Source organism: Bufo gargarizans, chromosome 3, assembly GCF_014858855.1.
Source record: "Bufo gargarizans isolate SCDJY-AF-19 chromosome 3, ASM1485885v1, whole genome shotgun sequence".
In the NCBI taxonomy this organism is placed as follows: Eukaryota; Metazoa; Chordata; class Amphibia; order Anura; family Bufonidae; genus Bufo; species Bufo gargarizans.
In genome coordinates this window covers 571,749,572-571,893,750 of record NC_058082.1, presented here as the reverse complement: position 1 = coordinate 571,893,750, position 144,179 = coordinate 571,749,572, and positions in this window count along the sequence as shown.

Below are 144,179 nucleotides of genomic sequence, written 5' to 3'. Positions count from 1 at the left end.
GGTTACCGATAGAATATGAATACATTCGTAATCTGCAACACATTTTTCATAAATACAAGCACATTTTAAAACTGAAATCTATTATACCTTCCTTTTACCATATGTGAATAAGATGAAGATAGGTGAAGATAAATTTGAAATTATTTCGCTACGGTAATCATCATTTTACTGTGAATTAAAAAAAAAAATTAAATTGTCCACTGTAGCATTTGAAGATCTACAGCATTTTTAGAATATTGCATCTATAGACAGATTGCTACAAAAAGCTGTAGAATTAGAAAGTACAAAATAAAATCACAAAGATTCATATCTATATATATCTAATATCTATCTATATACTATCTTTCTATTATTCTTTCTATCATCTATCTATCTCCTATGTATCATCTATCTATCTCATATTTTTCTATTTCATATCTGTATATCTATTATCTATCTTTCTATATATCTAGTATGTATCTATATGATATCCATCTATCTCTCATATCTATCTATTATCTATATATCTCATATCTCTATATCTGTCTATCTATACAGATGAAACTTGAAAAATTCGAATATTATGCAAAAGTTTATTTATTTCAGTAATGCAACTTAAAATTAGAATATTGTGAAAAGGTTCAATATTCTAGGCCCAAAGTGTCACACTCTAGTCAGCTAAATAATCCATACCCCCTGAGCAAAGGGGACCTCAAAATTGAGACTTTGGGGTTTAATAAATTGTAAGCCATAATCATCCAAATTATAATAAGGGCTTGAAATATCTCGCTTTGCATGTAATGAGTCTCATATGTTAATTTCACCTTTTAAGTTGCATTACTGAAATAAATGAACTTTGCACAATATTCAAATTTTTCTAGTTTCACCTGTATAACTAATCTATCTATCTATCTATCTATCTATCTATCTATCTATCTATCTATCTATCTAATATATCTATCTCATATATCTATATCTGTCTATCTAATCTATCACTTCTATCTATCTATCTGTCTATCTATCATGGAATGGGTGAATAAAGGACACACTTTTTCTACTTTACTTGAAGGTGCCGTGGAATTTCTTGGAGATTTGGTCACGCCCGCGAAACCACCAGCACTTCTTTTTCTTTCATTTTTTATTTTTTTTTACAATGCTGCTCTTTTCTTTTTATATTGTTATCAATCATTATATATTTATTTTATCATAGTCTTAAGTTAAAAAATAAAATAAAATATTCAAGGCTAATTCAAATCCAAAGTTCCCCACTAAAGTGAAGACAGCTTCATGGTGACAGCCAGCACCACCTGCTCAGTCTGGGAGAGATGTCTGATGGGGAGGAATCAAAAACCTCATCTCCAAATACCAAGAAGACTTAACCAATCTTCATGGTTGTGCTCTCAGTATAAGGCTTTGGTATGTATTCCATGAGACGGCATTATCCTATGCTACATGCCATACCTTTTGTTTCTTTTAATTGCTACAGGCAAAGGGGAGGCGCACTTAAGAAAAAAAGGTTATTGTGACAGACGAGACATAATTCACAATGAGGGCTGCATTCATTCAGAACGACGCAGGGGGCAGGGAATTTAGCGTTTAAGGGTAAAAAGTACAATTTCATTCTAGAGGTAGGGATGTGAAAATATGGCTGAAAGGTAGTGGGTCTGAAATAAAATCCTGCCAAATACTATATTTCAGTGGACGAAAGGTAAAGTTAATGTAATGTCAGTTTACAATAGATGAAAGCTACACTGTCTTCAGCTATTAAGAAGTTGGCGGATAGAAGAATATCTATTGTTCTTTGTAAATCCCTACATTTAATCTCACAATTTACAGTGGACAATGATTTAGACTTTCCTTATTTTTTCTCTTTTTAGACAGCAAATAAGATAATTACAAAAATAAATGTAAATGAGTAGATCAATAATTGAAGTCTTCCAATGCGTAATAGTTGGTCAAAATGCTTTCATTTTGCTAATAATAAATATTGTCACATATTTTGTTAGAATAGTGTTATTTTACATAATTTTTGTTATATTTTAGCATATTTTAACTTTTAACAGGTAAATATTTTTTAACATTTGTTTTTACACGGACATTTTATATTTTTGCCATAAAAGAGATGTTATAAGCAAATATTTGTTATGCATCATAAATAGTTATAGAAAGATAGATTGTTACATAGATGGATAGATAGATGATAGATAAAGTGAGATATATATGATAGATTGTTAGATAGATAGTTAGAGAGATAGATAGATAGATAGATGATAGATATAGTGATAGATATGTATGATAGATTGTTAGATAGATAGAAAGATAAATAGATATGAAATAGATATATAGATAGATGATAGATATAGTGATAGAGATATATAATAGATAGATATATAAATAAACATCGCACTTAACTACACACAATGAATTTCAAGAGACAACTATTGCCTTTATAGAATTTTAAATCAGTTCAGAAAATAAAATTGTAACATAAAACACCCAATAAACCAGTTATTTTAGGGCACATAATGCAAAGCTATTCTATTTAATACTATATAGATACAAATAAAAAATGCATTCCTTTTCAAAGCTAACTTTACATAACTATGATTCTTTCCTAACATTAACACATGGCGTTATTATATTACTATTATTACTACCACCTATCTTTAACAAATGCTATTGATAAATACATACATTCGTATTATAATTATTATTTATGCACTTTCAAAAAACCTGGTATATAAAATAACAGAAAAACTATTCAGAATAGACTCGGTCCCAACAGCGAAATCTATTTTTGTTGTTGTAATGACCATTATCTCCATCAACCTCTAAGCCTTCCACAGCGTTGCATTACAAATTCTTTAAGATTTTTGTAAATTTGATTTTTGATAATGAAAACGGTGACAGTAACAAGAATAATTACAATGGCTGCCATAAAAGTATCATCAAAGTAAAATTGGCAAAAAAAAAGTCCATGTTTCCATTCATGTATCTAAATGAAATCCCCCTGTTGTTATCGGTAAAGCCTTATCTTAGTTTTCCAGGATCTATATATTGTCAGTTGTCTGTATTAAGATCTGAGCAGTATTAGGAGAGGGGGATCATACAGACAGTTTAGAAGACAGCTCTGCAAATAAATAATTAAAAAAAAAACTGGATACTTTGATTTCATAAGACAGACTGGATCAGAGACTAAGCTGCCACATGCTGTGTGAAAAAATGCCACCCTGATGTGAACAAAGGGTTTAAAATGGAGTCAAAAAGCATGCAAGCTCAATGTCTAAGCCTTTCCTGTGTATTGTTCTGCCACAACCTGCAGGACATCAAGTGGGCTTGAAAGAATAGAGTGCTCTTCGAGATTACTGTTGACAGTGAAATGCATGGGGATTTTTTTCGGATTAGTAAAATAAATAGATCCTGTGTTTGCGTTATGTACAGATAAATATTACAATATATACACCAGTATAAGGGCAGTCATTGGAAACTGGAGCTCTAGAACCTTGCACATTTTTACAACATGGCTTTAAAAGGAAAACATGGCTTGACCTGAAATCAAAACTTCCTTATAAAAATATGAAACATCTGATATATGTATCAAGAGCACAAGGTTTTATTTGGTTATTTTAGGAACTAAAATGTTTGATGCAAATGTAGAAAAAATGTAGCTTGAGAAAGACTTGTATGTCGAAACGTTGCTGATTTTTTGGGTGTAATAAAACACAGAATTTTGGATTGAAGTTTGAGAGTGCCGTGACCTTTCTAAAGTCTATCTGATGCAAATGTAGAGCGTCTAAAGAGATTTCCTTTCTAGTAACAGTAGTAGCAGTATTTTATTAAGACTGTGTATAAATGTTCCCTCAACATTTTATATTGGAAGGCATTATAAAGAGGGCTGAAAAAGTATTCATACTCCTTGAATTTCTCCAAATTTTTTCAGGTTACACCCACAAACTTAAACATATTTTATTTGGATTTTATGTGATAGACCAACACAAAGTAGCAAGTATGTGTGAAGTCATAAGAAAATAATACATGGTTTTCAATTTTTTTTATAAATTTAAATCTGAAAGGTGTGTTGTGCATTTGTATTCAGCCCCCTGTACTCTGATACCCCTAAATAAAATCTAGTGTGACCAATTGCCTTCAGAAGTCACCTAGTTAGGAAATAGAGTCCACCTGTGCGTAACGTATTCTCAGCACAACTACAACTGTTTTATGAAGGCCTCAGAGGTTTGTTAGAGAAACAGCATCATAAAAACCAAAGAACACACCAGACAGGTCAGGGATAAAGTTGTGCAGAAGTGTAATGCAGGGTTAGGTTATAAAAAATATCCCAAGCTCTGAACATCTCAGAAAGCACTGTTCAATCCAGCATCTGAAAATGTAAGGAGTATGGTTCAGCAAACCTAACAAGACATGGGCGTCCACCTAAACATACAGCCCAACTTAGGAGAGCACTAATTAGAGAAGCAGCGAAGAGGCCAATGGTCACTCTAGAGGAGCTGCAGGGATCCAGAGTTCAGGTGGGAGAATCTGTTCACAGGACAACTATTAGTCATGTACTCCACAAATCTGACCTTTATGTAAAAGTGGCAAGAAGAAGGCCATCTTTGAAAGCAAGCCATGAGACATCCCATTTGCAGTTTGCCACAAGCCATGTAGTGGACACAGCAAACATGAAGAAGGTGCTCTGGTCTGATGAGACCAAAGTTGAACTTTTTGGCCTAAATGCAAAACGCTATGTGTGGCGGAAAACTAACACTTGCACATCACCCTGAACACACCATCCCACCATGTTGTGGGGATGCTTTTTTTCAGCAGAGACAGGGAAGCTGGTAAGAGTTGATGGAAGATGGATGAAGCTAAATACAGGGCAATCCTGGTGTAAAACCTGGTAGAGGCTGCAAAAGACATGAGACTGGGGTGGAGGTTCATCTTCCAGCAGGACAACAACCCTTAACCTACAGCCAGAGCTACAATGGAATGGTTTAGATCAGGCATGCTCAACCTGCGGCCCTCCAGCTGTTGCAAAACTACAACTCCCAGCATGTCCGAACAGCCTACAGCTATCAGCCTACAGCAGGGCATTGTGGGAGTTGTTTAGATCAAGCATATTCATGTGTTAGAATGGCCCAGTCATGGTTCAGACCTAAATCCTATTGAGAATCTGTGGCAAGACTTTAAAATTGTTGTTCAAAGACACCCTCCATCCAATCTGACTGAGCTTAAGATATTTTACAAAGAAGTTTGAGCAGAAATTACAAAGTATAGACTAGGGGGGCTGAATACAAATGCACACCACACTTTCCAGATTTTTGTTTATAAAGATTTTTGAAAACCATATATCATTTTCTTTTCACGTCACACATACTTGCTACTTTGTGTTGGTCTATCACATACAAGCCCAATAAAATATGTTTAACTTTTTGGGTGTAACGTAAAAAAATGTGGAAAAATTCAAAGGGTATGAATACTTTTTTAATGCACTGTATATGCTTTAAAGAGGACCTTTCACCTAAAAAAAAAATGTAAACTAAGACCATAGCTTTACTTACATGCCCCCATGAAGTGTTGATCGTTTTTTCTTTTTTCAAACTGTGCCCCCGTTTGTCCGCTATGCCCCCCCGGAATAATTCCCGCCGTCTATGCTAATGAGCCAGCCTCAAATGGGCTGGCTTTAAAAGTTCTCCTCGGCGTGCCTTCTCTCTTCTCCCTGGCACGGAGCGCATCCAATCAGCGCGCTCCGCTCTTAGCCGGATAGACGAAATCGCTCCAGTTCTCTGAAGTCTCGCGAGAACTGGAGCGTCTTCTCCCTGGCTAAGAGCGGAGCGCGCTGATTGGATGCGCTCCGTGCCAGGGAGAAGAGAGAAGGCACGCCGAGGAGAACTTTTAAAGCCAGCCCATTTGAGGCTGGCTCATTAGCATAGACGGCGGGAATTATTCCGGGGGGGCATAGCGGACAAACGGGGGCACAGTTTGAAAAAAGAAAAAACGATCAACACTTCATGGGGGCATGTAAGTAAAGCTATGGTCTTAGTTTACATTTTTTTTTTAGGTGAAAGGTCCTCTTTAATATTTTAATTGAAGACAAATTTGATAGATTGTTTTGTTGCATCCAAGCTCTGCCTCTTTATCTGTCCATCCCCTCCCTCACTACTTCGATTGACAGGGCCAGGTAGTGCCAGAGCAGTGAGGGAGAAGGTGGCCACAGAAAGGAGTGGAGCCTGTATGGGACAGGATCAACGGCGACACCCTCATTGCACCAAAGGCCTAATTTGCATATTAAGAAAAAGTATCATAACTTTGGAACGGAACCTCAGATCAACAAAAGAATAACATAATTTTAATCAGGTGAACCACAGCTATGTGTATATGAAAACCGCTGCATATGGCAGTCCCCGGTGACATCAGTCAGAGGTCTTTTTTTGATAGCTAGATGGATAGATAGAGAGAGAGATATCTATTATATATCTATCAATAGATAGAAAAAAGTTCTATACAATCTGAAACTTTACACATATATAGGTGCTAAAATGATAGATATCTAAAACATAGCGAACAAATACATAAATGGATGCATATGAAATAAATCAACATGAGATATAAGATAGATAGATAAGGAATAGATAGATAAATTGACCAGTCAATTAATAGATATAACATATATACACTACGTGCAGAATTATTAGGCAAATGAGTATTTTGACCACATCATCCTCTTTATGCATGTTGTCTTACTCCAAGCTGTATAGGCTCGAAAGCCTACTACCAATTAAGCATATTAGGTGATGTGCATCTCTGTAATGAGAAGGGGTGTGGTCTAATGACATCAACACCCTATATCAGGTGTGCATAATTATTAGGCAACTTCCTTTCCTTTGGCAAAATGGGTCAAAAGAAGGACTTGACAGGCTCAGAAAAGTCAAAAATAGTGAGATATCTTGCAGAGGGATGCAGCACTCTTAAAATTGCAAAGCTTCTGAAGCGTGATCATCGAACAATCAAGCGTTTCATTCAAAATAGTCAACAGGGTCGCAAGAAGCGTGTGGAAAAACCAAGGCGCAAAATAACTGCCCATGAACTGAGAAAAGTCAAGCATGCAGCTGCCAAGATGCCACTTGCCACCAGTTTGGCCATATTTCAGAGCTGCAACATCACTGGAGTGCCCAAAAGCACAAGGTGTGCAATACTCAGAGACATGGCCAAGGTAAGAAAGGCTGAAAGACGACCACCACTGAACAAGACACACAAGCTGAAACGTCAAGACTGGGCCAAGAAATATCTCAAGACTGATTTTTCTAAGGTTTTATGGACTGATGAAATGAGAGTGAGTCTTGATGGGCCAGATGGCTGGATTGGTAAAGGGCAGAGAGCTCCAGTTCGACTCAGACGCCAGCAAGGTGGAGGTGGAGTACTGGTTTGGGCTGGTATCATCAAAGATGAGCTTGTGGGGCCTTTTTGGGTTGAGGATGGAGTCAAGCTCAACTCCCAGTCCTACTGCCAGTTTCTGGAAGACACCTTCTTCAAGCAGTGGTACAGGAAGAAGTCTGCAAGGTAAGAAAAACATGATTTTCATGCAGGACAATGCTCCACCACACGCGTCCAAGTACTCCACAGCGTGGCTGGCAAGAAAGGGTATAAAAGAAGAAAATCTAATGACATGGCCTCCTTGTTCACGTGATCTGAACCCCATTGAGAACCTGTGGTCCATCATCAAATGTGAGATTTACAAGGAGGGAAAACAGTACACCTCTCTGAACAGTGTCTGGGAGGCTGTGGTTGCTGCTGCACGCAATGTTGATGGTGAACAGATCAAAACACTGACAGAATCCATGGATGGCAGGCTTTTGAGTGTCCTTGCAAAGAAAAGTGGCTATATTGGTCACTGATTTGTTTTTGTTTTGTTTTTGAATGTCAGAAATGTATATTTGTGAATGTTGAGATGTTATATTGGTTTCACTGGTAAAAATAAATAATTGAAATGGGTATATATTTGTTTTTTGTTAAGTTGCCTAATAATTATGTACAGTAATAGTCACCTGCACACACAGATATCCCCCTAAAATAGCTAAAACTAAAAACAAACTAAAAACTACTTCCAAAAATATTCAGCTTTGATATTAATGAGTTTTTTGGGTTCATTGAGAACATGGTTGTTGTTCAATAATAAAATTAATCCTCAAAAATACAACTTGCCTAATAATTCTGCACTCCCTGTATATATAACTTGGAAAAATAGGACTGCACTCCAGGATAAAAGTGAATTATGTGAACTTTTATTCACCCATAATATGGCAACCTTGCGACGTTTCAGCTCACAAGAGCCTTCTTCTTGTGGCTGGAAGAAGGCTCTTGTGAGCTGAAACGTCGCAAAGTTGCCATATTATGGGTGAATAAAAGTTCACATAATTCACTTTTATCCTGGAGTGCAGTCCTATTTTTCCAAGTTGTATTATTGGGGTATTGCCGCTGCCCTTGTGGACATTGCACCCGTTCCGTGGTGGTGCTCCCGCTGGACTTTTATACTATATATATATATATATATATATATATATATATATATATGAAAAAATAGATGAATAGATAAATAATAAGACAGAACGATAAATGGATATTAAATCATAATTTTTTTTTATATATACATACTGTATATATAGACAGGAGGCTAGATAGATTAAATGATATGTATAGATAGATAGACAGATAGACTTGAAAATGGCTGCATTGAGCAGCTGAAACGTTGCTGTCCACCATTGGGTGAATAAAACATCCTTTAGCACTGGAATACTGCTTCCTTCATTTTGTTTGTAGATAGATGATAGCGATAGCTAAAATGATAGATATCCAAAAGATAGCGAACAAATATATAAATGGAATTTGCATATGAAATAAATGTGAGATATAAGATAGATAGATAAAAGATATGAGATAGATGATAGATAATAGATAGATAATAGATAGATAATAGATAGATAGATAATAGATAGATAATAGATAGATAGATAATAGATAGATAATAGATAGATAATAGATAGATAGATAGATAATAGATAGATATGCAGATAGAATAAGATTAAATAAATAAAATGATGTATAGACAGATATTTACTCCTGTGTGTCTATTCATGTTTTATTATTACCCTACACTTTCAACATTAAATACATTAATATACATTTAACTGAAGTTAATTTGGGAATTTTGTTTATGTTCTTGCTTTTCATTTGCATTTAAACTTAAAAAAAAAAATGGGTTAAGAGCCACTAAATCCCAGAAGCGCTCCCAGAAGGTCAAGATGGGAACATTTTTTTTTCTATTTACTCGTCGTAACTCTGGATAAAAATCAATTTGTTGCTTTCATTACAACCACACAATCAATTCCATTTAAAGCATGATGCAACAGTAGGGATGAGCGAACTCGAACTGTATAGTTCGGGTTCGTACCGAATTTTGGGGTGTCCGTGACACGGACCCGAACCCGGACATTTTCGTAAAAGTCCGGGTTCGGGTTCGGTGTTCGTCGCTTTCTTGGCGCTTTTGTGACACTTTCTTGGCGCTTTTTGAAAGGCTGCAAAGCAGCCAATCAACAAGCGTCATACTACTTGCCCCAAGAGGCCATCACAGCCATGCCTACTATTGGCATGGCTGTGATTGGCCAGAGCACCATGTGACCCAGCCTCTATTTAAGCTGGAGTCACATAGCGCCGCCCGTCACTCTGCTCTGATTAGCGTAGGGAGAGGTTGCGGCTGCGACAGTAGGGCGAGATTAGGCAGATTAACTCCTCCAAAGGACTTGATTAACTGATCGATCTGCAGCTGTGGATCATTGAGCTGCTGATCCTCAATTGCTCACTGTTTTTAGGCTGCCCAGACCGTTTGTCAGTCACATTTTTCTGGGGTGATCGGCGGCCATTTTGTGTCTTGTGGTGCGCCAGCACAAGCTGCGACCAAGTGCATTTAACCCTCAATGGTGTGGTTGTTTTTTGGCTAAAGCCTACATCAGGGTGAAGCTGTCACACCAAGTGCATTTAACCAGCAATAGTCTGTTCATTTTTTGGCCATATACAAAATCAGGGGCAAGCTGCGCCTGTCACCAAGTGCATTTAACCCTCAATGGTGTGGTTGTTTTTTGGCTAAAGCCTACATCAGGGTGAAGCTGTCACACCAAGTGCATTTAACCAGCAATAGTCTGTTCATTTTTTGGCCATATACAAAATCAGGGGCAAGCTGCGCCTGTCACCAAGTGCATTTAACCCTCAATGGTGTGGTTGTTTTTTGGCTAAAGCCTACATCAGGGTGAAGCTGTCACACCAAGTGCATTTAACCAGCAATAGTCTGTTCATTTTTTGGCCATATACAAAATCAGGGGCAAGCTGCGCCTGTCACCAAGTGCATTTAACCCTCAATGGTGTGGTTGTTTTTTGGCTAAAGCCTACATCAGGGTGAAGCTGTCACACCAAGTGCATTTAACCAGCAATAGTCTGTTCATTTTTTGGCCATATACAAAATCAGGGGCAAGCTGCGCCTGTCACCAAGTGCATTTAACCCTCAATGGTGTGGTTGTTTTCTGGCTAAAGCCTACATCAGGGTGAAGCTGTCACACCAAGTGCATTTAACCAGCAATAGTCTGTTTATTTTTTGGCCATATACTACATCAGGGGCAAGCTGCGCCCGTCACCAAGTGCATTTAACCCTCAGTAGTGTGGTTGGTCAAGCTGTGACACCAAGTGCATTTAACCAGCAATAGTCTGTTCATTTTTTGGCCATATACTACATCAGGGGCAAGCTGCGCCCGTCACCAAGTGCATTTAACCAGCAATAGTGTGGTTATTTTTTGGCCATATCCCAGTCTAATTCTGTCACTAAATCCATACCGGTCACCCAGCGCCTAAATACTAGGCCTCAAATTTATATCCCGCTAAATCTCTCGTTACCGCTGTCCTGTTGTAGCTGGGAAAGTTATTTAGTGTCCGTCAAAGCACATTTTTTGTTCTGGGTTGAAGTACAATTCCCAATTTAGCAATTTCATAATTTAGTGGTTTCTGCTATATCAGAGCTATTTGAAATCTATCCCTAAAAGGGTATATAATATTCAAGGTGCACATTGGGTCATTCAGAATAACTTCACACACACCCGCTACTGTGTATTTTCAAGTCTAATTCTGTCACTAAACCCATACCTGTCACCCAGCGCCTAAATACTAGGCCTCAAATTTATATCCTGCTAAATCTCTCGTTACCGCTGTCCTGTTGTAGCTGGGAAAGTTATTTAGTGTCCGTCAAAGCACATTTTTTGTTCTGGGTTGAAGTACAATTCCCAATTTAGCAATTTCATAATTTAGTGGTTTCTGCTATATCAGAGCTATTTGAAATCTATCCCTAAAAGGGTATATAATATTCAAGGTGCACATTGGGTCATTCAGAATAACTTCACACACACCCGCTACTGTGTATTTCCAAGTCTAATTCTGTCACTAAACCCATACCTGTCACCCAGCGCCTAAATACTAGGCCTCAAATTTATATCCTGCTAAATCTCTCGTTACCGCTGTACTGTTGTTGCTTGGAAAGATATTTAGTGTCCGTCAAAGCACATTTTTTGTTCTGGGTTGAAGTACAATTCCCAATTTAGCAATTTCATAATTTAGTGGTTTCTGCTATATCAGAGCTATTTGAAATCTATCCCTAAAAGGGTATATAATATTCAAGGTGCACATTGGGTCATTCAGAATAACTTCACACACACCCGCTACTGTGTATTTTCAAGTCTAATTCTGTCACTAAACCCATACCTGTCACCCAGCGCCTAAATACTAGGCCTCAAATTTATATCCTGCTAAATCTCTCGTTACCGCTGTCCTGTTGTAGCTGGGAAAGTTATTTAGTGTCCGTCAAAGCACATTTTTTCTTCTGGGTTGAAATACAATTCCCAATTTAGCAATTTCATAATTTAGTGGTTTCTGCTATATCAGAGCTATTTGAAATCTATCCCTAAAAGGGTAGATCATATTGAAGGTGCACATAGGGTCATTCAGAATAACTTCACACACACCCGCTACTGTGTATTTCCAAGTCTAATTCTGTCACTAAACCCATACCTGTCACCCAGCGCCTAAATACTAGGCCTCAAATTTATATCCCGCTAAATCTCTCGTTACCGCTGTCCTGTTGTAGCTGGGAAAGTTATTTAGTGTCCGTCAAAGCACATTTTTTGTTCTGGGTTGAAATACAATTCCCAATTTAGCAATTTCATAATTTAGTGGTTTCTGCTATATCAGAGCTATTTGAAATCTATCCCTAAAAGGGTAGATCATATTGAAGGTGCACATAGGGTCATTCAGAATAACTTCACACACACCCGCTACTGTGTATTTCCAAGTCTAATTCTGTCACTAAACCCATACCTGTCACCCAGCGCCTAAATACTAGGCCTCAAATTTATATCCCGCTAAATCTCTCGTTACCGCTGTCCTGTTGTAGCTGGGAAAGTTATTTAGTGTCCGTCAAAGCACATTTTTTGTTCTGGGTTGAAGTACAATTCCCAATTTAGCAATTTCATAATTTAGTGGTTTCTGCTATATCAGAGCTATTTGAAATCTATCCCTAAAAGGGTATATAATATTCAAGGTGCACATAGGGTCATTCAGAATAACTTCACACACCCGCTACTGTGCATTTCCAAATCTAATTCTGTCACTAAACCCATAGCTGTCACCCAGCGCCTAAATACTAGGCCTCAAATTTATATCCCGCTAAATCTCTCGTTACCGCTGTCCTGTTGTGGCTGGGAAAGTTATTTAGTGTCCGTCAAAGCACATTTTTTGTTCTGGGTTGAAATACAATTCCCAATTTAGCAATTTCATAATTTAGTCGTTTCTGCTATATCAGAGCTATTTGAAATCTATCCCTAAAAGGGTAGATCATATTGAAGGTGCACATAGGGTCATTCAGAATAACTTCACACACACGCTTCTGTGCATTTCCAAGTCTAATTCTGTCACTAAATCCATACCGGTCACCCAGCGCCTAAATACTAGGCCTCAAATTGATATCCCGCTGAATTTGAATACAATACATTGGGCCAAATAATATATTTGTTGTTGTGGTGAACCATAACAATGAGAAAAACATCTAGTAAGGGACGCGGACGTGGACATGGTCGTGGTGGTGTTAGTGGACCCTCTGGTGCTGGGAGAGGACGTGGCCGTTCTGCCACATCCACACGTCCTAGTGTACCAACTACCTCAGGTCCCAGTAGCCGCCAGAATTTACAGCGATATATGGTGGGGCCCAATGCCGTTCTAAGGATGGTAAGGCCTGAGCAGGTACAGGCATTAGTCAATTGGGTGGCCGACAGTGGATCCAGCACGTTCACATTATCTCCCACCCAGTCTTCTGCAGAAAGCGCACAGATGGCGCCTGAAAACCAACCCCATCAGTCTGTCACATCACCCCCATGCATACCAGGGAAACTGTCTCAGCCTCAAGTTATGCAGCAGTCTCTTATGCTGTTTGAAGACTCCGCTGGCAGGGTTTCCCAAGGGCATCCACCTAGCCCTTCCCCAGCGGTGAAAGACATAGAATGCACTGACGCACAACCACTTATGTTTCCTGATGATGAGGACATGGGAATACCACCTCAGCATGTCTCTGATGATGACGAAACACAGGTGCCAACTGCTGCGTCTTTCTGCAGTGTGCAGACTGAACAGGAGGTCAGGGATCAAGACTGGGTGGAAGACGATGCAGGGGACGATGAGGTCCTAGACCCCACATGGAATGAAGGTCGTGCCACTGACTTTCACAGTTCGGAGGAAGAGGCAGTGGTGAGACCGAGCCAACAGCGTAGCAAAAGAGGGAGCAGTGGGCAAAAGCAGAACACCCGCCGCCAAGAGACTCCGCCTGCTACTGACCGCCGCCATCTGGGACCGAGCACCCCAAAGGCAGCTTCAAGGAGTTCCCTGGCATGGCACTTCTTCAAACAATGTGCTGACGACAAGACCCGAGTGGTTTGCACGCTGTGCCATCAGAGCCTGAAGCGAGGCATTAACGTTCTGAACCTGAGCACAACCTGCATGACCAGGCACCTGCATGCAAAGCATGAACTGCAGTGGAGTAAACACCTTAAAACCAAGGAAGTCACTCAGGCTCCCCCTGCTACCTCTTCTGCTGCTGCCGCCTCGGCCTATTCTGCTGCTGCCGCCTCGGCCTCTTCCTCCGCCTCTGGAGGAACGTTGGCACCTGCCGCCCAGCAAACAGGGGATGTACCACCAACACCACCACCACCACCTCCGTCACCAAGCGTCTCAACCATGTCACACGCCAGCGTTCAGCTCTCCATCTCACAAACATTTGATAGAAAGCGTAAATTCCCACCTAGCCACCCTCGATCCCTGGCCCTGAATGCCAGCATTTCTAAACTACTGGCCTATGAAATGCTGTCATTTAGGCTGGTGGACACAGACAGCTTCAAACAGCTCATGTCGCTTGCTGTCCCACAGTATGTTGTTCCCAGCCGGCACTACTTCTCCAAGAGAGCCGTGCCTTCCCTGCACAACCAAGTATCCGATAAAATCAAGTGTGCACTGCGCAACGCCATCTGTGGCAAGGTCCACCTAACCACAGATACGTGGACCAGTAAGCACGGCCAGGGACGCTATATCTCCCTAACTGCACACTGGGTAAATGTAGTGGCAGCTGGGCCCCAGGCGGAGAGCTGTTTGGCGCACGTCCTTCCGCCGCCAAGGATCGCAGGGCAACATTCTTTGCCTCCTGTTGCCACCTCCTCCTTCTCGGCTTCCTCCTCCTCTTCTTCCACCTGCTCATCCAGTCAGCCACACACCTTCACCACCAACTTCAGCACAGCCCGGGGTAAACGTCAGCAGGCCATTCTGAAACTCATATGTTTGGGGGACAGGCCCCACACCGCACAGGAGTTGTGGCGGGGTATAGAACAACAGACCGACGAGTGGTTGCTGCCGGTGAGCCTCAAGCCCGGCCTGGTGGTGTGTGATAATGGGCGAAATCTCGTTGCAGCTCTGGGACTAGCCAATTTGACGCACATCCCTTGCTTGGCGCATGTGCTGAATTTGGTGGTGCAGAAGTTCATTCACAACTACCCCGACATGTCAGAGCTGCTGCATAAAGTGCGGGCCGTCTGTTCGCGCTTCCGGCGTTCACATCCTGCTGCTGCTCGCCTGTCTGCGCTACAGCGTAACTTCGGCCTTCCCGCTCACCGCCTCATATGCGACGTGCCCACCAGGTGGAACTCCACCTTGCACATGCTGGACAGACTGTGCGAGCAGCAGCAGGCCATAGTGGAGTTTCAGCTGCAGCACGCACGGGTCAGTCGCACTACAGAACAGCACCACTTCACCACCAATGACTGGGCCTCCATGCGAGACCTGTGTGCCCTGTTGCGCTGTTTCGAGTACTCCACCAACATGGCCAGTGGCGATGACACCGTTATCAGCGTTACAATACCACTTCTATGTCTCCTTGAGAAAACACTTAGGGCGATGATGGAAGAGGAGGTGGCCCAGGAGGAGGAGGAGGAGGAGGAGGAAGAGGGGTCATTTTTAGCACTTTCAGGCCAGTCTCTTCGAAGTGACTCAGAGGGAGGTTTTTGGCAACAGCAGAGGCCAGGTACAAATGTGGCCAGCCAGGGCCCACTACTGGAGGACGAGGAGGACGAGGATGAGGAGGAGGTGGAGGAGGATGAGGATGAAGCATGGTCACAGCGGGGTGGCACCCAACGCAGCTCGGGTCCATCACTGGTGCGTGGCTGGGGGGAAAGGCAGGACGATGACGATACGCCTCCCACAGAGGACAGCTTGTCCTTATCCCTGGGCAGCCTGGCACACATGAGCGACTACATGCTGCAGTGCCTGCGCAACGACAGCAGAGTTGCCCACATTTTAACCTGTGCGGACTACTGGGTTGCCACCCTGCTGGATCCACGCTACAAAGACAATGTGCCCACCTTACTTCCTGCACTGGAGCGTGATAGGAAGATGCGCGAGTACAAGCGCACGTTGGTAGACGCGCTACTGAGAGCATTCCCAAATGTCACAGGGGAACAAGTGGAAGCCCAAGGCCAAGGCAGAGGAGGAGCAAGAGGTCGCCAAGGCAGCTGTGTCACGGCCAGCTCCTCTGAGGGCAGGGTTAGCATGGCAGAGATGTGGAAAACTTTTGTCAACACGCCACAGCTAACTGCACCACCACCTGATACGCAACGTGTTAGCAGGAGGCAACATTTCACTAACATGGTGGAACAGTACGTGTGCACACCCCTCCACGTACTGACTGATGGTTCGGCCCCATTCAACTTCTGGGTCTCTAAATTGTCCACGTGGCCAGAGCTAGCCTTTTATGCCTTGGAGGTGCTGGCCTGCCCGGCAGCCAGCGTTTTGTCTGAACGTGTATTCAGCACGGCAGGGGGCGTCATTACAGACAAACGCAGCCGCCTGTCTACAGCCAATGTGGACAAGCTGACGTTCATAAAAATGAACCAGGCATGGATCCCACAGGACCTGTCCGTCCCTTGTCCAGATTAGACATTAACTACCTCCCCATAACCATATATTATTGGACTCCAGGGCACTTCCTCATTCAATCCTATTTTTATTTTACCATTATATTGCGATGCTACCCAAAGTTGAATGAACCTCTCCTCTGCCTGTGTGCTAGGCCTAAATATATGCCAATGGACTGTTGCAGTGGTGGCTGACATGAAGCCTGATTCTCTGCTATGACATGCAGACTAATTCTCTGCTGACATGAAGCCAGATTGTCTGTTACGGGACCTCTCTGCTCTGCCTGTGTGCTAGGCCTAAATTTATGACAATGGACTGTTGCAGTGGTGGCTGACGTGAAGCCTGATTCTCTGCTATGACATGCAGACTGATTCTCTGCTGTCATGAAGCCAGATTGTCTGTTACGGGACCTCTCTGCTCTGCCTGTGTGCTAGGCCTAAATATATGCCAATGGACTGTTGCAGTGGTGGGTGACGTGAAGCCTGATTCTCTGCTATGATATGAAGACTGATTCTCTGCTGACATGAAGCCAGATTGTCTGTTACGGGACCTTTCTCCTCTGCCTGGGTTCTGGGCCTAAATTTATGAAAATTGACTCTTACAGTGGTGGGTGACGTGAAGCCTGATTCTCTGCTATGATATGAAGACTGATTCTCTGCTGACATGAAGCCAGATTCTCTGTTACGGGACCTCTCTCCTCTGCCTGGGTGCTGGGCCTAAATTTATGACAATGGACTGTTGCAGTGGTGGCTGACGTGAAGCCTGATTGTCTGTTACGGGACCTTTCTCCTCTGCCTGGGTTCTGGGCCTAAATTTATGAAAATTGACTCTTACAGTGGTGGGTGACGTGAAGCCTGATTCTCTGCTATGATATGAAGACTGATTCTCTGCTGACATGAAGCCAGATTGTCTGTTACGGGACCTTTCTCCTCTGCCTGGGTTCTGGGCCTAAATTTATGAAAATTGACTCTTACAGTGGTGGGTGACGTGAAGCCTGAATATCTGCTATGATATGAAGACTGATTCTCTGCTGACATGAAGCCAGATTCTCTGTTACGGGACCTCTCTCCTCTGCCTGGGTGCTGGGCCTAAATTTATGACAATGGACTGTTGCAGTGGTGGCTGACGTGAAGCCTGATTCTCTGCTATGACATGCAGACTAATTCTCTGCTGTCATGAAGCCAGATCCTCTGTTACGGGACCTCTCTCCTCTGCCTGTGTGTGTGCTGGGCATAAATATATGCCAATGGACTGTTGCAGTGGTGGCTGACGTGAAGCCTCATTCTCTGCTATGACATGCAGACTGATTCTCTGCTGACATGAAGCCAGATTGTCTGTTACGGGACCTCTCTCCTCTGCCTGTGTGTGTGCTGGGCCTAAATATATGCCAATGGACTGTTGCAGTGGTGGCTGACGTGAAGCCTCATTCTCTGCTATGACATGCAGACTAATTCTCTGCTGACATGAAGCCAGATTCTCTGTTACGGGACCTCTCTCCTCTGCCTGTGTGTGTGCTGGGCCTAAATATATGCCAATGGACTGTTGCAGTGGTGGCTGACGTGAAGCCTCATTCTCTGCTATGACATGCAGACTAATTCTCTGCTGACATGAAGCCAGATTGTCTGTTACGGGACCTCTCTCCTCTGCCTGGGTGCTGGGCCTAAATTTATGACAATGGACTGTTGCAGTGGTGGCTGACGTGAAGCCTCATTCTCTGCTATGACATGCAGACTGATTCTCTGCTGACATGAAGCCAGATCCTCTTTTACGGGACCTCTCTCCTCTGCCTGGGTGCTGGGCCTAAATTTATGACAATGGACTGTTGCAGTGGTGGCTGACGTGAAGCCTCATTCTCTGCTATGACATGCAGACTGATTCTCTGCTGACATGAAGCCAGATCCTCTGTTACGGGACCTCTCTCCTCTGCCTGGGTGCTGGGCCTAAATTTATGACAATGGACTGTTGCAGTGGTGGCTGACGTGAAGCCTGATTCTCTGCTATGACATGCAGACTGATTCTCTGCTGTCATGAAGCCAGATTGTCTGTTACGGGACCTCTCTGCTCTGCCTGTGTGCTAGGCCTAAATATATGCCAATGGACTGTTGCAGTGGTGGGTGACGTGAAGCCTGATTCTCTGCTATGATATGAAGACTGATTCTCTGCTGACATGAAGCCAGATTGTCTGTTACGGGACCTTTCTCCTCTGCCTGGGTTCTGGGCCTAAATTTATGAAAATTGACTCTTACAGTGGTGGGTGACGTGAAGCCTGATTCTCTGCTATGATATGAAGACTGATTCTCTGCTGACATGAAGCCAGATTGTCTGTTACGGGACCTTTCTCCTCTGCCTGGGTTCTGGGCCTAAATTTATGAAAATTGACTCTTACAGTGGTGGGTGACGTGAAGCCTGAATATCTGCTATGATATGAAGACTGATTCTCTGCTGACATGAAGCCAGATTCTCTGTTACGGGACCTCTCTCCTCTGCCTGGGTGCTGGGCCTAAATTTATGACAATGGACTGTTGCAGTGGTGGCTGACGTGAAGCCTGATTCTCTGCTATGACATGCAGACTAATTCTCTGCTGTCATGAAGCCAGATCCTCTGTTACGGGACCTCTCTCCTCTGCCTGTGTGTGTGCTGGGCATAAATATATGCCAATGGACTGTTGCAGTGGTGGCTGACGTGAAGCCTCATTCTCTGCTATGACATGCAGACTGATTCTCTGCTGACATGAAGCCAGATTCTCTGTTACGGGACCTCTCTCCTCTGCCTGTGTGTGTGCTGGGCCTAAATATATGCCAATGGACTGTTGCAGTGGTGGCTGACGTGAAGCCTCATTCTCTGCTATGACATGCAGACTAATTCTCTGCTGACATGAAGCCAGATTCTCTGTTACGGGACCTCTCTCCTCTGCCTGTGTGTGTGCTGGGCCTAAATATATGCCAATGGACTGTTGCAGTGGTGGCTGACGTGAAGCCTCATTCTCTGCTATGACATGCAGACTAATTCTCTGCTGACATGAAGACAGATTCTCTGTTACGGGACCTCCCTCCTCTGCCTGGGTGCTGGGCCTAAATATATGCCAATGGACTGTTGCAGTGGTGGCTGACGTGAAGCCTCATTCTCTGCTATGACATGCAGACTGATTCTCTGCTGACATGAAGCCAGATTCTCTGTTACGGGACCTCTCTCCTCTGCCTGGGTGCTGGGTAGTGTTGAGCGCGAATATTCGAAAAGCAAATTTTTTTCGCGAATATCGCAACTTCGCGATTTCGCAAATATTTCGAATATAGTGCTATATATTCGTAAAAACGAATATTCGTTTTTTGTTTTTCCCCCCCCCCCCACAAAATTACAGTACACATATAATTGATTGTTTCCCAAAGGTCCAACAGCTCAGATCTTACTCACATTGCCTAGAAAGTGATTGAGGCGCGAATCTTCGTAAGGCGATTTTATTAGCGCACATGCGAATATCGGCACGTCCCAGAACAGAGGCAAAGGGCTTTGCATTCATACATTAGTGAATTGAGTTGCGAATCTTCGTAAGGCGATTTTATTAGCGCACATGCGAATATCTACACTTGTCCCAGAACAGAGGCAAAGGGCTTTGCATTCATACATTAGTGATTGAATTGAGCTGCGAATCTTCGTAAGGCGATTTTATTAACGCAAATGCAAATATCTACACTTGTCCCCAGAACAGAGAGGCAAAGGCCTGTGCATTCATATAGTATAGCACCATATTCGCGAATACGTAGAACTTCGTAAAATTCGATTTACGAATATTCGTATTTTTTATTTTACTTTCCACCTTACAGATTACATTGATCTGTACTCTGTCAACTACTGTCATCACCCCCCACTGTATCTCGATTGATTCCCAAAAGTCTCACATTCCCTAGAAAGTGATTGAGGTGCGAATCTTCGTAAGGCGATTTTATTAGCGCACATGCGAATATCTACACTTGTCCCAGAACAGAGGCAAAGGGCATTGCATTCATACATTAGTGATTGAATTGAGTTGCGAATCTTCGTAAGGCGATTTCATTAGCGCACATGTGAATTTTGCATAGCATATGTATTATGCGATGCGAAAATTCAAATTATCGCATATGCGAAATAATAACGAATTTGAATAATCGCGAATATTTTACGAATATTCTTTCGAATATTCACAAAATTTCGCGAATTCGAATATGGGACATACCGCTCAACACTAGTGCTGGGCCTAAATTTATGACAATGGACTGTTGCAGTGGTGGGTGACGTGAAGCCTGATTCTCTGCTATGACATGCAGACTGATTCTCTGCTGACATGAAGCCAGATTCTCTGTTACGGGACCTCTCTCCTCTGCCTGTGTGTGTGCTGGGCCTAAATATATGCCAATGGACTGTTGCAGTGGTGGCTGACGTGAAGCCTCATTCTCTGCTATGACATGCAGACTGATTCTCTGCTGACATGAAGCCAGATTCTCTGTTACGGGACCTCTCTCCTCTGCCTGTGTGTGTGCTGGGCCTAAATATATGCCAATGGACTGTTGCAGTGGTGGCTGACGTGAAGCCTCATTCTCTGCTATGACATGCAGACTAATTCTCTGCTGACATGAAGACAGATTCTCTGTTACGGGACCTCCCTCCTCTGCCTGGGTGCTGGGCCTAAATATATGCCAATGGACTGTTGCAGTGGTGGCTGACGTGAAGCCTCATTCTCTGCTATGACATGCAGACTAATTCTCTGCTGACATGAAGACAGATTCTCTGTTACGGGACCTCTCTCCTCTGCCTGGGTGCCGGGGCCTAAATATCTGAGAATGGACTGTTCCAGTGGTGGGTGACGGGAAGCCAGATTCTCTGCTATGGAACCTCTCTCCAATTGATTTTGGTTAATTTTTATTTATTTAATTTTTATTTTAATTCATTTCCCTATCCACATTTGTTTGCAGGGGATTTACCTACATGTTGCTGCCTTTTGCAGCCCTCTAGCTCTTTCCTGGGCTGTTTTACAGCCTTTTTAGTGCCGAAAAGTTCGGGTCCCCATTGACTTCAATGGGGTTCGGGTTCGGGACGAAGTTCGGATCGGGTTCGGATCCCGAACCCGAACATTTCCGGGATGTTCGGCCGAACTTCTCGAACCCGAACATCCAGGTGTTCGCTCAACTCTATGCAACAGTCAAGTCCAAAGACAAAACCAAGCCAAGGAACCGAAATGAAGTCTTTTTTTTTTTTACAAGATGCTGGTGGCACAGCTTTCATGTGACAACAATCCCTGTCTGATTAAACCTGGATGTAATAGACGTAACCTGAAGCTCATACAGCCTCACACCTTTCATTTACCTGAACTGGGGCTTTTTGATAAACATCACCAAATGTGCTAATTTTTTTTTACATTTTGGTAAAGTGTTAAAATAAACCTGGAGATGTGTTTTACGAGCCGTGATACAGCTAAGGATGACCAGTTAACACTCTACGTGTCTGCACATTTTTTGCACATTTTCTGTGTGGTTATTGGGGCGGATTTGTGCCACTGAAGTGAACACCCATTGGTTAAAAAATACACCCAAAAAAGAGTCAAAACAGCACCAAAAACCCACTGAAAAAAATTTGTGGATACTGTGTTGAATTTTCAAAAATCCACCTTGTGAACATACACTAAGGGTCCATTTCACACATCCGTGTGTGTTTTGCGGATCCGCGGACCCGCATAACACGGACACCAGCAATGTGCGTTCTGCATTTTTGCGGACCACACAACGCCCGCACTAATAGAATATGCCTATTCATGTCCGCTATTGCGGACAAGAATAAGACATGTCCTATTTTTTTCGGGATCGGAAATGTGGACCCGGAAGTGCGGCCCCATAGAAATGAACGGGTCTGCAAAATGTGGAACGAAATTGCGGATGTGTGAATGGAGCCTCAGTCAGACAGTCACATTTCCATACATTCAAGGTGTCTGTCCTTAAAAAATTGTCTAATGAGGCAAATCTACCATAAAACTCAACTTCAATGATTTCTTATCGCCAAGTTGCAACAAGTCAGATATTTTTGGTGATGTTTACCAGACTGTTTGCAATTTTTCTCCCCATAGAGTAATATTAAAGATGCAGTATGATGCAACTTTACCAATTTTACCACAATTCAACGGCAACACCTTGTCACTATGGTGACTGGCCTTAAGTATCACCAGAGAGTGTGTATTTGCTAATATAGAGGCCTCTATATGTGCAAGGAGCAATGAGAGAGACCACGACTGTGTGTGTGTAGAATATGTTGGTTCTATTTAGAGAAGAGGGAATTTCTAAAAAATTAGATTCGGTCGGTTTGCCGAATTTTCTGGAAAGATTCGATTCGATCCAAATTAATTCATGGAAAATCGCGTTAAGAGACAGCTATTTCCTGGCAGCAGAGAGCCTTTATAGTGGAGTAGAACACTGTGCCTTGCAGTAACACGCATAGGGAGTCTGCTGTGGTAGTGAAACAATACTGTGAGTCAGTATGACATGCAGGTGACAGGCGTCACACTTAGAATCACTGCACACTTCACCTTTTTGGGCAGTCACGGGGCCAAAACTGACCAAATAACTCAAGTGTGAACTCAGCCTTACAGGTCAATGTAAGCGCCAAGAAGAAGCGCACTCCTTTTACACCGTCATCAGCTGATTCCACATAGATGTCTACAGAACCTGTTCTATTAAACGCTTATACAAGTAGAGCCCCCCTGACAGAGTGGAGAAGATGTCAGCAGTACGTTTGTGTTGACGTCACTGACTATTTTGCCCTTCCTCTGATCCGTCAGAACTATAACCCCCCCCAAAAATGGATTCTGTCTGTGGAGCATCCGCCTTCACTCGGTCATTATTTGGTCAGTAATTCATCAGTATTGCTAATGCCCAAAAACAAACAGTGGATACAAAACAGAGATGACACATGAATGGAATATTTGCATGTCTTCTGTTTTTTGTACCCACTCCTGCTTTTGGCTACCAAATCATAAGCCAATTCTGATGCAAAATAGGGACCATGTCATACAGGCCTTACAGCTGCTACATAGACGGGATTCGTTGTGCGTCTCATTTTTCCTTCCTTCTGACAGATCAGAAGAAGGGTCAAATAAATGATGATGTCAACCAGGCCAAAAAGGCAAAATAGTAGCCCAGTCATGGAGTGGTGAGGGTGGGAACAGCATGAGAAGTCCACAGAGTGGCCCAGAACGCAGAACTGCGAATGGGACATACGTATATTTCCTTTTTCTACACCACGTAAATGGCTGTAGTACAATGTTACTTCACCGCTGAACTCCCCACCCAAAAAAACATCATCACAATTCACTGCAGAAGGTCAATTAAGATGTACTATTTCTACACCTAAAAAAAAAGAAATATAACAATCACAATTCACAGCAGAACGGCTAATGGGGTGTACGTATATTTTCTTTTCACATAAATGGCTGTAGTGCAATGTAACATCATCGTTAAATGCCAATTATGACATATATTTTTCCTATTAATACACCCCCCCAAAAAAAAAAAAAAAATATGTAAAATCAATGCAGAACGGCTAATGGGACCTAAGTATCTTTCCTATTAATACACCCCGTAAATGGCTGTATACAATGTAACTTAACCGCTGAACAGCAATTTTTTTTATTTTTATTTTTTCTATTAATACAACCCTTAGATGGCTGTATCACACAGAACTTGCCCCCTAATCACAAGAAAGGTTTGCTGGAATTAGTGATGTATCATATAGTGCAAAGAACCTAAAATCAGCAGTATCACTGCAATCTGGATCCCCAATTAGTGCAGCAAGGTGTCATAGAATAGCTCTTATTACTCAGGCTGTACACTCTCCTATTGCACCCTGTTCTCTTTTATAGGGTAAATGATGCCTGCCTATCCTTTCCTTGCACTGTCCCTAGCGCCTGCTGACATCTCTCTCTGCACTAAGTACACTAGAAAATAGCTGAATCCAAGATGGCTGAGGCTATTTATAGGGCTGTGACATCATAGGGCTGGCTGGCTGCTGATTGGCTGCATGTATGGCATTGTGGGTGATCCCTCGTTCCCAGAGTTCTTTGCTTCATGTCCTAACGTGCAGCAGCCATTTTAGGAAAAAATGTGATTCGTTACCACGAAGCGTGAAGAAATTCGGATTCAGTGCGAATCAAATTTTTTTTAACTTCGTCAACTTTGATTCGCTTATCTCTAGTTCTATATACAAAATTAATCTGCTATGCATATACAGTATATTCCATGCAAGTAATAGCCCACAAATATATTCAAAGTGGCAAAAGAACAAAAGGAAAAATAGCATCTCTTCTTTTTAAATCATATGTTACATTAATACAATAAAGACTATTTTTTTCTCTCCGTATAACACAAAAACCGTGTGGGCACATTATAAAGAAATCATTAATTTACAACTTATTATTCTGCTTTGTTCCCGCGTGAGACAATACATATTAAACTGTCATAATAAGATGAAATATAAATAAACTCAGAATAAACTCAGAAGTTGTTTCTCTAATGGAACATTAATCTGGATTTTTGACTTAAATGGTACAAAATGGAACGCTACGAGCTACAAGCTCTATTTATGAGACAGCATTATTGTCCTAATTGGTAAAATATAGACATTTAAGGGGTTTTCCACCAAGTTATAGGATGCAGTGAGGATATGTTATCAATTTATGATTGGTGAGGTCCTGGGATTCCAAGAATGAAGGGACGGTAGCACTGATTTAGTGATGGATCCCCTAGTTTTCCCTGAACAATTGTGCCCCAGTGGCCATGCTGTAGTCCCATACATGGCAGGCGGCTAGGGGCACCTCGTTGCAGAGGTAAACAATGAAGGGGCCATAACAATAAATCAGCACTGTGGCTCCTTCATTTTTAAGATTGGTGGGGGTCCCAGAGGACAGACCCCTGCCAGTTATAAAATGATGGTAAACCCTGGCAATATGCCATCACTTTGTAAAATGGGAATAACTCTTTAATATAGTAGTCAGTTTCAATTAATTGACTAAAAGTTGGATCACTTAACAGAGATGCTTGGTCAACCCAACAGATCTACAATGGAGGTCTGGATCTAAGATTGAATAAAGAGATCTCTATAGCTGGTCATACACTTGAGATGGCTGTCGACCAAATGCTCGTTTGGCACAGAGATATCTCTCCTGAGTCCCCCATACACAGAAATCTGCTACCAGAAACCTTTGGTGGAAGGCTTATTTTGTTGAGAACAAAAGATCCAGGTATGTTAAATCCAACCTGCTCAACATTTCTCACCCCTGACATCTGCTGTTAGGTCAGAGAGTCGGAGATCCTCATACACATTAGGTGGTCACCTTGTCCCAGACAATACATTCGTCTCAGACGCAACTGCTCTGAACTTAGTGAATTTAAACAACAGGCATCCATCATGAGGGCTAGGTTCCTAGAACGCGGCTACCCGGACAGAACACTGAGACAAGCTTATCAAAAGGCCCTAGGACGGAGCAGCACTGCCCTCCTACACCCCACCACACGCTCTAACACAGACTCACCAAAAACAATACGGATAATTGGCACCTTCGGCCGCAACCCAAGTAAAAGGAATTCTGGGTCGTAATTGGGAGACCCTTCTGATGGACCCCGACCTAGGCGAAATACTGGGCCCGCACCCCTCGGTGACATTCAGAAGGGGGACCAACCTAAGGGACAAACTAGTGCACAGCCATTTCAGTCCCGCCGCCAACCAAGGGACCTGGCTGGACAGAGATATCACAGGTTGCTACAAATGTGGTCACTGTAGCTTCTGTGATTGGCTGGTCAAGGGCAAATCCTTTGCGGCGAACCCCCCGGACAATGCCCACATGATCAAGCAGTTCATCAACTGCCGCAGCGTAGGGGTGATATACCTACTTAGCTACGAGTGCGGTCAATGTTATGTGGGCAAAACCCGGAGGGAACTCCGCAAAAGTATGAGCGAACACTTGGGAGATATCCGTAATGGAAGAGACACGCCGGTAGCCAGGCATGTCCTTTCTTCACACGGAGGCCGTACATTAGCCATCAAGATTATGGGAATTGAGCGTGTGAACAAACCATCTCGGGGGGGGGGGGGCGACTGGGACAGACGGATCCTCCAGCGTGAATGCTGGTGGATCTTTAAACTTAACACGTCCCACCCCCATGGCTTGAACGGACAACTACATTTTGGCTGCTATATATGAACCCTTCCACTTTACATATTACCGTACAGGTCATCTGCGGACTCACTAGTAATGTCTCTCCCTATGCATTTATTTAGCCGGAGTTTAGAACAAAACGTCCTCTCTGTTAACCCTTTTCTCTCCCCTGCAGGCCAGGTAGTATTTTATCCTGCCAAAATGTCCTATTTTGTCAAAAAGCGAGGGGTTAATCTCTCCCCATCTGGGGAGTATAAGTGTAGTAGCCATTAGGTCTGTAATCTTACTCTCCTCTGTCTGGCTCCACCCCCTCTATCTGCAGACTGTGCTGCAGAGGCGCATCACACTGAGGCTGTTTGGGGATTGTTCCCACACCCTCTGTTTTGCATCCACCGGTCAGCCCTGGAGGCGTGATGACGCTGTTGCGTCACAATAGCTGCGTCCTCCACGGCCTGACCTGATATCGCCGTGACCTACGGCACGTGCGCCCTGTGGGAACGCCGCACCCCCGTCTGGCCCGATCATGTGATTTGATCCGGTCACGTGGGTCGGCGTCATACACGGCACATGCGCACTGACCGGCGATTCTCCCCTTCCTTTTATTTAAATACAGCGCGCCTATGCATAGCTGCCAGGCGTGCACCTGTGATGGACGGTACGGTGAACCTCCATGCCGTCACTTCTGGATACCTTGTGATGCCACTCCAGTAGTTATGTGAGTACTGTCTCTCACCCATCACTATGTGGGCAGTATGGGCACTTAGACTTATATAGTCTTTTACACTGTTTCTGTCTATGTGTCTTTATAGGTATATCATCCCACATGCCTCACTCTGTCAACGGTCTACTTTGATTTGGAGGGATTTCCTTGAGTAATACCCCCATATACTTTCTATATTGTAATACCTTATACAGTTGCAATAGGTAGACTGACAGGAGCCATAATACTAAGCCCCGTGTCCCCTGATGATTTATGGGGCCTTAGGCTTGAGAAAGCAGACCAAAGATATGTTATACCAATGAAACGCGTTGGGACACGCTTACATATCACTAGATGCACAATTCACTTGCGCTTATTTTTCCTTTACTTTACTGATTTTTGAGGTATACGCAATTTAATACGATTTATACCTCTACCTGCCTCGATACTTAGGACTCTGCCCCTAGTCACCCTGTGATAGGGTCACATAGGGACTCCACATCAGGGCAAGGTTCCGGACGGGGCCACCCCTTGCGGGGCACGGACCCCGTGTTAGGTCACTAGGGCCGGATAGGTCAAGCAGGGTGGTACTAGGGTGAGTTTCTCTGCTGAGGCTACTCTAGTACCAGGTTGTATCGACACTTTGGATATCCTCCTCCCTATGGACATCTCATGAATGACCGACCTGCTGCACGTGACCACCTCCTGTACTAACATCAAACGTGGTTATTAAGTGAGGCCTCCTTAAGAACTGGTCAGACCTTTCCATTTCTTATCAGTTTGATCCTAATACTACATCTTGGGATCCAGATTTTAGGGATCTTATGGTCCTTCCACCATAGGCCCTTGTGACATCCTTCCATAGGCCTATGGAGGACGACACCTGTTTTGGTGCGCAACGCTACATACGCAGCACACCTACCCAGGGTTTATGTCTGTCTTTGTGTGTTTTTTTTGTTTGTAAGGGGTCTTTTATTTCCTACCCAGGGCGAATAGACCATAAAAGTTAAATTTTAAATTGTTACTGCTCCCCTTCTTTACTTGTACTTTACTCCTTTGAGCGGTATCCAGGCGAACTTCCCCTGCAGTCAAGTATCCTGGTAAGACACTATATATTTTCTCACCTTGTCCCAGCAAAATCAAGTGCTTTGGCCAACATTTGATTTGTGTGTACGTCAAGCTTAAAGGGGTTGTCCGGGTTCAGAGCTGAACCTGGACATATCCCCATTTTCACCCAGGCAGCCCCCCTGACTTGAGCATCGGAGCAGTTCATGCTCCAATGCTCTCTTTTGCCCTGCGCTAAATCACGCAGGGCAAAGGCCTTTTCTGGAGTTCCGGTGACAAACCGGACTCTCCATAGGGCTGCCAGGCAGAGACTTCCGCCCAGCAGTGAGCCCGGTGACATCACCGACACTGATGGGTTGGCTTTAGCGCTGGCCTAGCATGTAAAACGGCTAGGGTAGCGCTAAAGCCCGCCCATCAGAGCCAGTGATGTCACCGAACACACTGCTGGGCAGAAGCCTCCGCCCGGCATTGTGTTATTGTAATGCAATGCTTCAATGCTAACATCAGGGGGGCTGTCTGGTGAAATTATGGGTATGTCCGGGTTCAGCTCTGAACCCAGACAACTCCTTTAAGCTCTTGCTAATGGAGCACAGCCAGTCTAAAGAATCAATAAACTGAGGAAAAGCTTAAAAATATCATTCCCGTTTCACTCCATTATCATAAACATTTGATTTAGCATAAAGAAGGTCAGGGGCAGACTGGGAACCTAAAGTGGCCCTTGAAAAAATACTAAAAATGGCCCCGTTTTGTTGTTGAGTTCAAATTGATGGAGGGCAGGGCCAGCAATACCATATTGTGGCACATTATACCACCCCAACAGAGCCAAATACCACAGTCCATCACAAAATACATCCCCAAAAACTTCCACTGGCTGGCCATGAGGAGGGCCCAGGCGACCCCCTGGGCATCGGCCCACCGGGGAATTTCCCTGTAAGGTCTATGGCCAATCCGCCCTTGAAGAAGGTGACCAACCTTGCCGAAGACTATTTTTCACTGCAAATCTGAGTGATTGTCTGAAGGAGGTGTCACTGCCTCTCCCTAAACAAATACTCTTTATCTAATAGTCCTTGACATAGTCCCTATTGTTCACATTGCTTTCTTGCTTTCTGGAACTTCCATAATGCTGTCATTTTGTGCTACTGACTGACCATTATGTATCTGGCTGCAATATATATTATTAGCGCAACCTGCGCTAAATTGCGTGCAATTGTTAGTGCCGCTTCTGATAGTGACACAATCCCTGCTACATCTTTTATTTTACATTTGCACAGCCTAAATATCTGTGACATTCAGCGCAACTGTTTGGCCGCTGATGACAGTGACATTACCAGCGCTACATCTCCTGTATAACGTTTTTGCAACCTAAATATCAGTGACATTCATTCAGTGTAATTTTTTATTAGCTGCTGGTGACAGCTACATTAATTGCGCTAGTACAACGTATGCGCATCCTAAAATTATCCGTGACATTCAGTGTACTTTTTTTTTATAGATGCTGTGGACAGTGACATTATCTTTGCTACATCTCCTGTTTAACGTGTGCGCATCCTAAAAATATCTGTGACGTTCTGTGTACTTTATTTGCGCATACACTTACAAAACCTGCGCTACTGTGCGTGTGACATACTTGCAAGCATATACACCATTTAATATGCGCAAGGCGAGCAGTAAGGGATGGGGAAGTGGCCATGCTGCTGATGGAGCACGCAGAGGCCGTGGCCCTGGGCGCGGTGAAACTGTGCCTGCTGCCAGAGCACATGAAACACACTCATCCACGATACCTAGCTTCATGTCCCAGTTTGCAGGGTGGCGCGTCCTCAAAGTCACTCTCGAAGTCAGACCAGTGCGACCAGGTGGTCGGTTGGATTGCAGCAGATAATGCTTCCAGTCGGTTAAGCACCACCCTGTCTTCCACAAAGTCCAGTCTCAGTAGCCAAGAGTCTGATCAACAGAATCCTCACCCTGATACTTTTCATCGCCATTACTTGATTTGGGCCTCTCGACAAATCCGCTTGAAGAGGGACATGAGGAGATACTGTGCCCTGATTCCCAAACTCTGGAGCATCCACAGTCAGACGAAGATGACGGTGGGGAACGGTAATTAATGTTTTACGAGGTGGATGATAATGATGACACACAGTTGCCAATAAGTCAACCGCAATTAGTGTCTCAAGAGGTTCATGATGAAAATAAGAGACAGTTGTCAATAACTGAGGTTGTTGTTAGGTCAAAAGTCAGGAGGATGACCAGAGTGAGGAAGTGGAAGAGGAGGTGGTGGACGATGAAGTCACTGACCCAACAGAGGAGGAGGAATCCGCAGCACCGCAACAGGCTGGAAGAGGCAGTGGGGTGGCAAAAGGGAGAAGGCGGGCCACACAAAACAAGCCCACAAATGTTCCCCGGAGCACCCCCTTGCGGCAACCTCTGTTGCAAAGGGGTAGGTGTTCCGCAGTCTGGCACTTTTTTGAGGAAAGTGCGGATGATATAAGAATTGTCATTTGCAACCTGTGCCGTACCAAGATGAGTAGGGGCGTGAACACTAGCAACCTCACCACCACCAGCATGATTCGCCACATGGCATCAAAGCACCCTAATAAGCGGGCCGAATGCCTTTGTCCACAATCAGTGTTTGCAGGTCACACCACTACCTCATTTTACCCTGTGTTATGTGCTGGCCAATCCCCTGTCCAAGATGCAGGTCCGGATGCCTCCCGCCATGCACCTGGACCTTGGCAAGCACCATCAGCTAGGACATCCACTTCTGTGTCCCAGCGCAGCATACAGATGTCTATACCCCAGGCCTTTGAACGAAAGTGAAAATACCCAGCCAGCCAGCCACCCACAGGCCATATCACTAAATGCGCAGCTTTCCAAATTGCTGGCCCTGAAAATGTTGCCCTTTAGGCTTGTGGATACTGAGGCTTTCCGCAGTCCTGCGTTACTCTGTCCCCAGCCGCCAATATTTTTCAAGGTGTACAGTCCCAGCCTTACACCAGCATGTGTCATGTAGCATCACCCGTGCCCTGACCAACACAGTTATTGGGAAGGTCCACTTAACGACTGACACATGGACAAGTGCTTTTGGCCAGGGATGCTACATTTCCCTGACGGCACACTTGGTGAACGTTGTGGAGGCCGGGAGAGAGTCGTACCCTGGGATGGCACAGGTGCTACCGACGCCAAGGATTGCGGGCCCTGCTTTCATCAGGGTTTCCGCACCACCTACGTTAGTGGCTGTAACCCCCCCTTCTCCTCCTCCGCCTCCTTCTCCACTTCCACCTCTGAATTATCATCTTGCAGCACCAGTCAGCCATCAGACAGTAGCTGGAAGCAGTGTAGCACTGCAGTGGGGAAGCGGCAAAAGGCTGTGCTTAAACTGATCTGCTTAGGAGACAAACAGCACACCGCTGCAAAGCTGTGGCAGGGGATAAGGGACCAGACTGAGCTGTGGTCTCGAACCTCAACTTAGAACCAGGCATGGTTGTGTCTGATAATGGCCGTAACTTGGTGGTGGCTTTGGAGCTCGGCAAGCTCACACACATACCATGCCTAACCCACATGTTCAACCTTGTGGTTCAGCGGTTTCTCAAAACCTACCCCAATTTGTCTCAGCTACTGGTGAAGATGCGCCGCGTGTCATCGACAGCTTCTGCTGTCATCGACAGCTTCCGCCGGTCTGGCAACGCTACAGCAGCGCTTGCAATTGCCAGCTCACTGACTGTTGTGCGACGTGAGCACACGCTGGAGCTTGACGTTCCACATGTTGGCCAGGCTTTGTGAGCAGCAGAGGGCAGTAGTGGAATACCAGCTGCAACATGGTTGTCGCCTTTCCAGTCAGCTTCCACTCTTCACAAGCGATGAGTGGGCATTGATGTCAGACCTCTGTGAGGTTTTATGCAACTTTGAGGAATCAACACAGATGGTGAGTGGCGATGCCGCTATTATCAGCGTAACCATCCGACTTCTGTGTCTACTGAAATGCTCGCTGCTCACAATTAAGGCGAACACTTTGCATGTGGAAGAGGTGGAAATGGTGGAAGGCAATACACAGGGTGATAGCCAGACCACCCTCAGTTTGTCTTCTCAGCGCGAACTGGATGATGAGGAGGAGGAGGAGCAGGAGACGGTTGCCTCCGCTACAGAAGGTAGTACCCATGGAAGTTTTATTCCATCTGTTCAACATGGATGGGTAGAAGAGGAGGAAGAGGATAAGGAGAATGAGAGTCATTCTCCTGATGAGGACAGCGAAGTCTTGTCTGTTGGGACTCTGGCACACATGGCTGACTTCATGTTAGGCTGCCTTTCCCATGACCCTCGCATTGTACGCATTTTGGCCAACACTGATTACTGGTTGTTCACCCTTCTCGACCCCCGCTACAAAGAGAACTTCTCATCTCTCATTCCTGTTGTGGAGAGGATGTGCAAAATGGTGCAATACTATAAGGTCCTTGTGGAAAAATTTGCTCCAAAAATTTCAAGCTGACAACACTGACTACAGAGTACGTAGTTCCTTGGGCAACCTAAGAGGGGATACTAAGGGAACATACAGCAGTTCCAACAGGGGCAGGGCAACAGTCTCCAAGGCCTAGGACAGTGTTATGACACCCCGCCAGCACCCTCAACCTGATGCGTGGCCTAGTGTCACAAGGAGGGAAACATTTTGGAAGATGGTGAAGGAGTACGTAACAGACTGTGTCAGCGTCCTCAGTGATCCCTCTGTGCCTTACAACTATTGGGTGTCCAAGCTAGACACGTGGCACTAAATGGCGCTCTATGCCTTGGAGGTGCTGGCCTGTCCTGCCGCCAGCGTTTTGTCAGAGCATGTATTTAGTGCTGCTGGTGGCATAATAACTGATAAGCGCCTGTCAACTGAAAATGCTAACCGGTTGACTCTTATGAAAATGAACAAGGCCTAGATTGCCCCTGACTTCTCTACTCCACCAGAAGAAAGCGGCTGAACATAAAGGCACTCTAAATGTGGCTTTTATGGTGTATAGAATACACTGTGTTCCCATGCACCCCTTCCACCACTAAAAAGGGTATATGGTTCAATCTCCCTTTTCTCATCCTCCTTCTCCATCATATCAACATGGTTATTAGGCTGCCCTCGTTTCAAATGTTTTCGAAGGTCAGCTCAGCAGCAGGCCCTCACCCATAATGTTTTAGAGGGTCACCAGCAGGCCCTCAACCATAATGTTTTTGAGGGTCACCAGCAGGCCCTCAACCATAAAGTTTTTGAGGGTCACCAGCAGGCCCTCACCCATAATGTTTTAGAGGGTCACCAACAGGCCCTCGCCCATAATGTTTTTGAGGGTCACCAGCAGGCCCTCGCCCATAATGTTTTTGAGGGTCACCAGTAAGCCCTCACCCATAATGTTTTTGAGGGTCACCAGCAGGCCCTCACCCATAATGTTTTTGAGGGTCACCAGCAGGCACTCACCCTAATGTTTTAGAGGGTCAGCTCAGCAGCAGACCTTCACCCCTAATGTTTTAGAAGGTCAGAACAGCAGCAGGCCCTCTCCCTTAATGTTTTAGATGGTCAGCTCAGCAGCAGGTCCTCACCCCTAATGTTTTAGAGGGTCAGCTCAGCAGCAGACCCTCACCCCTAATGTTTTAGATGGTCAGATCAGCAGGCCCTTGCTCCAATAGTTTTTGAGGGTCACCAGCAGGCCATCAATCATAATTTTTCAAGGATGTATGATGCCCTCCTTTATGTGTAATAAAGGTGTATCGGAGTGCCTCTTACTTGTAATTTTTGGCAGCACTTGCACTTTATATACAAGTAAATATATAGGAAACAATGTTTCCTAACAATTTTTCCTCTAAAATCGATTTTATCTTCGGTTTTGTGCGTATTATTGTCAGTCTGTAAAAGTGGCGTACTACTCGGACAACATCGTTCCCAGCAGCGACCTGGGAGTCCAAGATGCATCCAGACATCCTCCCCATGCTGTTTCTGAACCATTTCAGTGTTTTTTCCATCAATTTCTGACCTTTTCATGTGAACCAGACACCCTCCCCTCTTCAGAGCAGGGGGTGCCTGGTTTAATGATCTGGTTTTCCTATTGACTTCCATTGTGCTCGGGTGCTTGGTAGAGCACCGGAGCATCCCGCTGTGATCTACTCGAGCACCTGAGCACTTTGGTGCTCGACCAACACTAACGACCACCATTTCTCTGCTCTGCACCGACCCAGGGAAAAGGTCAAACTAGCTGACCTCTCCTACTTAACCAAGTTTGTCCATGAATACGTTGGTATGATATGAGTAGGTTGTAAAAAAAAAAAAAAAAAAGCCAGGATGATGACCATAGACATCAATGGTCAGAACCCCAGACTCTCCTACAGACGTGTGCTGTCCGCATCCGTTGTTCCGTTCCGCGGCCCCGCAAAAAATATAGAGCATGTCCTATTCTTGTCTGCCATCTGGACAAGAATACCATTTCTATAATGGTTCGCCCATTCCGTTCTGCAAAACATGGTGCATGTGAATGCGCCCTAACCATGGGATTCAACCAGTTCCCTCAGGTTCTCCAGATCCGGTTGTTAAAATGACAGCAGCAGCTGGAGATGAGCGCTTCCATACAATAGGTTAGCTCCTTAGGCTTTTTAAAAGTTGGGTGGTATGTGTGTGTAGTGTATATGAGGTGTATTTATGTATGTGTACCAGGTATATGGCGTATTTATGTGTATGTGTGTTGCATATATAAGGTGTATGTATATGTAAACATGTGTTGTGACGCCGCGTGTCCGCCGTTCAGTAGGGAACCTGTTAAAAATTTTAATCCCACCCCAACCCTTACTACTATGTTTCTGTATCACAGCTTGGTAGTTATAGAACTTCAATATATAATGTATTTCATTTTAGCTTGGTCACGGCAGGTAAATCTGGTAGTTTTCTCTTGCAGAGGAGCAGACTACTGGAGTTAATGTATCCGGCATATCCAGACACTGCCAGAGCTCTATTCACACTGTAATGGGATCTGATGGGGGATCTGACGGGTTTCCGGCATAAATTCTGACAGAATATATGCTGGAAACCTGCTGAATCCCATTATAGTGAAAGGGGAACTGGTGGTGCCCAGCGTTGTCTGGTTATGCCAGATACGATAACTCCTCTGCCAGAACAGACTACCGGATTTACCTACCACAGATGTGAACCTACCCCTATATGTGTTTGAAGAATGCAAAGTAGTTTACACGAGTATCAGTCAAACCAGAGCCACCCATCTGTAGGCAGAACTGTTTTCGGGTCCTTGCCCCTCATTACTCTAGAGCAGGGTAGTGTCTGGCTGGATGAGAAGAGATCCCCAGATGTTTACTGAAGAGGGCAAGAGCATTGAACCAGCGCTGTCTACAAACGGGTGTCTCTGGTTTAGCTGGTATGAGTTAATTTGCATTCTAAGGGAAAGTCAAATTAAATTTTTTTTGTTTTTATTTTACACCGTGTTATGTATATCAGATGCCGCGATCAGCTATGAACGCAGTATTTAAGGGGTACAATGACGGGGAGCGGCGCAATCCCTTCCATTGCACCCACTACTTAAAAAGAAATGCGCTTCATGATGAAGTAATTCGTCACTAAGTGAATTTTGTTCTAAAATTTGTCGAAGCAGCCGAATTGAATTTTTGAATACTTCGCTCATCTCTATTTCTATCCTTGATCTGTAAAGACTTCGGACGGAATAGCTAAGCACATTACTAATAGCTAAGATATTAGCATTTTTGCTATTTTGGCCTATGTAAAACTAGAAGAACAAAAAAATGAAAGCTACTACGTATGTCTTGTTACCACATTAAATCTTCACCAGTGACATGAAAAAAGGAAAACTGAACACCATGAAGCAAAACAAAAAAAAAAAGTTCACCTTTGGATCCGTCCTTTCAAAAGATTACATTTTGCAGTGGACATCAACAGCCATCTGAAGTCTTCACTCCAGAAAGGGTTAAGTTGGGTGACGGTAGCTTATTGACCGGATGAAAATCTCAAGAAATGTCTCAAGGTAATATCTATTGTTATAGCTTTTGTTCTTGGAGGAGCAGGGAGATTGGAATTTACAGAGATTCTATTAATGAAATCGATGAAAGGATGTAAACCTGACGCTCTCAGCTTCCACACTGACCACAGTGACATCAGGTCGTAGAGTCATCCTCAGTTATAGAAGTAATGAGAAGGTACAACATATTTTGTCCCAGGCACACGTACCAGTGGTCTAAGGCCAGTTTAACAGGGGGGCAATTAATCTATTAGCATGGAAACATGTCAGCAACAGAAGAACATATACTCTCAACCCAAGTCTCTGAACCCAAATCCCCAGGGTGCAAGGCAATATCGCCAAGCACTTAGCCTCCACGTAGGAGGACTCTTCCAAATATCTGTCAGTGGGAAACCTAGAAATAAAAGCACAAATAGTATGGGAACCTACAAATCAGTTCCCCCATAAGTTTCTATTAATTTAATTAATTTCAACAAAGAGGAGACTGAGCTACTGAATAAAGAGACCAGGACTGCATTTCTTAACATTGGCTTGAGTACCATACTCCATAGTTAGTGAAGAGCGAATCAAAGTCCACGAAGTGGACTTTGATCAAAATGTTATTTATCGCGAAGCCGAATTTCCTCGTGCTTTGTGGTAGCGAATTGATTTAACCTGAATAGTGTATAAAAACAAAAAATAATACTTACCTGATCCATTTACACAAGACGGTTTGGCTGCTGCCATCTTGCTTGAAGATCTTGGCCAAAATCGCCGCTTGGTATGATGTCACCACATTAGTCGGCGTGACGTCATCTCAGCCCGCACAAGATTTCATGCCAGACATTCAATCAAGAGGGCAGCGGCCGAACCGTCTCGAGTAAATGGATCAGGTAAGTATTTATTTTTTATTTTACACCATGCTATGTATATCAGATGCTGCGATCAGCTGCACAATCGCCGCCCCCCTGTCATTCCACCACTGCTTACAAAGAAATGCAATTCAGCTGATTATTTATTTTTTTTCGGCGAAACATTCGTAAAATTCGTCGAAGCAGCCAATTTTACAAAACTTCCCTAGTCTCATCGATTTTAAAATAAAGTAAAAATACACTTGAAGGGGTTGTCCAATGAAAAATATTCTACAGTTTTCAAACCAGCACCTGGATCTGAATACTTTTGTAATTGCAAGTACCGTATTTATCGGCGTATAACACGCACTTTTTCCCCCTGAAAATAGGGGGCAAATGATGTATGCGTGTTATACGCCGATTAGGGCTGAAACGTGTCCTCCGGAGGCCAAAGAGGCAGGACTGAGCCGGCCGGCACAGCGGAGGGAGGAGGAGGGAGTCCCTCCCTCCCCACTGTGCGCGGCTGCCGCTGAACACCAATGAGGACAGAGTAGGAGGGGAGGGACTGTGGCCACTGCGCCACCAATGAATGTGCCGGCCCACAGGGTCCCCCTCCTCCCCCCCATCATTGGTGGCAGTTTGCAGTTCCGATCGGAGCCCCAGCAGTGTAATGCTGGGGCTCCGATCGGTTACCATGGCAGCCAGGAGTCACGCTACTGAAGTCCTGGCTGCCATGGTATGTTAGTGAGCAGAGAGCAGCGCATTATACTCACGTGCGCTGTGGCTGCCGGTCGCTCCTTCTTCTGTCTGCGGCGGATTGCTAATGCTTACAGCATTAGCAATGCGCCGCACAGACCTATGAGAAGGAGCGACCGCCGGCCACAGCGCACGTGAGTATAATGCGCTGCTCTCTGCTCACTAACATACCATGGCAGCCAGGACTTCAGTAGCGTGACTCCTGGCTGCCATGGTAACCGATCGGAGCCCCAGCATTACACTGCTGGGGCTCCGATCGGAACTGCAAACTGCCACCAATGATGGGGGGGGGAGGGGGACCCTGTGGCCACTGCCACCAATGATTAATACTGGGGAGGGAGGGGGGGGGGGGTTTGCGTTACCAGAGGGGGCAGATCAGAGGCTTTATTTGCAATTAAATTTTTTTTCCTGAAATTTCCCTCTTAAAATGAAGGTGCGTGTTATACGCCTGTGCGTGTTATACGCCGATAAATACGGTAATTATAAATTTTGTATAGCCACTGAGTTACTGAATTAAATCTATCTTTATAACATCACCTACTGTTTTTTTTATTCCTCTGTCCACCTCACTGACGTGGATCCACATGCACCGTTTCATCCTTCAACCGCCACCGGCTGCTGCAGAAAGGACACTCCCCCCTGAGCTGTGATAGAGAGAGATGTGCTGCAGAAAGGATACTCCCCCCTGAGCTGTGATAGAGAGAGATGTGCTGCAGAAAGGACACTCCCCCCTGAGCTGTGATAGAGATTTGCCTCTAGAAAGGACACTCCCCCCTGAGCTGTGATAGAGAGAGATCTGCTGCAGAAAGGACACTCCCCCCTGAGCTGTGATAGAGAGAGATGTGCTGCAGAAAGGACACTCCCCCTGAGCTGTGATAGAGAGATATCTGCTGCAGAAAGGACACTCCCCCTGAGCTGACAGCTTGCAATAAATCTAGCAGAACAATTGGATCAATGATTGGGAAGATCTCTGGATCCATGTGAGGTACAGGGCTGGTTTAGCTTTGTTAGAAAGGTATTGTCATTTACTGTATGATGTCCGATTTTCAGTTTTTACATTAATCATGGGATAACCCCTTTAATGCATTTATTTTTTGAAGGAAGAGAGCCCTTTCATGGTTGACCTCACCCCCAAAGTAGTAGAAATGACAGTTTATAAGAGGGTCAGTTTTTGTGTGTGGCCCTCGACCCCTCCATTCATTTCTATGGGACTGCTGAGAAAGGCCAAGCGCAGGATCGGCTATCTCCAGCAGTCCCATAGAAAGGAATGGAGCCGCGGCCGCGCTTTCGCAGTGCACTTTCCATCCATTTCTATGGAAATTTTAAAAATAGCCAAGCGTGCTCGTTAGCCAATTTTCGGAACTCTCATAGAAATGAATGAAGAGCATGCCGGTGCGCTCTCCTTCACTTTGGGAGACCTATCCTGGAGATGGGTGCGGGTCCCAGAGGTTTGGTGACATTGGTGGCATTTACTAGCAATATGCCACCAATGCTCATTAATTTTACAGGTGAAGTTCGAAGATGTTTCATCTTTACGAGGAAGAAGCCAATATTTGGTTGACCTTCCCTGCATGCAGCCTGGCAGATAACAGGTTAAACTTTATCCAAATGAAGAAACAATGTATATTTATGAAATGGAAGAGGAACTATTGATTCCAGCCTGAGATTCCAATTACGTGTGCAGGCTTCTCTTTTATTCCTCGATTCCCCCCTCTACGTAAATGAACAAAAAAGTGTTATCTATGGTGGCCAGTGAGGAACGTCGCGTCCATGCAAGGACAATCCATCACACTTCTGTCGTAATTGAATGACACCAGAATGAAATCGATAAATTGTAACAAGAGACAGCTTTGCATTTCCACACTCACTTATAGCCCTTCTCTATTACTCGCAGCCTCCAACGTGACCAGAAAGCCAAGCCCGAAGAGAACAAGGAGGGCTGAAGAGCAAACAAACTTACAAGAAGCGCAGTGTATAAAAATCTAAGGAGCAGCTCATTTGTATGCCGCATGCAGATTGATGAAGATGCCTGCGACCACGCTTCGAGCCTGCGGGCACTAGGGATTATGGGTATTAGGAATATTACCATTTCTCTAAAACGAAGGACAAATTTAACCTGTGATATAAAACTAGACGTTTGGGAAACGTTGATAACACATCTGTATGTTGAAGTGACTGATTTTACACTATTTTATTGATCATTTTTATTATTTTACTGCATAAAACTTTTATGTAGAATGCTTCTCTTTAAAAGGAACCTGTTCCCATGAAAATGCAATGTAAGCTGCAGGCAGCATGTTATAGGGCAGATTGATACATAGTTTTAAGGTAAAAGATTCAGTAAAGCTTGTCATTTATTCATTTAAAGGGACAGTCTCACGTCAGTAAATTACATTTATCTTGTAGACAAAGTTAATACGAGGCACTTACTAATGTATTGTGATTGTCCATATTGTCTCCATTGCTGGCTGGATTCGATTTATTTTAAATGGCATTATATAGTGCTCGTTTCCATGGTTACTGCGACCCTGTAATCCATCAGCAGTGGTCGTGCTTGAACACTATAGGAAAAGTGGCGGCCTCTCTGATGGTCAGGACAGCAGGAGTGCACGTAGGCTGGTGCTTTATCTTATAGTGTGCAAGCACGACCACCACTGATGGATTGCAGGGTGGTCATAACCATGGAAATGAGCAGTGCATAATGTGATGGAAAAATGAATCCAGCCAGCAAAGGAGGTAATATGGACAATCACAATACATTAGTAAGTGCCTTGTAGTAACTTTGTCTACGTGATGAATGCCATTTGCTGAAGAGACGACCCTTTTAAATTCCTACATATTCTGTTCTTTGAAATGAAGGAGGCGGTCCTATCAGTGATTGACAGCTCTCTCTGTATGTACAGTTATAGGGAGAAGGCTGTCAATCACTGATAGGACCTCCTCCTGGACTTCAAAACCAAGAATGAGCAGGATTTGTAACAAATAAAATCAAACTTATAATGAATCTTTTCCCATAGAACTATATATCAGTCTGCTCAGCTCCTCCTGCTCTATAACAATGTGCCTGCAGCTCATATACCATGTCCAATGTGACAGGTTCCCTTTAAAGGGGTTGTCCAGTTTTTTCTAAGTCAAGGCCTGTCTAAAGGATAGGCCATCACTAATTGATAGGGAGGGGGTCCGACACTTTGCACCCCCATCAACCAGATGTTCCGGTGTAGTTCCGGTGCTGACTTCTGGCAATCAAGCTACACTCGAACAGCTTACCGGCAGGGGTGTGGGGTGTCAGACCCCCTCCCCAATCAGCTAGTGATGTCCCATCACTTTAATAACAGCAAATCAACCCCTTTAATAAAATCAAGATAATTTTACAAAGTTTCTCCAGGACTTTATATACAAAGTCTTAGAGGGAAACATAAAATTCTTGGAAAACCTTGATCCAGGTATTCCTGTGGATGTTAGGCTACGTTCACACTTGCGTTCGGAGCGGATCCGTCTGGTGTCTGCACAGACAGATCCGCTCCTATAATGCAGACGATGGGATCCGTTCAGAACAGATCCGTCTGCATTATATTTCAGAAAAAAATTCTAAGTGTGAAAGTTGCTCAGACGGATCCGTCCAGACTTTACATTGAAAGTCAATGGGGGACGGATCCGTTTGAAATTGAGCCATACTGTGTCAACTTCAAACGGATCCGTCCCCATTGACTCACATTGTAAGTCTGGACGGATCCGTTTGCCTCCGCACGGCCAGACGGACACCCGAACGCTGCAAGCTGCGTTCGGGTGTTCGCCTGCTGAGCGGAGCGGAGGACAAACGGTGCCAGACTGATGCATTCTGAGCGGATCTGCGTCCACTCAGAATGCATTAGGGCTGGACGGAAGCGTTCGGGGCCGCTTGTGAGAGCCTTTAAACGGAACTCACAAGCGGAGCCCTGAACGCAAGTGTGAAAGTAGCCTTACTTGGACACCTACTACTTACCTACCTAAACAATGCACACAACAAGTACACCCCTGCATGGTAGCATTACTCCCTGATGTTTTGTCCCCATTCATTGTCATAGGGGACAAAACTGAACAGAACGGAGCGCTCCAAAATGCATTCCATTCCATTTAGTTGCGTTCCCAGACCGGAGAGCAAACCGCAACATGTTGTATTTTGCTTTCCGTCCTGGGAAGTGGAGCAAGACGTATCCGGAATTCCCCTAATGTAAGTCAATGGGGACGGATCCGTTTTCTCTGCCAGAATCTGACACAATAGAAAACAGATCCGTCCTCTATTGACTTTCAATGGAGTTCATGACGGATCCGTCTTGGGTATGTTAAAGATAATACAACCGGATCCTTTCATAACGGATGCAGGCGGTCGTATTATCAGTAACGGAAGCGTTTTTGCTGGACCCTGCCAGATCCAGTAATAACGCTAGTGTGAAAGTAGCCTTAGATGTAGCTCATCAACATCAGATTGGTGGGGAGCTGGAGGTAGACAGCAGCTCCTTCCGGTACATTGTGGTGGTAGCTCAGCTGCCATTCCCACTGAAACTCCGCTTCAGAACGCAGTGGCTGGACATGACATCATGTACAGAGCCTTCTGATTCCGCTCTCTCAATATCTGGGTATCGGGTGTTGGACCCCCACTGATTTGATATTGATGACGTATCCTGAGGACTGGACATCAATATCTGTAGCCCAGAGAACCCCTTTAATCTGACAACTGAGTATAATGCTTTTGTAGCGTATTGTATAGGACTGTAGCAAAAGTCAAATTCTCTATACTTCTCAGCTCTTATGGCGGCATGTACAGTCTCAATGCATTGACAGGTTTACGGAAGCCCCTGGGCAATATTTTTGTGGCATGTCTTTTGTTTAGGAGAAAGGGGAGGAAGAATAGCTGGGAAAACTGCTGAAAATAAAAACTGGGCATCAGTATCAAAAATATATATTATTTGACATTATAATAAGAACCAAAAGAGCAGTCACTATAGTCCTTCCAACACTACCATAAAGAGAAGACATAATAAGATAAATTCCTCCAGTCCGTGTTCTGTGTCAGAAATTTCTACATCAGCGTTTTCATATATGGCTCCCAGTCCACATGGCATTTTAAGTATCCCAAAAAAAAGTATACATGATATACTACCAATCCTCACAAGGAAAGGTAAGCCTGTCTGATGTCTAGACTTACTTTCAAGGTGACTGCAGATGTTGGTGTATATAAAACAGGTCTATTATCTGCTTGTAATAAAACCGATGGTTGGATTTATCTGCTTTTACAGATACTTCATAACTTTGAAGAAGCTGCAGCTGCTTCCAATGAGAGCAGGTCCTTCAGCTAATCTCCCACCACTAGTGATTATGGTTTCTTCACAGTCCTTGAGATCTGCAATGCATTATTGATAATCCCATCACCGTGTTAAAACGTGTGACTGACATTCTTATAATACAAGACACTCCCAGAAAGGCTTCGGTGATTGCCAGGAATCAATCACACTGAAAACCAGGGACAAAGGAGAAAAAAAATGACACTGCACACCTTCCTTATAATGAAGTATTGTATAGACCAAGGCATGGGGTGACAATGCTACACGGATATAACATAGGCAGGTCCAGGCTCCTTGTGTGTTTCGTTCACTTAAAAGAACGCTACGCCTAAAGAAAGTGACTAATAATGTCTTAAAAGAGCTCCCGCCATCACATATATGTCAGCAATTGTATCTCGAGCTTCTTGGACCTGGAGATAAGTGAGATGAGGCGGTAATTCCGGAGGCATGAATATTCTATATTTCCAATGATTAAGCCCATGGAAGGAACAACAGATTGCATCCAACAGCATGGGATACGAAGAGAAGACAGACAGTGTTCAGGGACAGACTGAGAATTTCAAATGGTCGTGGAAAAACTAAACGTTGCCCCATGTTGTAGAAGTGGCCCCAGCAGAACCAGGACCACGATGCACAACAAATTACTGCTGTCCATGCTGCAGTATTCAACTGTATCACCATCCTGAGGATAGCAATACCGTTGAACTCAGGACGGGACCTGCCACCGCCAACCAGGTGCATAAGTACCTGATGTTCCTAGCATTAATTAAGGCTGAGAGTATCAGATCACTATGTACCCGTCGGGCAGAAATGAGGAGGGCTCGGCGGCCCACCAGGAAATTTCCCTGTAGGGTCTATGGTCAGTCCACCCCTGGCTCTGCTTTTATACAGGTTAGAGGTATATGTTGGTAGTATTTATTTTACATGTCCATAGACCCCAGGCACCCAACGTAAACCAAAAAGTGTCCTTTTGAAACGTAATGGGCCAGTAAATATTGGCATGTTCTTTTCACTGTATAAGAAAAAGTAGACTACTTCCCCCACTTTCCATTGCCCCTTGCCACACTGTGAACATAGTCAACACCACTTTTCCGCTGCAGATTTGGCAACCGATCCGTAGCAGGATCCGTGGAGAAAACTGAATAAGTTACATGTGGATTTTGATACAGATTATGCTGTGGCTTTTCTGTGGATTTCACCTTCTGTACTGTAAAGTGTGAAATCTATGTTGCAAATCTGCAGCATAATTGACATTCTGTGGATTTAAAATCTGTGGATTTTCTTTAATGCAAGGTGTGGATGAGATTTGGTCACATTTCATCCAATTTCCTGCTTCCAGGAAAACACTATGGATTTTCTGACTGCAACAAATAATCTGCAGTATATAGTCCCAATATGGATGTATCCTTACAGTCCACAGACCAGACACCCCTAAATAAATACAGACACAAGGGCAGACTTCAGACTGACCACTTAAGTAAATACAGATCCCCAAACAAGATCTTTTAAATACAGACCAAGACCTCCCAAATAAATATAGACCAAGGGCAGACTAAGGGTCTAAACTAATTTAACACCCCCCCAACCAAATCTTCTAAGACTCAGGGTAGACACCCTAAGTAAATACAGACCGAGGGCAGACCACCTAAACTAATGCAAATCCAAAACCACATCCTCTAAATACAGACTCAGGTTAGACCCCCTAAGTAAATAAAAACCCACAAACCAGACCTCCAAAATAAAAATAAAGAGTAGACCACTTAAATAAATAAAGAGCCCAAGACCAACCCTCCTATATATAGACCCAGGGCAAACCCTCTAAACACAGACCCCTAAATACTGATGTACGGCCAACCCCTAAAGCAATTATGCCCCATACCTCTAGATAATCCATTATCAGTTTACTACTGCTTTGAAGGGAAGAAATTATCATAAGGATAATCCTCGTGATAACAGTAGATGTAGAATAGTGATGCCAGTATGACAGCTCTATTGTTTTCTTGATAGGCCTAAAGATGTCCAAAGAAGAACATTAAATTGATGAGTGTAATGTGGAGTGTAATGTGTGATGCTTTAATTGAGTCACTACAGGGGGAGGTTCTCTCTGGTTGCAATGATGGTCTGACTGAGACAGTAAAGTATAACTGTTTGCCTGCTAAAAGTTCAAACAAAAAGGAAATGAAAGAGCTGAGACAGGAAGTAGAATACATGGAGTGACTTCAAAATGTTATATCCAGAAAACCATCCACCCATTTTTTATTTAAAAAAAAAATACATAGAATATTCAAATATAGGATGCACGGGCGTAGCTATAGGGGGTGCGGGGGTAGCAGTGACTACCGGGCCTAGGAGCCTGAGGGGGCCCAAAGACCCGTGTGCAACATAAGAAGACACCAGTATTATAGAAAGTGCATGCTGGTCAAGTTATACTTCTGGCTGGAGGGAAGGGGTTGGGTCAAGAATTTGGCATGGGGGGTTGCCGTTTCAATTTTTGCCTCAGGCAGCATGAAGGCTATGAGCTTCCCTGTCCCTGACCACAAGTCCCTGAGGGAAGGGGCCCCAAGCCGAACTCTTGCACCAGGGCCCATGAGCCTTTAGCTATGACCCTGATAGGATGCTAATATGTGATAAAACTGTCATGAGTGAGCATCTAAGATCATTCTCCATCTATTTACTCTGCACCTATTCTAATCAACTGTGTCATGATTTTTCACCCAAAAAAAAATAATGCAATTTAAAGTTGGAAAAGGTTCCAAAGAGTCAAAAGGATTATATGGAGGAGAAGAAACCGTGATACAACTGCACTGTGTGAACCAGGGCTACAGAGCACTAATGAAGGGGGTTCCAAGGTCTCTGGGTGGATTGAAAACTGAACTAGTGTCCTGGTGAAAATATGCATCAACATATTCTTTATTCTAGTAAGGGTACTTTCACATGTCATAGTTTTATTCCGTCCGCCTCTCGGCATGTTTGCCGTGCTGCGGCCGGAACTCCGGCCCACCCCCATTATAGTCAATGGGGCCAGAGCGGTAGTCCAGGGGCACACGTGCACTAGCGGCAGCATGGATCCGACAGGCTGTTCACCCGCCGGAGTTCCTTACCGTTAGTGTGAAACTAGCCTAACCAAAGTTACCTATGACAAAAGATATAGAATAGTAATTGCCTAGTTACTATGATTGTGAAAATACATATTTATGGCCACATATGATACCAAAAATGTAAGAGGAACCTAGAATCATTTTTCCCATTGACAGTCTTTAGAAGGATCATTCATATTTAAAAAAGAAGCCTTTTTTGTTGGATACATGATCAAGACTTCTCCACAGAAGCAATGGTTTCTAAATCTGACTGATAAAGGCTGGGATGAATGAGGCAGCTGTATGCAAGTTAGAACACATGGCTCTGTACACCCGCTGTACTGGATTCACTGTCGGCTACATTGGCAAAAAGAGACAATTTAAACCTTTGTCCACTATTCCGCAATAAGAAATCAAATAAAACCCTTTATTTTCATAGTTTTTTGTGTTTTTTTAAGGATTCCTCCATAGATTTTGTCTCTTGGACTTGACTGATGCCCTCCATATGTTACATTATTTTGCCCTGACTCTTGTAAAGAATATAAATCCATGTATTATGTATGCTAAACTTGTACCATTAACTAAAGCGTTCACGCAGTATAATATACAAGCCTGACATTTAACAAGGGCAAAAGTAAACATCCCTGTAACACATGAGGGATTAGGACAAAGTTGGTGGGTGTAATTCATTCCGAGACAGTGAAATTTGACAGGAGGAAGGGTAGTCCAAGGTCTGGCTCATTAGGACAAGGGCCTGATAATGCAGAGATAATGTCATTATCTCAACAAAGGCAGTAAAATAATTTGTCACCAATTAGTCTCAATTATCTTAAGTGTAACAATTAACCAGAAGTAGAATAACCTTTGAAAAGCTAATAGACCACAGCCATTTCAATGGCTGTAATCTTAGCTGGTTCTCAATGGCCCATCAGACCTATTGTGTCTTTGTAATGTCTATGTAATGAAACACTTCACAACGCAGGCAGATGCCAATTCATTGATGGAAATAAAATAATAATTTATGACCAAGGCGCATTTTTCTACTGCTGCCAGCTTCTCACATCTGTCTGCCATCTATTGATGTAATGATTTTTCCTGCACATTTAAAAAAAATATAAAAAAAATCCCATAAAGTAAAATTGGAGAGTCCCTTTGTTGAGATAATTATCCATGACCACGGCTGGTGCCTGGGGCTAAAATATTAAATCAAAGGTTAGCTTGTGGATGGTTATGCACTCTCGTAAAAGGGGGGAAAAAAGCAATCGTTTGCTCAGTAAAAGGAAATTGGCAAGGCCTATTATATCTGTTAATGCCCGTCCCGTAAACGACACATCTAAAGGGATAGTGCTTGGAGAATAATTGGCAGAGAATCAATCTTAACCATCAAGATTGTAAGAGTGATTGTCTTGACGGGTCTATTGTGTCTCCCCGCCATGTATGTATTCAGCGGTAAACTAGTGTTTACATATCAAGCTAAAACACAAGACAACCCCATACTGAGCCGGGCTTTGTAGGTTGCCTTCCCGGTCAATAGGGAAATGATGCTAAGCTCTAAATCACTGAAAAGAAAACCCACAGAGTAAAGACCACATAGGGCGGAGTGGAAAAGTCAAGGCCACCTAGTACCAGATTCACTATTTGGTTATTTTCCAGTAGTTGATTGTGACAATGGACAAACTTTTATGGCTCAAGTGTGAAGGTCAAGCAAAGACTATAGTGTTACAAGGGTTTCAGTCATGGTGGAGTTTCATTTTATCTCCTGCATCGTATTGAGTGGGTTTTGATGAGGACAATGCATTTATCTTTATTCCCCGATGCAAAGCCCATGTTTCGATGTTTCATGGGTACCAATGGATAACTGATTTTTAACCATTTATTTTTAGGAAGGGAGTCTAGGGTGTTTTCACAAAACTATACAGGGTAGTCAGATTTTATGGACAAGAGTGCAAGAAGACTATATTAGTAGGCAAACTATGGAACGGATGAAAATGATTTGCAGAATTTCTCTTACTACCCAGGACACTGATAGGATAACTAATATTGGAGAAGAGCTTTAAGGCAAACTTTTCTAAAGATAAGATTGGCTCACAAAATTAGATATATGCCATTCTTTGATACACATTTTGATTTCTTGCGATTTGGGCTCAGCTAGCCTATGGATCTATAGTTTATTGGTTTATATTTAAGTATTTATTCATTAATCCCAGAACAAAGACTATCAAAGTGGACTCTGAAAAAGTGAGAAATATGAAAGCTACTCAAGTCAATGATGCTTGTTATTGATGAGAGAATCAATTCTGTAGAATTTAAATTTGACCCAAATTTTTCTAAATATTTGGATTCTATAGAATCAGATTTTTTGCTGATTTGATGCAGTAGACTTTTTGGAGAAAGAGATAGAACACCAAAATGCAATCAGCATTTCAGGGCGTTTGAAGCACCTTCGATTCAGTTCTGAATTGGGTCTGAATTGAATCAGATGTCCAATTTGTTTGAATCAGCACCAAATCTAATTTCTGAATATTCTCTCATCTCTAATACTTGTATATGTGTGCAAAACAAAGCTGAGTTCTAACAGTATCATAAATATTTAACATTTTGCATAAATTCATACATTTATATTCATAAATACATTTTACATTGTTTCTTTTACTTTTAACTGAGTATTTTAAGTATACAAATGCCAAAACTTTAAAATAAAAGTTTTAAATTTTACCCCAATTGTTCATTTGTTTTTTAAATTAGATCTGAAATTGGATACAAGCTAGATTCAAAATCTTAAGATTGTATAAATTTGCATAAATCTTTCTCTTCGTTCAATAGTTCATTCTGAACAATTTTTCAAACACAATTTTTGAACAAAATGCACTAAATTGTCCCTTATCAATATGCAAGGGACAATTTAGTCATCCATCAATCCCTTGATTATAAAAGGAAAATAACGTAGCATATATATATTTTTTTTACAGATTTGATGTAAAATGTACCAAATCGTTTACAAGTTGATTAAAAAATTATTTTAAATGTCATATGATTCATTTTTGCATTAATTTTCTTCTTATTTTACTTACAAATAGACACTCGAAGTTTAGGTGTCTATAGTGCTTTGGAATCCATGCCCTCTAGTGTATGGATTGCACTGTGAGGCTGCAGTGCGGCTATGGGGCCGGTGTGCTATGCCAGGATTTAATACAACGGGCACAGTCAGGAGCAGTGATGTGCTATGCAGAGCGCCTGCCTGTGCTTATTCTATTCTGCTAAAGCCCTGCATAGCACATCGGTATAGGATCTCCTGCACTGATGGAGCAAGCAGGCGCATGCAGGAGCATTGCATAGCACATCCCTGCTCCTGCCTGGCCTGCTCAACTAAAGCCTGGCATAGCACATCAGATGTGATATGCCAGGTTTTATCAGAGTGGAGCTGGCACAGGAAGGAGCAGTAATTTGCTATGCAGAGCTCCTGCTTGCGCCCACTTGCTCCACTAAAAGCTCTGCATAGCACATCAGTGCAGGAGATCCGATACTAACAGTGAAGTGTACAAATTCCAAAGCACTGATTTTTGGGTGCTATAAAAAATTATATATATATTGTGGGGATTCACTCTGGTAGACAGGGTGTGCGGACGCAGTACAGAGGCAAATTGCTGGTTCTTAAATCAAACCTCCATGTTTATTCACACATAAAGGAAAAACAAAACGTCACTTTGCAGTCTTGGTGTTAGTTCACACACAAAGGAAAGTCCACATAGCAAAAATCACCTGTTTACCTTACAGACGGGTCTCAGCCCTCCAGCACGGCACAAGCCTCAGATCCCAGCACACACACCTCCTGAGCTCCACTGTCAGACTGAGGTAATCCCCCTCACCTGGCAGTGCTGGCTGGTTTTTAGGCCTGGCAAAACCCAGCCTGGAACATGGGGAGTAGTTACCCACCCAGCACTTTGACTACTCCCACTAAGAGCCGTCCTGGATCAGCTATACAGCCATTCTAAGTATTACGGTCTCAAACAGCACCTGCTGCCGTCACAATAAAAAAACGGCTCTTACTGCACCGAGGCCAGGAACCTCGGTGACAAGTACCTATCACTCACGATGATTCCTTGTACCTTCTTACTATATATATATATAGCTAAGAAAGTCCGCAGCACTCTTTGAAGTAAAAAATGTGGTCTTTATTCACACATGTCAAACATTGACAACGTTTCGGTTCTCTCACAGAACCTTTCTCAAGTCATATATATTTGTAAAACAAAAATTTATTATATACCGAAAATGTAAGTTCCACTTAAAAAAATAAAATTTGAATCTAAAAATGTAACACATGATGAGTTTTTTTTTTCACTTAAAGCCTATCGAAAGTTTCCATTTTATTTAAGAAAATGATATTAATAGATCATTCCATGGCGTTGTACATATGAAAAGGGGTATACATACATATTAAAGAAATTGCATTAAGCAATACGAGTTACCAACTGGTAAAGAAGGAGAGAGGGCCCTGCCCGTAAGGGCTTACAATCTTCAAATATATATATATATATATATATATATTTATATAGACTCTAAGTAGGGGAATTGAGAACTTTTTAGGAGATCTTGGTAGACAGAAGATAAGGCTGTGACTCTAAGGTGAGGACTGAAACCCTGCTCCACCGGCTTTGTGCGCACTGCAGGAATGTGCTTGCCTTTCATTCTACTTTTTGTGTCTAGCTCCCTGGCTTGCAAGCGTATCTTAAGCCATGGAGGGTCAGGGCAAACAGAGAACTGCATTCATGAATAGATCAAGTTTATGTGAGAATCTGCTCCTCCAATGCCCTCAATTTCCATATGAATTGTTAATAAAATCTCAGGCTGAAAGCACATGATCGAATCAGTGGGGAAGTCATGCAGAGAATCCCCTGGCTAAGAAAAAAAATTGCTCTATCTTTCTCATCCCCCTTTCTTTATTCGTGGGAATTAATCCTTGTAACCCCTCCCAAATAAAACCCCCTTCCCTCCACCCTCAAACCCATTCTAACACCTGATCACTAGGGAACAGATTGCAGAAACCACATAGAGACAAAGAGAACACGATGGTAATAGCCCTCACCTGCTTAGCAGTTGGCCATCACAGATACCTCCAACCATAGAGAATACTAAGAGGGGAGGACAATGAACTGCATCTCACAGCTGATGCAAGGGGCTAGATGACTTTCCCACAGCTTTTTGACATTGGGTGAACTGAAGAGCAGAGAAGACAATAAAAGGTCATGCATGGTGCAAAGAACAGAACCCAGGGCAATTAATGTTATCTTCCCATGGAAATGTAGAGGACAAGAGACCATGTTTGCTGCCCCCAAGTCTTGTGTCATTTACCAATGTCGCTTTTGGCCTTTTGAATTTATTCTGATACATGTCAATGAGGTATGGGCTTTATAAATGACTAGCCGACTTGGTTTTCTTTATATTACAAAAGCATGGCAATTACTATGGTCATTATGTATTATCTTTATAACCTTCAAAGTAATGGGGAAAAATACATTGTAATGAGGTATATTAATAATAACAGTCTATTGCTCATAATATAACCTACCAACATAATACCTAACATGGTTTCACACCAATGGCACATGTAACATATATGCAGACCCTGGAGAGATCGCAACCCACACTAGGCTGCCTGTATGCCTCATTTTAAAGGGGGCCCAAACGGAAGGGAGGAAGTATCTCTTAGGGTTAGAACAGAAATAAGCAGCACATCATAGGTTGAGTACGTCAGGACCATGTATCGACAGACGCCCTTAAATTGGAGGCTCACCTGTGTAGGATGTGCTTGATTAGACACAACTCTAATGTATGCGTATCGGGATCGCAAGCGTTGTATGGGAGGCAGCCGTAGTCACAATAGCTTTAAGGACAGGTGCCCAGTCTTCCCAAGGAGGTAAGTAGAGTTGAGAATAGTGGACTGCCAGGCGCAGAAGGACCACATCAACTGTCATGCAACCAATGGATGACTTTTTATTGCGAAAAACAACACGTTTTGGAGATATAATTCTCCTTCTTCTGGTGCCTGGTGGTCCACCATTCATTTTAAAGGGGGGTGGCAGTCAGAGCTGAGATCACCTCTCCAAAGGTGCAAACAAGAGAGTGGAGAATTAACACAAGAATCATGGAGAGTACATGAGGCAAACAGCTCTTCAAGCCCTTCTGTCCTGGGTATTTAGAGTTCTGAAGGGTATCCCATTTTAGACGTACCATGAACAAAGGGTGTCATCCTGTCTACTGTATATTATATCTGATACTTTGCTGCAACTACTGGGATCAGAGACATCTCCAATCCCAGCCATCTAACACCTCTAATGCCACAGCCACATTTAAGTGGTGAGATAGAGGATCATAAGGTGCTGATGGGTTGCCAAGAAAGCCGAGAGCCTAAATAAGGCCCTCAGGTCTGCCAAGTGTATATGCCTGTTAGGTGTACACTGACAGGCATAATACATTGCAATCAAATGATCGCATGGTCAAGTCCTATAACAAACCAAAAAAAAAAAAGTCAAAATAATTAAAATATTTTAAAAGAGTAAATATATATATATATATATATATATATATATCATGTATATAATGTATAGGGTGGCCCACGAAAAAGTAGCCCTCCTCTAATATCTCCAAATCAAACTGCCTAATAAAAAAAATCAGTCTTAGTTGTCCATAGCAACCAATCAGAGCTGAGCGTTCAGTTCCTACGGGGCTCTGAAAAAATGAAAGCTGAGCTCTGATTGGCTTTTATGGACAACTAAGACAGATTTACTATTAGGCAATTTGATTTGGAGATATTGGAGGCGGGATACTTTTTCATGGACCACCCTGTATAAAAATATGAAAACAAAGGACACATAATTAATATTTCTGCAACTATAAAATTAATCAATTATCCTGCATAGTGAAAGCTCTATAATGAAAAAGTGCAAATTTTTTTTTTTTACCCCAAGATGTTGCCAATGAAAATTGCAACTTGTCCCACAAAAAAAAGCTCTTAAGAAACTATAAATTTGGTGTTAGACATTTTTCTGATGGAAAAGTAACGCTGCATGCCGAAACAGACTATTGGAATTGCCTAATGCGGATGTCGACGTAGCCCTAGGGCCATAGGTCTAGGTGCCAAGTAGGTCCATATATAGTGTCTCCTGACAATATCAACTGTAGGTTCCCTGTGTTTGGACTCTCTCTAGTTATTCCAGTATATACAATCATGCCTGCAGTATATATCAGTCAGTAGATGCACATATTTGGGGGGTACTATATCTCCTTATGGAGAACGCCTCAAGCGGCGTGAGGAGGCTTATAGGCTAAACATGCTCCTCTGGAATTCTGTGAAGAAAGGGATGCAAATGAGCTCTTAGCAGAGTCTGCCTCTGATGCCACCAGATGGAAGGCAGCTATCCTATAGGTCAATGTTAGGCCCTTTAAACAGGCCTTGAGACATGACTCGGATATTAAATAAGCCAGCATCTCATTTGCAGACAGCTGTTTCGGGGTGGTTGCCCCTCATTAGTGCAGAGCAGAGAGTACTGGCTTAATTGGGTGAGAGGCCTAGGTTATGATTTGGGGGGTACTATATCATATATGCACATATTACTTGCCTCCTGCAGGATTCTTTTGTAAACTGTATCTTTATAATAGAAGAGAAGCTGTTTCTGGGGTCCTTTTCGGCTTATTTCCAAATTTATTGTCAGCTTGAAACAGCCCCGATGAGCCCATTGTGAACCAACATGTTGAGATGGAGAAGTTGCTGAGGTCATAGAACGTTTTATGAGTGTCTTGTATCTGCTTCAAAAAGCTTAATAAAGAATAATGAGTCAGTTGCAGCTGCTGATACATGCTGGTAGCCCCTTCCTCCGGTTAAGGAATTCCCCACATTGTCCATAACATATGCAACCCAGAAATATATAACTCCAGCCGCTTGCATGACAGAAGTTTTCTTGAACTGTGCTTACTCTGCATTAGCAGCACCCCTGATAAATGATGGACTTACAAACTCAAACTAAACTTTTTAGGTATGCTTTTTGCAAGTTAATAATGTAATAACTACTGCATAAAATATCATTGAGCTATAATGGTGTAATAACCAACTTTATCCCAGATTACTTGTGTTATTTTGGACACTGCATGCAGGGTGATCTTAAAGGAGACATCACAAGATTTTAAAACTCTTTTACTCACATAGTGAGGGAGACTTTCTTCTATTTCTGTGGGTGGGCAACAACTCATCAAGCACATGTATCTCCCAGGACGCCTTGCAATTAGCTTTTGCTAACCCCTTCTTCTTCTGCATAGAACATAGTCCCTTACATACTGTACAGCCCCCGAGATAAATATGGTATGTAATGCCCTAACAGTTTCCTTCTCTTCTGTCTAAATAGATATTGCTATATAGTTCTATGTCTGCTTCTATATTAGATCTCTACACCAGCACTGAGAGAAGGAGAGCAGGGAAGCTACGGAGCATATTAGTCCACCTCTAAATGCAGGAGCACCTGGACCAGAAGGAGGGGCAGCAGGGGGCGCTTCAGGAGAGGAAAATGTAATGTACAAAAAAAATTAACAACATGTTAAGAGTTGCATCCAGATGAGTGTAAGAAGGTACAAGGAATCATCATGGATGATAGGTATGTGTCACCGAGGTTCCTGGCCTCGTTGGAGTAAGAGCTGGTTTTTATGTGTCAGCAGCAAGTGCTGTTTGACACCTTGATACTTAGTATGGCTATAATAGCTGATCCAGGACGGCTCTTACTGGGAGTAGTCAAAGTGCTGGGTGGGTAACTACTCCCCATGTTCTAGGCCGGGTTTTGCCAGGCATAAAAACCAGCCAGGTGAAGAGTATTACCTCTGTCTGACAGTGGAGCTCAGGAGTCTGTGTGCTGTGATTTGAGGGCTGTGTTGGGACCCCTGGCTTGAGCCGGGCTGGCGGGTTCAGACCCCAGCTGCCTGTGGACTTGACAAGGCAGAACTTCCAACAGGGTGTGAAGTAACACCAAGGAGAAAAGGTGACTGTTTTGTATATGAACTTTTCATGTGTGTGAACGATCACCAAGCATATTGCGGTTTTCTTTTGTTTTCACGTGTGAATTAACAATGATGTTTTGAACCAAGAACTTGTACTTTGTCTCTGTGCTGCACCTGCTAATCCTAACTACCAGACTGAATCCCCACATGAGACTGTAATATTTGAACAAATTTAAATCAGATTTTTCAGATGAACCGGTGGGGGCTGAGCACATGGTCCTCTATTAATGCCTAGTGACTCACCGCTACCCCTCCATGAAAATGAATAAGGGTGGGTTCACATTACGTTTTATGCCTCCATTTGACGTATACATTAGAAAAAAAAATGCAGCACACCATGTTCTTCTATCCTGCAAAGTCCGGTAATTCAAAAAAAAGTATACCGTATATTTTTTTTACAATGGAACTCTATGGTGAACAGATGCCACTGTATGGCATCTGTCTGAGGCATCCTTTTAAGGAAATCTGAGAAAGTTCACGCTAGGACACGTGACTGAGTAGTCCCAGCAATGTCTCCTGTAACTGCTGTTCCTGCATTGTTGGCTTCAATCCTGCCTTCAACTTGTCTTTTGGATTTCGATTAAAGTGTACCTAAACCTATAAAATTTATTAAACCTACTGTAAATGTAATAAAAAAAAAATTTCTAAGTGAAAATAGGCGCATAAAATTTAGACTCCTATTACTCTCTAGAATCCGGTGTGTATGCAAGTATTGACTCCCCTATGGCCGCACTGAGTGATGCACATGCTGGAGCTCCACAGCACGCTGCTGCTCCTGCCTGTACACAGCACGCTGCTTCTCATGCCTGTACACAGCACGCTGCTGCTCCTGCCTGTACACAGCACGCTGCTTCTCATGCCTGTACACAGCACGCTGCTGCTCCTGCCTGTACACAGCACGCTGCTTCTCATGCCTGTACACAGCACACTGCTGCTCCTGCCTGTACACAGCACACACCGCTGCTCCTGCCTGTACACAGCACACTGCTGCTCCTGCCTGTACACAGCACTCTGCTGCTCCTGCCTGTACACAGCACGCTGCTGCTTTTGCCTGTACACAGCACGCTGCTGCTCCTGCCTGTACACAGCACGCTGCTGCTCCTGCCTGTACACAGCACGCTGCTGCTCCATCCTGTACACAGCACGCTGCTGCTCCTGCCTGTACACAGCACCCTGCTGCTCCTGCCTGTACACAGCACGCTGCTGCTCCTGCCTGTACACAGCACGCAGCTGCTCCTGCCTGTACTGGCGCTGCTCTCCAAAAGCCTGGCATACATAGTCTATGCCAGGCTTTAGCAGAGCAAGCACAGGCATAGAAGTGATGCCATATGAAGCTCCTACCCTGCACGAGCTCTGCTAATAGCCTTTACCACTGGGATGCTGGTTATTAGCAAAGCAAGTGTTGGACAGGAGCTAGACAGCACATCCTCTGTCTGTGCTTGCTCTGACTAAAGCCTTTGCATAGCCAATGTATGCCAGGCTTTAGTGGGGCAGCTCCAGTACAGGCAGGAGCAGCAGTATGCTGTGCTGCTCCAGACTGTACATTTCTCAGTGCAGCCGCAGAGGAGTCCATACTTCCATACACAGTAGCAGGGGTGGACTGGCAACTAAGGGTACTTTCACACTTGCGTTTTTCTTTTCCGGCATAGAGTTCCGTCACAGGGGCTCTATACCGGAAAAGAACTGATCAGTTTTATCCCCATGCATTCTGAATGGAGAGTAATCCGTTCAATTTGCATCAGGATGTCTTCAGTTCAGTCGTTTTGACTGATCAGGCAAAAGAGAAAACCGTAGCATGCTACGGTTTTATCTTCGGCGAAAAAATACTGAAGACATGCCTGAATGCCAGATCCGGCATTTTTTCCCATAGAAATGTATTAGTGCCGAATCTGGCATTCAAAATACCTGAATGCCGGATCCGTCCTTCCGGCCTGCGCATGCGCAGACCGGTAAAAATGTAAAAAAATATACAAGACGGATCCGTCTGTCCGTATGACAAGTGGACAGACGGATCCGTCCTTGCAATGCATTTGTGAGACGGATCCAGATCCGTCTCACAAATGCTTTCAGTCAGCGGCAGATCGGCGGATCCGGCGGGCAGTTCCGACGACGGAACTGCCCACCGGATCACGCTGCCGCAAGTGTGAAAGTAGCCTAAGAGTGGCCCTGGGAAAAAAAATATAAAAGTGGCCCACCCAAATTGACAGAAGGTGGGAGCAACGCAAGTAGACAGGCTCAGCCAAACCATATGCAATGCAGGCCACAGGTTGGGTAAACGGTGGAGCAGAAAGCCATGGCCTCCTGTGCCCATCACAGTATTCAACTGTATAACCATCCTGATAATGGTAATATGATTGAATTCAGGAGGGCACCTGTGATATCCTGCTAGGTTACCTGATGCTCCCATTGTTAATGTTGAGAGCATCAGATTATTGTATATCTGGCAGCCTAAGGAGAGCTCAGGCGGCCCCCATGGGCATTGGCCCACCGGGAGATTTCCCTGTAGGGTCTCTGGTCAGTACGCCCCTGCACATCGATTTAAAAGAGTAGGAAAAGTAAAAAAAATAAAGTATATAAAAAAATATGTATTTCATCACATTTACAGTAGGTTTTAATAAAGTTTATTTATAAGCTTAGGTAGACTTAGGGGGAGAGTTGTCAAAACTGGTGTAAAGGAAAAGTGGCTCAGTTGTCCATAGCAACCAATCAGATTTCACCTTTCATTTTTCAGAACTCCTATGAAAAATGAAAGGTGGAATTTGATTGGTTGCTATGGGGCGAATAAGCCACTTTTCCTTTACACCAGTTTTGTCAAATCTCGCCCCGAGGTTTCTGTTCACGTTACATATACCTAGAGCAAAAAAAAAATCCTTTTCCTCTTGAAGGCTTTCCCATGTCTCGTTAACTTCTGCTGATTCAGCTACGATATTGAGCTGGTATGGTTACATGGAAATGATCAGTAATTAAATCCAGTTCTTACTTCAGCTCTGCCAGCAAATATCTGCAGGCAAAATGTAAAACTGCACTGAAAGGCGACCGAGAAACTAAAGGTTATATTTAGGAAACCATGGAAAATGTGAAATAAAAATGAGTTCCAGAAAAGCTCAGATAAAAGTTCTAGTACAAGCATCAGTAGATCTATAATGGAGATAGTCATGGTGGTATCTCACATAATAGGGGCACATATCAAATATAAGTATAACCCCCTCATGGCTGATCCACTCTTTACTCCAGGCACCTTACATTCTACAAGCTCTATGACGGATGAAGTTAAACCTCCATTAAAATCCTGCCCACACAATGTACGATGGGTATGACGACATGACTTTGTCACCTGCCCTAGATCCTTCTCTTTTTCACACACGAACTGGACATAGAACAGGAGACGCTGAGCAGATTCAGCAAAACCTGCCATTTATTCATTTAAAGGCGTTGTCCAAGATTAGAAAAACGGGGCAGCTTTCTTCCAGAAATAACAGAACTGCTCCTCTTTGCAGGTTGTGTGGGGTATTAGAACTTAGCTCCATTCACTTGAGTGGACGTCAGTTGCAATACCAGACACATCCTGTGGACAGGTGTGGTGCCGTATTCACAAATAGCCATGTTTTTAGAATCCTGGACAATCCCTTTATACATGTGCTTTTTCAATGCTTAGGAGTAGTGATGAGCGAGCATGCTCGGCCAAATACTTGTTCAGCTCAAGCATCGCTATGCAGATCCGAGTGCTCGGCCAAATAATTCGGGTGCTCGAATACTATTTAATATAATGGAAGTCAATGGGAGACAACCAGGCACTTCCTGCTTGGAAGGGAAGAGGATGTCTGGTTCATAATGAAAAGTTAGAAATTGATGGAAATCCCATCAAAATGGGATGTGTCTTGGACTCCTATTATGTACAACATACAATAGACAACCACACAAAGGCTGTATGCCAAAAGCCACGTATGTGCCCAACCTATCCATGAGACAGATAACAGTCAGCATACCTTACAATGGCAGCCTTGTGCACTATGAGATTTTCCAAACCAGCTCTCATCTGACTGAGAACCAGTAAACCTCAAAGTTATTTGGCATCTGTTGGATGGCTTGGGTGGACCTGCACACCTAGATCAATATCATTAGGGCGACAAAAAGTTTTCCGATTGTCCTAACATAATATTCAATAACCTTTCTATACAGTTTTGTCATGTACAAAACTAATTTGCATAAACATAGGCATATGGGAAATACATGCAAATGAGCAGAATCTGCCTTGTTTTTTAGCTGTCATAAGACTATGAAAACCAATAGATGGCGCTATGGAGTTATGAACAGCGCCCTCTACTGGTTTTACAGTCTTATGACAAGTCTAATATTCTTGTCAGAAGACTATGAAACCAATAGAGGGCGCTGTTCATAACTCAATAGCGCCCTCTATTGGTTTCATAGTCTTCTGACAAGAATATTAGATTGATTCTTATGACAAGCTTATTAGTGTAGCCTTTTGCATGGAAAATTCGCGATTAGTATATTCGCGATCTACACTAGGATGATATCTGACACTGAGAAACCTTGGCGCGGTGCTCCGGCTCAGACATGTCCTCCTGATAGACATGTTTGCTAATCTCTCAATTTTAACATCAGTTTTAGGGCTTAGGAAGATCGCAGAGTGCACCTGTCCTTGTTGTTATTAGATTGTTATACTGGGAAAGCTGGGTAATAACTCAGTGATAAAATCTGACACTGGGAAAGGTGTGTAATAACTCACGATCTACACTGAGTTATTACCCAGCTTTTCCAGTGTCAGATATTATCACTGACTTACTACATAATTATTACATAAGTAATTTTGGTCCTCCTAGCCTACGCTTTGCCGTGATGTCACGCAGTGCTCCGTGCGAGCGCGAATAAGCGGCCTTTTCCAAAAAATCGAGCTGTGCCACCGGCCGGGGCAAGCTCCATATTTAACCAAAACCAATAGGGTCCAGCCTCCTGTACTTCCCTTTATCCCGGACGGGACCAAAGAAAAAGAAAACCAAGAAAGACGCAGGAAAAACAGCCAAAACAGATGAACACCCAGGATCAGGTATTTACCAATTTGTGGGTTTCTGTATCACTGTACACTGCGGGCCCTTGAATACCGACAGATAGGGGAAGTATAAAGGGAGCACGTCGCGCAGTACCTAATAGACATAATTATTACATAATATTTACTATATTGCTATATATTCGTTTTATGTGAGGGGGGCACATATCTGGGCATAACTACTGTGAGGGGGCACATATCTGGCATAACTACTGTGAGGGGCTCATATCTGGGCATAACTACTGTGAGGGGCTCATATCTGGGCATAACTACTGTGAGGGCCTCATATCTGGCATAACTACTGTGAGGGGGCACATAGCTGTCCATTACTACTGTGAGGGGGCACATATATGGGCATTACTACTGTGAGGGGGAACATATCTTGTATAACTACTGTGAGGGGACACATATATGGGCATTACTACTGTGAGGGGGAACATATCTTGTATAACTACTGTGAGGGGGGACATATCTGGGCATAACTACTGTGAGGGGGCACAAAAGTGGTCATAACTACTATGACAGGAACAAAGGTGGGAGAACATAACTTTTGTGAAGGGGCCTCAATGTAGGCATTAGTACTGTGTGGTAGCACTTAGGGGAAATATCCTAGATTACCCTGCTATACATTGGCATAGCTCAGTCTTACAGGCCAGCACAGCGCCCCCTGCTGGTGATTTCACAGGGGCAGTCACTATCCCTTCCTTATAAGATTATTATTTTTTTCTCTATCACCACAGGGACCTTGTTCTGGATCCAGTGGACATCACGCTGATGCCAGCGACACCCTGGATGAGGTAGGACCAGATTTTATTCGTTCGGACTGGGTGAGTGTAGCCATGCATTGGGCTTAGTGAAAAATAAATCTGCCACCTCTTTGTATAAATTGGGGGGCCCAATCCAAAGTTTGCACTGGGGCCTATAACACTCTAGTTACGCCACTGCCTCTCATCACTACCGGAGACCTGCACACGTCTTATCTACAAACACAGTCCATATACCCAACATCAAGGACTCTTTGTCATGTGCATCCTTCAATGTGGTGTACTGTACATGATACTTTGTACAAGATGTCCTGATGGAGGAATTTATACTGGGGAGACTGCACAGAAACTGTGATCCAGAATAAACGTACACAGATGCACAATAAAGCTCAAGGCCGATATACTTTTGGTAAACCATTTCTCTGGACCAAGATACTCTATGCATGACGTTAAGGTTTTAATTCCTAAAGGAAATTATAGGAATGATAAGGACAAAAAAACTTAGAAATTTAGGCTGATAATAACCACATTCCAGTCATTGAACCAAGGACTGAATCTAACACCTAGTTTTATGAGCCGCTACATGGACACATCTCACACTTCCCAAAGTGCGTGAAAAAGCACGACACTCAGATATAAATTTGAAAATTAAGGTAAGTTTATTAATCCATCCAGTTACATAGAAATTACATGGCCAACGTTTCGGTTCTTTCCCAGAACCTTGTTCAAGGCCACTAAGTCAATGTAGGTAGGTGCAGCAAAGCTCGATGGTGGAACGCCAGGACATTGTTTGTGGGAATCTCCCTACCACTAATCCCCAGTATGACATTGTACATCAGAGTGCCACCATCTTCTCATCAATTACCCAAAGTGCGGCTCCAAATCCCTAATCTACATACTGTGACAGAGTGTCTGGCGAAGTGGTGGATGGGATATATATTTGTCCAAGGTTCCTCACTTCATGGTTTTATTAAAAGCAACCAGGATGTGAATGGCAGAAATCTGCTGTTGCCTGTTAGGGTTTGCTGAAAACCCACTTTCAAGGCCTGGTTTGCTGGAGTGGGGAGAGAAGGATGGGCCCCCACTCCACCCGGACAGTCCGGATCTTGGACTGTCCTTATTAATTAATCTTCAGGTGTGTTGGCCTTATTTAAAGGCAGGAGCACAGTCACACCTTGCTCTCTGCCTGGGAACAGGTTATCTTTTTGGAGCCTCTGAGAGCATTTCAAGAGGTATGGACTTTGCTATTTTGTTTGGTACCCAGTTTTAGGCCGGCACTGGGTCAGTGAGGATTCCTGCTGTATAGGTAGAGCCAGATAGGCATAGGATTTTGTTTTTTATGTTTTATTTTATGTTCTGTACCTCAACCTGACAATAAACTGGCTGAGGTCAGTTAAACGAACTTCCTGCTGCTTGGACTGAAATGTCTACTGTGTAAAACTGTGCCTGTCTACCCAGGAGACAACATCCCCGCTACCTAATCCCTTGCAGTACTTATCACCTCTGTTGCCCTTGTACATTTATAACAAAAACACAATTATTTTTTTTGCCTTGTCTTATCTTAAATCCTCTAAATGTTGGGCTTATTTCTCAGTTATTCATTCGTAATCCTGCCTGAAGAAGGAACCTCTGTGTTCTGAAACCTTGCAATATGACAAAATGTGCAATTGAAGCCACTGGCTTTTCCATCCATAGATCAGAATTTATGCTGATATCTTGGCATCTGGAATATATCAGCAAGAAAAAACAACACAAGTCCAGTTCCTCTGACTTATTACTACTGATATACCATGGTCTGGATGAATGAACTTCCCCAGACATCAAGTTTGGGAGTTTACTCACAACCCTCAAAGTGACTGTACCTTCTGATAGATCAAGCCACTTTTTAAAGAGAGAAACCCCTGTGACAGGCTCAATGTGAAGCAAAGTGGGAGAGAGCTTTTTGTGTCTTCATTTACAGTCTAGATGGAATGTGGTTGACAACATAGAACAACTACATCTTTATTTTTTTCATTCATAACTATGAGTTGCATAAAAGTACAGTAGATACCATAGTAAAAAGAGACTTACCAGGTGCCCTGTTCACTCCAGCATATGCCTCACGTCACCCTAGAGAAAAGGGTACAGAGTGTTAATTTAGGAACATTTCATTTCAATAAAATACATTTCCAAACCTATCTAAAATAGAATGCCTATAAAAGTATTTCATGTAATTTTATACAAATGAATATAATTAAACAAATTACCACCCAGATTTACAGGGTTTCTAATTGGCAAGTCTGCCAATTTATGCAGCAACAAGGAGACATGGGATGTGTCAGTGAATACTTGGGGATAGAAGAGGACAGCCTGCGAATGGAAACAATTATTTTTTTCTATTTTAGGTGAAGTGCTTTTTAATGAAGCCACTTATTTATTCAAATGGTTAAGAAATCCGATTGTTTTAGTCTGTGATGATCTGAGATATGCCATTAGTATACACTGGAGAGCCTAAAAAATGAGATCATTTAGATCCTTTTCTAGAAAAAATATATTAAATGGAGTTTGTCGCCTCCAAAACCAGTTTCAAAGTAAACTAATCGCCATATAGTGTAGGGACTAGGGATGAGCGAATTTCATGCTTTGAAATTCGTTTGCGCTTCGTTTGGTGGTAAAAGCAGAATTGCGTTATGGATCCTGTTACCACGGACCATAACGCAATTCTAACATGGAATGTATAATGGAATGCCTATAGAGGAGGGGAGTCCTCTCCTGCATAACGGAAACAGGACGGATCCGTTTTGCAGCCCATAGACTTCCATTATGACAGAATAAATAACTGAATGCCTCTAAAGGCATTCCGTTATACATTCCGTGCTAGAATTGCGTCATGGTCCGTGGTAACGGAATCCATAACGCAATTCTGCTTTTACCACCAAACTAAGTGCAAACGAATCTCAAAATATGAAATTCACTCATCTCTAGTAGGGACCCCCCGAAACATAACTATACCTTTCTTGCGAAAATCCAGTCCTCTAATCCTGAGAAATGTTTTTTTTGCAAATAAGGTGCACCATGGGTGGGACTGCTCCATTGGGTGCACCAGGCGTCCCCTGTGTCATCACTGCCAGCTCTAAAATCTCCAGGTATATTCAACAGAGGGTTTCGGTCAGCACTCGGAGGTTAGCGGTGCATGTGGCGGGACCAGTACCACTGAAGTATAGAAGGAATCCCGGCACTCACGCTCTTCATTCTATTAATTTCATTTATTGTTAATGTACTAACAGGGGGGTGCTTCAGCCCGTCAAGCCCCTGGGTTAATAAAGGCTCAGGATGGCCCGAAACGCGCCCCAGTTATAACATTAATAATTAAAGAGATTACCTGACTGAAGAGAGCGAGGGCCAGGATTCCTTCTAAAAGCTCCAGGAACTGTCAATCATACAAAAGGCACAGGAACTGGGTGCCATTATTGGGGGAGAGATGGTGCACGAAATGGTCTATGGTTCACCGAAAGCCTTATTTGCATTTGGATTTTTTAGGACCTTTAATGGGACTAATCTGCAGTAGCAGGCATAGCTGTCAGTACGAATTAACCTGGATAAATGCCTTTGTACTGCTAATTGTGGAGGTCCCAGTGGTTGGACCCCTACTATCACACATTCATAGTCTACGCTAAGGATAGGCAAGTAATATTTTTTTCCTGGAAAGCGTTGTAAATTGCATATAAAAAAAATAATCTGTATAACAAGACATGAGGATTTTGATGTCACATTACAATACGACACATGACCTTCCATGACTACAACATAGCCGTTGAAAGGCACTTGCCCAGGACTTTTCTGTGATTTGACTGGTTTAACCAAATTTCAACTCTACAATAGTTTAAAAAGTTGCCCAACTAAATTAAGCCAAAATGTGAGATGAGCTAGGCTAGTTTAATACCATGTTCAGTGGTTTTACCTTTGGCAGGATAATTAGAAAGCGTATAGACTGACTTCCTGCCATTGACCACAATTAAAAAAATAAAATTAAATAATGAACGCCACCAATGTTGTATACAGTTGTGGTGAAAATGTACTGAAACCTGTGCTTTATAATGCCGTAAAGGTACAGGATCCCAACATATCCCAGAAAAAACATTTAAAAAAGAAGCCCTTTTTGCATTAACTTTCCATTACAGTCAATGGACACATGCCTCTTTATGCTCAGAGTATTTGAACTAAGCCTGATCCACCCCATTTACTAAACCGCCTGATCTGCCAGACTAAAGAATATATTTGGCAATTATTTTTATTTGTCAAACGCGCAGCCCAAATAGGGCAAATTGATTCTCTTGATGAATCCTACCAACGGGTGTATCTCACATCGATTTCTGGAGATGAAAGAATAATTTCTCTGTAATGCTGATTACAGGCACAATATCTCATTTTATGTTTTTTCTTTAATTTTTAATTTTTTTATGTTTAAGCCAATGGAATTATAGGTAATAAACAGAAAAGTTCATGACAAAGGTTTAATTAGTTGCCATACCGTGTTAAAAAAAGAGAAAAAAATGTGAAAACATTTTCTACAAGAATGAATTGTAACAATTGAGATCGGCGGATGGTTTTTCCCATGTGATTAATAAAAAATAAAAAAAAGAATAGTTGCTTCGAATAAAAAAGAAATATGGTCCTTGGAATTTTATTTTTCCTTCCACAAGTGCCTGAATAGCGCTGCTTTTTTTTTCACTGCCAAGGTCAGATTGGCACATCAGATACCCTGGAAGGTGCAGGCACTGATATTAATGATGCTAAAGGTCCAGAAGAAGACAACCCCCATTTGGAAGGGCCAATCTCTTATCCTTAGGGTCTGTTTCTTGATGTTTCTTGATAATTGATCCATAAATAACCTATTGGATCTGATTATTAAAGATTATAATTTATGATGCTATCAAAACTGGATTAGTGCAAGTTCTGTATAGGGAAGGTAGACTTCAGATTCATTTTCTCTGCTGGCCCCAAGGAACACGAGTCCCACATTGTGCATTGATAATTTTCTTTATAAACATATGCTCTTGTTATTCTTGGGTTTGGATACCGCGTGCACTTTATAAAATCTTGTCCATTATTTTTTTCCTGTATTAGCACATATTATCGTTAGTGGTGTTCAGAGATGAGGGAATTTCTTAAAATTTGATTTGGGTCCCATTCAGTTGAAATGGCTGGACAATTCGATTTGGGATTGAGTTAATTCAACCCCAATTGAAAAAGTGTCTCAACTGCCTGGAAAGGTATTTCTGTTGTTTCTAGATTCTCTCAAATCAAATCATACAAATTTCAATAGAATCAGATTTTTTTGGCTCATCTTTTGTCTAAGCCCATTTAACGTTTTTTTCCCCAGGAGCTCAATATTGATGGCCTATCCTCAGTGACTCTTATCGAACAACCATTGGGGAGAGGGGTCTCTGTGTTGAAGCTGAGCTGTATCACTTCCAGATTAACCTTACAGAATGAGGTGAGGGTTCATTTTCACCAATGGCCACATGCATAATACAGGGGAATAGGGTTTGTCCTCCATAATGGGGTACAGGATAGATTCAGGGTACAGGATGCAGGCATGAGATCACAGATTTATACCCCAAGGGCCTCTTCCCTGCAAAAACAAGCCCAAAGGGTTTCCAGGGTGCAGTCTGTAGAATCGGTGCTAGGTACAGGGAGCAGGTCTAACATGGCAGCAGAGGAGGCAAAATACCCTTTAAAATACTCCTTTTGCAGATAAAACCTATATCTAAAAAAAGGTAATGATCTGCGGTTCACATGATCTATCATTTACAGCATCAAAAACGGTCATTACTATTATTACCCTGTCTACAGGGACCCTTGAAAAATGTCAGCTATTTTAATTAGAATCAGCACATGCTAAAAGTACGCACAGTGAATGCTTGTCCGTAATTTTATTATAGCATGACTTTATGAAGACTTCAGGTATTTTACAGTCAAACTGAGATGCACACCTTGGGTGAGCCTTCTCTTTTACAGCAGCTTCCTAATATACACACAAATGATTCACGGAAGGCTCCATTCACACGTCCGTAATAATGGGTCCGCATCCGTTCCGCAAATTGCGGAACGGGTGCGGACCTATTCATTCTCTATGGTGACGGCACTGTGTGCTGTCCGCATCCGCATTTCCGGAGTGCGCCGCTGATCTTCGGGTCTGCGGCTCCAGAAAAAAATAGAACATGTCCTATTCTTGTCCACAATTGAGGACAAGAATAGGCATTCCTATGGGGGTGCCGGCCGGGTGTATTGCGGATCCACAATGCACTACGGACGTGTGAATGGACCCTAACAGAGGAGGTGCACGAGATCAAAGCAGCAGAGGCATAACATACAGTTTTTTGATCCCAGTATCCACCAGGGTATCCCACCTGCCTTGTGCTATTTAAAATAATGGGGTCTTCTTATGTGGCAGTAGATCCTTGAGACCCCCTCAAACATCAAAAGTGCAATGTAGCTCCAACAATGCAACTGCATATACAGCCCTATAGCCTGTATTTCCCACTATGACCCTGGCTTTTCAGTCAGCAAGTGATAAGTGATATAGAAGTTTGGCCACTTTTGATGCAGCTTCAGCCCGTCATTACTGTCTCCTGATTGTGATAGGTTTCTCCATATCAGCTCTCAGAAGGAGGCAGGGTAGAGTAGTGCGATGCTGCATGTGATAAAAACACACTGGAGATTCTGCACACAGCACAAACAGCAGAAGCAGGCAGTGTGAGTCAGGGGAGTTGTAAAGCTCTGCAACTAATCACTGTGTGAACTCACCTACTTTATCACTGCACTTCTGGATTCTTACATAGGGCACAAATTATATATTCAAAAGCAGCCTGCATGTGGGAAGCATATAGAGAAACAAGGAGCCCGGAGCTTGGTGGTGTGGGGAGGCATCTAAGGGAGGGATTTGATAGATGATTATGTAATCCTGCAGTTCACATGAGATCAGCCACGCAGGGGAGACTGTTCTTCTGTCCGCACAGGAGACCAAGGTCTGAACTGGTGGTTAGAATGGGACACATGACATAACTGCCCACAACTGGGCTGAGCTAGAACAAATAGCACTGCTAGAGTATTTCTGCTGAGTGAGCATTATATATCCAGATAATGCTTGAGTGCTACTTTAAAGTTACCCTCCCATTTTAGTGATATTTAACCCCTTCCCAACCAGCACCATACATGTACTGCACTGGCTGGGACTTTAAAGATGGTGCCCTTCTTATGAGCATGGTTGGCACCATAGCTGCTGGGAGCCTTCTATTTTAAACAGCAGACACCTGGGCCTAATGTCCGTGACCAGTGGTAATGCCAATCGTAGAATTTTAACCCTTCAGATGCCGTGGTCAAATGTGACTACAGCATTTGGGCCTGAAAGAAAACACTGGATGTGCGTGCTTCTGGGTGAGTTCCGGCTACCTCCTCCTGAGTGACAAGAGGCTGCTGCACATTAGTTCCTATGGAGCCACTGCCAAAGAGTGTATGTATGTGTGAGTGTATTTATGTCCGCTAAAGGAATCCACACTGTCGGATTTACAATCACGAAATTTGGCACACATATACATCAGGTGTCCGAGAAGGTTTTAGACTGGGTCTCAACTCTCTAGAACATACAGTTCCTGAGATATTCCCCAAAAATGCATTAGCTAATAGAAGCCTGGTCACATGACCCTTATCAGCCAATAGAAGCTCACAGGCCCTTAGTCTCCACATACACACAGTTTTAAACCAGATTTCCATAACAACCCTGCCATTTTTCTTCACTGCTGTAGGTCAGCTTTAAAGGGGCAGGGCGCTGTGTATAACACTGTTAAGGGAGCGGAGTGCTGTGGAGGTCACATTTTAGTGACAGGTAGCGTGGCCAACTACGGATACTGGAAGCCTGTGCTAGCATTTCTCCTGCGGTGTTGCTATCAAGAGTGGGAGAAGAGTGGGAGAAGAGGGTTGCATTGACAATCCAACACAATGGGCAGCACATTGAACAAATTTTATAAGTGGTCAGAAACTTGTAAATAACTCATTAAAGAATGAAGTTACGTTAAAACCAAGCACACCATTGTTTTTCTTGTGAAATTCCCAATAAGTTTGATGTGTCACATGACCCTCTTCCTATTGAAAAAACTAAAGTTGGATTCAAAATGGCCGACTTCAAAATGGCCACCATGGTCACCACCCATCTTTAAAAGTTTCCCCCCTCACATATACTAATGTGCCACAAACAGGAAGTTAATATCACCAACCATTCCCATTTTATTAAGGTGTATACGTATAAATGGCCCACCCTGTACATTAGCCAATAGAAGCCTGCATGTCTTTCTTTTCATATCCCAACTGCCATACACACGGTCAAATGTCCCTTTTAAGCCAATAGAAGCTAGCAGGTCCTTAGTCTCCACATACACACAGTTTTACACCAGGTTTTCATAACAACCCAGCCATTTTTCTTCACTGCTGTAGATCAGCTTTAAAGGGGAGGGCGTTGTGGATGACACTGTTAAGGGAAGAAGACCACCCAGTAGGTTTAAGGAGTCTTATAGATCAGGTAATGCAACTCTAGGAAAAAGACATGCAAATTAGCTCTATTTTCAAAAAGAAAAGGAAGATGAGCCTATACTACCACCAGATATAAGGTAGCTAACCTATAAGTCAATGTTTGAACGTTACTACAGACCTTAAGACATAACTTGTGATTATAGCTAAAATAGTACCCCATGGATCCGGTCAAATGCATCTCATCTAGTTAGGTCAGTTCTCTCTTTTTTGCACTGATGAGGGGTAATCACTATGAAATAGCTGTCTGCAGAAGAGATACTGGATTAGCTATTACAATCTGCCAAACTTAAATACCACAAACATTTGAATTTTAAAAGATTGCATCTTAATTAGCAAATACAAATAAGTTTAGTCTTTTTTTATCTTTCACTTATATTACTCATTTTAAAAAAAAACATAGAAAAACTACAATAAAAAAAACTATGAAAAAGAAATAAAGAAAGCAACCTTCCCCTACCCATGCATCCCTAACCCTGGTGCAGGAACAGAAATGGAAAACTAATATACATGTAAAACATAATAGTCATCCTCCTCTTCCATTAAAGAAATGTAAAAAATTATACCCTTTATTCATTTGCAATTAAACTTTTTCCTATAAAAGAAATTTCTTTAGAAATCCCCTTTTTTAGTATCTCCAGCTGAGCTAAGAGCAGAAATGTTCACCAACCTGTGACTCTCCGGTGTTGCAAATTACAGCTCCTATCCTGTCCTAACACCCTGTGGTTATGAGCGCATGATGGGAGTTGAAGTTTTGCAACAGCTGGAAAGCCACAGGTTAGAGATCACTCATCTAAAGTATCACTCCAAGTATGTTTAGTTTGAAAATTATAATATCCCTTTGATGGAATTTCGAATATGTGCTGTAAAACGTGAAAAGATTTCATATTGTCACTGCTAAATAATTGTGAAACCCAATATATGCCCCACATTTCCCAAAGAGTTGTATTTATAATCAATCTAAAGTAAAGGATGGGTCAGTTAGAACATATTGGTGAGATATAAAAAAAAAAATAATATCCTAAACGTTATTTTAACATAGATCATATTTTGTGGAATACTATCAAATTTTCAAGCCAGTTTGACTTAAAAAAATAAGATTATAAAATGTATAAAGCATTATAGCACTATCTTGGGCCCCTTATTAGCTACTGAATAATTCTAATCAACAAAACCCCTTCTGCATCGGAAGGCATAATTTGAAAGGAACCTCTCAGCTGGATATTTTGCCCCAAATCACCACAAGTAACTCTTCATTCTGCTCCTCATGTGCACAGTGGTGGATGTAATTGACTCACAAGATGCCTCATTGTACCAAACCCCCACTTTAATCTCCACACACACCATATGCAAATAAGCAGTTTGGAGTTAAGATAGTGGAGACATTGAGAACTGAATTCAAGTTTACCATGCCCACATGCCATATAGTCAGTCTTGCTTAATGCCCTAGAGAACATCCTCAAGAGATCTCATGCGTATGCCATTGTGTCATCCCCACTGTACCACATGCCACTGAAGCCTCGGTAAATACTCTCTGCTTCACTGCACTGAGAATAGGCAACTGCACATCTGCAAGATTTGGATAGGGCTGCTGCTGATGTTCCCTGTCCCTAGCAGATCAATCAAGGTTGATGGGATAGTATTTGGGCAAGCTTGACTGCAATTCTTACTGTCTCCACCTTCTCGACTCCAAACTAGAGTGATTAAGTAATCCTGGCAGTCTGGAGGACAATATCCAGCTGACAGGTTTAATTTAATGTTGGTTCTTTTACCCCATCATATTAAGTCATTTAAAGCGGTTTTCTAGGATTTTTTTATATTGAGGGCCTGACCTCAGGATAGGTCATCAATATGAGATTGGCAGGGATCCGACTTCAGGAACCCCGGCTGATCAGCTGTCTGAGGAAGCCGTGGTGCTCATAGGGTCGCTGCTGAGTGCTGAAGTGTCCTCTCAGGTTAACAAGCACAGCGCCATGTATTGGATGGTGACTGATATTACAGCTCAGCCCTATTCACTTAAGGGCCCATTCACACGGCCATATGAACGGGTCTGCACCTGTTCCGAAATTCATTTCAATGGGGCCGCAAAAGATGTGGACAGCACACCATGTGCTGTTCGCATCCGTAGTTCCATTCTGTGGCCCCCGCAAAAATATAGCGCATGTCCTATTCTTGTCCGCATTTGCAGACAAGAATAGGCATTTTCTATTAAAAGTGGGCGCCATGTGCGGTCCGCAAATTGCAGAACGCACATGGGCTGGTATCAACACATACGGCCATCTGAATGAGCCCTGAAAGGGAATGAGTGGCTCCTAGTCCAAGTGACTGATAAATGTGACGTTACATAGCCTAGGAAAAAAGCTAAGCGCTCACCAAGCGCCACATTCACTTTATACAGCTGATTGGCAGGGGTTTTGGGTGTTGGACCCCCGCCGATCTTATATTGATATTGGCCTGAGGATAGGCCATCACTATGAAAATCCCAGAAAAGCGCTTTAAAGAGGACCTTTCACCTGGATGTCCTTAATATAATTATTATCCTACCTTACAGTGCGGCCCCCACTGATGTCTTGGCACTTTTTTTTCTTCTAAAGAAATGACTCGGTTATACTAGGCATGGACTTGTATTTCTCCTGGGCGCGGTTATCTTCTCCCTGGTTGCGAGCACATCCAATCAGAGCACCCTGCTCTTAGCCAGGGAGAAGGAGCTCAAGATCTTGCGAGAATCGCAGCTCCTTCTTCAGCGAGAACTTGAGCTTCTTCTCCCTGGCTAAGAGCGGGGCGCTCTGATTGGATGTGCCCGCAGCCAGGGAGAAGATAACCGCTCCCAGGGAAAATACAATTCCACGCCTAGTATAACCGAGTCGCCTCATTACCATATGAGCTGCCAAAAGATTTGTGGACCACAGCGGACGAACAGGGGGTTCTCTAGAAAAAAATAAGTGCCAAGACATCAGTGGGGGCCGCACTATAAGGTAGGATAATAATTAGATTAAGGATATCCAGGTAAAAGGTCCTCTTTAAAATGGATTCTAGCTATAGATGTGTGAATCAATTTGTAAGAATCAATTTGTCTCAAAGTTCTGCACTTGTGACGGGGTGTCCTCGAAGCTGCAGACGCTCCCCCATGCCATTTGACTGACAGGGCCGGACATCACAACACTGCTCCAAGTAAAGGATCAAGTGCAGAGGCTCTGCTTCCGTTACTGGAGCAGTGTATGCGCAAGTGCTGGTGCATGAACAGTTGCTGCACTGATTGGGAGGCAGAGCTCCGGCGCTTGGGCTGTGTAGGCGAGAGATTGTCAGGGCAGGTCAAGCGGCAGTAGAAACAGCCTCTGCTTCGAGGATACTCAGTCGCAGGTGCAGACCTCTTCTTAGTGAGATGAACCAATTCTTACAAATCGATTCTCTCATCTCTCTATTTCTAACCTTGGCAGTCGCCAAGGTGGGAGACGGTTCCATGTCTTTCCTGTGTGCCTAAGAACTCCCACTAAAGGGTATGATATTAAGTGAAATATAAACTTGCAGATTTTTGCAAAACGTAATCCCCAAATAATGAAATGTATCCACCAATTGGAATGTAAATTTGAATCCAGGGTAGGGTTAAAAGGAAGGAGAGTGGACGCAAGATTCGGAGACAAACCTATGCAAACCATTTTCCATCTAGAAAATTGCTCCCTGTACATTTTTGTGTGTCAGCCTTGTCCCGAGGTGCTGTCCTACCGTGCACCATAAAAGGTGAGTAGATTTCAATTACCGATTTTATTATCTACACAAATGTATCTGTTGAAAGAACAAAACATTTTATCTTTACCATGGAAAACAAATCCTCAGTCTTTCTCCGGGGACAGCTCAAGCATAATTCACCCTGTCTAGACTTTGCTTAATTACCATTCATCTCAATATTTCAAGTACAATAAAGAAGGGCATTTTGCTTATTTTAACACCTTAATCAACATATGACCTTCAATTTAATATAATTGCATAGGCCCCTGCATTTTAGGCTTATACCAACCACTGAGTAATAAAATAACAGCTTTTATCGGGCTCGTAGACACAGAGGGCATCTTATTTGTATGCGTTTTGTGTACGATGGCGTAGACTAATACAGACGTGAAAAGCAGAACGAAACACTGCTAATGAAGCCGTCTCCGACAGTGCATTTCCACACCTCCCTCTTGATGATTTTTAAATCGTGAGAGTTGCAGAAGTTATAATACACTGCCCAAAATGTTTCAGTGCACTAAATATTTACATTCGGTTTACACTAGGTTACTTGTCACTCGCATGGTATTCTGTTATAATGCCTAGAAGACTGATGTCCAGATGTTGCCTAGAAAGTATACATAATATAGAAGACCATTAAACATTTCAAAATATGTCCAACACCATTTTATAGCCTATGTTTGTATAGATATCAACTGTATATTAGGTTGAGTAAAGTTGCATTAATTATTTTGCACTTAAATTAAAGTCATTTTTATAATTCAGAGCTGCATTCACAATTCTGCTAATTTCTGTTAGAACCAACATCTTGATGACAGATTAATTCCTGGTTGGGATAGTATAGTGCAGGGGTGGCCAACCCGCGGTTCGCGAGCCGCATGCGGCTCCTTGCAACTTTATTTGCGGCTCGCAGGGGACCGCGGTCCGGACGGGATTTGTGTTATTGCAATACTAGGCTGCGTAGCCTAGTATCTCAAGAGAACATGGCTCGGCCTTCTACACGGAGGAGGGAGGTAAGGAGGGAGGTAGGGAGTCCCACCCTCATATGACACGACCGCCACTGAAAGCAGTGAAAAGAGCGGGCTATAAAGCTGCCCGCACCACTGCCACCAATGAATGTGCGGCTAATTAAAGGAGGAGGAGGAGGGACGGGGGAGGTAAGAAACTCCTGCGCCGTCTGAGCTAGTGAGCTCGGCGAACAGCAGCAGCATCCTCCTCCTGAGTGTCCTGTCCTCGCTCAGCGTCAACCCCAGAGTCGGTGAGCAGCCAGCATAAAAGGTACCCCACACTCACACAGTGCAAGAGTGATTAGCCTGCCTCAAAATAAAGGCAGGCAAAAAACATGTATCAGGCAGCCAGCAAGATTGGGGTTAATGTGACTTATTAACCCCAATCTTGCCACTGCCATGTTTTAAACATGATGGGGGTCATTTATTTTTAATGTCAGGCTGGCTACATGCTTTTGGACTGGACCCCATGTGCCTCACATTAATAGTAAGTGACCCCCAAAGTACCATCTCACATAATGGGCAACATAGGGTTAATGTGAGTTACAGAATACAAGCCACTTATTAATAGGAGGCACATGTATTGACTGTGCCAATAGCAAGTGACTGTTCATGTTTTTAGCTCATGCATTAACCCCATGTTGCCCATTATGCAAGGATATGGATACTTGATAGGGTTATTATGAGGCACATGGGGGTTATCGCTAGTAACGGTTGGACCTGTGCCTCACATTAACCCCATCATGTATCACTTTGGCAGCTTCCGATCTGAGCGATTGCATCCCGGACGGTTACCATGGCAGCCAGGATGCTACTGAAGCCTTGGTTGCCGTGGTGAGCTCCCTGCTGCCCTGTAGTTATTAAATAAAAAGTGAAAAAATTAAACAAACACAAAATATTAAAAGTTTAAATCACACCCTTTCCCAATTTTACACATAAAATCGCCATGTCTGAAAAAGTCCAAACTATTAAAATATAAAAAAAATCTCCTATGTGGTGAACACCGTAACAGAAAAAAATTGTCACCTTGTCCCCCCCAAAAATAGGATAGGACTGTTCTATTATGGGCCAAATGTTCCATAAAATGTTTGAAAACTCAGTTGAAGTAATACTGTCGTGTGCACGCATATTTGTGTAAATGTATAGCTTGTGGCTCCTGGCAGTCATACGTTTTTTTTTCTGGCTCTTTGTGTCTGTAAGGTTGGCCACCCCTGATAATGCAATGCTTATTACTGCATTCTAAAAGTGGTTTGCTGACCATATACATTAGAATAAGGTTAGTCGAACCTGCTAATTTGGCAGGATCGGTTGACAAAATGGGAGTCTAGACAACAGTCCTCCAAAAACATGAGTTAAGTCATTAAGGCTACTTCACATGTGCAGTAAAGGTATCCAGTCGGCTGTTCCAGCAGAGGAGGAGTTCACCGTATCCGGCATAGCTGGATAGGGCCATGTACCACCAGACCCCAATGATTAAATTGGGATACAGCAGAGATTTGGCTGGTTTCTGGCATGAGTGCCAGGTTTCTTCCGGCCAAAACCCAGCACTCATGCCACAAGCCAACTGGTTCCCCACCTGATCCCATTATAGACATGGGCTTCGCCAGTTAACAGCAGTATCCACCTAGACCAGATCTGGTGAAAAGGACAAGCTGTTCTTTTGTTGGACACCTTTACCGTAGATGTGAAATTAGCCTAAGGGTATAGCCACGGGTTTTCTGATGCAGTTTTAGAAGCCAAAACCAGGAGGGAATTCAAAAAAGAGGAGGTCATATTTGTCCTTTATACTTTCACTTTATAATCCACTCCAAACCTGACTGTGCGGCCGTAATGTCTGAAGAAAGACAGAAGACCTGAGAAGAAATATCTGGTAGCTTGTATCCCTCTCTCCCTTCTAATAAACATGCAAGGATAAGGAGATCATGTTGATTTTTTTGAAAGGTTGGAGAGTGGACGATGAAAGCGAAACAAGCAATCATTACAAGTAAAGGGGTTTTTCAGGAGTATAATATTGATGGCCTTTCCTCACGATAGGTCATCAATATCTGATCAGTGGGGCTCTGACTCCCGGCACCATCACCAATCAACTGTTTGAAGAAGCCACAGTGCTCCGCTGAGCATTACGTCCTCCTCACGGTATACCAAGCACAGCGCCGTACATTGTATAGAGGTTATTCTGGCTATTGCAGCCCAGGACCATTCACTTGAATGGGACTGAGCTCCAAATAGGATAAATGACCAATAAAAGTGATGTCACTGACCTAGGTAGAGGCAGCTGATCAATGTGGGGTACTGGGAGTTGGACCCCCACCAATCTGATATTATGCAGATATAAAGTGCGGAGGGCAGAAAGTTGCAGAAGAAGCTGAGCCTCTAGGTGTAACAGCAACACCCCTATTGTTCCTAGTGGCTCATTTGCCTACAGTATGGAAAAACCTTTATTTTTCTCAAACCTTTATTTTTTCATATATGGCACATATGAACATAGGACCAACACAGATGTCTTCAGCTGCCAAGCGCACATGCAAGATTTTTTTTTCCATTATGACATTCACCAGGTGGGATAAAAATGTGTATGTTTTAATAGTATGGGTGTTTTGGGATGATACCAATGATCTTTATTTTTTATTGTTAATGTATTTTTAAACCAGGGAAAGGGAGGATGATTAGAATGTTTATATTTTCAGGTTTTTATATTTTTTAAAACTTTTGTTTTACATTTATTTTTATTCCCATTGCAGCCTATGGGAGAAACAGAGTGTTCCTATTAAGCCCTGCCTTGACAGGAACTTTCAGAAGGTTCATGGCTGCCACAGCAACTGAACGGCCGCTGCAATCTCGTCCCCAGGAGCACAGTACTCCTGGTAATTGACCATTCAGGATCACAATTGACCACAGCACCTGAGGGGTTCAAAACCTGTGATTGGTTCTTAAAGACCTGACATCTGCCGTGCATGTAGGGTGGATATTGGGAATGTGTTAAATTTAAAAATACGTTCCTAAAATGATATCTTTTTAGTGGCTGATGTCTTCTTCTCTTTATTCTGACCTGTAAAATGGTGGCTGACATTTTGAACAATTCATCTGAACAATTCATCCGAAATGAATCACAATTCAAGATTTGGATTAGCTCCAGAATCTTTTTATCTGGGGAAATTTTGTAGCAAATTAGTTCAGAAAATATTTACTCACCTCTAATAATATTATTTAGAGATTAGCGAATCAAATCCAACAAAGTGGAATTCGATCAGAATTTCAGGATAACTTTGATTCGCCACGAAGCCAAATTTCCTCGTGCTTCGTGGTAGCGAATCAATTTAAGCTGAAATAGCGTTAAAAAAAACAAAAATCATTCTTAGCTGATCCATTTGCTCACGATGGGCCGGTGCTGCCATATTGATTGAAGATCTCGGCTGAAATCCTATGTGTCGTGACGTATGATGTCAACACCCCAGCCGGCGTGACAGCGTCATCTCAGGCTGCACGAGATTTTGCACAAGATCTTCAAGTAAGATGGCGACGCCAGCCCGTCATGAGTAAATGGAGGCGGTAAGTGTGATTTCATTTTTTTTCTGTTAATTTTACACTGTATTTTTACTCTCAGATGCCACGATCATGTATGAACGCGGCATCTGAGGGGTACAATGATAGGGTGCTATCACAAAAAAAAAAAAGTGCTTTGTTACGAAGTAATGCATCACAAAGCGAATTTTTTTGTAAAATTCGGCAAAGCAGCTGAATGGAATTTTCCAAAACTTTGCTTACCTCTAAAAATAATAATTAAAGCTACTCCCGAAAAGTTTTCCACCGGGAAGGTCCACTTCATTTGCAGATCTCTAGAATGCGATACAACCAGAAGCCGCTTCAACTCATTCATTAGACACAATGATGTAATAAAAGCCTGCAAGGGGCTATGATACAATATACATTCTGACTGTTCTTCCCGATTAACTGTTGATATCATTTATGTAATAGTTCACGGTCACACTGAGCCGGAGAAGGGAAACTGCCTCCTCTATAGGAGTCCTAGCAATTGTCTAAGACTGTTAAACATCTCTCCCGGGAGAACAAAAATGATCAAATCAACCATTCGTCTCATTGGACTTCTTTTTTGTTTATTGGTAAATATTTGCCTTTGCCTTTTGTCATCCGGTATGCCTCCTTGTATTCAAAAAGAGGATCCCCTTTTTTCAGAATAGAAAACATTTAATTGAGATTGTTTCCAATTTCTAAACCCCCCCAAAGTGCTGATTAAAGAAGCATGCAATAAGGTAAAGGGGGGGGGGGACACCTGCTGGTTGTAAACAGGGTATAACAAATGTCTCACAGCTTCAAAACAAGGAAACATGGGCCCACCCGCTGGTTAGTAATGAAGAAGAAGCCGTCCCCTACAGACTGAAAGCGCTGAGAGAGGATTGGAAAGAAAATGGGCTGTGGAACCATATGAGCATAAGCAGAGAGGAGGGGGACCTGGTAATGACACCACATAGTACTGCCTCATAGCGATGGGAGCCTCAAGAGAAAAATGTCTATTCAATTGCAGGAAGGGAGTCAAGTGCTTGTAATACGCTAGGTTATTCCCCTAGAATTTGTTTTACTCACTTATATAGTGGGGACATATTCCACAGACTCACCCCTTGCTGTCCCCAGTGGGGCTCATAATCTAACAGAGAATTCACATCCGTGTTTCATTTTCCGTTCTTCTGATCCGTCAGACGAACAGAAAAAAAAACTGAATCCTGTAAAAAAAACTGATCCTTTAAAAAGCAGATCCTGTAAAAAAGCAGAATCCTGTAAAAAAAAACTGACCCTGTAAAAAAGCAGATCCTGTTGCACATTTGGCATCAGTTTGAGCCATTTCCGCCTAACATCCATTTTTTTAGATACAAAAAAAAATCCTGCCTGCAGTACCTTTTTTTCTGTCTAACAACGGATCTCAGACAGAAATGGCTCAAACAGATGCTGCACGAGATCCCGTTGTTTTTCTTTTCGTTCTTCTGATGGAACAGAAGATGAGATGGAGAGGTGAACTCTGCCTCCTCAGTGCAGAGCAGGGTACTGGTTGGCTGGACGAGATGTCTTAGATGCAGCTTCAGAAGACTCTGTTACTCGTGAATTTGCATCCTTTTGTCCCATGGATCATGGCCTGTAAAATAAGTCTCCTTAGGCCTCATGCACACGACCGTTCCGTTTTTTGCAGTCTGCAAACTGCGGATCCGCAAAAAACTGAATTTGCGCAATTTGCAGAACGGAACAGGCAGCCCATTGTAGAAATGCCTATTCTTGTCCGCAAAACGGACAAGAATAGGACATGCTATATTTTTTTTGCGGGGCCACGGAACGGTGCAACGGATGCGGACAGCACACGGAGTGCTCTCCGCATCTTTCACAGCCCCATTGAAGTGAATGGGTCTGCACCCGAGCCGCAAAAACTGCAGCTCGGCTGCGGACCACAACAACGGTGGTGTGCATGAGGCCTTACAACTCTGTGTCTATTCAGTAAGAAACTACTCCCTATAAGACATCTCATCCAGTCAACCGCTAACCTGGTCTGTGCTGATGAGAGCCAGAAACCCTGAAACAGTGCTGTCTACAGATGGGTGTCCCGGGCTCGGCTGGTCTGAGGTAATCTTCATATTTTTACCCAATGCCTTAAAAATAAGTCATGCACCTCCATGCAGTATCTTTTCTACGAAAACTGTGATACTAGAACCTCTGCCACACTGAACTGCTATCCCTAACACACTCAGCGCTGCCAAAAATGCAGGTGAGGGGTTAGAGAAGTCTAGAGATTTTAAATATAATATAAGTATAGAATCACCATGAACGGCCAAGAGGTCCCTGCTGCAGAATACAAAGTATGATCCTAAAGGTTGCATAGAAGTAATTAGCATTTGACCCCTTCGGAGAGGAGCAAAAGTTCACGCTTCCTAGAAAAAATAACCTTGCTTTTTCAGAAGCCATGGGTCATATGTGACAGTTTCTGGGGTTATGCTCTCAGGCTCCCGAGGTTAAAGTCAGGCCACGGACTGTGGGCCCCTGCTGCCAGGTGGCCGGCTTAAGGCAGCACTCCAAAGCTGTCACATCAGTCTCCTGGCTAAAGTGCAACTGTCTTGTGTTTATTGTTGTATCTTCTATTCCTGTCCTTCAGCTTCAGTGATAAAGATCAGACTCACGAATGTATCCCCCAGCCTGACACTGACATAAAGCTGCCATGTCTTCAGTCTCAATATTTACATGGCAAGAATATCAGCACCCCCACCCCCGTCCTCCCTAAAAGCAGATGGCATGAACAGGGACACATCTCCTCTTCGCAATTATTTATTTTAGTGTTTTGGAGGCTTGTAGGAAACACCATAAATTTCAGGCGTGGGTTTTTACAAACGCTTTTGGTGCTGGTTTTTTTAATGTATCTTTTGAAATATGCATTTTTTCAGGTGTTCTTCCACGACAACTATGGAAAAAGAAAAAAAAACTTACCCAGAAAATGCTGCATTTTGGAAAAAAAAAAGCTATAAACCTTAAAAATGCTACAAAAATTGTTAACAGTTGTTCATGTAAACTTTTTAATAATTTGGTATAGACATCACATAGAAGTGTTTGCAGCCACAGCATTTTTTTAAATGTACGTTACATTTTACTCTTTGGTAGCGCCCCCTGCTGTTTATACTGTGGCTGAAATTCTGGTCCACCTTCTCCTGCGTTAGGCTACGTCTACATGACAGATAGGGCACAGCTACACTGCAACATTTGTAGCGCAACATTTTGTTGCACTAATGTCACGCAACAATTTTTATAATGGCAGTCTATGGTGTCGCACTGCAACATGCAACATGCTGCGAATCTCGAATGCATTTCTGCGACTGTTGCGTCGCAGTCACAGCATGTTGCATGTTACAGTGCGACACCATAGACTGCCATTATAAAAATTGTTGCGCGACATTGGTGCGACAAAATGTCACGCGACAAATGTCGTCGTGTAGACGTAGCCTTAGGGTTCCATTCACATGACCATATCTATTTCGCAGTCTGCAAATTGTGGATCCGCAAAAAAAACACACATACTGGCTGTGTGCGTTCAGCATTTTGCGGATCAGCACGTCCCGATCTCTGTTAGAAATGCCAATTTTTGCCCGCAAAATGGAGAAGAATAGGACACGGTCTATCTTTTTTGAAGGGCCACGGAACAGACATATGGATGTGAAAAGCACATGGTGTGCTGTCTGAATTTTTGTGGCCCCATTGAAATTAGTATTGAGCGAATCTATCTGAAGTTCAGGATAAATTTGATTCCTTGTGCTTCGTGTTCGGCTACTTTCACACTGGCGTTTTGGTTTCCGTTTGTGAGATCCGTTCAGGGCTCTCACAAGCGGTCCAAAACGGATCAGTTTTGCCCTAATGCATTCTGAATGGAAAAGGATCTGCTCAGAATATGTCAGTTTGCCTCCGTTCAGTCTCCATTTAGCTTTGAAGCGGACACCAAAACGCTGCCTGCGTCTGACGAAACTGAGCCAAACGGTGTCCGTTCTGACACACAATGTAAGTCAATGGGGACGGATTTCACTGACACAATCTGGCACAATAGAAAACGGTCCTCTATTGACTTTCAATGGTGTTCAAGACGGATCCGTTTTGGCTATGTTAAAGATAATACAAACGGATCCATTCTGAATGGATGCAGACAGTTGTATCATCTGAACGGATCTGTCTGTGCAGATCCATGACGGATCCGCACCAAATGCGAGTGTGAAAGTAGTCTTAGCGAATCGACTTAACCAGCAAAAAAAACAAAAGAAAATCATACTTACCTGATCCATTTGCTCGCGATGGGCCAGCAGCCATCATCTTGCTTGATGATCTCGCTAAATCATCGTGCATGGTGACGTATGGCCTCACCATGCCGGCCGAAATGACGACATCATCTCGTGCCGCACAAAATTTCACGCCAGATCTTCAAGCAAGATGGTGATGACTGGGCCAACTCAAGCGAATGGATGAGGTACTGTAAGTATAATTTATTTATATTTTACACCGTGTTACACCGCGTCGGATGCCGCAATCATGTATGAACGCTGAATCCCTGTCAGTGCACCCACTACTTACAAGGAAATGTACTGGTGATGAAGTAATTAATCACAAAGCAAATTTTTTTTGTAAAATTTGGCGAAGCAGCCGAATCGAATTCTCCAATACCTCACTCATCTCTAACTGAAATGAATAGGTCCGTGTCCAATTTGCAAAAAATGCAGATCAGATGTGGAAACAATATACGGTTGTGTGAATGGACCCTTAGAGGTGGACTGACGCGCTCAGTAGCTTCCCTGCTCCCTTCCCTCAGTGCTGGGGTAGTGGCCTCATAGGGAAGTACCCCAAGTGGTCCACATACCTTTTATTCACCCCGCTACTTCTAAGGCCTCATGCACACGACCGTGCCGTTTTTTGCGGTCCGCAAACCGCGGATCCGCAAACAAAACGGAAGCCACCCGTGTGCCTTCCGCAGTTTGCGGAACGGAACAGGCGGCCCATTGTAGAAATGCCTATTCTTGTCTGCAAAACGGACAAGATTAGGACATGCTATATTTTTTTTTGCGGGGCCACGGAACAGAGCAACGGATGCGGACAGCAACACGGAGTGGTGTCCTCAGCTTTTGAGGCCCATTGAAGTGAATGGGTCCGCACCCGAGCCGCAAAAAATGCGGCGGATGTGGACACACAAAAACGGTCGTGTGCATGAGGCCTAAATTCACAGACATATATAGAAATGCCTCAGACAGTGGAGAAGAACACTGTGTCACATACTTTAGCGCCATTTATTACTGGAATCTTTGGTGCTGTGTCCGAGGGACTCATTTCTGTGCGGGAGAGGAAGCAGTTGACAAGAGCTGATTGGAGATGAGCTGCCGCCCACACACAGGAAGTTAAGAGAGAAGTGCTCCAGATAATGTGAGGAAGGCTAATTGCGTTGCTAATTCCGGTACTGAGATCCGGCAGAGGGTCTCAATACCGGAATTAAATGGATCCGTTTTGGTTTTGCACATCAGGGTACATCCGTAAGGATGTGGTTGTGTGAAATCAAAATGGAAAAAAAAAACGGATTAGTCACAAAATACATTGAAAGTCAATGGGTGAAGGATATCTTTTTTTTCCGTTTTTATGACCGGACACAAAACCGCAGCTTGCAGCTGTTTTGTGTCCGGAGACAAGACGAAATGCTGATGGAACGTAAGACATCCTGATGCATCCTGAACGGATCTCTTTCCATTCAGAATGCTTGAGGCGTAAACGGCAGAGGATCTCAATACTGGAAAACGCAAGTGTGAAAGTAGCCTAAAAAAAAACGAAACACTGAAAATCACACTGGAGGGCAGTTTGTATTTCCATTGATATATCATGGTGTCATGCACTACCCCAGATTTTTTATTTATTTTTGTAATTTATGGAATAACCCCGGTAAGGATGTGACAACTTTCTTCACAAAACAGCGCCACACCTGTCTACAGGTTGTGTATGGTATTGCAGCTCAGTCCCATTCACTTCAATATAGCTGAGCTGTAATACTGGACATAACCCCCGACAGATGCTAGAAGAATGCAGCCATGTTTTTCTAACCCTGGACAACTACTTCAAAAAGTCCTCCATTTCATCTACTTACGTGCAAAACCCAGAAAATTCACATCTTGCTGACAGCTTTGTTTCCCATTACATAGGGAGGTTGAAATATGGATCTATAATCTCAGCCTCCATTGTCTTTAATGCCGCTTACATACAAGCGAAAATTAGCTCATCAGCAAAATGCCGGCAAAGTGAATCTTCAGACTTTCCCTCGTCTCCAGCACCTGCTGTATGTAGTGATCTCTATAAATCTATCTCTTCCGTATGGGCTAGCAGAGTAATACACATCCAAGCCCGCTCATCGCAACTTCCACATGGAAAAAATATAAAAAAAGCAAATATAAATATGTAATAGAACTCTTTAGGGTCACAAGCAAATAAGGACTGAAAAGCCAGTCTCAGCTCTGTAGTATACGCACCAAAAGATCTAAAAACATATGAGGAATAAGTTGGCGCATGTCATGCATGGTCATTTGCCTTTGTTTCCGAGGGTTCAGTTATGGATTATAATATAAGTCAACTGTCGATAACAAAGCAACCACAGAGAAAAGAAGGATTAAGAAGATCTGCTGTTCCCAGTAGTCATAGCGGCGTCACTCAATGCCAAGCAGCAGCTGCAGAAGTGCATAAAACGAGATATAAAAATCTATTCCTTAAATATGATATTGCCCTTTTACAAATTCCTAGTATTGATTAAGGGGTGCAATTTTGGTCTCCAAAATATACAAGAAGAACTACTAGAGAAGTAGCAGAAAACTGTGTGATGAGCTCTCTGGGGGACTCTAACAGGAAGACATTTTTGAAGTTTACCGAAAAATAGCGGATGGAGATTAAATATGTTTTAAATATGAATCATTTATATTATTACTAATTGGCATTTTATGCATGAAATTATTGGTACATGGGCAAAATATTAAATGAGGGTAAATGGTGATCATCCAAGCAAACAACAAATATATATTAGAAGAATTTGGAACCTGTGGCGTCTCTTTCCCTACCTGGAGGCAATCTGTAAATCTTCAAATCTACCTCAATCCCATATAAATCTAGACTCTAGAGTAAAGGTGGCCATAAACATTGGATTAACAGTTCTCTTTGCCACCTATTTTGGTGGGACCATCAATCATCTAATGTGTATGGGGTGGTCCTAAGTCTTCCGCGGCAGCAGATGTTAGAGAAAAGAAGCATCAGGCAAATATCACTTTAGGAAGAGCCTGCCTGCTCAGGTAATACATTTACAGGAACATGGAAATGGGTGCAAAAGACCCCAAATCTTCAGGTTAGGCCTCTTTCACACTTGCGTTGTCCGGATCCGGCGTGTACTCCACTTGCCGGAATTACACGCCGGATCCGGAAAAACGCAAGTGTACTGAAAGCATTTGAAGACGGATCCGTCTTCAAAATGCGTTCAGTGTTACTATGGCACCCAGGACGCTATTAAAGTCCTGGTTGCCATAGTAGTAGTGGGGAGCGGTATACTTACAGTCCGCGCAGCTCCCGGGGCGCTCCAGAATGACGTCAGAGCGCCCCATGCGCATGGATCACGTGCCATGCGATCACGTCATCCATGCGCGTGGGGCGCCCTGACGTCACTCTGGAGCGCCCCGGGAGCCGCACGGACGGTAAGTATACTGCTCCCCCGCTCCCCGCTACACTTTACCATGGCTGCCTGGACATTAGCGTCCCGGCAGCCATGGTAACCACTCAGAAAAAGCTAAACGTCGGATACGGCAATGCGCCGAAACGACGTTTAGCTTAAGGCCGGATCCGGATCAATGCCTTTCAATGGGCATTAATTCCGGATCCGGCCTTGCGGCAAGTCTTCAGGATTTTTGGCCGGAGCAAAAAGCGCAGCATGCTGCGGTATTTTCTCCGGCCAAAAAACTTTCCGGTCCGGAACTGAAGACATTCTGATGCATCCTGAACAGATTTCACTCCATTCAGAATGCATTAGGATAATCCTGATCAGGATTCTTCCGGCATAGAGCCCTGACGACGAAACTCTATGCCGGAAGACAAGAACGCAGGTGTGAAAGAGCCCTTAGACACAAATTCATTAGGATTTCTTTGTTTAAACTTATTTTATAGTACAATAACTAGCTTGTTCTTGAGCGCAACCAAAATGCATTCATTGCATTCCAAGCACTGACAATGTTGCCTCCTTGATAGTGTTGATCGCGAATATTCTAATCACTAATTTTTATCGCGAATATCGGCACTTCGATAATTGGCGAAGATGTAGAATATAGTTCTATGTATTCGTAATCGCAAATATTCTAGATTTTATTTTGATCAGTAACCTCCCTTCTTGCTTGTGGGCCAATGAGAAGGCTGCAATGTCTTTGTCTGAGCTTAGCAACATCCCTAGCAACCAATAGGAAAGCTGCCGACCTCTTACTATATAAGAGCCTCCCCAGCAGCCATTTTCTACAGTTTTTTTGCAGTTCTGAGAGAGACAGCAGTGTCATTGCTGTGCTCTGTACTTTCATCTGGATCCTATTCCTTATCCAATTACATTAGATAATTAGTTAGCTCATATATATAATATAGATAGTTAGTAGGAGATAGTCAGTGTAGGTTAGACAGTGATATAGTGTAGCTGATAGGTTCTAGTGCTGGGTGTTAGGTAGTGTGATAGGAATTACTGTTTCTCTGCTGTCCATACATACATGCTACAGACATAGTGCTGTGATGTCACAACAATACTTATTGCACCAATCAGTAATATCTACTCAGACCTGATAAAATGTGAAGTTGCATGTATTGCTATTGCGCAAAAAATATGTGCATCATTAGTGCCATTTTGCGCAATCGTGAAAATAATGACTGGAGATCACGAATTCTAAAATTCGCTAATTTATTGCGAATATTATGCAAAAAATTTGCAAGATATCGCGAAAACTAATTTTGCCTATGCCGCTAATCACTACTCCTTGATGCAACCACAAAGATGTAAACCTTTAGTAGACCTTGGCTTAACCACAGGAGATAAGAGATAAAAGATTTTTAGAATTTGAAATAAAAGGACCAGACCTTGGAAGATGTAGAGCATGGCAAAAATGTAACAGAGAAGGAAATGTAGAAAATCTCACATCCAATTCTCCGGAGGACACTAGGATCTCATAACTTTTCGAGCTACATTAAAAGCTCTTCATCAGACGAAGATGCAGCCCATTAATTTGAGGGCTTTTAATATAGCCCAATGGGTTGTATAATTGTATTGGTGACTGGGGATTTCCTGTAGCACGCACATTTTGGCCCTATCTCAATATGTTACATTACACATTAGCAGGACTCAGCCGCGATTTGTTCAGACAATTTTAGTTGGAGCTGTTCTTTACTCATGAGCGTTAGTATGGATAGTTCATGGCATATGACCTACATGATAATGTGATCATCAAGATGATGCCCTCATTGTACAACATTCACAGTAGTCATGTCCAAATATGTATGCCCTAATAATATCCACATTGTGCCCCCTCCCGGTTGTTATGCAGTTATGCCCACATGGTGCCCCCTCACGGTAGTTATGTAGTTATGCCCACATGGTGCCCCCTCACAATATTTATGCCCTCATTGTAAGTTATGCCCCCTTGAAATTGAAAGTTTATTCTACAAGACAGCTCTTTTAAAGACCATTGTTAGAGTCACATACATGGGTTTTTCTGCTTAGCACAATTATGGTCAATCCACAGAATGTACCAAAAATGACCAATATATGGGGGGTTCTCAGGAGAACTAGAGTCCCCTGACCCTATGTGTTGTGGCTAACTGAATTCATCTCCAAGAGCTTCCTGACCCAGCCTTATACATATGTGGTGCCAGGACTACAACCAGAACACTAATAGGAGGTAATGTGGTGGTGCACATCTGGTGGTCCCTAAAGCATCTTCAGGAAACCAGCTATGAAAATGCCTCCTGGAGTTGTTGCTTATACTTCATCACATGTAGATCCTACAACGTGGATTATGTTACATTCATAAGGATTTGGCTTACTCTTTTCAACCTAAAATGTAAACAGCCTGAAGATAGAACAAGATATCCTAACTCCAAGATACAAAATGGCAATCAAAATACTGCATAAAATAACAAAAACGACATAAAACCATTAGATGTACACGGAGATATCGCACCACAACCCGTAATATATGATCTATTACATGTATAACTGTTGATCTTAATCTCAGCCTCTCTCATTACAGTGTAAATGCCTGAGTGTATAATTCCTTTTATCACTACGCTTACAGGAAAAAAAACATTGTTTGGTAATCTCAAAAAGTTGCTTAATTTAAAGAAAATACCTAAAAGGCTAAAACTGTATGTAATAATATACAATAAAGAAAGTTGAATTCATGTACAAATGAAATGTAGCATGCAACAGTAAGTAATTTCAGTAATGAATGAAACTGCTGTACAAATACTACTATGACCCCGACTTCTCAGTGCCACTACTTCCAGGGATTAACAACATTTTAATGGGTCTTTGAGGGCTGTTTTAGTGCAGGCTCTCACTTCTTAGGTAAAACAGTCAGCTCTATCAGCTCGATACTGGAAGGCTTCATAGACGAGCATTATAAGAAAAATGGAGACAGTTGGGCTGGTTTGTAAAGCATTTGCCATCTGACTGGGAAATCCCACTATATTGTGTGACGGATACCCAAAGAAATGAGATACTGCCTTAACATGTGGCTGTAATATAGGTATGTACTAATTCTTCTTAGCCTAAATACACAGTCCCCACTAGAGGTGGTTGATTTTCTTAAAATGAATTTGAAGTGAGCATTGAATGATTTTGCTTGAAAGGCTCAATATTACAAGATAGGTTTTTGATCAAAGGGTTTATTCTGATATCTGTATCTGTAGATGGCAAGCCCCCCCCCCCCCCCCCCCAAGGCATAAGGATAATTTGCGACTGACTCATATGAGATGTTTTTGCCTTTCTCTAGGTCAACAATAAAGAATGGTAAGAATCAGGGGCAGACTGGCCATAGATCTTACAAGGAAACTTCCCAGTGGGCAAATGCCCAGGGGTCCACCCCGGCCCTCCTCAAAGCCGCCGGATGGGTATATAATGATCTGATGCTTTTGGAATTAATGCTAGGATCATCAGGTACTCATGCCCCTGGCCAGTATCCACAGGTATCCTCCCTAATTCAACTGTCAATCTGGATCCGACTACAATATGGGGCCACTTTTAGTTTTTTTTTTTCAGAGCCACTTTAAGTTCCCAGTCCAGCCCTGGTAAGAATGGTTAGTATACGGTTGCTTTCAACATTACTGTGGGTAAGGAGGGTTAGTCATTGGCTAAAGGAGTACAAAGGGTTAGGGTAGTTGTAGTTTTCAGGTTTGTTAAAGAGCACAGCATTCAATAGATTAAAGGGGTTTCCAAACCCCATACTTTTTGACATTGGTGTCAAATGACAAAAAGAGTAATACCCACCTTAAAGGGGTTTTCCGGGCTTTTAATATTGATGACCTATTCTCAGGATAGGTCATCAATATCAGATCGGCAGGAGTCTGACACCCGGCACCCCCACCGATCTGCGGGTTACAGAGAAGGTCTTGCGCCGTGCCAGCGCAGCCTTACCGTCATTGTTTACCTACTCGCAGTCAACATCGCAGTCGTGAGCAGTGTAATTACAACTATGGTGTCCTATTCACTTTCATTGGACAGCTCCTTCCTATTCACGTGTGTAGGAACAAGCCGTCCCATTGAAGTGAATAGGACGCTATAGTTGTAATTACACTGCTCACGACAGCGATGTCGACGGCGAGCAGGTAAACAATGACGGGAAGGCTGTGCTGGATCGGCACACTGCCTTCTCCATTACCCACAGATGGGAAATTCCAGGGCAATCTTTATATCATGATTCAAAGGATTATTTTATTCATGCACACAATTTTATCAGGTACAGGTAAGTTAAAGGGGTTTTCCAATATCTTTTTACTGATGATCTATCCAATGGACATTTATCAGTAACCGTCAGTCTACTATATGTGTCTTTATCTTTTTTGCGTTCTGTAATATACAGTATTAGGATGCAAACCCTCTATTATATACAGTATATGCACACTTTACTTACTAGTGCACTCTAGCGGGACGATGTCATGTAATCCTCAGAACATCTAAAAAGGAAAAAAAATACCTCAGATTATTACATATGAAGACCAAATTATCACATACATCTGCATAAATGTGTATGATTCAATATCCGTCCTATATAACTTTAAAAATTGGACACAATAAAGTGAATGGAAGCAACAATTCAAAACGCATGCCACATGTCAGTGAAAGTGCTCATTGGTTAACCTTTTAAAGCCTTTTCAGACTTTTGTGATTTAGCGCATGTAATGATGGTTTAACAGTTGTAACTTTTTTTATTTGTTGGACTAAATATAATAAGTTTATCAATGTTTTTACATAGCACAGAAACTTTTAATGTATTCTTACAATTTTTTCCCTTTTTTTCGCTTTTTTGGGAAAACAATGCAATTTAAAGCCATTTTTTACCACGCTGTAACTTCTCATTCTTTAAATATGCAAACTGACACCAAAATAAATGATTAAAATGGGTTCCCTATTTTGTGTTGGTCGTTTTGATCTATAACATGTATACTTTCGGTTGAGCAGGGCTGTAATGGCGACTGTTTTGGTTGGTGTGGGAGTCTTGATTTATTTTATTTTTTTATTTGCATTTTATTATATTCATTTTATTTATTAATTTTTTATATATTTTTGGCATGCTCGTGCAGGACGCGAGCTCAGCAGTCAAGGTGTTTAGAGGTTATTATTGCTTCTGCTTTCCAGGGCCCTATATACACAGCAAGGGCAGATAGATAGATAGATAGATAATTATCAGCAATAGAGATCATGTCATTGACATAAATGTGGTATGAGCCCAAAATCGCTTGGCTAGTCAAAAAAGTTATAGATATTAAACCAGCAGAGTCCAAAAATTACTGGAGCTAAGAACTGGTAAAATAATTGGTGGCACAAGAGATATTGTAGAGCTGGTTTCCTATAATGAAGGTTATGGCATGTCAAATATACAATAAAAATGTTGAACTCAAGTACATGCTGGGTATGTCGTTGTCTGGAGGGAAACCTAAACTACTTTGCATCCATCAATTGCCGTCGATATGCCAATGATCTAATGGAAATGCCATAAGTGATCATTGTGGGAAAACCACATTAAGGCAGTGCTCAATAATAACTGAACTCTATTTACAGGATGCGTGGCTTTTTACCGCAGGATATTGAGCTGTATCCAGTGGTCGAGGCTGCACTTCGTATGGATCTACCTATGTTTAGTAGTGTTCAGGTCCATTCAATGTCCAGACAGATGCATTCACTTGATTCATCAGCTTCAGCATCTTGATATGTGTCACTGAACTGTACAAAATGCCATCATTTATACAGGTGAAACTCGAAAAATTAGAATATCGTACAAAGTTCACTTATTTCAGTAATGCAACTTAAAAGGTGAAACTAACATATGAGATAGTCCTTAGCAGTGGTTTCCTAGCAGATATTCTACCATGAAGGCCTGATTCACACAGTCTCCTCTTAACAGTTGTTCTAGAGATGTGTCTGCTGCTAGAACTCTGTGTGGCATTGACCTGGTCTCTAATCTGAGCGGCTGTTAACCTGCGATTTCTGAGGCTGGTGACTCGGATGAACTTATCCTCCGCAGCAGAGGTGACTCTTGGTCTTTCTTTCCTGGGGCGGTCCGCATGTAAGCCAGTTTCTTTGTAGCGCTTGATGGTTTTTGTGACTGCACTTGGGGACACTTCCAAAGTTTTCCCAATTTTTCGGACTGACTGACATTCATTTCTTAAAGTAATGATGGCCACTCGTTTTTCTTTACTTAGCTGCTTTTTTCTTGCCATAATACAAATTCTAACAGTCTATTCAGTAGGACTATCAGCTTTGTATCCACCTGACTTCTCCACAACGCAACTGACGGTCCCAACCTCATTTATAAGGCAAGAAATCCCACTTATTAAACCTGACAGGGCACACCTGTGAAGTGAAAACCATTTCAGGTGACTACCTCTTAAAGCTCATCAAGAGAATGCCAAGAGTGTGCAAAGCAGTAATCAAAGCAAAAGGTGGCTACTTTGAAGAACCTAGAATATAACATATTTTCAGTTGTTTCACCCTTTTTTGTTATGTATATGATTCCACATGTGTTAAATCATAGTTTTGATGCCTTCAGTGTGAATCTACAATTTGCATAGTCATGAAAATAAAGAAAACTCTTTGAATGAGAAGGTGTGTCCAAACTTTTGGTCTGTACTGTACATCGCAGACCACTATCCCTATGCAACACAGCTTGGCCTGCGATGTACGGTATATTGCTGCGCACTAGTCCACCCCTGATTTGCTTTAGAAGATGCACTGACATTTTGGCTTTTGGGGGGGGGGGGGAGTGAGTTTTATTGTGTGAAAAATAGGGTAAATGAAATACTATATAAAAACTGATAAATCAAATGCATAAAATATAAAAAATAGAGATGATAAAAAGTAATAATATTTAAAATATATTATTATATATTAATAATATTTTAAAAAAATAATAGTTAAAATACCAGTGAATAATAAACATTACATGAGTAAAAAATAACTACTTTACAAAGAGGGTATTTCATAAAAAAAAAAAAAAAGCAATCCTGAACTGATACTGTGAATATTCTTGTCTGATTTAGGCTACATGCAGACAAATGTATTTTGTTTCCGTGTCTGTTCCGTTTTTTTTTGCGGATAGGATGTGGACCCATTCATTTCAATAAATCAGTATGTCCGTTCCGTAGCCCCGCAAAAAAAATAGAACCTATTCTTGTCCGTTTTAGGCATTGTTACAATGGATCCGCAAAAAAAATAATCGGATGGCAAACAGTCGTCCTTTTTTTTGGGCGGATCCGCAATTTGCGGACCGCAAAACACATACGGTCGTGTGCATGTAGCCTTAATCATATGAAATAAGGGATAGGAGTGAGGATATCCAGCTATTCAGGAGGGACTATTTACACTGCGTTCTGTCCATCAGCAGCTGTTTTCAGCAACCACCTGCAATAGGGGTATTAGACTTTGCAGTGATCCCACAAGGTTCTGGAAAAATTCAGACCTCAAAGATATTATGATTAGTTGCTGATGGCGATGTGAACCAGTTGGCCTATGACCACCATGGATCTTTGCACAGTGCTAGAGAGATCTAAGTATTCTGTAATTTTGCTCCCTCATTTATCTTGTCACTTTTAGCGTAATTACTTAATTCTATTTACAAGAACATTTTGTAAGCTGATGACATACGTTCCCACTTTGTTTCAGTCACACTGTCCGGGAGAGGCGAAGAATGACCGTAATCGAGCAGGCAAGCCTCCACAGTTTGTAGCAGTTCCTCGAGTGTTCTGGAGCAGGAAGTAATCACGTGCGCGCTGATATTTATTTCATGCTGTCAGGTCTTCATGGTTACCATGTGTTTTGTGCATTTTATTTCAATATTTTGATAACCTATGTTATAATAAAATCATCAGCTGAACGTCAATCCTTAACGTTTAGAGTGTTTGAAAATTAATCATTTTTGAGAAAATATACATAACTTAGCCCGTCCAATCTTGCGAAATCCTGGGGGAATGTCAACATTAGAGATGAGTGAATCGCTTCTAAACAAATCAAATTTGTTATGAATTTCCCAAAATTTTGGTTTGAAACAAATAAAAAAAAATTGTGATTCATCACACAAAATAGGGGGCACCATTTTACAGGTCAGAGAAGAAGGCATCTGCCACCAAAAAGGGGTACTTTTTTAAAGGGCATCTGCCAGAGAGAAACAGATGTAGCAGAGACAAATTTGCCTTCCAGTTTTAATGCTAAAGCCTTGGGACCAAGACAAAGCTTGAAGACTGTTTCTGATTAACGGTTATTTTAAGTAAAGCTGCTGTTCAACTACATACAAGGTCTGGACTCAATCTTTCCTTCAAATCCCTCAATTACTCCCTTTGTTTATTGCTTCAGAGCCAAAGCCTAGGGTCCAGCCGTATCCAGGTAGGAGCACCGTGACACATGTAAAGGGACACTTTAGGCCGCACTATACCACTCGGCATTCCTATAGAGGGCCCTAGGGGGGGGTGCCCATTGCACTTAGAAGCCTTGTGCAGATCTACCCAGGGCTTCTTAGCAGAGTATCAATATAGCTGGCTCCTATATCTGCCCAGGGGTTCTAAGCAAAGTATAAATATAGATGGTTCCTACACCGCCCTGAACATTGTAGGCTTAATGTTCACAGGACCAGAATGCTTAAATATGATGTAGGCCTGATAAGAACCATTGACATATAGTGATTATCACTACAATCTGAAATCCTTGGCCTGGCCAGATCTTCATGAGAATGTCTAAAATGAACACAGTCTGACCTGAAGACATGTGGACATCCTATGAAAACCTGAGAGATAACGGCACGTTGTATGGAGAGAGAACCATGTGAGAGATAACTCCCATTTAAACTTTTCTTTGGCAGAGAATGGACCTTAAATGACCTCATCAGGCTGATGTAGAGATGGGACACGCTATGATTACAAGTTTGGAGCCAGAAAACATTATAATAACAGTTATGTGTTTTCGCATCTGATCCTGCAGATATTCCTCAGAGCTTCATCAACAACCTGTGTGTCCCGGTAAATCCAGACTCCTAAAATGAAAGGCAAATGCAACAGTAATAAACTGCCCTAGACATACGTCAGAGAGTAGGGCAGTTTTGTGATGTCAAATAATTGTTTGGAGGGTAATTTGATAATGGGCCGAGCCGGGAAAAGTCCTCTTCTCTCTGTATAAAAACTGTTATTTATGTAATGTTTCGCTGCCCATAGACTTAAGAGGAGTAGCCCATTTTTTATCATTTCCACCAATAATCATTTATGTCTAATGGCGAACTGTAGACAGTTTTTGGCTACATTTCTTGCTTGGCAAAAAAAAATGTCCGCCATACCAAAAGCAAAAGAAGAAATCCAATATTGCTAAAGTTTGTGTTATGATGGTGGCTCATGTCTACTGCTCTTCCGCTTTCTCAGGCGGTCACATTCGTCTCTCCACTCTCCCTGTGTGAATTGGGACTGGTGCTCAGTAAACTTCTCTTCAGCACTGCGAGAGTTAATCTTTCTCCCTTGCTCCTTGTCCAGCTGCTAACTAAGGTGATCTCTTGTCTGTCTACCCATGTACCATACCTTGCCTGACTATCAATTCTGCTCCTTTTCCACCTGCTCCGACCTTGGAATTGTTATGTGTAATACGCAGGCACTCATCTTGCCCAGACCTTGGACTGTATTCATGTCTTTTGCTTGATTCCTTGGTGCCCCACACCAGTGTCTCTGACCCCTGTGTGTCAGCAGCCAATTGGTGGGTTGGTTCCCTGCGACGAAGTCCAGATCCCTGTACAGGGATTAAAGGGTGAAAACCAAGACAACACCCTTAGGTTTAGCCCAAAGTCAGACTGGTTAGTTGGCACAGTGGGTCCACACCCACTGCCCTTTACAATTTGACTGCTGCTCCAAATTTTATTTTAGGCTACTTTCACACTAGCATTTTTGCGGAACCATCGTGGATCTGCAAAAAACGCTTCAGTTACTGCATGCATCCGTCATGAACGGATCCGGTTATATTATGTCTTATATAGCCATGACGGATCAGTCATGAAAACCATTGAAAGTCAATGGGGGACAGATCCGTTTTCTATTGTGTCAGATAATGTCAGAGAGAACGGATCCGTCCTCATTGACTTACATTGTGAGTCATGACGGATCCGTCTTGCTCCGCACCACATCGCGGACAGGAAAACGCTGCTTGCAGCGTTATTCTGTCCGCGATATGAGCGCTACAAAACAGAACGGAATTCATTCTGGTGCACTCTGTTTCGTTAAGTTCAGTTTTGTCCCTATTGACAATGAATGGGGACAAAACTGAAATGTTTTCTTCCGCTATTGAGATCCTATGACAGATCTCAATAGCGGAATTGAAAACGCTAGTGTGAAAGTAGCTTTTTGTCCAGTTTACATTTTTAATGGCCCTTAATAGATTACCTTAGACAAATCCTCTTTGTACCTTCATAGATGCTTCCCCAAGAGTCAAGAAAACATCACTTGGATGGGATAGGGGGCATATATCAAGCCTGAGGAACCAGAAAAACGACATAAAAAAGTTGCAAATAACTGGAATAAGCAGCTACCTGGCTCCTCTGGAGCGGGAAGAAACACATCCAATCCAACACGTGCAATATTTCATTTCTCCAAATTCTGCTTTTGGGGGAGAGTTGGAACACCCTCATACACATTAGTCAGCTGGTTCCATTGGGTTTGGCCAGGTTTCATCTAATGTGTATGGGCGCCTCCTTGCGAATCAGCGGTTATGGCAAGAGGAAGTTGCTGGATCTCCGCTATATCTTATAGTAGAAGGTTACTAGTTGAGCATGTGGACAGAGGTTGTCCTGTTGAGTTGAGGAAATTTAATGTATTGTTTGGCAGATAAAATACATCCCGGATCCCCCACCACATCGAATGTGCTCAGATCATGCTATTTCAGAGCCCCTTTCTTGCTCCAGACACCTCTACTTCCACATTGATTTCAACACAGGCTTTGTTGATGAACTGCTGGGGGTCAGAGGGCTGGCGTCAATGCCTCAGGATACACCCTTGGTGGTATCTGCAAAATTTGGGTTGGCTAAAAGCACCTACTGCCATTTTTGCTGGTATTTTGCAATGGCTACACAAGTGTGGTACATAACATTTTTGATCACCATAAGCTATTCATCTTGCGCATGAGAAATGTTTTTTTGTTGGATCATTTTCATCAACTTAAAATATGAAGAAAGCAAAAAGAGAACAGAGTATTCAGTAGAAATCACTGAGGTATAAAAAGAACTGACAGGTTTCAAATTAAAATTCTAAATGAGTTCATATAAAATCCTGGGGGTGTTATTATAGTCAAACATCAGGTTAATTAACGACGTACTTAATGTAATGGAAGTAACAGGCTGGGGCGTCACTGTGTTTTGTGGATATTTCTTGATGAGGAGTTTAAGATGTGATCAGGACTGTCATGGTAAAGTAATGCACTTTCAATGGAGGTTATAGATGGCAAGAAACCATATAGAGCATTATTGCTGTCATCCTATGAAGCAGAAGAACCAGGACCTGAGTATGGGGACACAATGTCAAATTTCCCTACAAAGCCAAATAACATGTCAAGCCAATTAACCTCTTATTTCCATATCAGCATTAAATGTCCGCTAGGTACAGGTTCCAGGGGTTAGTGAGCTCAGTTAGATGTAAATGGAGAGAACCATGCATGCCTGGCCTCCTCTCCTTTCATAGGGGCCTCAAAACAGAGCTCCGCTCTTGAGATCCAAACCTATTGCACATTTATGGTATATTCTGTGGAAGACATCTTTTTGGGAAAAAAATCTGTGTGCAAAGGGAAATCATGCACGTACATGCCTATTGCGTGCAAATATAGCTTTTTAATTTTTATTCAACTTAGTTCTACAAGACAAGCAATGCCTAACACAATTTTTTACGCAGCACGTGTGGACGCACTGTGTCACTTGAACACTAAAGGATCTGAACTTTGCTGCAGGGGAACTACCAGGCTGCTACCTCTCAGCATAGTCCCTGTTCAAATGACTGCTGACCCACAGGGGCCAAGAAACACTGGTGCGGACCACCGATGGATCAGGAAAACCATAGTCAGGGACAGGTCAAGGTTAGGGCAGGCAGATTATAATAACAATAAAAGGTATTACTAGAGATGAGCGAAGTATTCCAAAATTCGATTCGGCTGCTTCGCCAAATTTTACAGAAAAATTTGCTTTATGATGAATTACTTCAGCACAAAGCATATTTCTTTGTAAGTAGTGGGTGCAATGAGGAGGGGCAGCGATTGCGCCGCCCCCAGTTATTGTAGAACTCAGATGCCGTATTTATAGCTGATTGCGGCATCTGATAATAACAGAGTGGCCGCTGCCATCTTGATTGAAGATCTGGCACGAAATCTTGCGCAGCCCATGATATAGTCATCCAGTGGGTCGGAGTGGTGAAATCATATGTCACCGCACACGGAATTTCATGTGAGATCTTCAAGCAAGATGGCGGCAGCAAATGGATGAGGAAAGTATAATTTTTTTTATACTATTTCAGGTAAAATCGATTTGCTATCATGAAGAATGAGGAAATGCAGCTTCATGGCGAATCAAATTTATCCAGAAATTTGGATCAAAGTCCACAAAGATTTGCCCAACACTGGGTATTACATATAATTTTATAGCTATTTTTGCTGAAACTAAACTAAATGGGATTAAATAGAATAATTTACTACAACTATAACAAATTTGCAAACTATAAATTATGTTAAAAACGTACCCCAATTAAAAGGATTTTTCGCTTCCGACAACCTATTTGTTAAAATGGTCCTCTGACAAAAACAGGGCATCCTGTAAACCAGCGTTTCCCAACCAGCGTGCCTCCAGCTGTTGCAAAACTACAACCCCCAGCATGCCCGGACAGCCTTTGGCTGTGCAGGCATGCTGGGAGTTGTAGTTTTGCAACACCTGGAGGCACGCTGGTTGGGAAACACTGCTGTAAACAATTATCTTACAGTGCATCCATAGGCGAAAACATGACTTATTCATGTAAAGTAAGAAAATGTTGGGTCCACCAAGACTAGGAGAGGGTCTTGAACAATGGACATCATCTATTCAGGGGTGGACCACCAATGAGGCAATCGCCTCAGGCAGCACCAGGTAGGGGCAAGAGGGGGGCAGTTGAAGGGCCATGGACTGAAGAGAAGGGGTTAGGTTAAGAAATTGGCATTGGGGAGGGCATTTCACTTTTCTCCTCAGGCAGCAGAATGGCTAGGTGCACCCCTGCATCTATTCTGTATGAATTCCCTAGCTAGAGCACAAAGTTATGTCTACATCACAATACAAAGCCTATCCTCTAATGTGACCATCCCTCCCCACTAATTATTAAAAATTTTCAACATCCTTTAACTACGTTTCAGAAGATTAAGAAACACACTAATAGACACACACTATATGTATCCAATTATCCCAGTTATTATGTAGTGAAGATCTAAACATACAATTAGGGTCTATTCACACGTCTGAGTGTGTTTTGAAGAACCGCGGATCCGCAAAACACGGACACCGGCAATGTGTGTTCCGCATTTTGCGGACCGTACATTGCCGGCACTACATAGAATGTGTCGGCAGATAAGAACCATTTGGCCCATCTAGTCTGCCCAAAACTCCGTCCTCCCTCATCCAAGCAACAAGCAAAAAACGCCGGACGGGCCGAAGACATCACAAACCGTCGTTATCCGGCAAGATTCAAGAAAGGCAAGATGAACTACAAATAATCAATTTATCCGCCAGTTTACTGTCTCAACATGAGTTAAATATACTGAAAAAGGGTTTGACATTCTCCCCAACATGTCACTTCGATTTATATAAAACAATATTGGATGTAAACAGGCTAGCCAATTTAACATTGCGGCAACATTTTCAGCTATTAAAGCCCCATGATGATAACATGGAAGTAACTAATACTAGCCTGATTGCATCCAATACAGCTATGGATATTGATGATGCCGATTTATTAACTGCTTATGTAGATGAATATGCCCCAGCAAGTATGTCTTTTTCAGAAATGATACATGTATATGAATTACAAGAGTTAAGAAATATGAATGCTCCTTCTCAGTTAACTTGTTGCTCACAGAACTTTAACCCCTCAAATCGGGACTTCTATCCAATCCAGTCAAGATCTCATGCAATGGTCAGGTTCCAAGAATTAGTCGAAAGGGATTTAGTTCTGCTGAGCACTAATAGAATATGCCTATTCTTGTCCGCAATTGTGGACAAGAATAGGACATGTTCTACTTTTTTTAAGTGTCAGACATATCTGGTTGTAAACTTTATGAAGTTGTCAGTGCACGTTAGGTTACTTTCACACTCGCGTTTTGTGTGGATCCGTCATGGATCTGCAAAAACGGATCGTTACAATAATACAACCGCATGCATCCGTCATCTATCTATCTATCATATGTTTGCCTGTCTATTTACATGCTCAAAATGGGCACCCTGCTCAGTTCTTTTTTATTTTGTTCCGCCTGCAAATAAGCCCAAGGTTCTACAATAAAAAACAAATGTACTTAAACTGTATATCTATATTGTATTAATTCAATGGTCAGAGCATTTAGTTTAGGTTTTACGGCACAGTTTCAAATTCCTTGTATCGCGCTCTGGCTGAACTGTAAAAATCTGTCTGCATGCAATCACCACTAGGTGGAGCTTAAGAGCTTACTGTATACTGTTGTAACTTCTATGCTCCCTTTAGTGGCAGCTGTAAGCATCCAGATTTTATAACTCTACACCTATACCAGATGGTTAAAATGGACAGAATGTAAGACCTAAAAAAACAACATTTGGATAAAAGGTTCAAAGTCACTTTAAGGACTAACTAAATCTAAGAAGCAAGTTTCTCAGAGACAATTTTTAAGTTATTGAAAAGGAAACGTCCCAAACCCAGAGATCTTGAATTTCACTTTCTCTTAACTATTTGCATATATTATGAAGAAAACTCCTCTCCAGGAAAGTTAAATCCAAGTAAAATGTTTATGCCCGATCTGCTGAAAATCTGCATAAATTCAATGTTTTACAGGCTCCGTGATCCCGCTTCTGCCACCAGCCTGGTCTTTCTCACCTGTCACCAGGCTGACATCTAGCAAATAAATGCCTAGATCCACCAAGGTCTGTTAAACCGTGGGGCATAGCAGAGCGTTACATAGACCAGGAACAGCCATTATACGCCCTCAGGCCTCAACTCTTATAATTGTAAGAAAAATCAATGTCTATAACAGAACCATAAGCAGGACCATAAGCAAGAAATTCACATCTGCTTTCCCTCACAATTTCTGCAGCTTCACTTTCTCTGCCGCTTATTCAGCAACTGATGAGAATGACACTTTTGCATATTATTTAATAAAGGAAATGAAAGGTTTTACTTCTGGGCGAATTGGACTCAACGTAATTTATTAAAACTGGATGAAAGCCACCTCTTAGTTAGTGAATAAGATGTATTATGGTCAGTGTACCAGGAACTTATAGCAGACCAGAAGCAAATTAATATCACAACCTGAGAAACTGTTCACCATACATTAATAAAAGGGCATTTTCCATAAAACTAAGAATATCCTGAAGTCCTTGAGTTGTCCTCAGGTTTTTAAATGACGCTCCACTGTGGAACAAACAGAAAACTTACCCGGTGCCCTCCTTTTCATATTTTTAGCTGCAGACCCACTAATTCTTTGGCTTCTCTTCTGCCATCCAAGATGGCTGCACAGCGTCTCAGACTACCTGATCCTCACTGTACATTTTGTAGTACAAAGCACTTCCTTCTTGTCCAGTCCCGCTCTTGGATTGGCTAGCTCTGTTCACATGAGCAGTGATGGCCAATCCAAGGGCAGCAGGAAGTCAGGAAGTATCTTGGGCAGAGGGGGATTGGGAACCCAAAGTGGCCCTGGAAAATAATACCTAAAAGTGGCCTTATATTGTCTAAAATGACAGGAGGCGGGGCAAAAAAAGTAGGGGGGTCAGCGATACCATAGCACAAAATACCCCATACCACAGTGCCGGACGGGACAATATATTGCCACAAAATCTGTCCCTCTCAGTTGGTCATCAATAGAGCCAATTTTCTCTCCTCCCCATTGTTGTCTCTGATTAAGATATGGCTCAGAGAGCTTAGGAGGTGAAATGCGGGACATAGTTGAATTCAGGAGGGCATGTCAGTGGCCAGTTCCATGAGTACCTGATTGTCACAGTGTTAAAAACCTCTAAGAGATCATTATGTATCCAGCCAGCGGCAGAGATGGGGGCTTAGGCGGCCCCCTGGGTATCGGCCAATGGGGAAATTTCCCTGTAAGTTCTATGGCCAAACCACCCCTAATCTTGGGTTACCAAATACACAGTCAATCTGAGAAGCTGTGTGGCCATCTTGGCTAGCAGAAGTGGGCCTGAGAATTGATGGATTGCTAAAAAGATAAAAAGAGGTCACCAGGTCAGAGTTCTTTTCGTTCCCCCATTAGTGTGCTTTTTTGAAAGGGTCATTTTCAACCAGAAGCCATACACCAACCATCATAAATGATGTTATAAATACAATTTTGTACAGATTATGGGAATATTAAATCCATCTATAGTGTGAGGCATTTTAGGACATTTTAATACTTTGCTTACTTATTTTTCAAAGGGGTTGTCCAAAAAAATAAATTAAATTGCAATACATTGAAAGTATCACAAAAATTCAGAGAGGAAAAGAAAGAAAATTAATAAAAAATAAAAGTGAGAGGAGGCCTCAGAGAGTCATTCACAAAGTTTCAAGCCAACAGAAGCACTTTCAGTTCGGGTAGAATCATTTTGGTTATGAATCGAATCAGTCAATTTTATTTTGTGGTCATTGACTCATCTGCAACTGGAAGGTATTCAAATAAAAAAAAAGTTATAATTGCCGTTCAGAACCCCCCATTTCCTATGTGCCCGCATTGCTGAAAGAAAATTATGTTTTAATATATGGAAATGAGCCTCTAGGATCAACGGGGGTGTCGCCATTACACATAGGGGCTCTGCTCTCTCTGCAACTGCTGCACCCTCTGCACTGTGAATGACAGGATCAGGAATGATTACGTTTACTCTGCCCGGCCCTGTTAATCTGCTGACAGATGCCCTTTAAATTCCAGTCTGTATTTTTATTATAATGCACTGGAATATCTGTATATGCCAGTACAGTAACCTTTGTACTAAGCACTTCGGGCACAAGGTCAGACAGTCAGATAGCACTTTAATGGACCCTGAGCTCGATGCCCATGTTGGCACAAATAGTGTCACAGCGATTCTCTGTAATGTGACCAAAAGGGGCTTCCTTATTTGTCAATGCCTTTGTAAGCTGCAGTCAACTTTGATCCCAGCATATAATGTGTTAAATATCGTTTTCTCTAATCTCCATTGTGAGAGCAAGACTGAAACCATTGTCCAGCGCTGGAACATATGGAAATGGATGAGGGGGCGTAGCTAAAGGCTCATGGGCCCTGGCTTGGGCCCCCCTTCCCTCAGTGCCTTGTGGTCAGGGGCAGGGACACTCATAGCCTTCATGCTGCCTGAGGCAAAAACTGAAACGGCAACCCCCCCCCCCCCATGCCAAATTCTTGACCTAACCCCTTCCCTCCAGCCAGAGGTGTAACTTGACCAGCATGCACTTTCTATAATACCAGTGGCACAAGGGTCTTTGGGCCCGCTCAGGCTCCTGGGCACAGTAGCAACTGCTGCCTTTACACCCACTATAACTATGCCCCTGGTTCTCATCACACTGTGGCAACAGGTTAAAGTGGTTCTCTGGCAAAACTTTTTTTTAAAGGGTCAAAATAGTGTAAAAAAATTAATAAAACAAATGATACTCACTGGAGTGGGGAAAAATTCCCCTTCGGGTGTCTCTTTACACACATGAAATGACTGCTCGGCCAATCACTGGATGAGGTGGGTGGAGCCTGAGGCCCGTCATTGGCTGAATGCTTATTTTCTGTGTGTCAAGAGGGACCATGAATTCAAGATGAGCGAGGACCTGGGAAATGTCAGGGTTATCAGTGAAGTGAGTATGACTTCTCTTGTTTTTGTTTTTTTCTGCCATTCTAACCCTTTGTATGAATAGAAACATAGAAGAATGATGGCAGAAAAAGACGCCATAGTCCAGCAAGCCTGCACGTTAGTAGTTTTATCTCAGGATAGATATAGGTTTACATATATATGTCAGGTTTACATTAACTTACTTACGAAGATATAATAAAAGGTGGGTCATCCAGTATTTGGAATATTGTATATATAGTCACTGTATAGAAGTGACATTGAACATAGAAGAGGATTCTTTACGGTAAGAGCAGTGAGACTATGGAGCTCTCTGCTGAGGAGGTGGTGATGGGGAGTACAATAAAGGAATTCAAGAGGGGCCTGGATGTATTTCTGGAGCGTAATAATATTACAGGCTATAGCTACTAGAGAGAGATCGTTGATCCAGGGAGCTATTCTGATTGGCGTTGGGACGTTTTTTTTTCCCCCTTAAATGCGAAAAATTGGCTTCTACCTCACGGAGGTCTTTTTTACTTCCCCTGGATCAACTTGCAGGATAACAGGCCGAACTGGATGGACAGATGTCTTTTTCAGCCTTATAAACTATGTTATTGGAGGAGATTTATCACAACTGGTTGCCCATAGCAATCAATCAGATTCCACCTTTTAGTTTTGGAAATGAAAGCATCAATCTGATTGGTTGCTGTGGGTGATTAAGACAGTTCTCCTTTACACCAGTTTTGATAAATCTCCCCCATTGTGTTCAGTGTAGTGAGAAGAAAATGAATGACGGGGCAGCAGAATCCGTCAGCAGAGCCGAATGTATGGAGCCTAAAATAGTAACATCCTGGTCTGTGTTCCATTATCAGCCGAACCATTATCTATCTGTAGGAGATAAAGCTATTTTACATGTGTCACATATAAGAAAACACATTTCACACGCTTGTCATTTCCAAAAACACAGGACTGAAGACTGATGACCCCAAAACATCTTCTCTTTAAGGGCATAATAATGTGTTTTCTAACAAAGAGATTAATATGAGATAGACAGATAGAGACAGACAGATAGATAGATATGAGATAGATGGATACATAGATAGATAGAAATAAGATAGATAGAGACAGATAGATAGATAGATAGATAGATAGATAGATATGAAATAGATGGATACATAGATAGATAGAAATAAGATAGATAGAGACAGACAGAGATAGATACATAGATATGAGATAGAAAGATAGATAGATACATAGATAGATATGAGATAGATAGATGTCGAATCGATTTGCTCATCTCTACCTGTGATTACGGGAGCTGCTGTATATAAAGTATATGGCTCAGCAATGAGACTGCATTTGGACTTTTTAGTGGAGATTGGAAAATGTGAGAAAGGATCTTTACCTCTAGCACGTGTTGCCTGACCCGTTTTCCATACATGAAGCCCATGGAGAAGTAGGAGAGGTAACTTGAAGATCACGGGCCCCAATTTAAAATTATATACCGTGAGCTTCTTCTAGTGCTGGTTTCTTCATATGTGATAGAGCAGGCATGGCTGACCTGCGGCTCTCCAGCTGTTGTAAAACTACAACTCCCACCATGCCCTGCTGTAGGATAATAGATGTAGGCAGTCTGGGCATGCTGGGAGTTGTAGTTTGGCAACAGCTGGAGAGCCTCAGGTTGGCCATCCCTGTGATAGAGGATCCTTTGGGACCCCTCACGTAGCAGGGCTTAATGGAATCCCCCCCACACACACACTTACCGATCCATAGCTAAACCCCAGATAGGACTGACACAGTGAAGGACTGCAGGTCAGCTGGAGAGAGGCACAACATTCAAAAATATTTTTCATTTACATTTTTAATTTTTTCCCCGTAAATTACGGTATGTTTCAAAAAAGAATAATGGAAATTTATTTGAATTATTTTTAGAATTTTTATATAGTTGACTACCTTTTTATCTCCTTTCTGCTTTAGAGCATACAGCAAAAGGGAGAAAAATTAGGGAAAAACTGCCACAAAGGAGGCGCCAAACCACTACAATCTTTAAAGTGAAAATTAAAAACAGAATTGGAGACTAGCATATGAATATAATTATATAGCTGAGAGATGCATCACCTCGAGTGGAGAGAGATGATCTACTGCAGTAAAATAACTCAATACAATAAAATAAATGTATGCTTTAGAGCATGACTGAGAAATAGTAAATGGATGAAAGTGCGGATTCCAGCAGGACAGATGTCTAAACAGGACATGGTCGGTGCCGAGTGCTGGGTGATAAATATTTCATGCTCCACTCTGCCCCATGGCGCTTTCTCCTGACACACTCCTCCGATTCCTGGGAGCCTCTGCTGAGCTCTGCATTTTACTACCGCACCTACAGCTGCTTTTTAAAGCTCTTGCTTAGTTAGCAATATTTACTTAAGGCGACAGCTCCGAAAATACTAATGTTATGACAAGTAACAGCGCATAAAGGTACGGGCTGCTCTACAAAACATATACTGAATCTTCAGACATAAGACGTCGGATGGAGCTTGTTCTTCATTCAGAATATGAAAAAATATAACAAAAATAAACTCCATATAAAATCAGAGGCATGCGGCGGTAAAGTAGAGGGCTTACAAACATCGATGGAAGCTGTATTACAACAACATACAAGACACAACTGTAATTCATGCATCAACCCTAAAGGTACGACCACACGCCACGGCCGGTCGTGCTGAGGTTGAGTACCATGTGGCCGGACGGGCCGCAACGGGCTCTAAGTAGACTAATAAAGAGTGCACTTTTTAGGCGTTGTGAACTGCGGCACTGTAATCCGGTCACTGTATCCGGCATACATGAAGGCATTAGCAGGACAAGAAATACTACACATAGCGGTTTTTGTCAGTCCGAAAGCCGGCATACATGACGGAAAGCAGCCAAATCCCATTACAGTGAATGGTGCGTGGCGGAATCCGGCTATGTTCCTCTGCCAGGTACAGTTATAATTAGTGATGAGGGAATCAGGATAAATTAGATTCGCCGCAAATCCGAATTTCCTCATTCTTCATGGTAGCGAATCAATCTAACCTGAAATAGTGTACAAAACAAAAAAAATAATACTTACCTGATCCATTTACTCTCGACAGTCCAGCCACCACCATCTTGCTTGAAGATCTCAATGGAAATCCCTTGCGCGGTGACGTCATATGTGATGGCGTCATCTCGGGCCACGCGAGATTTCGCACCAGACCTTCAAGCAAGTTGGCGTGGCTGGCCCGTTGCGAGCAAATGGATCAGGCAAGTATTATTGTTATATTTTTTTTCATTTTACACTGTATTATTCATATCAGATGCGGCGATCAGCTATGAACGCGGCATCTGAGGGTTACAATGATGGGGGCGGCGCAATTGCCGCTCCCTATTATTGCACCCACTACTACTACTTCAATTAGTTGTACCTGAGACTGCGTTCAGAGTGAGTGTTTATTTCACACGGATGCAATCCATTTTGATGCGTTTTTCACCTGTGTAAAGAAAAAGTGACGAATAGCAATCTAAGTCTCTTAGGAACCATGAGTGAAAAACGCATTGCATTTGGATCGAACGCGATCGCAGGCAAAACTGATTGAACTTGAGTAGAAAACCATCCGTTTTGTCCTGAACCGATCCTGACACCATTTGTATCACTCGTGTGAAAAAAGCTTAAGGAGGATTTTTACCTAAAACAGAAAATTACTCCGAAATTCAGAAAAGCGAGGAAGAGCAGCAGCCAAAATGTGATAGTTACATTTCATCTATATACAGTGTAACCTCTGCAGAAGACCAAGAAAAACGCCCCCTGTCCAGACCAGATTTCCTCTGACTGATTTTCAGCTCCATTTTAGTCACTTAGAAGACCACTATGTAATGCAAAGTTAGGTGGTCGTCTCCAAGAGGTCTTAGGCTACTTTCACACTTGCGGCAGAGAGATCCGGCAAGCAGTTCCGTCGCCGGAACTGCCTGCCGGATCAGGCAAAATGTATGCTAACTGATGGCATTAGTAAGACTGATCAGGATCCTGATCAGTCTTAAAAATGCCTGATCAGTCGAAAAAATGCATTGAAATGCCGGATCCGTCTTTCCGGGGTCATCCGGCAAGACGGATCTGGCATTTATTTTTTTCACCTTTTTTTCAGTCTGCGCATGCGCAGAACGGAAGGACGGATCCGGCATTCCGGTATTCTGAATGCCGAATCCGGCACTAATACATTCCTATGGGAAAAAATGCCGGATCCGGCATTCAGGCAAGTCTTCAGTTTTTTTCGCCGGAGATAAAACCGTAGCATGCTGCGGTTTTCTCTTTTGCCTGATCAGTCAAAACAACTGAATTAAAGACATCCTGATGCATCCTGAACGGATTACTCTCCATTCAGAATGCATGGGGATAAAACTGATCAGTTCTTTTCTGATATAGAGCCCCTGTGACGGAACTCTATGCCGGAAAAGAAAAACGCAAGTGTGAAAGTACCCTTACCCTGGGTTCAGACCTGAGCGTTCTGAAAGGAGCGCTCTGTATGCGCAATTGTACCGGCGTTTACAATCGCGCATACAGAGACAAGCGAACACATATTGTCACGCGTTCCCGAATATCTATGTACGGGAACGCGCGACAAAACGCCCCAAAAAAGCTCAAGAACTTGTTTGAGCGTCGGGCGTTTTACAGCACGATCGTACGCGCTGTAAAACGCCCAGGTGAGAACCATTCCCATAGGGAAGCATTGGTTTCTCCTTGTTCAGCGTTTTACAGCGTGTAGGAACGCGGTGTAAAACGCTCAGGTGTGAACTTAGGGTTAGTCCCCTTCACACGAAGGATCCGGATTAGGTCAGGATGCGTTCAGGAAAACTCACACCATTTAGCAAGCAAGTTCAGTCAGTTTTGTCTGCGATTGCGTTCAGTGGTTCAGTTTTTTTCGCGTGGGTGAAATGTGCATTGATGCGTTTTGCACGCGCGTGATAAAAAACTGAATGTTTACAAACAACATCTCATAGGAACCATCAGTAAAAAACGCATCACACCCGCACTTTCTTGCAGATGCAATGCGTTTTTCACGCAGCCACATTCATTTCTATGGGGCCTGCCTTGCGTGAAAAACGCAGCATATAGATAAGATAAGTTCTATATGCTGTGATTTTCATGCAACGCACAAGTGATGAGTGAAAAACAACGCTCATGTACACAGCCCCATTGAAATTAATGGGTCTGGATTCAGTGCGGGCGCAATGCGTTCGCATCACGCATTGAACCCGCACGGTGAATTGAAAATTCAATTCGACTGCTTTGCCAAATTTCACAAAGAAATTTGCTTTGTGACAAATTGCTTTGTCACAAAGCGCATTTCTTTGCATGTAGCGGGCACAAGGACAAGGAACAGTGATGGTCTGAGATTAACATTGAGGGCTTTCAGGGGTTAATCCAGAAAAAAAAATCATCATTTCTTCTCGTAGAGGCCGCCACAGTCATCTTTATTGAAGACACTGTGCGAAATCTTGTGCAACAATGTGATGACGTCATCACTCCAGCCGGCATGGTGATGTCATACATCACCACGTGCACGATTTCACGCAGTATCTTCAATCAAAATCCCTGCGGCGGCCTCTTTGCGCACAAATAGATGAGGTAAGTATAAATGATGGCTTTTAACACCATTTTAGGGAAAATTAATTCGTTACCACAAGGAAATTTGGCTTTGCAATTAATCCAATTTTTCCTGAAATTCGGATCAAAGTCCACTTCAGATACTTCGATCAACACTAGTTAAAATCTCTAAAGCAGTCACCAGCATTGGACTGAAGTCCCACCCTATGTGTATATGTGACCTTAAGGGCTCTGTTTTACTAGGGGTCCATTAGTGTCAGAGCTTGAGCCCACCGGAGGATCTTCTGGTTCTCTGGTGACCCAGTCCAAACCTGGCAGTCACAAATGAACCACGGAGGGTAGTTTATGAGATGGCCACAAAGGTAGGAAGATGCTGGTAGAGGAAGGTTTTCTAAATGCTGGAGTTTTTGTTTGAGAAGGACTTCAGCTTTGTGTCTCCTCAGAGAATGAATCTCAGGGATGTATTAAAAAAAATGCCTGAATGTGAAGAACACTAGTCTTTAGTAGTCACATCTGTCATCTCAATACTACTTTTATCAAGACGACACTGGAAGAATAGACACCACTTTCAGGAGCTATGGAAGCAGGTCTTAATGAGAGGAGACATATGTTAATTGATCCATTCATGTAGTACCCTCCTAAGCTAAGCGTGCACTCATCACTGCTAAGAAAAACAAAGCCTTGGGGTCAACTTAATGGTCGCAAATTGAAATGTTTTGTAAATTATCCGCGTGAAACCAACTAAACGGTCATTAAGTTCATGTCGTTCTTAACACGAGTGCCATGAACCTGCTCAAAGTCACAGGGAGGGTCCACACATAGGTTCTTAATAGCCTTTTTCTGCACATTTGCGTTCTTAGCGGCATCTTTTGCACCTTTGGTTTTTGGTCCTTTTTGTTAATTAGGAGACTTTTTTGGGCGCCCATTTTTATAAAAATGCAGCGTGATGAAGCTTTTGGCATTTGACATCTCCTTCTCTATAGAGAAAAAATGCCAGAAAAAAAGATGTGGTTCACACAGTTGTTTGGAAGAAAATGCTGTTAATAAAAAAAACTGCACACAGTTTCTATGATCTTTTTTTTAAATGGTTAAAAAAAACAACAACAACGACAGACAAGATTCATGTGTGTAGGGAGCCTAAAACTTGTAGACACATCTTCAGTGCTGCTTTCATGTAAACTATACAAAAATAAACTGGTTTTAATAGGCCGTAAAAAGAATTTGCTTTAAGGGGGTTGCATGACATAAAAATATATAAATAAATGTTTTTCCAGAAACAGCGCCCCTCTTGCCCATGGGTTTTGTCTGGTATTGCACCATTTATTTGAATGGAGCTGAGCAGAAAGAGTGTTCATTTTTCTGTCCCCATACAACCCCATACAAGACTTTCACTGTTTGGTTGACAGGCATTAGATGCCATAGTCAGGAAAGCTGGGGAACAAGTAGTCCAAGGACTGGCATATGAAAATACAGATGAAATACAGACAGGAACCACTTTTTACTGTTTGTTCCACTTTTTGGTTTTGCATGTTTGCTCTTAGTTTTTCATCAGTACGGTATTTGTTTCATTTTTGTTGAAGGATCAACTATTTATTTGCTGTTATTTATGTTGTTGAAATATGAATATAGACATAAACACAACAAATATGCAGATGTGAACTGTGCAACATGCATTATAAAATTCACTCTATTGACATCTAAGGGCTAGGAAGGGTATCAATATGGATCCACTGGAACAAAGAAAAAGTGGAAAAAACATTTTAATAGAAGTAAAACAGTGGTATGGCATACAGCAGAACTATGGAAAACGTGGTTTGGCATTTCAAACAATTAGAGAATAAGTGGTTTGGCACATGCAAAAGCTGGGAAGGAATAGCCTGGCACATGGAATAGTGGGAAAGAGGTGGTTTCACACATGTAACAGCTACACAAGTAGTAGCCTGGCCCATGGAAAAGCTAGGGAAGTAGTGGTCTGACACAAGGAACAGCTAGAGAAGGAGTGGTCTGAAACACCGAACAGCTGGGAAGATGTGGTCCGACACATGGACTAGCTGGGAAGGTATGGTCTGGCACATGGAACACATGGAATAGCTAGGAAAGTGTGTTCTGGCCATAGAACATCTTAGGCTGAGTTCACACTTCAGTTATTTGATCCATTATTTTGATCAGTTATTGAGAGCCAAAACCAGGAGTGGAGGCTACACAGAGATAAGGTATAATGAAAAGATCTGCAACTGTTCTGCGTTTTTGATCCGCATCTGGTTTTGGCTCACAATAACTGATGGAAATAACTGATCAAATAACTGACGTGTGAACAAGGCCTTAGAAGAAGTAGTCTGTCACATGGAATACCTTTGAAGGAGTAGTCTGGCCCATGGAACAGCTAGAGAAGGAGTGGTCTGACACATAGAACAGCTAAGGGAGGAGTGATCTGACACATGGAATAGCTGGGATGTTATGGTATGGCACTTGGAACATCAAGTAAAAGAGTGGATTGGCACATCAAGATAATAGGAAAAAGTAGTTTACAGTTTCCTTGACAAAATGTACAAAGAGATGTATAGCAGGTGTGTATTCTAGTAACAGTTGTTACATGCTAGGAGACCATATGTTGAAGGTACTACACATCTGGTTCTATTTAACAGATCTTGTAAGTGCAGGGTCCCACTGCTATCCAGTGCTCCACTGTTAAAAGAGTTATTGGTGGGTTGAATACTACTACCTTTGCTGTGTGTGTCTGGAAGGCAGTTGAGGAGTTTACAGGCCTGAGTTACCGTTGCTAGGTGGGGCTGCTATAACCTCCCCAAAGGGAATGGTTAGAACTCAATGTAGGCAACTTAAAGCGTACCAGTTTTTTTGTTTTGTTTTTTAGGGTTGCATAATGGCTGTGCTTCTTTGTACAATCAAATCTATTATTCCCATCTTCAGCTGCACAGCTAGATACATTTCTCCCACAAGCAGAGGGTGTCTCGGTTCTGTGGAATCTGCCAGCACTGTACTGCTGTGACATCCTTTCCTTTACTTCCCATTATGTGTTTTCCTGAACTCACAGAACAGATAAGGAGGGATAAATCACATTTACAGAAAGGCAGGAGGCTCCTGTGATGTTAAGAAGCTAGTGTAGAAACAGTTCTTTTATCAGGATTTCAGGGCTCTAACACATCCCCACTTCCTCTCTGCTGTCTTCTTTTACTAAGGACGGATCTTGCCTGAGAACAAGGGGTGGACTGCAAATTAGGTGTAAGTGAGATCCCCAGTGGCCATGACTTTACAGCTTTTTTCAGGTGGATGCAGGTGGATGCAGGCATATTTTTCAAATCAAATTATTTAGAAATTTGCTATTCACAACATTCTCTATTAAATTAAATTGTTTAACCAGCCAGACAAAGCCTTAACCGACCTGTGGCTTGAAAGCAAGTTGAGCAATAGTGGTAGTGGCAACCCGGCCAATAGCAGTTATCTACCAAACCACAAGCCTTACCATGCCCGGTAATGACCATAATGATAGGATCAATATTGCCTGGTATTTGGCCTGCAGCTTATGTGTCCATAATTATACTAAAATGAGCCAGTAACAAGGTAGTTATAATACAACAATCACTCTTCTCTTTGGCAGCCCAGGATGTCCTGTATAACACCAGCTGAAATATTATAGCAGTTTACTATAATATACTGTGTATCCTTATCAGCACCTAAGTAGTCACATGGAATATAGGCAAAAAGTGTGTGCAGGGTGAAGGCCTAATCCTAATTTGGCCCCCTTACCCCCGTGTGGTGAGAACACGTGAAGGGTTTCTCCTCTTTATAAACACTACAACATGGCACTCAAGAAAGGCAGAAGTGTACCCAACGGCCTATCATAGCGAACTAGTGTCTGAGGCTCAGCCTGTCAGAATCCCATAGACTGCAACAGTATTCTATTGCAGTCTATGGGACAAGCGATCAGAGTATCCCCTAAGCGTGCCTTCATATGCGTCAGATTCAGTTGTAGAAAATTTCTGCTACATTAGTGTGCTTCTCATCAAGCAACACAAGATATTTATTCAGATAAATGGAACCAATTTTCAGTGGCAGACATTTTCTGCATCAAAATCTGCCACATGTGAAGGGGGCAACAAATTACAGTAAAAAAATATATATATATGAAAAATTCTAATCACCCACTTTTCAAATTTTACATATAAATATAAACAATTAAAAATAAGAAACATAACAGGCATCAACACATCTGAAAATGTTCCAGCTATTAAAATATTAATTTATTTCCCAGAGCAGTGAATGCCGTAAAGATAAAATAAAGTGTAATCTGCGTTTTGGTCACCATGTCCTGTCCCAAAAATTTTATAACAGTGATCATAAGTCATACATATCCATAAATGGCACAAATTGCAGTTTTTATTAACTACAATTCACCACACAAAATACAAGCCTTCACACAGTAGTTGGAAATATAAAAACGTATGGGTGTCAGAATATAGCAATACAAATAAAAAATTTAAGATTTTCAAAGGGTTTTATTTTTTAGACTATACAAATGTGGTATGACAATAATCATACTCACTCACAGAATAAGGTTGTCATGTTACTTTTAGCGCATAAGTGAACACTGTAATAACAACCCCCCCAAAAATTTTTAAGAAAAAATAAAGTTGAAATTGTGTTGTTGTTGTTTTTTTCAGCTTCACCCGACAAATAATTTTTTTCAGTTTTCCAATACAAGATATAGTAAATGGTGCCATTAAAAGATACAATTTGTACCAAAAATATTTTTTTTTAAAAGGTTGTGGAAACAGGTAAGTATGCTTCCTTCACAGGTCTGCCCAAGAGGGAAGTTTTTTAATCTCCCTTCAAAGGTGCACAACCCATTTAAGCCCTGTGGATAGGGAGTAAGTGTTATTAGTGGCACAACCTGTAAATAGAGTGGGCTACATCATTTTTCATTACTTTAAAGGTATAAAACGTATTCCTTTATTGTCATTAAATCCCAGTCTGAGCTGTAAAATGCTGCCCCTTTTAGTACATGAGCGATCTGTGTTGCAGGACAGGTCCTAACATCTGTACAGGTGCTGCAACAAAGGCAAGAGAAACGAGCTGCGAGGGCTGACTGCTGTAATTACATTCCGTGGACACAAGCCTTGGCATCTATGTGCACTTCCTGGAAATGCTTTCTAATAATGTCTGGCTTGTCAGGGGCTGCTATATAAATCAGACGGAATGCGATGCATAGAGTAAACATAATACATGTAAGCGCACAGATTAACAAAATGTATAAAAACTCCAGGAGAGTATTAACATGGATCAAATACACATTTAGAAGACACAGGGATTGTTAACAACACCAACAGCTTAGAGGAATATAATTTCAAGACAATAGAAAGGGTTTGGTCCTCTGACACCCAAGGAGAAGGTACATTTGTTATATTGACTTCATTCTTGCACTCAGAGATGGGTTAAGAGCCGCGATCAGCACCAGGCAAATCGAGGCCCATTGGGTTAATTACTGATTGCAATTTGAGGTATTATGCTGTAACTTGTCAAGCCAAGAGTTGGGGAAGAAGTGGGGTCCAATGAATGCCTTGCTCAAGGGTGTCAGAGCAAAGAAAATACAGAAATTGATCTGCCCACTTGTCCTACATAATGTTAGGCTTATTCACACGTCAGTGTTTTGGTCAATGATTTCCATCAGTGATTGGGAGTCAAAAACAGGAGTATAGGCTACATACAGATCAGGTATAAGGGAAAGGTATGCACCCGTTCTGTGTTTTTGACCCAAACCTGGTTTTGGTTCATAATTACTGATGGAAATCACTGACCAAACACTAACTGTGTGAATATAACCTAATGGTGCTTCTCCAAGATTAGAAAAACATTGCTTCTATCATCTAAACTGGCCACGGTTGCGGGTGGTACTGCAGTTGAGCTCCGTTAACTTCAATGGGGATGATTTGTAATATCAGGACAGACACAGTACTTTTCTTGGAAGAAAGCAGCCATGATTTTTTTTTAAACCCTACACAACCCCTTTAATTATATATATTATTTACGTTTTCTTGGATTACTCTTGATTTTATATCAAAGTATTCCTTCCTATGACAGGAGTATGCAAGCTACTACTGTTTCATGGGTGGGTCCATGACCCCCGATGCCTCGTGAAGCTCCTAAGAGACAGGAACCTCAGGTTTAAATATTTCTGTTCTACTGTCTAAAATCAAAGTGTGCACACTTTGGTTTGAACTTTATATTTGATTTCTAACCCCAGGTTTTCAACCTCGAAAATGTATTTGTAAAAATTGCAGGAAAAAAATTGCAGAAATGCAACTTTTTTCCACCCACCAAGGTTTTTCTCCTACATGAAGGAAGAACAGGCTTTTATATAATATGTAGCTCTTCCATGACTAAGCATTGTACAGTTAAATTATGAGGCTAATATAATTGATGAGACAAAAGCATATTAACATGATGCCCACGGATGAAGCCTGACAACTTCAATAAAAAGTCTATGATTGTTAGGCACCAAATCCCTAACAACTGATCTATCTCAAAGGTCTCATCTTTAGTTTGAGTTATGAGCAGCATTGTGGTACAAACAGATGTGGGGAAAAGCCTATTGGTAACTGTCAGGAGACCAGCACTTGAGACTAAGAAATATAATCTTAGTGCTATAAACGTTTGGATTTCATATGAATGCATCTAAAGTTAAATAGCCCTGCCACACATGTAATAAAATTACAATAGAGGTATCATTTTTTTTTTTCTAAACCACTTATCGTACTAGGATAATTAATTATTAATAAGTTGTAATAGTTACCTGCATCTTAAATAAATTCATCTTAGAATGTCCACTCTTCTAATGCCAACTTACGAAGGCTAGACCATTGTGTAGACGCATATAGGACACTTTAGGACACCTTAAAGAGGTTTCTGAGAATAAAATGTTGATGATATATCCTCAGGAAAGGTCATCAGTATTTGATCGTTGGGGGGGTCCAAGTCCTGGCCTTGGTCCACCACCAATCACATACTGATATTCTGAGGATAGCTCATCAGTATTAAACACTCATACAACCCCATTAAGACTAGAGATGAGAAAATCACTCAAAATTATCTGTCATTCTTTTTCTTGTTTACAAATTTGTGCCCCATCCAATTAGTTCACAAACAATTTGCTCATCTCTATATCGCATCTTAATACATCTCGTTAAGACTACCTGCATATAGGGCAAAAACTAAGCCATGAGGAGGAACAAACTGCCTTTAGAGTTCATGCACAGATCTTTAGAGCTCAGACACAGATCTGGAGATGGGTACAAAAAAATTCTGCTGCACTGAAAGTTCCCAAGAGCACAGTAAGTAGAATTCATTAATTAATTCTTAAAAATGGAAGATGTTTGGAACAACCAGGCCTCTTCCTAAGGCTGGCCACCCACCAAATTAAATAATCAGGGGAAAATGGTCAATCTGGTAGAGCTCCAAAGAATCTGTGTGAAGATGAGAGAAAGGTCAACCATCACAGCGGCATACACATGAAAGTTTGAAAAAAAAAAAGGACTCAGGGACTCAGACTGAGAAACAAGATTATTTGGTCTGGTGAAAGCAAGGTTGAACTTTTTGGCATCAATTCTAAGCGGCACGTTTGGCGGAAACCAGGCACTGCTCAATACCATCCCTACAGTGAGGCATGGTGGTGGCAGCATCCTGATGTGGGGTGTTTTTCAGCAGCTGGCACAGGGAGATTGGTCTGGGTTGAGGCAATGGTGAACATTCTTCATGAAAACCTGATCCACAGTGCTCTAGACTGATCTGAAGCTTCATCTCCCAACAAGACAATGAAAACTATGTGAATATCCTTGAGTGGCCCAGGCAGAGCCCAAACTTGAACCCAATCGAACATCTCTGGAGAGACCTGAAAATGGCTGTCCACCGACCGTCCCTATCCAACCTGACAGGGCTTGAGAAGATCTGCAGGGAAGAATAGCAGAAAATCCCCAAATCCAGGTGTGTAAACCTTGTGGCATCATACCCAAGAAGACTGGAGGCTGTATTCACTGCCCAAGGGGATTCAACTAAGTCCTGAGTAAAGGGTCTGAATACTTATGTCAATGCAAGATTTTTGGTTTTCCTTTTAAATAAATTAGCAAAGATTGAGAACATTCTGTTTTTAACTTTTTAACGCAGCCATTATCGGGTATTGAGGGTAGAATGATGGGGAAAAATTTGAACTTTTATTTATTTTAGCACAAGGCCGCAACATAAAATGAAAAAATTGGAAGCGCCTGAAGACTTTCCGAATGCACTATTTATAATCTAAAAAGGTAACGTTTAACTTTAAAAATCTATCATTTGAAGCATTTTTATACATACAGTGATTTCAATTTGAGATGAAAATGCTGAGAAAGGTCATCTTGATGCTGACAGATTGAGTTGATCCAAATTGCGTGTTCTTGCTTCCACCTTAGCTCGGTTTGTGTTGGCCCTTATGACCAGTGTGCTTGTTCTCTCTTATTTTACACTACGTCTTATGTAGTTACGATTAAATGTGATGTTAAACAGATGTTGGCCATTATCTATTATACCCTCCTTTTTCCCCAGTATGATATCATTTGTTGGCTTTAATCATAGGCACTAACCTATTGGATGTGACACAAGAAAATATTTCAGACAAGATCTTAATTGTAGCCGGGTTGAAGATTACAGATGTGCAGTACTTTTGTCTCCTTATGAAAACTGCATTTCTTCTGTGGTCTTGTGGGCCATTTACGATTGTGAGGTGTGAGTAGAATTACATAATCTTAGTATTAGGGTGAATAAATAGTTTTTTTTATAGAACCAATTGATTCAATGCGGAACACATAAAATAGTCATATACCAGCTAAGTGTTCATGTTATCGTGAGTCATTATAAGCCATATTTAAATATCTTTAAACCAAGAAAAAAGTAATCTTGGGCTAGCTTATGATATGATGCTATGACCAGCCTGTATTTAAAAGGAATCCGTCACTAGAATTTTCCTCTAAAATCCATTGCTGCCATCTTGTTAGACAAAAGATCATAGAATTTGTGAGCACCTTGTAAAAATGAATAAAAAAAACTCCCATGCTGTATAATAGCTGGGTGTATTCAGACCCACTAGGTGCCCTATTAAATCTTTGCTAAGCCAGCCTTCTGCTCATTCACTGAAGTGGATGGTGCTTCCAACATCAAGCAACTGCTGCACCAAAGCTGGCGCTTGCGCAGTAGAAGAGAAAACCAGTGCAGCGAGTGCAACATTTTTGTGGGCAAAGTGATCATTTCTGTTTGGGGCATCTGTCGATCTGAATTCCTTTCGTTTAATGTTCCTTCTGCAGCAGTGGGCTAAAAAGTAAATTAGTCAATGACCCAAGAATAAGCTTGAGACTAGCGCATAAGCAGAACAGAACTGATTATTCTGCCGGAACAAGGGAACACACACTGTGCACATGCCGGCTTTTCTGTTTTACTTTGCAAGTGCGAGCTTTGGTTTGATGTGTGGTTGATATTAAATCCAATAGGCAGGGGACTGACAGCGAAATCTCCAAAGGACATCTAGATGGTCCAGATATGTCCAGCTGAAACTTGAGCAGTCATTAATATACAAAGTTTCTCTTAAAGTATGTGGTCCTAGAAGGGGCCATTAGAGATATAGTAACATCTTAAAAAAAAACGCAAATTGGCCAATTTTATTTATAGGTTTTTTTTCTAGAACGGCGTTAACCATGGAGTGTGGGAGGAAACTGGAGTACTCAGAGGAAACCAACACAAACATGGGGAGAACATACAAACTCCATGCAGATGTTGTCCTTGGCCAGATTGGAACCCAGGACTCCAGAGCTACAAGGCACTCTGATGACCACAAGATACAGTAAAAGTATACCAGGAATCATAGTGGATATAGATTGCAGTTTTAAATCAATAGTAATGGCTATGAGACAACAGAATGCTGAATATTGAATGGTGCTGAGTTGTACATAATTCAAAAATTGCCTTGCTTCTGATAGAAAGCAGCCATGGTTTTGTTTTTTTAAATCCCACACAACGCGTTTACAGTTTCCAACAGCAAAACCCAAACCTTGATGCGTTCTAAACTAAAGCGAAACCCGGAATGAGTGGCAATTCAGCAATATTCGATCTTCATTCATGATCATACAGTCATGGCTATAGGCAAATAGTACTGACGAGACTATAAACCAGCCATGGATGGAAATGTATGGAGGTGTAAGAGTTTAGCAAGCTAATAAAACAAATGAAGCTAAGGGTAGGGGTCCTTGGACCATAAGACTGGGCTGATGCATGTTAGCGGCATCATTACAACGGCTCATCATTTCACGCAAGTCATTTTAGTTCTGTATATAATGCAATTATATAGTTCACGGTGTAATGGCCCTTTAAGAAAAAAATCTTCTACAATGGAGTCCCCCAGAGGAATAGTAGGGACAAGTAATGACAACACTAGGATACGATACCACGCTACTGTATTTCTAGTCTTTTGCAAAAAGGCGGCCATTTTGATATTCCCTTGCATACAGTTATTTTTTGTTCCTTTTGGCATTTAATACTGAACAAGACATTTTTTCTGTGACCAATCAAACCAGACCCTTCCCCCTCTTCCTCTGATCCTCACATGTGGTTTAACCAGCTCTCACTATCCTCAGCCTTCCTATTGTAACGTAGTGTAATAAGAAAGCCCATGCCGTGCGTGCCTGACAGCTTGACAAACTGCTGGAATGAGTCAGCCTGTATCACAGACATTTCTGGTTTCCTAGAAAGCACAGAGGTATGTAAAGGAAGCTTCGAACATCTGCAGGCAAGTCAGTTCTACAAAACGCACAACCAAAAGAAAGGATAGCCATGTACACTGAACAATTTTTATGGGATTTTTTTTGCAACAGTTTTCCCCAAAATCTCTACCCTAAATCATTTCCGCTAACCCAAGCAGATATGAGAGATTACAATCATTTCTTTAACACAGCAGATTATTTAATATGGTATATAGCGTAATTATACTGGTTCATAGCAACCATTTGCACATTTTGGTTGCTATGGGTTATCAGATCTACACTATGTCTTATACTCAGTTGTGTTCGCAGTCTTTCATGGGAGCAGCCATTTGTGTCTGGAGATGACTATATCAGAGCCTCCCCAGTTTTGAGCACCTTTGGCACTTTTGGCGCATACACCATGTAATCCGTGTTTCCAATGGGAATCCATGTGTGCGAAGGGTGTCCACATGCCCATTAAATGAGGCTAATCTGCGGTTGGCATTCAAGCAAGCCTAGGCGTTGGATTTTTCCAATGTCTACTTAAAAAAATGTGAATATACCCTTTGGAAGATCAACTTCGAAATATATAGAAAATATTAGCAGTAATTTGCACACGACCGTATGTATTTTGCGATCCACAAAACACGGATCTGCAAAAAATACTGATGAAGTCTGTGTGACATTCGTATTGCATTCGTTTTTTTTTGCACGTCTATTGTAACAATCCCTATCCTTGTCCGCAAAACAGACAAGAATAGGACATGTTGTATCTTTTTTGCGGAACGGCTATGCGGACATATGTAAACACAATGCACACAGAGTCATTTAGTTTTTGTTTTTTTTTCAGATCCATTGAAGTTAATGGTTCCGTTTACAGCTGAAAAAAACAACAACATGAAAAACCAATACGTTCGTGTACATGACCCCTTACTGAGCCATAAAATAAAATTGTGATATCAATTTTTGCTATTTTACTACTTAAAAATGTGAAAAAAAATGAATGAAACCAGGATACTTTTCTACAAACAGTAAATCTGTTAGAGCTTTAAAAAAAATGGAATCAAATTAGCCCAGGTGCCCACCACCTCACCGTCCTTGACAAAAATGCTCTAAAAAAAATAAAAAAGGAAGAGGAAAAGAGAAAAAACATAGGACTTTTTAGATTTTTTTGTTTGATTTCAATTTAATATGTGAAGATTTATAAACATTTGAAGGCAGTTATCGATGCATTATCTGTAGATAAAATTAAAGAAATTTCCTAGTTGCAATCAGGTTTTCTGGTTTTCTCCCAAACTCCAAAGACATACTGAACTTTGATTCTGAGACAAGCAAAGCGCTACAGAATATGTCAGCGCTGTATGAGTGAGTAAAATAACATAAAATAAAGTTTACTTGAATAATGAATGCTGCTGCCCCTTAACAAAATCCAATTGTAATGTAGCAGCTTAGAGATCTTGCACTTGACGCTGCAGCCCATAGCCCCCAGTTCTTGCCGAAAGTGAAACTGTTGAGCTAACCGCAAGCCTGCTTTAATCATCTGTAAAGCCTCTTATGTCACACTAAGGAGTGCTTTACGTTCACAGTAAAAATGGAGCTAGCAAAGGATTTTCCTTGGGCCTCTGAACTGTATTCATTTAAGCTAAAATGGCTTCAGCAAGTTAAATTTTTACAAAAAGTATAGAAACAAAAAATTTGACAAACCTTTTACACAGCAAGTAACATATAGGATGGTTGCTCTCTCTTCCACGGCAGGCAAATACAAAAAATTCTCACAAGCCAAACTAGTTAAAAAAAAATCAGATCAGAAACAGTAAGGTGTAAAAGGTATAAAAAAAAGTGTTAGATAAAAAAGAAAAAAAAAATGTTTACTTAATACGTACGTTATATACAGATAACACAGAGGTTGGTGAAATTGGAAAATTTGTCAGTTTTACAGCTAATTAATTTTTTGGAATCTCAGAAGAATATTAAGATGCACAATTAAGCAAAACAGTCAATGTATCCCCCCCCCATTAGTACTAAATATAAATTAGTTCATTGCAATTATGCAAACATTTTCATTGAAAAGGGACACAGGTGGATCGGCACGTATATTTCCCGGTGTGAAAATTCCCCAAAAATCTGTCATCCTAGATTTGAAATAAAATAATACATTTAAAAAAAACTCAGAAATAAGGGTGATATTAAATATTATTGAGATCTATAGCAATGTTTGCCTTTCCCTCCACCCTGAAAATACGTCCTATTGAATTAATGTGAAGGTAAGATTTTTTTAATGCAAATAGTTGACATTTTCGGACACCCCTCACCAGTTTAATTCAGCACCACTAGACTTTCAAAGAAAAAAAAATCCCCAGACTACATTCCCACTCCTGCCACAGCAAACACGAGCAATATGCTTCCTCTTGATAACCACAACTGGGCAAAAAGCAAAGAAAACCGCCATCCAGCCGTGAAATATGTATCTCAGGTTAGAACAAAGGAAATGATAAGTGCAAACGGTACAGGACAAAAACGCTGCGCTTAAAATCCGAGGCCCAAAGCGGCGATTTAAGAATAGATTGCGTTTCCATTGTTTCCACGGGTGTATATTAGAAAGCGTACATTCTCCTTTTATAAGGTGATTTATTTATTTTTTATTTTTTTTCTATAAAGAATTGCTGCTTCTGGGATCTTTCTGGCAGGCAGATGGATCGCACAGGCCCTGACCTCTCACACTGCCAAGAATTCTCACACAAAGCCCTTTTCATATTGACCGCAGCCTAAATCTCTTAGATAAGGCAGCAGAGAAGGCAGTGATAAAGTGTCTGCAACATCAGATTTCATTAAACTGAATTTTTCCCCCCAGTATTTTTAGGAATGACTTGAAACGTGGTTGGAATTTATAAAAAATAAAAAACATATATATTCCTATTTGGTAAAACAGGGAACTTAAAATAACATACAGCTGTAGCAGAGCCCAGTTTGGTCAGCGTATGACATAGTAAACCAACTAAATTCTAGAACTCACACTCCATGCAAAGAGTTAAATGACAAATGCACAAAAACAGATTTTTTTTTTGTCCTCTCCTTCCACAGCCATACCGCAAGCTCTGGCGGCGGGTCTGCACTCACCATGTGATAGCAGTAGTCTTCTGGATGCATCTCGCTCCCTGGTCCAGTTCACGTTTTGTCTGCAGTCGTCTTGCATTGTGCAGCTTGGTAGCTCCACATAGGCCCCGCTCTCTCCCAGGGCCGGCTAATTTTCCTGTCATTCAATCTCAGCCCCACTTTCAAAATTAGGCAGATGTGCACATTTACTGGAGCTGCGCACTGTATAACGTGATCGTTTTTCAAAGCAGGCCAAAAAAAAAAAATATAAAAAACCAACAGACTCATGAGGAGACAGACACGGCTAAGTCTTTGGGTTGGGAAGTTTGCAGAAAGCAGAAGAGAGCTGGAAGAGCTGTGCATACTCCTAGAAAACTTCCTCCTTCTTGCTAGGCTAGGCTAACCTCCTTCACAAAACTTTGGAATGTAAAGGGAGGACTCTCCGAGAGGCCCCAGCTAGACAAGCCTTTCTTAATCAATTAGCTTGCAGGCATTACTTGTGACCTGAGGTCACACAGCAGAAGTGTGTGTAGGGTGTTCCTTAAAGGAATACAAAATCAGCATTTTTCTGTGCATTTGATACAAGAACTCATTCCCCCCCCCCCCCCCCTTCTAGAGATGCTCGAGCAAAGTAGGTATCATGTCTCAGATTTGCTAGGAGCCATAAGAACTGCACTGCTATAGACCAGTAAAAGTATATCCCTCGTACCTGCTGTCCTCGTAATAATGTGATCATCGGATATACAGCTAAAGCTGCAAGGAAATGCGCAATTTCATTTAAAAAAAAAGTTGATAATTGTAAACCGTGTGCAATAAGGAGAATTTTTGAAACAGGAATAATAAGCAGGAGAACATTTGTTTTGGGATAAAAAAAATTTAGGTAACAGTCGACAATTGTTAACCGTGTGCAATCGGGAGAATTTTTGAAATGGGAATAATAAGCAGGAGAACATTTGTTTTGGGATAAAAAAAATTTAGGTACGGTACCAGTCTACAATTGTTAACTGTGTGCAATCGGGAGAATTTTTTAAAACAGGAATAATATATCCAGTCATTCAGCAGGAGAACATTTGTTCTGGGATCAAGATTTTAGGTAACACTTTACCATGACAAAAACAGTTCTGATCAACGGTGATAGTTCTTCTGAAGAATCGACGGACAGGTTTCAAAATTTTCTTTATTTTCTGCTTAGTAAATCCTATTCAGCTGTCCTATATTTTCTTGGCTTTGATCAGCATTTCCAGTTCACGTACCAAACACGTAAAAAACAGTCACAGGTATTTAAAAAAAAAAACACTCAAGGGCTGGAATCGCACAGGCAGTTTTTGTGGCAGGTGTTTGAGCCAAAAACAGGAGTGAATCCAAAAAGAATGAAAAGTTAAAAGACAGATACTTCTTTCTTTGCTATAAATTCCTGCATTAAAAACTGCCATGTGTAATTCTAGTGTAACAAAGGCGATATTGCGTTGTGCATAGAACGGGGGCGATTTAGGCTAGTTTCACAGTAGCACTTGTTAGATCCCTGCCGTAACAGCCTGCCCGATCTCTCTGTATCCAGCATTGCCAGAAGCTACAGCGGTGCCATCCGGCCCCATTAACTATGAGATCCGACCACAGCCGGCAAATACGCAGAAAATCGGCCAGACAAATACGGTTGCGTGGATCTAACAAACGTTAATGTGAAACTAGCCTTATTGAGGCTCTACGCCAGAAAAGTCACAAATTTTGCGACAACATTTGCAACTTTTTTTTTGCTTTTTCTAAGGCCTCGTCACTGTAGGTGTGGGTGTAGGGGCGTAACTATAGGGGAAGCAGGGGAAGCGGCTGCCTTGGGGCCCTGACCCAGAAGGGGGCCCATCCAGGAAAAGGAGGACTAAAGGATTTGGTCAGGGCCCCCTCAACAGTATTACACAATGAAATTATATACAGTGACAGTATATACAGTCTAGAAAACAGATGGAACAGCTGCCGGGCCTGGTCTGAGAGAGCGATCTTTACTAGCCACAGGAATGGGGGTGGCATGAAAGGAAGGGGTGTGAAAAAAAAATTACTGGGGGAGGGGGGCCCCATTAAAAAATTTGCTGTGGGGCCTAGTCATTTCTAGTTACGCCACTGTCCATGGGCCCACTCATTTACCAACTAGAGCACCAGAAAAGTGGCGCACATTACACCAGACATCTACTCCAGCTCCTGGCTTGAGTAGATTTCATTTCTGGTGCAAGGACAGCGGAATATGCAACCAATTTATTAAGAGGCATATGCCTCTTACATTTTTCGCATGTTCCACTAGTGTAGGAAAAATGAAGAACGGCGTAAGACAGGGTACTTGCAAAATTGTTTAAGTTACTTAATGTTCTCATGTATTTTATCACCTGTATAGTTCTGTATGGATCAGTCAGGGTTAAAAATCCTGACTCTGCCCTTGTAAGAGTCTAGAACTTAGATCCACCCCTAGTTCAGTCAGAGTGAGTCTAATGTTAGCTGAGTGAGAGGAGCTACATGTGCTTACTCCTCAGAAGACTAGTCCTAAGTCGCAGAGAGTCACTATCTCTGAGATATTTGCACCTAGAAAGCCATCTCTACAGTACTCCAGAGAGAGAAAAAACCAGAAGGTCCAGAATCTGCATCGCCAAGCACTGGAGTCAGTCAGAAAAGTTTTTGCTGTTCAAGGCTACATGCACATGTCTGTGTCTTATTTTGCGTTCTGCAAATTGCGGACGCACAAAACACGGATTCCGCCCATTGTGCGTTCCGTGTGCAAGAGGCCTAAGGCTGATACAGAGCATCAGTGTGAGCATTCCACCTGTGATTTATGTGAATAATTGTTGCAGCCAGAGCCACTACCACTCCTAGCCTCCGTGGCGCTCTTCCTGGGCTTCCGCACAGTATAAAAAAAAAAAATCCTATACAAAAGTCTATGGGGTGAAATGCCACAAATGCTAAGAAAACACAAAACATCAAAACACTGTGTATGTAGACTTTTCAATATTTAAAAAAGACTTGAACATCAGTTCCCTCAATTTGTTAACAAGAGATGTAAAAAAAACCTTAAAAGTAGATGCCAGAAGACTTGGGGTCCGCTAACCTTTGTTTAACCAGGTGAGGTGGCGGCACGTAAGACTGAACAGTGAGGTGGCCACGTAAGTCCTCAACACTCTCCATTAAAGTCTATGGGAATTGTGTAAACCTTTAGGCCCTACCATTCAACACTCCACATCTCAGTGTCACATACAGAGTGTATTGACACGTGCAGGTTTGTGAAACCAATGCCAGGGGTGAATTTTATTTTTTAAACCCACTCAATGCACCCAAAGGCTAGAACTACATGGGGACAGTGGAAATGCGGCCAAAGAACCCAGCATGGTGATGCCACATCACAGTATAATGAAAGCGAATATGTTCTTCTGCAACTGCAACACATGTCAGAAATCCAGAAGGCTTGAATTTCCTCTGCTCTACGTCGTGGCATCTTGTGGGTTGCAACCAGACCACATTCGCTTTCATTTGTCATACTGCAGTGGCCCGATACCGCAATCTTTGGCCACACAACGTGGTGCTCGGCCAAGGTTGCCACATAGCTCTTGCCCAAGTGGGTCGGCTGGGGGCAGTTGGATAATGTAAAGCTGGATTTTACTGCAATAAGAGAATATCTACGCTCTGTCACAAAAAGATTATTGATGAAAAAGCCCAGAAGGATGACTACTTACTGCAGAGTACGACGGCTTGGAGAACTTGGAAAGAATACAGATGATTAGTCTGCAGTTCGCAGCATCATGTCAGGAGGCCGCTAGGACTGCAGCCTCTTAATTATTTTAATCCACAAAACAGACTGTGAAACAATTTGAGAAGAGTCTAACGAATCAGAGATTTTCCGCTCTTAGCCTTAATTAGGTAATATTAAAAGCAGGAATGTCATGTTCGCGGAGAAGAATACGCTTTAAAGGGAATCTGTCACCAGCGATCTCCCTATCCAACCTAGCTGCGGTTCACCAGATTAAAAGCCGGTTTTCTTTTATTGATCCGAGGCTCCGTTCCCGAGTTATAATTCTTTTTTCTTAATATGCAAATTAGGAATTTGGTGCAATGAAGGCTTCACCATTGCTCTTGTTGCACCCAATCTCCACTCCTCTCTGTAGTCAGCCCCTCCCTCACTGCTTTGATTGATAGGGCCAGGCAGTAGTAATGCAGCCAGGAAGGGGCTGGCTACAGAAAGGAGCGGAGCTTGGGTGCAACAAGAGCAATGGCGACATTTTCGTTGCACTAAAAGCCTAATTTACATATTAAGAAAAAGTATCATAACTCAGGAACAGAGATAGAAAAGAACAGATTTTATCAGGAGAACCCCAGCTACAGCTATGTGTCTATGCAACCAGTTTGATAGGGAGATCAATGGTGACAGATTCCCTTTGAGTATTGTCATCTGCATACGGTAATTAGCAGAGACAAAAAATAATTGATATAACTAGAGATGAGCGAAGTTTTGTAAAACTTGATTCGGCTGCTTTGTTGAATTTAACAAAAAAATCCACAAATTACTTTGTCACGAAGCGCATTTCTTTGTAAGTAGTTCATACATGATAGCGGCATCTGAAATATATACAAGTTTATAAAATAAAAAATACTTACCTGATCCATTTGCTAGTGACAGGCCGGCTGGCTCCATCTTGCCTGAAGGTCTGGCACGAAATCTTGTGCGCCCTAAAATGAGGTCATATGTCACCGCGCACGAGATTTCGGCCAAGATCTTCAAGCAAGATGGCGGGCGTCGCGAGCAAATTGATGAGGTATTTTTTTTGCTTGTTTTTTATACTAATTCCGGTTAAATCGATTCGCTACCGTGAAGCATGAGGAATCAAATTTATTTTGAAATTCAGATCAAAGACTTCGATTTGCTCATCCCTAGTAGTCCTATATAGTCCTATATTAGAAAAACTAATAGAACCAGTACATAATAGACACAATATAATCCCAGGCCGGTAGGGTTAGTAGGACTTTGCAGTGGAGCTGATATGTCCATTTTGGGCTGGATCCTAAAGAGGTTCTGCAGGAATTATTCAAAATGGCCGCCTGCAATCTGTCCTAGACTGTGAGCAGGACCGGTCATCACCATATACAAAGTCCTCACTACACACTACACTGCTCTACAATACAAAGTAATGATGCAATCCTGCCTTTAATATGCCATCGTTGCTGAGCAGCCTGACAGGAACACTCACCAATATGTACTTGGACAACCCCTTAAAGGGGTTGTCCAAGTTATATTTATTGATGACCTTTCCTCAGGATAGGTCATCAATATCAGATCGGCGGGGGTCCGACACCCGCCACCCCCTCCGATCAGCTGTTTGAAGAGAAGGCGTGTGCCGTGCCAGCGCTGCCTCCTCTTCACTGTTTACCTTCTAGCCGTTGCATCTGCAGTGGTGAGCAGGTGTAATTACACCCAAGCCGTCCCATTCATTTCAATAGGAAGGCTTGCAGATGCAACGGCTAGAAGGTAAACAGTGAAGAGTAGGCAGCGCTGGCACAGCGCACACCTTCTCTTCAAACAGCTGATCGGAGGGGGTGCCGGGTGTCTGACCCCCGCCGATCTGATATTGATGACCTATCCTGAGGATAGGTCATCAATAAATATAACTTGGACAACCCCTTTAACCCCTCCTAGGCAGCTCTGCAAGGGAGGCAACCAGTCCTGCTCACATTCTAGGACAGGTCAGTGGCGGTCATTTTAACTCATTCCTGAAGAGTCTCTTTCAGCTTTTGTCCACTGCTGTAACCCTACAGGTGACTCTAGTACCCCTCTAACTATGTTTCCTTTGCCGGGATCCAAAAAGTTGAGTTCTGCGGTGCTATATTGTGGGGTTCTCATAATGGAAAGTTGCTTTACTTTCCTCTGTCTACCTGACATTTTTTTAAACCCTTACACAATCGTTATTACGCAAGTTAGAGAAAGAAAACCATAAAACCAATCGTGTCCTCTGGTTTTCATTTTCGGAATATGTAGGTACAGGAACATCTAACACAGCTTTGACCTCTGTAGTTTAAACAGCTCCTCCGATCTAAGCTTCCAGGACCCCTGTGAGGTAGTGGAATATTGGTCTTAAAGGGGCTTTCCAACTTCAACATGGTTTTTTAAATTGCTCCTTCCTCCACATCCAGCGGGGCCTGTCAGGGAAAACATACTAACCTGCAAGGGACACTCTTTTCCATCTGCACTGCATGTAAGCACGGATGGGGGTTACGTGCGCTGTTGCAGCCAATGACTGGCCACAGTGGTAATTTGTTGTATGTGACCACAGTGATTTGCCGCTTTACACATCACCGCTGCAGCCAGTCAATGGCTTCAGCAGCACATGTGACCCCATTCAGACTGAGACAGTGGTGGACCCATGATGCCGAGAGTTACAGAGCAGGTAAGCATTCTTCCCTTGACAGGTCCCACCAGGTTGGTGGGAGGGAGATGGTTAATTTACAATACACATTGATTGGAAAACCCCTTTAAGAGGTTTGTTTTAGTCTTACATTAATAATTCTTAATCAGCACAATGAAAAACTTTTGCATAAATTCAATTCCTCAAGATACAGTATTGAAGATCTCTGTTTGGTGGCAGTGAATAAAGACATTATTGTATACTCCTCAATGTAATATTTCTCACATGTTGAGATTATTACAATTGCCCTCACCAGCTAAAGAAGCAGACACCATCTCTGCCATACGTTAATTATTTGCTACAATGTATCAGTCTAGTAATATCCAGGCGGTTAATGAGTGCATAACACAGGGATCACATGACCGAGTCCAGGAGAGGGGATCCAGAAGCGTACCATGTGACACCTTAGAGGGAAGATATAGGGTCATCCCTCTAAGTAGACCTTACCACCATCCTACCAACAATCCAATAATGCTCGTCCCTACTATTACAGTCCATTGCATTGGTGTTGAATACACCCGAAGGACTGTTGTAGCCCCTTAAAAAGGGTTTTCTGGAACATAACTATTGATGAACTTTCCCAATTCCTGACATCCCACTGATCAGCTGCCATAGCACGTCAGAACTAGCACAGCTCCATACACCGTCTAGTGGTCAGGAAATGTACTGCAAGCTCAATCCCTTTCACTTGAATACCTCATACCAATGATATTGATGACCTGTCATAAGTAGTGTTGAGCAAATCAAAGTCCACAAAGTGAACTTTGATCCGAATTTAAGGATAAATTCGATTCGCCGCAAAGCCGAATTTCCTCCTGCTTCCTGGAAGCGAATCGATTTAACCTAAAATAGTGCAAAAAGAAAAAAAAATAGCACATACTGCTCCATTTGCCCGCCATCTTGGCCTAAATCCCATGCGCAGTGACGTATGACGTCACCATGCCAGCTAGTGTGTTGACGTCATCTCGGACCGGGCGAGATTTCACGGGAGATCTTCAAGCAAGGTGGCAGCAGCTGGCCTGTCGCCAGCAAATAGAGGAGGTAAGTATGATTTTTTTTTTTATACCATGTTATGTACATCAGATGCCGTGATCATGTACCCACTACTTACAAATAATTAGTCACAAAGCTAATTCTTTTGTAAAATTCTGCAAAGCAGCCGAATTGAATTTTCCAATACTTCGCTCATCTCTAGTCATAAGGATAGGTCATCATCCCGCAAAACTCCTTGAACAACCACATCTATATAAGAAATTCTTGGCTGCACTCATGAATCCAGTTCCTTGTCCTCCAGGCCGGCCTAGCCTTCAGCCATATTAGCTGTCACAGGGCAGCCTTTACTGTCACCCTGTCAGTCCCTCGCTCTCGTTCCCAGATGTCCCTAGCAGTAAATAACTGCGAGATAACCCCCCCCCCCATCCCTATACAGAGACGCGCTTGGTTCATGAACCTATGTCAGCACTATGAGATATGGGAGGACATATCGTAAGCCAAATGTGTAGACAAGCCGTAGCCCTCACCCTCATGTACTGGTATTTACCTGCGGTATTCACATGAGCCTTTCCGTAACAGCAGTTCTCAGAGGATTTTAGAGGATTGCGTCATTGTCCTTGGCAATGACTCACAATTATTGGAACACATCTTTAGGCACTATTTTAGCATGGCAATGCCATTACTCTTAGTCATACCACCAACACCAGATCGGAACAGCGTTCTGTAGAAACAGGCTAAACGTGACAAGTCATCCATTGTTCAGCTGTTTTTTAGTCTCAGGTAACCACTTTTCTGCCCCCTACTGGAAAAATAATGCATTAGAGATGACTGATATCCGTCATTGACATTAGCCATCGACATTACTAGCTAACTGGTTCTTCTATGACAGTTTTCATAAAGCCCCGGCTGCAGACAGTGAAGACTGGCTGAAGAAAATACATAGTGATATATTTTGTGATATCTTTCTGATGCCAGGTAGAAATTGGCAAAGGAACGGTGCATACACCTTTACGGTCTATGAACAGGGGTGTAGCTATAGGGGGTTCAGAGGTAGCTACCGGGCCCAGGCGCCTGAGGGGGTCCCTGAGACCCTTGTGCCACATAAGAAGACACCAGTATTATAGAAAGTGCCTGCTGGTCGTTACACCTCCGGCTGGAGGGAAGGGGTTAGGTGAAGAATTTGGTATGGGTGGGTTTGCTGTTTCAATTTTTACCTCAGGCAGTATCAGACATCCCAACCTGCAAAAACTCATTTCAGGGAGGTGCACTTCTCATTTCAGGGAGGTTTTTTTTTGGGTTTTTTTCACAAACTTTTTATTACATTTTCCAAACATATGAAGTATCTGCACACTTTTCTCTATGGTGTGGAGGACCGGGATCATTACCCTGCCCCAAATTATCATATTTATATATATGATTAAAGCATCCAGGGGGTGTGAATTTAACACTGGGGTAAATAATATAATTAAAATGGAGGGTTAAATGTGTAAATGTATTAAAAAAAAAAAATACATCTCTTTCAATAGTTATATAGCTACTGAATGAGACAGAAGGGATGCCTTTAACATATATATCTCCTTGAGAAGCCAATTTGACCCTAAAGGGTTAATTCAACCTGTAATCTAAACTCTGTCCTGTCACTTCTCTTATCTCTCTGCTCTGCTATCTGACTGAGATAAACCTTTCCGGGAGATATTGTTTCACATGAGGGTGTCAGGGAGCCGCTATCTAATAGCGGGAGACTCCCTGAACCTCCGGGAGAGTTGAGATCCCTGCAGTATGAAGGCTATGTGCTTCCCTGCCCCTTGCCACTAAGCATTGAGGGAAGGGGGCCCAAAGCTGAACTCTTGCACCAGGGCCCCGTCTTTAGCTACGCCCCTGTCTATGAATGTACAACAGCTGCATGGGTGGACCCTGTATAGCGACACATAAAGTGTCACATTTGACATCTAAATGCACCACTTCTGTGGCATGTAAAAGTTCTGAACTGCATGTTTGTGACTCTTTCAACAGCACTTGCACAAAAATGTTTGCCCAAGTGCTCTTACTCTGCTGGCCTCGCCACTTATATGAAAATGGGTTGTGGCGACGGCCGTGAGTGGGCTGGGCTGGTGGCCCCACCACCTTTATCATCTTCTACACCGGAATTCTGATTTCAGTTCAGGAGCACGGACTGCCAGATTCCGCGCCTAATTTATGACGAGGCGTACGCCGCCACGCTATGATAAATCTGCACCAAAGTTTCTATGGGTCCTTATCACAAAGCTATAGACACTTTTGGGGTCATTTATCAAACTGGTGTAAAGTAGAACTGGCTTAGTTGCCCCTAGCAACCAATCATATTCCACCTTTCATTTTTCACAGCTCCTTTGGAAAATGAAAGGAGGAATCTGAGTGGTTGCTATGGGCAACTAAGCCAGTTCTGCTTTACACCAGTTTGACCCTATTTGTATACTGCCGTATGGTGCCTCCGTGAGGTGCCATATTCCCTCCTAAAAACACCGCCTGTAGGAGAAAATACCTGTGGAACACAGAAAGCAAGGGACAACTGTTTTCACACAGTTCCCATTTGATTTCTCAAGAAAAAACATAAAACTGTATAAAATTGGAGGCACAGGACCAGATTTGCTAATCCAATAGCTGGCGTAAGCTTAGACAGTCTGTCTAGACCGGCACCAGATTTATCACAGGGGCTCAGACTGGATGATAAATCTGACACTTTCTCTGACTCTGTACAGACTATTGGTTATCTTACTTTGAGACAGATTTTTACGCCAAACATGTCGGGAAAAAAGTGCAGAATTCCTAGATGCACCAAATTGCATCAAAATTGTACCACTTTTTAGACAGACACATTAGCAAACCTGGGCCACAATATGGACCCAAATTAGTCTGTGGTCACCATACTATGATTTGTAATGGTGCACAATATGGCTGTATGCATGGACGGCTATAAACCATGAGTCAGACCGGTATCTCTCACTATGGGCACTCTCCATATTCTGCAATATTCCTGGGAAATGTGCCTATTAGAAGTAGCGATCTCAGATACTGGTTTCGTTCTTTACATAAGGATGACACAGACATCACTCTAATAAAATAAATGCTTTTCCTGGACAATATTCAACAAACCGTTAATTCCCCACCACCACCACCACCCAAATGTGAACTTACCTATACAAGTAATTGCTTTTTCCTTTGACAAATATTATCTGAAGAGTGCAGCGTCTGTAAGGGAAGGAAATGTGAAATAAATGTTCCAGTATGTTTCACTATTTGCTTGTTGACTTAGGGTACTTTCACACTAGCGTTTTTCTTTTCCGGCATAGAGTTCCGTCACAGGGGCTCTATACCGGAAAAGAACTGATCAGGCATATCCCCATGCATTCTGAATGGAGAGTAATCCGTTCAGTTTGCATCAGGATGTCTTCAGTTCAGTCGTTTTGACTGATCAGGCAAAAGAGAAAACCGTAGCATGCTACGGTTTTTTCTCCGGCGAAAAAAACTGAAGACATGCCTGAACGCCGGATCCGGCATTTTTTCCCATAGGAATGTATTAGCGCCGGATCCGGCATTCAGAATACCGGAATGCCGGATCCGTCGTTCCGGCATGCGCATGCGCAGATCGGTAAAAATGCGAAAAATGTACAAGACGGATCCGTCGGTCCGCATGACAAGCGGAGAGACGGATCCGTCCTTGCAATGCATTTGTGAGACGGATCCGCATCCGGATCCGTCTCACAAATGCTTTCAGGCAGCAGCAGATCGGCGGATCCGGCGGCCAGTTCCGACGACGGAACTGCCCGCCGGATCACACTGCCGCAAGTGTGAAAGTAGCCTAACAGATCCTTTCCATTCAGTGGTGAACTATTAACCTGCAACATTGTAACACATACTGTCCAGATGATACACTTAAAGGGATTCTGTCATCTCTTTTTACCCTATAGAGATGCGGACATGCACAGCTAGATCGCCACTTGCATGTCCACAATATACCTGTCCCATATCATTGTGTGGTTTTATTGAGTGTAAAAATTGATTTTATATATATATGCATGCAGGACTTTTGTCTCCGCTCCAAAATCATTTTCTTAGCGTAAACCTAACGGACCCCATTATAGTCTATGGGGTCCGTAGGCTCCGCTCGCCTCAGTTATGTGCCCAATCCGTCCTTTCCGTTCTCCTGCTCCTATAACGGAGCAAGAGAACGGAAAGGCTGAACGCTGATGTGAACGAGGCCTAAATCTGCCTGGTAAGGAGCCTAAGGGGCTGCACTAACCGTTCTGGAGCTCAGCTACGTCCCCCTGTGAAGGAGACCAGCCCCGCCTGTATCCAGGAATCCCCTCCTTGCTTACGAATTCAGATCGCCGTAATCTTGCGCATGCACAGTGCCGGCATAGTGTTCCTTCCCTGTGCTGGCATCAGCCTCAGGGAAGGAACTGCACATGCGCGAGCTCGTGTACCGCGAGATTGCACAGGTCCTCTAAACACCTTTCGATTTTATAAGCTGCTCTATAGGGGAGAATTGACCCCTGAAACTTTCCCTACATCTTCGATGTATATTATTCTTCATGGAGTCCCTTTCAAAATGTCATCTGCACCCGTTCATCACGAGTATTTGCTTATTTGCCAGGTGGTTGGTTAAAAAAAAAGCTGCACATGACTATAATTAGACTGTCTCATCCGCGGATCCGCAAAACACGGACACCGCAGATCTGCAAAACACGGACACCAGCAATGTGCTTTCTGCATTTTGCGGATCCGCACATTGCCAGAACTATATAGAAAATGCCTTTTCTTGTCCGCAATTGCGGACAAGAATAGGACATGTTCTATAGGCTTTACAAAAAAACGCAGTGTTCGCCCGATCAGGCCTGATCTTGTGCGCACACTTGCGTTCAGTCCGCCCCACCGCAGTGACAGAATTTTTTTTTCCTGATCACTGCAAAAACACCATAAAATCGCTGCGGCGCTTTATAGATCACTTTTGAGGGGCATGGCGAGTTCATAGAAGATATTTTTTTTTTGGCACAAGTTAGCGGATATTTTTTTCTTTTATTTATTTTTCTTACAAAGTCTCATATTCCACTAACTTGTGGCAAAAAATAAAATCTCACATGAACTCACCATACACCACCATCTGGGTGAGATAAATATCTCTGTAAAATGACAACTTTGTATAAAAAAATTTGGAAAAGTTGTCTTTTACAGAGATATTTATCTCACCCAGCATGGGTATATGTAAAAATACACCCCAAAACACATTGCCCAACTTCTTCTGAGTACGGCGATACCACATGTGTGACACTTTTTGGCAAAGCTGCGCAAAGGGGCCCAAATTCTAAAGAGCACCTTTAGGATTTCACAGGGCATTTTTTACGCATTTGGATTCCAAACTACTTCTCACGCTTTAGGTCCCCTAAAATGCCAGGGCAGTATAAATACCCCACAAGTGACCCCATTTTGGAAAGAAGACACCTCAAGGTATTTCGTGAGAGGTATGGTGAGTTCATGTAGTTCATGTAAAATTGTATTTTTTGTCACAAGTTAGTGGAATATGAGACTTTGCAAGAAAAAAATAAAATCATTTTCCGCTAACTTGTGAATAAAAACTTCAATGAACTCACTATGCCCATCAGCGAATACCTTAGGGTGTCTACTTTCCGAAATGGGGTCATTTGTGGTGTGTTTCTACTGTCTGGGCATTGTAGAACCTCAGGAAACATGACAGGTGCTCAGAAAGTCAAAGTGCGTAAATTCACATTTTTGCACCACAGTTTGTAAACGCTATAACTTTTACCCAAACCAATAAATATACACTTATTGCACTTTTTTTTATCAAAGACATGTAGAACAATAAATTTAGAGATTTTTTTTATAGAAATGTAGTTTTAATTGAAAAATTTTACAACAGCAAGGAAATACCACCAAATGAAAGCTCTATTAGTGAGAAGAAAAGGAGGTAAAGCTCATTTGGGTAGTAAGTTGCATGACCGAGCAATAAACCGTGAAAGTAGTGTAGTGCAGAATTGTAAAAAGCTAGGGGGGCTGAGGTGGTTAATTATCATGTGCATTGATAGCTGGAAAGATGAAGGCTGGGGCTATATGGCGACGTGACCATCGCGATGCAGCATCCAACGATCATCAATGGGGTCACGAGGAGACAGGCGATATGCCGCATCTGCAAGGCAACAGCTGCAAAAAACACAATGATGGATTTTTGGTGACTAGACGCAAATCGCATGCACCTTTGCTGACATAAGCCACAGCGTAAGTAACGAATTTGTGTGACTGTGACAGCAAATTTTCTGTAATTGCAAAAAAAAGATATAGTAATTAATTAATTGGCACAATTCTTTTTTTTATAAATTATTAAAGGGGTTATCCTATGAATAATCTGAAAAAAAATGAAAATTAGACATCATATAGCAAATGACAATCTCTTTCTAACAAAGCCAGAACCAGCCCTGTACCTCACATGGATCCAGAGATCTCCCCATTCATGGCTCTGCTAGATTTATATCAAGGGGAGTGTATTTTCTGCTGCAGCTCAGGGGGTTTGTCCATGATGTTGCAGCTCTCTCCCTATCAGAGCTCAGGCCTATCACAGTGAGCCGGACAAAGAAACAAGAAAAAAAACAGCAGGTGGCGCTATACAGATACATTTTATTGCATAACTCAAAAACTTTAGAATATTTTTTATGGGACAACCCATTTGACGTTATAAACAAAATTAAATGGTGTTCAATGGATGACATTTACTTTAATTTTAGTTTACAATCACTACTTTCATATACCCTATTATTAATATTTGGGGCCCTCAGTTCAGAACCCTCATCTCTTGGCTAGCATGTAGAGAAAATACAAAAACCATTGCGATAGAATATAGGCTAATAAACCATGCAGTTAGAATTGATACAGGGAACAATATTTGGCGTTTTCGTGTTTTTGCACTCTAGAGAAACATAAACTTATTTGTGGAGGTGGACTTATATGGTTGATACACAAATCTTGGTGAGCTAAACCACATCTCACTTCTTAGCATCCATTTACTGCCACCATAGTCTGACCTAATGGGTGGTCCAGATACCATAGCTGTAATACGGACACTAAATTGCATTATGAACATTTGAAACTGGATTTTAACTCACATTTTTTATAATATATAGTTTTTGTTATTTTGGAGAGCAGACCTTAGTGCTTCGGCCATACATATTACATCTGAAATTGATATTTCCCCCATTGCCTTGATATGGGTAATATGCAATAAAAATTGTCTTTCAATGGTCAAGCCTTGGTAAGTCTTGATTAGGAATTTGTATGGCTATAGTACAATACAGAGTTAGGGTCCATTCACACGTTTGCAAGTGTTTTGCGGTCCGCACATGGCCGGCACTTTAAATAGAAATGCCTATTTTTGTCTGTGCACTGTGTGCTGTCCGCATCTTTTGCGGCCCCATTAAAAATGAATGGTCCGGATCTGTTCTGCAACGTTGCAGAACGGATCCGGATCCATTTTGCGGACGTGTGAATGGACACTAACTATGCCAATCTAAAACATACTAGAATGCCAACTTATAGGGTCACCAAAACCAACTTAAGGCCATATCTGTTCACTTCGAGAATTCGCAAATATTTAGAATATAGTGATATATATTTGTAATTTCGAATATTCTAGATTTTTTTTTCCATCAGTAACCTCCTTTCTTGCTTGTGGGCCAATGAGAAGGCTGCAACCAATAGGAAAGTTGCCTACCCCTTACTATATAAGATCCTACCAAGCAGCCATTTTCTACAGTTTTTTTTTCTGAGAGAGAGAGAGCAGTGTCATTGCTGTGCTCTGTGCTTTCCACTCATTACATTAGATAGATAGTTAGATAGCTTATATATATAGTACAGATAGTTAGTGGGAGATAGTCAGCGTAGGTTATATCCTGATATAGTGGAGCTGATAGGTTCTGCTGTCCATACATACATGCAGACCTGCTAAAATGTGGTTTCATGTACTGCGCCAAAATATTTGCATCATTAGTGCTGATTAGCACAATCGTGAATGTATTGGAGCACTCTAACTGCACATAAAGTCATTTATAATGTTCTGCCGTGCCAACCATTTTATCCAGTCTCAGGAAACTTCTAGCAGCTTGGAAAATGTAGCAAAAGTGACCCACGCCTGTATTTCACGCGCATTGCGCGAATATTACATTGCCGAAATATTATTTTTGCCCAAATATTCGTGAAATATCGCGAATTCGAATATAGCCCCTGCTGCTTATCTCTACTGTTAACCATTTTGAAGTGTCAGGCAGCATAAACATCTGCTCTACACTGTGTATGCCACTAACTTTAGATCATTGACTGGTGCACTCTTAGATTTGCTAACAAGTCATTATGACTTGTTAGAAGCCATTTATTTTTCTAATTGGGATATCACAAACATATTTCACAACTCTGTATAAAGCGGAATTTGGTTTCTGATGGCAGCCAAGTGTACAAATTAAATGAGACATCTCTTCCTCTCCCTACAACAGCGGGAAGTCCCAGCATGATCTCAAGCGCCAACAAGCTGCTGAGTTACACACATCCACTCATCTGCAAGTAACCAACTTCTTGACTCTTTATGAAATTCTGTGCGAGTCATTACCTTTGACACTAAGCACTCTTTAGCAATACAAGCTTTAGTAATCCATAGACCACTTGTTATTTATCTATGCACCAAGAAATGGCGCCAAGTCCAGAAACCCTATTACAGCAGATTGGGATAGGTTTTTTAAGAAGCAATTTTATACCAAAAGTCCAAAAATTAAGACAATTTTACCGCTATAAATTTGGCACATATTTAGCCTGCCCTAAAGAAAATGAAATCCAGATGACATCTGCTATGAACAGGCATACATAGCACTTAAATCTATGCTATTTTCTGCCCGTAGATTTGAAAAACTTGTTCAGCATTTCTAGCCATTCCCCAATTTCACTTCTGTACACCCACTTTTCTTGCCAATTTTGAAAGGTGTCAAAACTCTCAGATTTTAGTGCAAATGTGGCGTACACAAGTTGTTAAAGCCAGTTTTGGTTTAAAGGCATTGACATATCTGATAATAGATAATCTGAGAGTATATTGGGAAAGTTTAGGCTACTCCAATTATGATTCCACCAAAAGTCCTTCTTCTCTATAAACCATCAAGAACCTTTGAAGTTTGTATTGTATGTACTGTATGTATACCACCATCAATATAATGGTTAAATAAAGTTTACACTGTGTATCTGATATCCATATTTAAAAGCATCTAGGTTGTTGTATCTCACTTTCTGCCCTTTTAGCTTAAATTAAATAACAATACTAATGTTCTTCTACATTGGAATAGGTGAATTAGTTTAAGGCTCTTATACTTGGGCTGCGCCTCTACATAACTTTGGTGCTTCCTCCGGCAGTGCAGAGGGAATTGAGACTGGCATGGAAAATGCCGATCATAATAAATGTCCTCCTAAGTGTTTATGAGCTGTCTGGAGTGAAGAGATAGAGCCCTCAAATCACCTCTCTGACAAATTTTAGTGCAAAGCAGAAAGAGCATTCTGCAGATTCAATAAACCGAAAGCTGTAGAAGACAAACTGTTGATTTTTTTTTTATAAAAACCAATTGGAAAAATTATTTTCAGTGCAAGATTTTATGGAACTAGGTGAGGAACCACAGTGTTAACCAACCAAATTGACTTTAGGCTAAACCTAAAGTAATTATGCTGGCAGTCCCCTGGTATTCACCATTATGCCCTATATAGGTATCTGGACTTTGCTACTGGGGAGCCACCAGGTCACTGGAATACTCCAAATGTAGTTAACAGTTGAACCACTGGGGTCAGAGATACTGGTGCAGGGTAAAGAGGGGGCAGGCAGAATTTTAGTCAGAGAAATGCCAATGTCAAAATGGTAACATGTCCGAGGTCAGTCCAGGCAGCACTGGGTCCATGGGGTAAATCAGAATTCAGTACATGGTCAGATAACAAAACAGCACATGTTTACAGGTAACTAGCAAAGCTAAGAATCGTATTGCTCAGGCAGAGTCCCACTGGGAAAGGAGTCTTAAATATCCACAGGTTGCATGTCTTTGGCTGGTGAGAGCGAAGGGGCACACTGGCGCTTTAAGAGCTGGGGACAGCATGTGCGCCCACCTTATGGGAGAGACTGAGCTGGGAAATAGGCTGAGGTCAGGTGACCAGCCATAGGAGTAGAACAATGGGTTAGTTTTGCAGGACAGTGGCGGCTCACAACTGCTGCTGTAACAGTAACTTTGCTATGCCCACTCTTCTTTAGTTCAGCTTGTTGTAGGAACTTTTTCAGCAGCACAGGGGCATTTCATGTCTTCAGTCGGCTCCCAAGATCTTTCTTCTGGGCCATAGCCCTTCCAGTCCACCGAGAAGACGGTTTTGTCTCTAATTTTCTTCATGGCCAGAATATTTTTAACTTCAAATACATCTTCAGTGCTGACCAGAGCCGGAGCAGAAACAGAACCACTGGAATAACACTTGAGGAGAGAGACATGGAAAGAGTTAGGCACATGTAAAGAATCTAGAAGACACAACTTGTGGCAGAACAGATTCAATTGCCTCAGCACCTCGAAAGGACCAATGAGGTCCCAACTTGTATGAGGCTACGTTGAGTTTCATATTGTTTGTGAAAAGCCAGACCATGTCTCAATGAGCAAACTGAAGTAGAGTACTGGTCTTGTGATCTGCAGCCCTTTTCATACAGACAGAAGCTTGAAGCAAAGAAGTCTTGGTTTCTTGCCAAACCTGGGAAAAATTATGAATAGTGGAATTGGTTACTGGGACTCCAGAGGAGACAATCACAGGCAGAGGAACCCTTAACTGACAGATAAACACAATGAAGAACTGTCTCTTACTGGCAGATTCAAAAGAATGGTTATTGTATGAGACTTCTGCTAAGAGAACTAAAGTAGCCCAGTCACCATGACCTGCAGAATTTGATTGTTATGCTCCACTTGACTATTGGATTGTGGATGGTAGAGAAAGAAAAAGTGTAGTTTAACATCCAACAACTTGCAGATGAGTTTCTAAAATCTAGAGTTAAATTGGACCCCTTGATCAGTCCACTATCTGGTTATTGAGAGTAAAGAGTGTAGTCTGAGGAAAGCTACAGGAAGGACTTGTGTGTGGGGAGTTTATGCAGATTCTAGGCCCAAGCTCATAGAACCTCTGTCTGAGTCTACAGCTGCTGGAGACGCAACTCTACTACCAGAGAACCCCTGAAGGAAAGAGACCAGACATCTTAGAAGGTCTAGAACATAACAGGTCGGTCAAGCTTTAGACCGCAGAGGAACTGCAGAAGGAGTTAATAAGAACATAATTGCATGTTCTGATGAGAGACCGAGAGCCAGAGAGTACTACAACTACCATCATCGTTGCTGCCTTTATGCTGCCATTGGGAGAAGATTACACAGTGATATATACAGGGTGGGCCATTTATATGGATACACCTTAATAAAATGTGAATGGTTGGTGATATTAACTTCCTGTTTGTGGCACATTAGTATATGTGAGGGGGGAAACTTTTCAAGATGGGTGGTGACCATGGCGGCCATTTTGAAGCCGGCCATTTTGAATCCAACTTTTGTTTTTTCAATAGGAAGAGGGTCATGTGACACATCAAACTTCTTGGGAATTTCACAAGCATATGCTGTGAAGATACGAGATGTGCAGCACCTGAAACTACGGATACTGGAATCCTGTGCTAGCATTTCTCCTGCGGTGTTGCTATCAGTGTGTGAAGAGTGGGAGAAGAGGGTTGCATTGACAATCCAACACAATGGGCAGCACATTAAACACATTTTATAAGTGGTCAGAAACTTGTAAATAACTCATGAAAGAATAAAGTTACATTAAAACCAAGCACACCATTGTTTTTCTTGTGAAATTCCCAATAAGTTTGATGTGTCACATGACCGTCTTCCTATTGAAAAAACTAAAGTTGGATTCAAAATGGCCGACTTCAAAATGGCCACCATGGTCACCACCCATCTGAAAAATTTCCCCCCTCACATATACTATTGTGCCACAAACAGGAAGCTAATATCACCAACCATTCCCATTTTATTAAGGTGTATCCATATAAATGGCCCACCCTGTACTTTAGAACTGTGCCATTTCCTGCTATATGTACTACTGCTCGTATCAACGTAAAGACACTGCATTTATTGCAACCAATGAGCCTTTTCATTGCCTTCATAATCTGCCAGCCTTCATCTATACTCCTGCCTTACACGCTGCCAACTGATCGCCACCAATGGGACCCCAACTACCACAAGGCAGGAGCCTCAATGGCAGGGAGTGCTCTGAGGGAACAAAGGGTGTACCATCCTATCACTTTATGGCCCCAGGAAGCACGAGGGTGGAGATTGCCATTGTGAACTGTGAGTACTACTACTACCATCATAGCCACTACCACTCCTTGTATCCTCTACTCTCCTCTCCCAGGTCGCTGCAGTAATACCAAGTAATCAGGCTTACAGTCCTGTGAAAACCAGGATGATCGGTGACTTTGGAGCAATGTTCCCAGATCAGGACCTGTTTTCTCTTGAACTTGGAGACAACATTTTGCCAGGTAGGATGTCTTTCAATTGGACAGGAGTAACTGAAACAATGCAGATAGGGTCAATGATGTTTCGAGGTTCCTTTGTATGATCAGCAAGATCAAAAGAACAGGAAAGAGCATCCATTTTATATTTTTGTCAGTCGGATGAAAATGCAGGGTGAAATGGAAGTGTGCGAGGAACAGAGACCACCAAGCTTGGTGAGAATTTAGATGTTGGGCTGTCTACGGATCAGTTAAATTCTTGTGGTCGGTGTAAATAATGACAGAATGACAAGCCCCTCCAACATGTGACACCATTCTTCAAGAACCAAATTTATTGCCAGATATTCCCTGTAACCAGTGGAGTAATTCCCCTCTGCAGCTGAGAAGGACTTTGAGAAGAAACTATAGGAGTGTGTCTTGCCAGAGGAATTCTTTTGAGTAAGAACAACTCCCACAGAGAATGTGTCCACCTCCAGAAAGAACTGCTTGGACAGATCTGGAAGATGGAGAATTGACACAGAGGAAAAAGCTTGCTTGAGGGACAGGAACACTGATTCAGCTTCAGGAAACCATTCTTTGGCATTGACCCCTTTTCTAGTAAGCGCAGCAATAGGAGCAGTCAATATGGAAAAGTGTGGAATAAACTGGAATAAATAGTAAAGCCCAGGATTGGTAATAGCTGAATAGCATGCAGACCAGTAAGGAGGGGGCAGTAGAATACAGCACAAGGCTTCTCTGGATCCATCTCTAAGCCACAATCAGAGACAATGTAATCTAGGAAGTTTAAACTAGCTTGTTTTCTCTCAGACGCT